General features: G+C 43.0%; 4 protein-coding genes across 5 annotated transcripts; 2 read left to right on the forward strand and 2 right to left on the reverse strand.

Annotated features, from left to right (window-relative positions):
• Positions 1–12,464: 12,464 nt before the first annotated feature.
• Positions 12,465–100,076, reverse strand: LOC147893812 (uncharacterized). 2 transcript variants are annotated; one of them, XM_087386447.1, is made up of 8 exons: positions 99,958–100,076; positions 99,751–99,877; positions 63,454–63,555; positions 63,145–63,256; positions 60,471–60,586; positions 33,468–33,662; positions 23,311–23,459; positions 12,465–12,745 (listed from the first exon to the last, which is right to left on the reverse strand). In XM_087386447.1, exons 2-8 carry the CDS (start codon positions 99,867–99,869, stop codon positions 12,555–12,557), a joined length of 984 nt encoding a protein of 327 aa, XP_087242573.1. In that variant the 5' UTR covers positions 99,870–99,877; positions 99,958–100,076; the 3' UTR covers positions 12,465–12,554. The 2 variants fall into 2 exon arrangements, with proteins under 2 accessions (XP_087242573.1, XP_087242574.1); XM_087386448.1 differs by lacking the exon at positions 99,958–100,076 and having other exon boundaries at positions 12,745–12,868; positions 99,751–99,948.
• Positions 100,077–108,331: 8,255 nt separating this feature from the next.
• LOC147893813 (uncharacterized) lies at positions 108,332–108,736 on the forward strand. The gene has a single exon (XM_087386367.1). It carries the CDS (start codon positions 108,332–108,334, stop codon positions 108,734–108,736), a length of 405 nt encoding a protein of 134 aa, XP_087242493.1.
• A 721-nt stretch (positions 108,737–109,457) lies between these two features.
• LOC147893814 (uncharacterized) lies at positions 109,458–110,958 on the forward strand. Its single transcript, XM_087386368.1, has 2 exons — positions 109,458–109,956; positions 110,870–110,958. The coding sequence occupies exons 1-2, from the start codon at positions 109,458–109,460 to the stop codon at positions 110,956–110,958; spliced, it is 588 nt and encodes a 195-aa protein (XP_087242494.1).
• Positions 110,959–130,383: 19,425 nt separating this feature from the next.
• On the reverse strand, positions 130,384–133,635 carry LOC147893815 (UDP-glucuronate 4-epimerase 1-like). The gene is made up of 2 exons (XM_087385626.1): positions 133,011–133,635; positions 130,384–132,620 (listed from the first exon to the last, which is right to left on the reverse strand). Exon 2 carries the CDS (start codon positions 132,591–132,593, stop codon positions 131,286–131,288), a length of 1,308 nt encoding a protein of 435 aa, XP_087241752.1. The 5' UTR covers positions 132,594–132,620; positions 133,011–133,635; the 3' UTR covers positions 130,384–131,285.
• Between the last annotated feature and the right edge of the window lie 10,544 nt (positions 133,636–144,179).

Below are 144,179 nucleotides of genomic sequence, written 5' to 3' on the forward strand. Positions count from 1 at the left end.
TATAGATTTTGAAGGGGTAGGTGAAGGAATTTGAACAACTTCGGCCATTTCGATGACCATTTCTGGCAAATCTAGAAGGAATTTGACCGCATCACACTCCAAACGGCCAAATTCATGCCATGGTGGGTTTTGGCATTCTTGGACACCCCATGATGTCCCTATCGACATTGCCTTCTGGGACACTCCAAATTCCTTTTAGGTTTGCCAAAAATGGTCATTGAAATGACCAAACTTGGTTTAGAGTATTTTATTGACTTGGAATATTCCTAAATTCAATTTAAAATAATATACATAAAATTGATAGAGCTTAATTTCATGGAATATGAAGAGTAGAGTAAAATAGCTATGACTTTTTCACTATAACTCCGATTGCAAAGATTTTTAGTTCAAAATCCAGAGCATGAATAGCTCTACGATATTTAACTAGAAATCTACAATCCTTTTTTTTTAATGTTTAAATTCAATGTAGAAGACCCTTAAAAAGTAGTCACAAGTTGAGGGGGTCATAATTTTGTAATTACTTTGGATACAAATGAAGGAAAAGGGACAAGTTTACATATAAAAGGTTCACCTCTCTACACAACAAACTTGGACGTGGTGTATTCAATACTCTACAATTCAAAGCGGCCTACCTTATATTGCAATAACAAACACATTCAAACGTATATTGCAATAACAAGCACATTGAAAATTTAACCATAGATGAATCAAAAAAATTACTTATATGGTATCTTGCAAGGATGAGAATGTGATAAAAAATGCATGTTTATATTATAATCTCTCCATTCAAATACAAATACTCTACATAGCATGTACCTCCTCTTTGCTACCTCTAATACATGTTTGTATTATAATCTCTCCATTCAAATACAAATACTCTTCAGAGCCTGTACCTTCTCTTTACTACCTCTAATACATAAAAAATAAAGGCTTTTGAAATCCCCAAGTAAGTTCCTAATAAAAATACCATTAAGGCTCTCCTCTGTGGTAGCCAAGGACATAGTTTATTCCATCATTGCCAATTTTATACAAATGCATTAAGGGAATCCATGTGATGGATCACAATGATCATATTGACAATATTTTGATGCACTTTAGTTGTATACAAATGCATTAAGGGAATCCATGTGATGGATCACAATGATCATATTGACAATATGTTGACACACTTTAGTAGTTAAGTACGCCCTTGTGAAAATTAAATGTGTCCAGAAGACCACAACGTGTCCTCCTACTCAACTAATAGAGTGCACCAATGAGTGATTTCAACCAAATATGCTATGAACATTGGACTGCCGAGGAGATAACTCATCAATCTCAAATGCCTTCTACAACAATTCAACAACCATTGCATTAGCAGACCTAACAAAGCACATTAGATTAAAAGACCATAAAAAATAAATAAATCAATACATTGATTGCTTACTATCATAGCATTGTCTCCTTTTATGCCTCCCTGTCTTTTAATCGTGGTTGATCTCTAAAAGTTTTCGTCCCTTCCAATGTTCATTGACCTTTGTATGATGCAAGCAAAGAACAATGATAGTTTCTAGAAGAAAATTGAGATGGAAGTGCCTCTTATCCATTTATATACCCAAACTAATAAATATAAACTATAAAACAAATGTGACACATTATGTGAAACCTTTAGACATGAAACCATTAGACGTGAAACCACACGGTAAAACCATCAAAATAAATTGCATTGCCATCTTTTATGTCCTCCAAGTCATGAAAAAAAGCTATGCAAATGCCAGAATGCCCAACCTAGTATTTATGCAGAGCTTGCACTAGGCAAAGACATTGTTTAATGTTGCATGAGGGATGAAATGGACATTTTTCATGCAATTCTATAGATGTTTGCCTACCTTTTCACCATTTCAAGTAAAGTTGAAGGACTCTAGAATTTCATTCTCTAGGACCAAAAGGTATTCTTGCACATAACCTAGAGAGATCCCATTTTCCGTAATCTCTAAACCCTCATGAATGGCATTGAACTTACCTATCAAATGTTTCATTGGCTCCCACTCCTAGGTTCAAACAAACACTTGACACTCACAAGTAAAGAAGATAGACAAGGAAGGTACACAGAAAGAATGACTTACAATGTGATGGTTTCCTAGAAGCAAGGTAGGTGTCCTTTGCCTTGTTGCAACTTGGCAAGACATCCTTCCTATCCAAGCTTGAAGTTCAAGATGTGGCAAGACATCCTTCCTCTCCAAACTTGAACTTCAATATGTGGCCCTTTAACTCATGCAAAACATCACGTCTCTTGCTCTTGGGAAGCTTACATTGGACCCTAAGAAAAATCTTCCATGACTATCTAGTTAGACAAGCTATAAGTTCAAGGATAGAAAGAGAACATTATAGAATTAAGGAAGAGTTTAAGTACGTACGTAAAGCACATACAAAATTGCATAAGAAATGACAATAATGTTTTTGCAAAAAAAAAAGGAGCTTGGTGAAGTCCTGATAAGCATCTCTTTTATTAAAGAGGAGAGTGTCCATACCTACCACCATCCAACAAGAAAACATGGTAAGAACCAACTTAACTTTAATTGGGAAGACAGGTGTCATAAACACCCCTCCCTTGTTATCAGGGTCACAATAAAATAGTAGCTTAAACACAGACTTAAACAACTCGCTGGACTTTAAAGGTAAAAAAAGGAGCCTCGAGAGAATTTGAAAAAAAGAAAAAAGGATTTTAAAAGTTAGTTTTAAAATTCTAATAAAAAATAATTGGGGGGAAATCAAGTGAAATTAGGGAAAGTTATGGGGAAGGAAGAGGGAAAAAAAGGGAAGAAAATTGGAGAAAATTGGTTAAAGATATAGGGGACAGAGAGAGAGAGAGAGAGAGAGAGAGAGAGAGAGCTTTAAGAAAGAAATTGGAAAAAAATTAGGAGGAATCAGGAAAAATTAGGGAGTGTTTGTGAGATAAAAGGAAAATGAATTAGAAAAAATAGGAAAAGGGAAAGTTAATAAATTAAATGGATACAAAAGAAAAAGGAGAATAGTAAGTGTGTGTGTGTGTAGGAGGCTCCCATATATATACCCTATATAGATGGTAAATTGTTAATGAATGTGTAGTGCATATCCTGACTAGCTTGATTTTGTCGATGGTAGAGAATCAACACATTGAAGTAGAGGAGGTGGAGGACAAGAATATGCTCCAACGACTCCATGAGTTAGAAAAGAAGAGGACTAGAAAATGTTAAAATGATGCTACCACTTAGACAAGAGAGGTACACAGCACAATCTTCTTCCTAAAGTAGCTTTGGTTTTCTAAATTGTGTTTGAACATTGTGCAATAGATGCGCAAGAAGGGAAAATGTAAACCATACCTATAGCCAATCAAATTCAAGGAAAAGGATGAAAGTCCCAGCACTTAGAATGGTAGAAAGGCAAAGCCTAGAGTTTACATAAAAGTCCCATCACTTAAAATGGTAGAAAGTCAAAGCCTAGAGCTTACATAAAATTATGGACAGTTAAATTCAAGCTTGTACTATTGTCCCATATTCCCAATATTGATTTGAAATATATCCACTTCTATTAGTCCTCCCTGATGTCATGTGTTTCCCCATTCTGATATTCATTTACAATGCGATGTGCCTTGTCTTCACAACGTACTTTTACAAAGCTCAGTCATAATCCTCCACTTGTAATGCTACACCACCACATTAGCGAGTTCTCAATTACTCTCAAATGAATGTTTCTATTTTTAAGTATTCTCTTATTTAGCTCTAATGGCATGTTGAGGGTGTCTAGGTATTCCAAGTGGCATTTCCTTGTGTACTCGAGCAAAGTTTAGAGTTGCTATTGAATTGGATAAGTAGTGATGGTAAGTGTTGAGAATGCACTATGCATTGATGATGAAACCATATTCAATTGATTCTGTGGATGATGATCCTAAGTGAGCTACAAAATGGTGTGCACCTAGTGCCTACTATGGATGATATGCCTACAACTACTGCAATTACTAGGGATGATATGCTTACAATGGCTATGGATGAGATGGTTGCTACTATGGATGATATGCTTGTAGCTACTGCAAGTTTAATGGATGATATGCTAATAGTTACAATAGTTGGTATGGGAGATATGCATGAAGTTACTATGGATGATATACATGCACATTGCAAACAATGAATGATATGCCTACAATTTTGGAGGATATGGCTACACATATTGCAAACTATGAATGGTATCCATGCAAACTATGAATGATTATGCCTACAATTGTGCTATGGATGTCCTACTTTGAAACTCGGTCATTGAGGTCTTTGCCTACATTTAGTTGGTCATTCTTGCATAGGTCTCTGCTTTCATTTAGTTGGTTGTTCTTGCAAAGGTCCTACTTGTTGTCGAATTTATCAAGTTAGTTGAGTTGTTGCTTTGGTCATACTTTGTAAGCTTCTAATCTAGGGTCACATAGCTAGTCATTTTGGCCTTGCTTGTATTTTATTATATGATTTCGTTGATCTGTGTTGGTGCTTCTTTGGGGGTTTATTTCTTACATAAGTCCTGCTTGTTGTCATTGATTAAGTTAGTTGAGTCGTTGCTTTGGTCATCCGTTGTAATTTTCTATTCTAGGGGTTAAACAAACTAAAAATAAAAATTACTAATACCTTCCATGTAATGTACAATTATCTAGAAAATAGCTAGCTCGCTATTGTGAATGTACCTAGCTAGTACACAATAGGCTAGTTTATAGCTAGTTAGTAATTAAATAGCTAGTTTGCAAGTAGATAACTACTATGCATTACGCTAGTATGTAGGGAGCTAATTTCTAACCAACTAGTTTTCAACTAAGCTAACTACTATGCATCAAGCTAGTTTGTAGCAAGCCAGTTTATAGCTAGCTAGTTTGTATCTAGCTAGCTGGTTTGTAGACAGCTAGTTTGTAGATAGCTAGGTAGGTGGTAGGTAGCATGAATCCAACTAGCACAAAAATTCTGGGATTGAACATCACAAATATAAATCCAAGAATGTGCATCTGGGATTGAGACTTTTTCATGGATATAGAGTAGATTAAAAATCTAGAAATTGAAATGGAATCTAAGATCCAAGAGCATGCCAAGATTTGAAATGACCAACTATCTAAAACATGAAGTCTAAGGAGGAATCTAAACATCCAAAAATGAGACTAAGCCATATCGAGATCCAAAATAATAATACCATTTTTTGAATTTGAAGCCAAGATCCAAGAACTATGCAAAATTCTAGAATGATGACAAAATCAATACTGAAATGTGAATCCAAGCTGAGAATCTAGAAAATTAGGATTTAGAATGAGGATCCGGATTACTAACATGGCATCATGGGTCTACAATGGAATTTGAGAATCGAGGGTGCACATTGATTACATGCTCGTGTACAGTTAGTATCTTGTGCGCACTCCTCTCTCTTCCTCTCTCATTTTTTGTTAACATGGTATCAAAGCCAATGGTGCTCATAAGCCCTTGCATGTTGTCAAGGCAATAAGCCCTCCATTGAGGCATTTGATCTTTAGAGGTTGAGAGAGACATTTTCGTCCATTTGAGAGAGACTTTCTAAGAGCTTTTGAGAGTTCTTCTTGGAGAGTTTTTGTCTAAAGAGAGTTCTTGGAGAGTTTCGGTCTAAAGAGAGTTCTTTCCTTCTCTTAGCATTTGTGAGAGGTAAGGTTGAGACCTAAGGGGATAGTTTTTAGTCAATACTTTGTAGGTCTCCATTCTTTAGTCTACCTGGCTACCCACAGCAACCGCGGCACACATAGGCGACCCAACCATGCAACGGACTCCAAAGCTCCAATTGCACGACTCCAGTGCTCCAAAGCCAATAAGCAGCGACTGATTACCAGCCAATAGACGGCATGAATCCATGCACATAGCAACACTTGGCCAACGGCATCCTGATTTTTCATTGAATGCACTCTACATTCCTGATCGTGTTTCTCCCTGTACGCTGTAGAGCAAGAGGAGGATAGAAAATGGCAGCTTTATCCCTCCTCTGAGGACTCAGGATTGCCTATATGTCTCAACTTGCACAGCATGCGGTGGAGGACATGGACTCATGCAGTGGCCATGCCTTTTGAGCAATAGGACTGCAGCTTGAGGAGAGAGTGCAGAAGCTATGGGCCACTGGTTGCTCAAAAGCAAGCCCGGAGAATGGTTTGCAAGACGAGTCTCCAACTGTCGATAAGCTTCTCTGTAGATGCAGCCTCGACACAAAAGACGACCTCCTCCAAAGTGCCTACAAACGGTCATCCACGCCAATAGCTCACAGGTGGAGACGCATGCAAAAACATTCTCAACAACTCGTCTCCTCCACCATTCCATGCTCCAAACGACTGCAGCAATGGCTAACAGCGCCACTGCTCAAGAAGCCTCACATCTCGACTTGCAGTAAAGGCACTCCATGCACCAAAGCCATCGTTGATGCCTCCAACTCCAAGCTCCTAAGCATCCCGACAATCAATGGCCACGCTCTCCTCAATGAGTTACTGAAACGAGCCCACGATCTTGTAGCTCCACGGCACTCACCAACCCATTCTCCTAGCTCAAAGGCACGCTCTAAATTGTGCGTCGCCCTGTGGTTAAATTTTGGCCACATAGCCATCCTATCCTATCATCATCTGCCACCTCATTGCCCATGTGGTAGTGCCATGTCATCACTATGCTGCCACCTCACTTGACACATGGTAGTGTCAGCTCACAGTGCCACCTTAGCATCTATGCCTCACACGCACTTTACATGTGACAGCCCACTGCCACATCATAAGTGTATCCACATTATCATTTTGGGCCCTCTTATGCTCAAAATCTTGCCATTCTTCGAGGGGCCGTATATTTTTATCCAGGTGGAATTTGGAGACGCTCTAAAAACCAAAATCAGTCGCCAACTCGCGCTCTATGCACCTATCATATTAGATATGACATTTGGGATTTCTCCTTTGCAGTATTTGCAAAAACCTCTTCATCGACACCACTCCTGATCAAATCGCATCCTCTCCAAACCCAGCACAAACCAAATGAAGATAAAATCTATTTCGATGCTTTTTCAAATCGTTCAACGTGTAGACTAGTTATAGGACTAGCTACCTTTTTCAAATCATTCAACGTGTAGACTAGTTATAGGACTAGCTACCTTAGAGGAGATAATCCACAAAAACCAATCTGAAGCCCTGCCCAAAAATTAATGAGTAGTTCTCGAACGATGTCAGTCCCTATGGAACCTATCATCGGCATTCATCTCACACATATCGACACATGCTCCATTCTTTGACAGAGGGCAGATTCACTCTTATTGAGTCACTTGGCACCTTTGGTTCCTGATTCAGGATAGTTGCACCTTTGCACACACATGCCACCTTGTAAAGTCACTAGTTGACTATTTTGGCATTCGGATCTGCACCACTTCTACAAGCCTTGTAAAGCCTCTGGCTATCACCGGCACTTGGTTGTTATTTGTATACAAGTTTTGATTCTTGGTGCACCATGGCAAAATCACATGATATGTCATATTTCTTGATCAGAGTAGTAAGGTTGATGATCAACATTTTTCAACTGAAGAACTTGTGGGACATTATCACTGAAGATGAAAAAAGACCAAAGCCTACCTCGACAACTCTTACCGCAGATCAGCTACTACTAGCGCTCACAAAACAACAAAAAGAGTGGGATACTAAGGATCAAGTTGCCTTGAATATCATCAACTTCAATGTAAAAGATATGATGATCCCTCTTCTTCATGGGCAGACCTCAATTGTACTTGCTTGGAAAGCTTTGGAAAGGAGGTACAATGCCAACAACATGTCATGTATTCTCTTGTTGGAGAATCAACAGAACAAAAATACGATGCTTCCAAATGAATCAAGTTCTGACTTCTTACTCATATTGAAGGACCTTTGCGATCAACTCACATCACTTGGACACGAGGTCAAACAAGAGAGACTAGTCCAGCTTGCCATCAATGGACTTGGATCAGATTATGGGCAATTTGTGACTGCATTAGTCACTCGAGATGAATGCTCATGCAAGGGCAATTGAGACGTGGTCTTAAAATAGATTTGAAGAATCATGACACTGCCTTCACAGCAAGAGGAGATGCAAGAGGGTCATACAGCGGAAAAGGCAAGAACTTCGGACGCTTTAGCAACCAAGGCCGAGGTCAGTACCAGGGCAGACAGTCTCCATCTTCATCGGCTCAAAGTCATGGTTCTCCCGCTCAAAGGGGGACATGGAATCCCAGAGGTAGAGGTTATTCAAGAAGAGGAGGAAATCAAGGAAGTACTCCTAGACGCGAGGGAAATTGCAACTATTGCGGCATTCCAAGCCATTGGGAACCGGAATACAGAAAGAAATAAAGGGATTTAGGCAATGCAGGCTAGTCAAGCAGGTCTCACAACCCTCATCAAGGCAACCATCATCAACTGCAATCCGCACACTATGCCAATAATGAAAACAACTCTTAGAACTATCAACACAAAGTTCTCATATCGCAATCTACATCTCAGAAACAGAAGGATGAGGACACATGGTTGTTTGACTCTGGTGCGAGCAACCACATAACACCTGAGAAAGAATAATTTTCCGATCTCCGTCCCAACAGGAACCCAAGAGAGAACGTCGTGATGGGGGATGACACACCCCACAAAATCAAAGGTAACGGCAGCATACCCTTGCAAAGTAATGCATGCACCGCAAGGAGCATTGGAGATGCGTTTTATGTCCCCACAATGGCACAGAACGTTCTCTCTGTTAAACAGATGACTGAGAGTGATATGGAAGTCATGTTCAACAAGTATGGATGTACCATGAGAGAGCTCAAGGGTCCCGAATCCATCATTACTCAAGGTGTCAAGATTAGAAGAATGTTCAATCTTTCTTCTGCCATTCCGATCCAAAGAGCCCTAGCAGCTCATCATCAGAATCAGGATGCCTATTTGAGTACATTGTGGCACAAGAGGTATGGTCACGTCAACTTCAGAAGCAGTGTAGCCCTCAAAAAGACAAACATGGTACTTGAGCTTCCACAGTTGTACTTTTGAAAAGATGTATGTGAGGCTTGTTGCATGGGTAAACAACACAGACAACCCTTTGCAACATCTTCGACTCGAAGTACTGATGTTCTTCAGATCATTCATTCATATCTATGGGGTTCGACTACTATACCGTCTCTTGGCAAGGCTTTGTACTTCATAACCTTCATCAGTGATTACTCACGGAAGACTTGGATCTACTTCCTGAAATAGAAGTCTGATGCATTTAACACTTTCAAAGACTTCAAAGCCTTGGTAGAAAAGTAGACCGGCAAGTACCTAAAGATCCTCCATTGTGACAATGGAGTGAATACAAGTCCATAGAGTTCAATGCCTTTTGCAGACAGCATGGCATCACACGTCAATTCACATGCAGGTATACCCCTCAGCAAAATGGAGTTGGTGAACAAAAGAACAGAGTGATTGCACAGCCATCTAGATGCATGCTTGATGAGAAGAATGTCCCAAGACATTATTGGGCCGAGGCATGTGACACAACTATATACTTGATGAATAGGAGTCCCACGGCTTCATTGCAAGACATAACACCAGAAGAGGCATTCACAGGAACTAAGCTCTCTATTGGTCACTTGAAAGTAGTTAGCTCTGTTTCTTATGCTCATGTTCCTGACGCACTTAAGACTAAACTTGATGTCAAATCAATCAAGTGTGTTTTTCTTGGATATGTTGCAGAGTCGAAGGGATACTGACTCTATGATCCCATCAACCAAAAGTTGATTATATCCAGGGATGTTATCATTGACGAGGCTTCATCATACTTTGACAGTCCGGCTACAGTTTCTACTCTGCCTCAACCAGCAGTGCCAGTGATACATCAGATTTCTTTGCCTACATAGTCAGATAGTAATTAGTTCACAATGACCACTCAAAGTAAAGGCAAATAAAAGGTTCTTGACACAGTGGATACAACAACTACCACATTCATCACCGAGATTCCTGAAAGTTTCACTTAAAATCTCAGAAGATCTGCTCGTGATCGAAAGACACCTGAGAGGTGGACCTACAAGAGCAACTATGCGTTCATGGCCAAAGAAAGTGATGGAATTCGATGAGCCAACCTCCTTCAAAGATGCAGTGCAAGTCCTTGAGTGACAACATGCAATGGATGAAGAGTACAATGCTCTTCTCAAAAACCAGACTTAGACCTTGACACACCTTCCTGCAGAGAAGAAGCCCATAGGATGCAAATGGGTTTACAAATTCATACTCGACTCAGCTGATGAGATTGACAGATACAAGGCCAGGTTGATAGCCAAGAGATACGCCCAAGAGTATGACAGATTATGAGGAGACCTTTGCACCAGTTGCAAAGATGACTGCCGTCAGGACAGCCATAGCTTTTGCAGCTCACTTTGATTGGCCCATCCACCAGATGGATGTGAAGAATGCCTTCCTCAATGGCTTTCTAGATGAAGAAATCTACATGATACATCCTCCAAGATATGATGTTACTGGGATGGAACAAAAGGTTTGCACGTTGCTGAAATTACTTTATGGTTTGAAACAGGCTCCTTGTGCACGGAATGCAAGGATTCATCGTCACTTTTTGACATCTGGTTTTCAACCATCAAATTCAGATCCATCTCTTTACATCAGAAAGACTACAGAAGACATTCTTCTTGTAGTGCTCTATGTTGATGACTTGATCATCACCGGCTCCAATGGACACCTCATCTCGGAAACAAAGAGTCAGCTCACCTCAGAGTTTGACATGAAGGATATGGGAGAACTCCATGATTTCCTTGGTATAGAAATAGAGAGAGATGATACTGGGATCACACTTTCACAGGGCAAGTACACTCAGAAGATACTTAAGCAGTTTCATCTACATGACTACAAGCCACTCCCTACTCCTATGGAATGCAATATCAAGTTGTCACCACTTGACACTTCTCCAGCTTCAAATCCTCTACAATACAGACAACTCATTAGCTGCTTAATCTATTTGACTATCACCAGGCCAAACATATCATATGCAGTTGGTGCGCTCGGCCAATTCATGCGGAATCCCAAGAAGACTCATCTCCTTGCAACGAATAGAGTACTCAGATATCTTCATGGTACATGGGATCATGACCTACACTATGCCAGGTTATCCGACTTACACTTCCATGGATACACAAATATTGATTGGGCATAAAGTGTAAATGACAGAAGATCCACCAGTGGATACTACTTTAGTCTTGGCTTCGCAACTTTGTCATGACAAAGCAAGAACCCAAGACTAAAGTAGTATCCACTGGTGGATCTTCAGCAACCAACAGTGGCTTTGTCTTCCACAGAAGCAGAGTATAGAGGATACATCAATGCAACATGTGAACCAATTTGGTTCAAAAGGCTTCTTTCAGAGATTGAGATACTTTCTGGCGACCCTACTGTGCTCTATTCAAATAATATGAGCAACATTCAATTGGCAAAGAACCAATTGTTTCATGCCAAAACAAAACACATTGAAGTGCATTATCACTTCATTTTGAAAATATGTAGCTAGTGAGTCTACGAGAATGTGAGAGGGTTCAATAATCAATGATTGTTTGAACTAGCCGTGTTACATAGTTGAAATGCAGGTCCTAATGGCTAAGAGTTACAACTAATTGAGAATGACAACACACAAGCCTTAAAGTTGATATTAAGAATGGTGTCCAAATAACAATATTAGATTCCAGCTTTGAAAGGGTTCCAAATGTTCCTTTGTTCCTAAGAACCCCATTTGGCAAAATCCCTGAGTTCGCCAGTAGTGAAGACAAGCCTCATAACATTGATGCCATTTCAGGCATGTACTACCAAAGTGAAAAGTAATAGCTACTACGTATACTACTCGCCCCCTCAATTGTTAATTGCACTTCCTCTTTCATTATATGTCCACCTCCATGTTCTCATAATGAACCTATACATTAAACTTGGATTCAAATCAGGACAAATTGTTCTCATAATGAAACTATACATTAAACTCGTCTTCAAATCAGGACAACTTTTTCAAACCATTATACATAGGTTCAAGTTTTCAACACATCACAAGTTTTGAAATTAAAACAATCAACACGAGAACAATGAAAAATATATCATATCCTCAAAGAGTGGAACATCTAAATGGCACAGAGCACATGAACCACAATACATACTTCAGGTCATCTGTTGATACTCTCAAAACCAACATACTGCTCATGAACATTTCGCACACTCTAAGTGTTGAAATACAAAATAAAATATAGCTCAAAAGCAACTTCCAGGGATAAGAAAGAGCAGAACACAGTATCAAAACTAATTTTGTACCTACAGAACTCCATATCCTTCATTTCGCATATCATTTTGTTGGGAATGGAAGTGTTCTTCTAATGCAGTGCATGATTCCACATAAGTTTTTAATACTGACCCCACCCTTGCACTCATAAAACTCAGAGAGAAGATAAATCAATTTGACTCACATAGAAAATCAAAATTATTACAATATTCCAAAGAATGATATTACTACAACAGAGTGAGGAATCATATATTCTGACACTATACAGTACGATAATCAGGCTCGTAATGCCAAGATTACTATGTCCTTTATCCCAAAAATACCTGGTTTTGTGGTGCCCTGAACTTGAAAGACTATTTCAAGGTCTCCTTTAACATTGGCTTCAACTCTAGTAGGTTCAACAGTCACCCCTTGTCGATAGTCACGCAAAGTGCAAACCACTCTAACATCTGAGTTGGTTTGAATGCCTGCAATCATAAATTCTAGATCAAATACTTGTGGAAGAATCTCCTTTTATCTTTGTTGTTTCAGTCCTACTTGATTGAGACCTTGGACTAAAGTAGGACCATCTGAAGAAGAAAAATTCAAATCTGCAAGATGGATTACAGGTGCATATAGAAGATTGAGAAGGGCAGACATAAACCCACAAAAAGGTGACTCATCAAAAGGTATGATTACTCCTCAGAAGCATTTAACAACAATACTGTTCTTAGTGAATCAAGCTATTTTTTACATCATCTTTCTTGAAGTTATTCCACAAAGGTATATGCCTCTTGTCTGGATTCCTCTGCCTAAGTCAAGTGTAACCAGGAGCAAAGCTAAACCTGCCATGGTGGACGCACAGGGCCCAAAGCATGATGGGACATTCAACCATGCTCTGAACGTCATTCTCCATTTTACAATAACCTCGATTTACTTTCCAAGCATGATGGACACTCAACCATTCTCTGAACGTCATTTTCAAAATTTAACCTTTAAAAAAATTTATTTGCATTTGTGTAACCTGTGTACATCATTCTTTGTGGAGCCATAGGTTCATCTCATCACAAGAATGATATACACCAGCAGTACTCAACCTGGTCAGAGGGAATACAGTCCAAAGCACATTTCGCTGTGCTATAAATGCAATCTTCCATGGTGAATTGGAAGTTTGAAACCATTGACATACACATTATATCTATGGACACCTTTCTTCTGAAGCCTTAAACTAGCTACTGTTATTCTTGCTTGTTTACAGTTTTTATGTTCTTGTCAAGTTGCTGGTAATTCTGATTCTTTAATTGTATTTCCTTGCCTTCTTCCATTCATTACTTCCACATCTGCCCATACTTTTCAGCCACTTCCTCATTTGTGACTTCTTCTTGCCACCGTTACACAAAATCTTATTTACATTTCAATGTCTTAAATCACTCCCTTTTTCTTTTCGATAAGATGCTATCTATCAGAACCACAGGAATAAATAGAATCTATACAGAAAAAAAATTTTACTAAAACTGCCAACCACAGGAACTCCTTTTGTTCATTGTCATGTGTACCAGATTGTACACTTCCTGGCATTCGTTAAAAGAGCATTCATCTAGAAACATGGACACGTATGCTAATGTAATAAGAACAAGGAGAAACTGGCCAGACCTGTTCCATATGCCTTGAGTTTGGTCACGTTGAGGTATGAAATGGAATTATGTAAGAAACAGCCCAATCATTGGAAGCCATTGCACCAGCATGTTGGAGACTTTAAAGATAATAATGGTAGGGCATTTACTAGTCACCTCTTTGGCCTCAACCTTTCTTTCCTACTATACATGATGTTACTATCGATTTGGAGCCTTTACATGACAGTCATTTATGACAAGGTAGCTCTCATTCATGGCAACTGGACTTCTCTTTCATAGTTAATAGAAACAAAGACGGTTACATCACACATCCAATATCCATCCACACAACACGACATGCTCTATATTACTAACCCGACATGCTCTATATTACTAACCCAAAGTATAAGGGTAAGAAAAAATACTGGAACCCCCATTTGAACATAAGACATTTACAATATCCTGTCTGATGTAAACAGTAGCAAATAGCCTCCTTAGGATCTAATGCTTATGTTAAAATAATTTGTGACTGAGATACACCCTCAGAAACCAAGACAGGAGCTGCTTCAATTCACCAGCTGCCCTTAACAAGCAGCTGCGATCAATACTTACAAACACTTAACATTCAATGCACCATATGAAACTGGAATCCTTCTTTGCTACTAAAGAAAACTCAATCTAATTTCATGAGTGCAGTTCGAGGATGGGGCCCCATTTCAAAAGTTCTGTGTTTATGTTTCCGACTTCTCTATCACACCCCCCCCCCCCGCGGGCCAAAACCCCTTCCTATTTTGAAGTAGTCCCTCTTATTTAATAAAATCAAAGGCACAGAATAAACCTGCAAGGATATGTTACTGCAACAGGTACAGATGAACATAAAATGAGCCAGTGTGCCCTCTACTTGAGTGCATATAAAGAAGTGAACAAGGGGCTCCAACAGCCATTGCATCCGACTCTGAGACAGACCTTAGTCAGCGCCCAGTCGGGGCGAACTGTCCCTACTATGCGTTGCACAATCCTCATCTACATGATGCAATCTTTCCTGTCAAGTCTCTAAATAGTGGCACCATGCACTGAAGTTCATGCGATGAAGATGTGGAAAATGTTGGTTATGCAAAATATTACTTTTATCACTATGGGCCTATGGATGATTGGGTGTAACCTATGGATGATTGGGTGTAGCCATTTCTGTCGACCCGCTGCTCTAAGGTATGAAAAGATACAGTGTCACTCATCCGCTGGCAACAATGCTATCCTATTCCAGGACCCTAGTGGATCTAGCTGGGCCACTGTCCCATTGTGCCCAATCTATCTACTTGGGGGACCCCAACATATCTTGCTCCAAGTCTCTCTCCTCATTGCGGTATGGGCTGGGCTGAATAAGACCTCGCTTGATGAAATTCATGCATGCAGTGTGATTTATCAACCAAGATCCATTCTTTGCATTTACATAAACGACGCATGAAATGATAGAAAGAAACTAAACAGTCGACACAGTAGATATCAAAATCAATTCTGTATTATCTCGACCAAAGACACACGACTGTCAGCCTGACCTCTACCGGGCTTGTTGGCATACAAACAACTCAAAAGACTCTACTAAACGACCATAGTGACCAGTAAGCTATGCTTGCAGCACTACAAGTACTGACCCTGGAGTCAACTCTCAAAGGACAGGACACACATCATGCAGGTGAAGCCCACGGTAACCGCCTTCCACCCGAATTTGTGAAAACACTCTTCACTGGTTGGTCGAAGTAGACAGTCACGTGCCACCATGTTGAGACCATGCAGAGGCAGCATGGCTGTCCTTGCATTGGACAGGTCATCACATCATCGAGCTTCCAATTTCTCTGATCACATGTGCTTAGTGCTCTTCCACGTAGTTGAAGAGTCGTCAATCCTTCACCACCTCAAATTACCCAAAACCTTGGCAATACAAGGCCCCCCCCCATGAGGGGTGTAGCCAACATCACTGAAGGTGCCTCCATAACTCATGAAGCTCCTATTCATCAGCAGACCCTTCCTGATGAAGTGGGGCCTCATAAAAGATCCATGTATGAGAAGGTTGCGAAGCAATCCATTCCTAAAAGTGTTCCTGAGCCCCTGCTACAATCGATGCTTCCACATCTTACAACCTAGAGTGAGGCCTTTTACAACAAGCTTGCCTACTAAGGCTCTATACTGCATCTCCAGATCAATGATGCCCAATCCCTCCTGTATCACTATTCTATAGGAACACTCTCTAAAACTGATGACACATCCTGCACGGCTAACCTCACAATGCATCGCAGATACCATGATGTCTGGCCCAGCTAAAACCCAAGCACAAGTACTCTTGAGGTTGACCATAGATACAAATCTAGACCCTGAAGTAGAATAGCCAAAACATATATATATATATTGCACAAAATAGGCAAACCCTGTTACAAACTGTTGTGCTCGAAACAATCACCATCTAGTAGCATGTGTGCTACCCAGATTGGACTGTTGGCACTCCCATAGGTTGCCTTCTACCTCCAACGAGCTCCTATGATCTTCCTCAACTTGCATGCAGTGTGCTCCAAGGGAGCTTCAGTGGGGCTGGAAAGATCCAGCTCCACCATATCTCTTTGTTGCCCTTCTTCCTGCTGACGATCTGCTGCTGCAAAGCGTGTCCTCTTGAAGTATCCCTATGGATGTAGCCAATACTGAGGCCCTATGGATGCCATTCCCTAGCCTCCCTGCTACTCTGAATGCAGCCCAAACTGAGGGACAAGATGATGCAGAGACCCCCAGCAATGGGGCCTTTATTTAGGAACAAACACCCTCCTGATCTGGTCAACCAGATTCACAGACTAGCCGACGAGTCCGAGCAGATATCCAACCAGGTCAGCCCTACTGCCAACTGTCTACCATGTGACAGGTGCCTACTGGATCGACAAGCACATGTACTCCTTACAGACTGCTCTGATCCGACTTTTGTCTGCAGTCTGCTGACTTGTCTTCCTCCTGCTGACTGCCCAGACTGGGCCTAACCTCAGCCAGCAAACTGCCGGCTCAGTGTACTCCCCATACCATCAGACAACCTTTTCCTGGGCCAATGAATAGCCGTTGTAACAGCCGAAAACCTGATGCTGCATATGTTGCACCCAGTGTCAGCCCTTCTGTGCTCTTCGAAGGCCTGTGTAGCAATTCCATACGCTGCCTACAAGGCAGACTTCTTCATGTCTCCTCACTTGGGATGTGGACCCTAAAACCCAATATCCCCTCTCACCGATCCACAGTGGCTTGTGGATGCAGATGCCCCATTAGCTTCCATAGAGAACCTCTCAGGAACAATTTAAAGATGTACTCACTCTTTGGTCCTCGAACCCACATCTCTAGTTCCTCCACATCCAGCTCCACCAAGGTAAGCAATCACTTAACACAAATACAATCCAGGTAGCAACAACCGTGGTACCACCCTCCTCGGCATCCTCGAGCAATCCTAGTACTACCATCAAGTTCATCTAGCTGCCTCCCTCAGAGTAGTACAAGGACAGCCTTGTTCTTGCAAAGTACCATGCCTCTAGGTTCACTCTGGCACCATCCGTAATGTTATGTCCACACATGGACATAATTAGGCTAATGTTCTGGAGGTCAAGTTAACCTACGGTCATGTGTCTTAACCATGGTACAATTAGAACATGTGGTATCTTAGGTACACCAAGGGGAGTCTTGGGCTTGAGAGCCCATCCAAACCTATGTCTCCCTAACGACACCTGTGCGTAGATGGGGATGCACAGTATGGGACGCATAGCCTTACCTAGGATGGACTACAGTCCGAGGTTGCCTGTCTAGCTCGGGGGTGATATTGTCTAGAGCTTCAAATGTTTTGCAATTGCTTGTGTGTGATCGCGTGCTAGAGGATGAACTAGAGTATTTGTGGCACTTGATTTTGATGTTTTGCTTGGCGTTTCAAGCAACGAGAGAGAATGAGTAACTGTACTGTGAATTTCGTTTTTGTACCATTTTTCAAAGATCGACGATAGTACCTATGGACACAAGAAGTTGGATCTTCATCAGCTGCCCAAAATGGCAAGCCTAAGAGAAGAAACAACCGAAAGAACCGTCGAGCCAGCAACTCCAAGTCCAAGCCTGCAAAGACCAACTACAACAAGCAGACATTGGGACCTCTTGCGAAGAAACCTCGCACCGATTCTCCGGCATAGAAAGAAGCCCGAGCCAAAGGACCCTGCTTCAAGTGTGCTAAGCCACACCACATATCACCCGCATGTCGTTTGAACCGAATGAAAGGTAAAGAGAAAGCAGCTGTCCACTACATAGAATCATGTATGCCAGGTAATCCTTGTCACATTGCTCGTCTTGAAGGTCTTTCTTCTTATCTATATTATGAGAAATGTCATTTTAAAGTTGATGTGGACCCTATGATTTAATTCGCATAATTGAGCTTTTCTTGAGAGCATGCTAGTTGGTGTTTGAACAGAGCTCACATAATAATAGAACCACATCCATCATGCAGCATCCAGTTCATGTCTTATTTGACGATGGAATTACTCACAATTTTATTGATCCTTCTCTTGTACAGAAGCTCAGCATTGCCATGGTTCCCAGTAGCTACCACTACGTCGTTAATCTCACACATGGAATGATAAATCTTCCAAGTAATCATGAATCTCCATCCAAAGATATGGAACTAGCTCTTCCCAAGATTTGGTGGCTCCATGAGCGAGATTAACAACGTAGCGATGGCTACTAGGAACCGTGGGAATGCTAAGCTTATGTTCAAGAGAAGCATCGATCTTAGGAAGAGTTATTCCATATCTTTGGGTGGAGATTCAAAATTACCCGGAAGATTTATAGTTCCATGTTAGGAGATTAGATCGTGTAGACCTTTTGATTGGCATGGAGTGGTTCTTTGCGAAGAATTCTTTTGTAAATAGTGACTACAGAAATCATGTAATACAATTTCAAGTTAATGGAAAGTGGTTTACAAGGATGGGTGGCTAGACAAAGGCTCTTGTGAGAACAAGGCTGTCTTGAAGGCAATCAACCTTAGTTCACCGTGTGTGAAACCCTCATGCCATGGACCTATGGTCAAGATTGCCTTTCAACTTGATTTAAATTTACATCAGTCTAGTGATCAGTATTTTTGTTATGCTTTGGAAACGTTTCAGTTATTGCAATCTGGAGCCTATGATGCTTTCTGGTATGTAGAGAAACCTGTTGTGTTTTGATAATAATGTAAATTCATTTTCTGGTGTGTAGAGAAACATGTTGTTTTTTGATGCTTTCTAGGGTATAGAGAAACCTATTGTGTTTTGATAATAATTTAAGTTCATTTTCTGTAAAACACACCTATGAAGCATGTCTCAGTTGTGATAATGTCGATATCTCGAAAGCAGCAAGCAGGATAAAGATTGCAGCAGGCTAATTTACTCACAATAATACTTCAGCCACATATTTGGCTGCCCATGTTGATGAGTCCACGTTGAGTGAGGAATACCCACTGCTCTGTATATTTATGATATAAATCAGTCCACTGAATCTTATTCCTTGGCTACTGAGGTAGTAGATGTAATTAGCCGGAGCTCTTGGATTGAGGAATCACCTGAGGCTAAACTAATATGTGAGATTATGTATGATTACTCAGACGTGTTTTAAAGGGAACTGCCAATGGATCTATCTGATGTAATAAGGGCCGTTGACCATCGAATCGATCTTGTGCCTGGTGTGCAGCCTATATTCAGGCAGCCCTATAGTAAAAATTCGACCAAGAAGGATGAAATTGCGTGGCAACTTCAAGAATACCTCCGGCTGGGTCAACTGAGTCCTAGCAAGTCACCTCGAGGAGCACCAGTGCTACTGGTGAAGAAGAAAGGCTCTAGTATGTGTCTAGGCGTAGACTACAAGGGTCCTAGTGGATTACAACAAATATATGTTACCTTGAATGGATGATCTCATCGATCTGCTCTGTGCAGCTAAGTATTTCACTAAGATCAACTTGAGAATGAGCTATCATCACATATGGATATTTGAGAAAGATATTTTAAGACCGCATTTCGTATGAGCTATGGTCATCATGTATTACCATTTGGACTCACTAATGTACTGGCAACCTTTCAGCAAATGATGGACGATTTATTTCATCCATATTTGGAAAAGTTTGCAGTCGTCTTTCTCGATGACATGTTGATTCACAGCAAGAATCTTGGAGCATGGACGCAGTCTACGGCGGCTAGTGCTGTCCATACTCAGAAAAGAGAAGCTTCATGCTAAAGAGAGAAAATGTGAGTTCTTGAAACAAGAACTCACATACCTTGGACATGTCATTTCGATGAATGGTGTCCGTATTGAATATGAGAAAGTCAAGAAAGTACGTGACAGGCCCATTTGTAGACCAATAGCTTTGAGAGTAAAAAGCTAACCCGAGCCATAGTAAAGGTGGCCAACGCATGAAAAAGAGCTGTATGTTGTTATTCATGCGTTGAAAAAGTGGAGACATTATTTGTATAGCTCTAGTTTCGTGGTCTACGTGAATAACTCTTCTCTAAAGTATTTTTGCAACACCTATGATCTTAGGGGCAAGAAATATCGTTGTCGGAATTGATGCAGGAATTCGACTTCAAGATTCATTAATGGAAGGGTTTTACCAATAAGGTAGCTAATGACTTAAGTAAAATCGGTGTTGTGGATCAACCTTGCTTTACAAAGATCCATTCATACTTGTATGAGACTCTCACTGGCCTTTATCACGAAGATGAATTCCTCCGAAGTATCTAAGATAAAGTACAGCTGGGAATGCTCCTCTTTGGAGCAAACTAAGAGAGTACTCCATTGGGAATGGTCTGCTTTGTCGAAAGGGTATGGTCTATGTACCTAGAGTGAGAGTACAAAGAACTTTGGATCTAGTCAAAAGAACTTTCTTTTGGCCTAAGCTTAAAGTTGATGTCAAACTGTATGTTCAAAATTGTTAACAATGCCAAGTCAATAAAGTTGAGCCCTTGAGACGAGATGGGTTGTAGCATTCTTTGGAAATACTTGACAATAAATGGCAAAGTATTGCCATGGACTTTGTGGTAGGCGTACCACGAACCTCTCGTGAGCATGATAAAATTTGAGTAATCGTTGACCGACTGACCAAATTGGCTAGATTCATACCTACAAGAGACACTATTACAGCCACCCAGCTTGCTCACTTGTTTATTGAGAAGCTGTTTAGTCTTTATGGCTAACCGATTGAGATAGTCAGTGATAGAGATGCTAAGTTTACTGGGCATTTTTGGCGGGCTGTATTAGCATGAGTCCCGCTGATCATGCAAAATCGGATGGACAGACTGAGCGGGTTAATCACACTTTGAAAGACATGCTGCGAACTTATGCCTCCCTAAGGCAGTCTAAGCATTCAGCAACCCGTAATAACCCATTCATGTTGATGTATAGATACCAGCCTAGAGTCCTTGGTAGTTGGCTTATAGAATGTCAAGGTGACCTTTGCTGGTGAATGGTTGCAACAGAAACAAGATATGTTGCAGCTAGCAAGGGAAAGCATAAGAAGTGCTCAAGATAGAGTGCAGTTCTATGCTAGTCAGAAGTGGACACCTCGAGTTTCTCAAAAGGTGAGTAGGTTAGTTGAGAATCCCAAAAGATTCTCACGTAATGCGCACTGGCCCTGTGTACAAGGTCTCTCATCGCTATTCTGGCCCGTTTTCTAACATTAAAAAGATCAATGACGTGGCTTACAAGTTGTTGAGTACCTCCTGTTTAATTCCAGCACTGATGTGGCATGTTATGCCATGTGTCATCTTGTGAAGTGATTTGGTGTTCTCAAGTCCCAAATTATTTGCATTTCTTCATTCTAGCATTTTGCAATTCCGGAAATCAATACGTTGATCTGCTTCCATCATGTATGCAATGTACACGGAGATCAAATGAGGAGGTAGTGTGCAGCTTTCTTGGTGACACATAAACTACCATGATCAAGAGACATGTTGGCCATTGAATGTTATCTCCACCATTCATACTACTTTTTTGTTGCTGGGAGGTTGTGTGCACCTTATCTGCCATTCTACTCATGACATGAATCTCTTTATAAGGTCTCCAACTTTCTCAACGGCGACGTACATCCTTGGTCAATAGCTTGTTATTCCTTGTATGACTAAAACAACAAGTGGTCAGCATTGAAAGCATCTGATATCACCTAAGTTGAAGATGTAAGTAACGTGTGGTGGGCCCTTGAAATTCCAGAATTCCCTATTTGATGCAAGATTCTAAGGCTTGAAGCAAGGTTGTAGGCTTTCCCATGCGAGCTTCCACTATTTCCCTTCACTAAAACATTATAATTTTATGGCTCATGAATGCTTAGTACTTATGTGCAAGGCCCTTTGCAAATGGTGTTTTGTAGGCTCTCCTTGGAAGGGCCCTTCTTTACTTTCGCTCATCTAGCTAGATCCATCACAAGGGTTATTTGTTCACTGTTTGACAGGCTAGCTACTGCTCCCATTGTTTAGTCCTTAGCAAGATTTGTGTTCTTTCTTGTGGTGTTTCCTCATTCTCCAAGTGAGGAATCATCCCTCCAAAAAAAGAGAGTATGCCTTTACAAACTCTAATAAAAACAACCGACAGTGAAACGTTCTTATTTAATATTTAGTATTACCCCTTCCACCCGGGAAAAATTAGAAGACCTACGGATCAATCTCATCCAAACTCGTGCAGGCTTTGTTCACACGGAGTGGAGCTCTGCTATCCACAGTCCTAGGGGTAGAGTGCATGGCAATGAGTGATTACAGCTTCATGATTTACCTTTGTGGGAATTATTGCCCGGTGGTGGTGGCTCTCATCAGCCACGTCTGTCATGGCTAAGATTCCACCAAGCTAGCAATTACCAGCCACCGGAGTGGCACCACATGGCAGTCATGATTACCAGCCCGTCTGGGGTGGCCACCGCGGTGGCCTACAATTAATATGGATGGAACCCCGGGCTCCAGCCACCACGGTGGCTCAAACTTTATAATATATATAAGATCTGTAGCATTTGGCATTTTACTACGTTGCTCTCATCCGCCCCTACTCTGCTACTTTGCTCCACATGCTCTGCTACTTTGCTCCACACCCCTCCTCTACCTCTTTTCCGCCTCTACTCTACTTTGCTCCACGCTTCCTCCCTATCCAATACACATTCATGACACTTATACTTATTTCATGCTTAGGGAGACATAACCACTAAAGGTATCAGGTCATGCACATTGGACCCTTGTGTTAGTATCACGAAACTAATTGGTTGTTGCCCAATTCTGAATAGACATCCAATATATGACAATCATGTTTGTCATTGAAACTATGGAAGGATCTTTTCCTAGGAAAAAATTCAAACAACACTTTGTAAGCATCATATCAACTGCATTTTGCATACACAAAGTAAAGAACAACTAGCACTAGCTATCAAATTAGAACAGCACCTAGAAACGTCCAAAAATTTGATCGATGAAATGCCTCATATTGGCTTATTTTTGTACGCTTTGCCACAGCTAGAGCTTCCAAGTCACGAGATTGGCCTTTGAACCGTATGAACTCTCCAAATACAATACCACCTCCTCGCAACTCCAGCCTGATTTCACCAATTGGAAAAGTAAATCCTCAATTAACCCCCCAAAAAAAAATTTAATCATCTTGAGCTTAAAAATGGATCAAGAACTAAAGCTTCTATTGCATCTATGTAGATAAAACTTCTATGAACCATCACCAACCTAAAGCATACTGAAATTTTTGCGGAAGTACCCAAAAGGACAGCTATAAGAATTCCAAATACAATACATTGATTAAAATTTTCAAAGACCAAAAACTATGCAAAACCCGTGAGCTATCCAGTATCACAACTAAAACAGACTTACAGCCATTATCCCATCAAAAACATGACTGCAATTAGCCATACTCATAATCGGCTTAGCCACCACCATTAAATAAAGCATAACAGCATGAACCTCTACTCATTGGATTGCTCAGACAAAGGATTCCTTAGTCCTAGATGGCATCAGTTACTTACTCCTGTAGCTTATTAGATGTCATCTAGAAAGAGCACAGAATTTCCCTTTAAAGTATGTTCATCAAGCCAAATTGACTAAAACACCTTCAAGTATACTAAGTTGAGAATGCATGTGATGCACAAAGTGCAAGAAATCTTTAACCAATAAACATTCACACACGAGAGAAAAGAAAGAGAGAGAGAGAGAGAGAGAGAGAGAGAGAGAAAGAAATTATATTACCGTCTTCAGAAGCCCTCACAGGAATATGAGACAAAGTACACACCAAAAAAATAGTAGCTACTACATCTCTGAAACTCAGAGAGTCGAGGAGTGCTCATGGCATCTCAGCTCGACATTATTTAGCACACATCTAAGTTCTTGTCTTATATCAGAAGTGTCCTGCATTAAATAAGTTTAAGACTGAGGGTCTTTAGGTTTAGGTTTGACGAGAGAGAGAGAGAGAGAGAGAGAGAGAGAGAGAGAGAGGAAACATAATGTAGAACTGTAAAAACACAGCCCAAGCAGGCTGAAAAAGAATCCACCACAAGTAGGACTCCTGGAAAGCATGTTCACCTCTACTGGATGTCAGTAGCCTTGCACAACTTCTGAGATGGAAGGAGAAGGAACAAGTGCAGGGATGCACTATGCTTTGGACACTCTTACTCTCTTCAAGTGGTGAAGAGGGAAGAGACACTAGATGTGATGGAGAGGGAGTGGAACTCCCACTTATATAGCCCATCTAGTGGACAAGGGAGGCTAAATACCAACCGACCAGCCAGCCGACCTGGCTGACCTATGCTGATGTCAGTAGCAGCTATATGCTGCCAAATCAACAGCCATATGTTGCCTGCATCTTGTACCACATCTGCAGCAGTTATATGCTACCACATCATCGACCACCATACAGTGTCACATCATCAGCCATCATGCAGTGCCATGTGACTGTCTGCCACATCAGCAGCCTCCCTACAGTGTCATGTCAGCAACATGCTACCGTCCACGTGGTTTGGATGCCAAGTCATCTCCTCAGGTGGCTTAATGCCATGACTATATTCATCTGGATGCAGAGAGATATCTGGTGTCCTGAACATGCAGCCCATCTCATCAAGATGATGGAGGGCTGCATAAAGATGCTCATGCATCTTACCTTCACCTATTCTAACATGCTCATGGCTTGTCCTCATTTGGGGGACTTCCAAGTGAGCGACTAAGATACAAATGAAGGGTAACACAGAGTGGAGCATTGCCCGCCAAACCAAACCCAAACCCCAACCCCCCCCCCCCCCCCCCACATGTCCACACTTTGGATTGATGCTGAGAAGCTTCAACCTATACTCATATGCCTCCAACTGAGTGCCTTTGTGAAGACCTCTGGACTCTGGAGCTGTTGAATCATCCTGCTGGGAACCCATGTCATCTAGAATCCATCTAACTATACTGTTTCGCATGTCCCAATGCAAGCAGCTCGATACTTTGCCTCCGTTGAGGAGAGTGCACCTGTAGGTTGCTTTTTGCTCAACCATGAGAAACAACTACCTGCCAATATAAAACAAAACCTGGAAGTAGACCTTTGGATGTTAAGATCCAACCCAATCTGATTCACAAACACCACTGAATAAATCTCGAGTTGGATCTGATGCTGTACTCCTGAGTTTTTTGATGTGACTGAGAACTCATATAGCCACAAGCCAATGATTTCTCCTTTGTGGCCCAACTACATTGCTGATATCATGTCTTGTATTGGAGAGAAACATGAGGCTGCCAACCAACCTTCGGTACTTTTGTGATCTCCACCAATGGAGACAAATATTTCTTGGACACATGCATTCGCCTCCATTGGCATTGCTGTTCACCTCCATTAGCATTGCTGCTAGTTTGCAATCTTTCATCTAGTAATCTCCAGAATCTCTGTAGTGTACTTTTATGAGATGAAGATGCCACTCTTGTTTGAACTTCAATCCCAAAGAAAGTAATGCAATCCAAGGTCTGTCATCTCGAGCTGTTTCTGCAACAGTCCCTAGATCCCTTTGATATTCTCCTCATTGTCAACATACGAAATAAGTGTGGCTCACTTACCTTCTTTCCAAAAGAGATATAGGTTGGAACCTGAGGGACTTCTAAACAAACCGGTCCGTCTGAAGTACTCATAAATGCATGTGTACCACGCCCTTGGGACCATTCAGCCTGCAGGGTGTCTTATCACGCCTTATCACCCGAAAGCTGAAACCTTGGAGGCTGTTCCACATAAACTTATCCTTCCAGAGTCTGCACACCTTATCACCCGAAAGCTGAAATCTTGGAGGCTGTTCCACACAAACTTCTTCCTCAAGGTCTCCATTTAGAAAACCAGAGGTCACATCCATCTGTATTGGCTATCTGTGATGTGCAACAATAGCAAGAACTATCTTGCTGATAGTCATTCTTGTTGTAAGAATAAAGGTCTCTTGATAGTTGAATCCTTCCGCCTGTGTGTATACTTTGGCCACTCCTCTAGCCATGTACTTGTCCACATAGTGAGCTGTAGGATTTATACTTAACTTTGACGACCCATTTGGTTCCTATGACCCTCCTCTTTGCAAGCATGATCACTATATCCCAAATATGATTTTGGAGTATAGATACCATTGCAGGCTTCATGGTTCCCCCAAGTTTGGGTCTTCCTTTGCTTCATCAAATGCCTTCGGCTTCTACATGTCCAACGGGGTAAAGTCTACCAAGTTAGCTTGGTCTTTTTGGCTATATTTAGAGTCATTTTCCAATGTACTAGAGTCCATCAAGTCTCATAGGTCTCCGCTCTGGTGCTCCTATAAATGTGGTGGTGTGGTGGCTCAACCATTACTTTCTTTCCATTCACTCTATCAACTGAGTGAATATTGTGGACGCTTATGTGTCTCTTTGTACTGGACAATAAACCCATTCTTTTCTTGCCCATCATGCAAGAACCTCTCATTGTGTTCAAGACTGTCCTGCTTTGATAAAGACCATTCTTTGACACTCCTCGTGCAACCATTCTGATCAAGGATCATAACTCCTTGATGATCAAACTCTACCGTCATCCCATTTTATATTGTGGCATGAACACAGACAAAATTCTTGCAAAGTTTAGGGACAAGAAGCACATCTGTAAGCACCTTGATCTCACCCTTCTCTATGAGGGAAGGAAGGGATCTAGAAGATTCTCTCACTAACTATGCCCATCCTAACCATTGAGTGCAACAGCATGGATCTACCACTATTGTGGGCTGCAGTAGGCTAAAGAGCTGCCAACAAGGCAGCCATGCCATGGGCTGCAGATGCCCATGACATGCACTTCTATTGAAATTTGAATACAGAAAGAAAGAAAGTTTATTTAAAGTCTTTGGAAGACCGATGGGTCTATGAGACTATAAGAAACTTGATATAAACAAGCTGAAAGGGTGAAGCGACTAAACAAGCATCAAGACCCATAATACATGCTACATAGCCATGAGTACATCAATATCAATATGGAGTCATAGCATACCATCAATATGACCCTTCCCATCATCACTATCAGCAAATGTGATCAAAGTACAAAAGCAAAATCCGGCCCAATGTCATGGGGGACCAAGCGACCGGTGAGGCACTGGTAGTATAAAGTCAAAAATAGCATGCTGCTGACTGTCTATGGGCACTACTCGGCGTGATCTCTTGGTAGAGGCTTTGCGTCGCACTAGGGATACCATAACCCCTGTCGATCATGTCCCAACCCTGAACATGGAGGGGATGTTCCCAAGTATAATCTGTGTGTCTGTCCTCTGTTGGGTGTGTCGTGTCTTTGGCTCTGGGCCTCACCCTCGAATGCTCACAGGGTGAGAACCTATGCGGTCCGGCTGGAAAAACTCTGTGATCATGCTCTGAGAAGACCCCTGTCCAGGAATTCTCTAAACCTATGGGGCTGGCATCGGGTCATAGATAGACTGGACACTAATTGACGGTATGTCAAGTTGGGCACCATAAAAAGAACTGGAGCCTTCTTGTCTATATGGTGTACTACGATGCTGCAGTCCTGCCAACTAACTACAACGCAATGGTCAGCAAGCCATGGTGCACCCATGATGATATCTGCTGGGCCTAGTTGGGTCACAAGGAAGGTTTGCTTCTTTGTTGTCCTAGTCATGCGGAGCTCGACATCCCCTACAATTGCTATGGTATAAATTGGTGATTGCCCAAATGCACTGTGAAGCTGGAGCATTATGGTCGATTATACTATTAAAAGACCAAGCTTGGTGGTAGGAGACTCATTCAACAAGGGCGATGCGACTTGTCATGGATGGACATGCACATGACAATGACAAGAGAAACACTCTGTGTAGTGCCTTTGCTTCTCCTCTGCATTGAGAAACCTGAAACTTACAGTTTGTGGTTATCTTGCTATCTGAGATGCTATTGGCCTTGGAAACAGCCTGCCCTAAAGTCTCCCAATACTTCTTGTTGAGAGGGCCTTTGGGTCCATGAATCTTGCTCTGAGCTCAAAATACTGAACGTGCTCAAATGCATTGTCATACGTCGCTAGCTTGAGGCTGCAAACATACCACTGAATGTCAGACCTAAGGCCTAAGCCTGTTCATTGTTTGAAACTCGTGATTAAATGGCCACCTGCACAAAGAGATTCACGTTGTGGGTGATCCACTCCGTGGCCCCTTTAGCTAGCCATAGAAATGGGCGTGAATACGGTCTATGCACTTGGGCAGCAAGAATTGGGCTCAGATGTCCTTGATGTCTCTAGTACATTGTCGTAGTGCTCTACGCGCCACTTCTGCTGGGCTACCAAGTGACGGTTTCACGTGTCAAGTGCATGAAGCTAAGATACACTTCTGATTATCTTGGTTTTGCACAATGGAAAGTAGCTCTCGAATTGGTTGAATCAAGACAAGAGAACTAGTGGTGCGGCCTTTCCATCGTATCTATCGAAGTTGAGCTTCCTGGAAAAGAAGACCTAACTAGAGGGGGAACTAGTCTGTCGCGCTCTACAGCTTTGACCTACAAGAGCAAAGCTGATCTTGGTCCTCCTTTGCATCTTGCACTATTCAAATGCCCTCCTCTTTGACCTCCTAAGTAGATTCTTCCACTTTTTGCACTGCTCAAAGATATTCTTCTCTAGCCTCTTAGGCATTTTCTTTTGATGAATGGTCTGCTCAAAGTTGTTCTTCCCTTAGCTCCTGCAATTGTAACGTGCAAGCAAATATGTTTTCTATCTATTGAGCCTCTATTTGTATCATGGCAACCATGTCTAAAGGAGATACATGTGCCTCCTATGGTGGAGGTACTACGGGAGAAGTATTGGTTACATAGGTTCCTCTTGAGTTGAAGCGGCTTTGTTCTCCATGTTGGGGCCATACTATTATCTGAAACTCATGGTCGTCTTGCAGGAGCGGGTCATCACCATGCATTCGCTGCACTATCTAGATATTGGGGATCTCCCATCGACATTGAAGGATGAAGGAATGTCATGGAGATACTACCGAAACTTTTGATTTTTGGAGCTCTGATACCAATGTAATAGGCAAGGGGCCTGGAACGATCTCTCCAACTACTCAGTGCAAAAGCATGAAATGGTGACTGTAGAGGGGGGTGAGAGAGAAAGAAAGTTTATTAAATTCTTAGGAAGACCGATGGGTCTATGAGACTGTGAAAATCCTGGTACAAACGAGCTATGGTGATGGAGCTACTAAACGAGCATCCACACCAATGCAAAATGCAGAAAATGTAGAATGGTAGTACTAAGTACTAAGTACAACATAGTGATGTCGGTGGTCAACTATATATCAATCTCATCATCATCATCATCATCATCAGGACATCAGGGTGGATGAGGCAATGGAGGCATGAAATCGGCGATAGAGTGTTGTCGGCCACTCATGGGTGCGGCCTTGGCACGCCTCTTGGTCATAGCTCTGCGCCTAACAAGGGCTACAATAACCCCTATCAGTTGGACTCCGACTCTAAACAAGGAGCGGATATCCCCAAGTGTATCTGCGTGTCAATCCTTTGTCTAAGTTGTCGGGTCACTTGCTCTAGCGGTCATATCGAGGCTTCGTCTCGTGGGGGTCCATGTGATCTGGCTGAAAAAACTCCATAATAGAGCTCTGATAGGGATCAGCCAAGGAAGAAGTATGCTCCTATCTCTGTGCTCGAAGTATCCTCTCGCGGTGTCTGAGTACCTCATGAACGAAGCCTGCCAAACACCTCTGGTCTAGGTAGGAGAGGAATTAGGCCAAAACCCCATGTCTATCTTTGAAGAGATAGTAGAAACGTCCTCGGATACTAGACACCACAAAAGAGAGAGAGAGAGAGAGAGAGAGAGTTTATTATAGTCTTCAAAAAATAAAAGGGTCTATGAAACTTACAAAACTAGATATAATGAGCAAAATGGGTGGAGCCGTTCCACACCCAAGACAAATACGAATACAAACACTAGTACTAAGTATCTAAGCCCATGGAGAAAAGGCTTTGGTGGCGGGCGATGCTGTGACAACATGAAACCCCGGTCACTCTATGTGGTGTCCTAGCCATGGCTCTCCGTCGACCAAGTGCCACAGTCACACCCATCGGCTGTGTCCCTGGTCTAGTAAACATGGAGGAAAGCCTTATGAGTGCATCGACACGTTGATACGTATATGTAACTCTCGCTCCGGGCCTTAGCTATGCAATGTCCCTAGGCACTGTTGGTCCATGCTATCCCACTAGAAAAACTTGGTGATCAAGCTCTGAGTGGAGTCTAGGCCGTGCTGGATCCTGTCATATTGTCTACTTTGCCCTGCTGCCGCCACATGTAGGCGTGCGTGCCCGCCCATTTGTCACAGAGTAGTCGATGCCACCATTACTAGGCAAGCATTGTTGCTCCTTTAACTCTTGAGCACCCGAAAGGTGCTTTGTACTAATTTGCCAGCTGTCAAGCCATCTTCACTACTGCCAAATTGTGGTGAATCTTTTTTTTTGTGCGGCTGTCATATCGCCTCCTGTCTAAGCACTATATTAGCTCTGCCACTATAAAGCACGCCGCAATCAAGGCTTGTCTACACACAGATATACTCCTCACTCTGATATCATGTCAAGATTCGTTGCTCTTGCATGGTTGCCAACTGAATGTGTGTTGCATGGGTGCCCAACCAGCTCACCTAGCCACTCTAAGGAGCCGGAACCCAAACGGATCTGGCGTGAGAGCTCCATATTATCTCTAGGCCTTCTATGCCTAGCCTTTCATCCAACCACATTCCATGTGGGATATCTACAAGGCCAACTTGCCATATGCCACCGTATTGTGCTTGAACATTCTTTAGTGAATCAATAATTGTGGTGTACCGCATGCATGTATATGTGTGTATCTAGTAGTAAATTTAAGTCTCCATAAATAATTATCTTTATGGACATATACAATAGCTGATATGGTCCCTTATGCCAGAATTATTAAGAAGAGGTCAGAAAACTTCAAAGGTGATTTTGCTTCACTACCAAAACTATGCACTGCCTGGAACGTAATCCATACGTACACAAATGAACGGCAACAAAGAAAACTGCTAAAGTTGGAGCCTAATATAAGGAACCTACTATAACCGGCCTTCAGGATCTCCAAAGGCAAATAATTTATTTACAACCACTTAGAACTTTCCACAGCAAACCAAATCAACTTAGAACACAACACCCGAGAGCTAGATCGCCCCCATCTTGCACCGGACACCAGATTGGCCCTAAACTGAGCACCCGTTTCGCCATTTCTTTATCTTTTATTCAAATACAAGAAAGCACCGCAGTGCATCAGCACACACACACACACAACTGAATAATTCATTCACAAGTACTTCCGTCCTGCTATGCAATCACAGAAAAGGCATCCCAATTCAGTGCAACATTCCATGGCAGCCCTTCTTCCTATTCTGGCTGAGGGTTCTAGCCTGACAACTCTCATACCCACTAGGGGAGTCCTGGCAGGAGAGAAATCAGCCCAATCTATCTTGGTAGCTTTAATACCCGTCAAGGGAGTCCTAGCAAGACAGAGGCCAGCAAAACAACCACACCTGGCTGTTCCTGGCAAACAGAAAGACCAGCTACACAAAGCAATAGGATCTGAAGGTTCTGAGGGGGTAGGAAAGCTCCTAGAAAGCAAACAACAGATCGGAAAGCTCGAAAAACCCTGGGAGCGCAGCAAGCATGAAAACAAATCTCCCTAGGCAAGTTCTCTGGCACCCTGGCAGGAGAAAATCAGCAAAGACAACCCTGGAAACCTGCAGGAGAGAAATCCCCAAGTCTAGAGACTTGCTGGAGAAATTTACCAACCCTGGAAACAGCTGGATGGGCTAGGAGATAAAAAAACCTAAAGGTGACCTGCTGGAGATCACTGAAACAGCCCAGACAGGTGTAAAACAAAAAACGGTTAGCCATAAGAGGCCTTTGGTAAATTGCAAATTTCCACAACAGCCTGGCAGGCTCCTGAAAATTGTGATTTCTTCAGGATCAGCCCTTGGACACACAGAACAGTGAAATCACCCTGTCTGGAGGCGGAAGGAAACCTGAATCAATGCACAAACTGCAAACGCATGCCCTGGCAGCCTCCCTGATGAATTGCGATTTCAGAAATCAGCCCCTGGGACAGTCTTGGTGAAGTGCAAATTCTTGTAGCAGCCTCTGGGAAGTGCAATTTTTTTGTCTGGGACATGGCAGGGCTCCTGGGTGATGGCAGATCTGACAAACCAGCTCCCGGAAGGTGTGTGGATACCTGGGAAGCAAGAAAAACGAGATTCTGATCTGAGAGAAAGCTGAACCAGCCCTGGCTTAGCCCCCAATCCACTTGAGCCAAGAATAGCTGCCTTTGCTTGCCTTGCAAGTCACTGGATTTTCACCCCTCTCTAACCCTCAAATCCTTTGCCTTGGCCCATGGAATTAATTGCATTGAAGTGTCCTTTACAGATTTAATCAGTTTGAGGCCAGGTCAATCGCCGTAAATTCCTAAAATTAGAAATTCACATACCTGTGACACCTACATTCAAATTTTATGAACAGAATTGCAGTATGTGGTAATTTTTCTCCACGTTCTATCAACAACTTTTCAAACTAAGATCAGCATCCCACTACACAAGAAGATTTACTTTGCAATCAAGGCTCAAAGCTGCTGCCAGCCATCCATATCATAGAAATCCGTCATGTTACATCACCCATACAAGGTGGACATGAAATACTGCTCAAGTTGTTTCGCAGATTCCTGCGATTCCACACAGGTAGTGATTATCGGAATAGCTTTCCGTTGAAGAATGATTGCAGAACACCAATTTTTAAGGCCCAAGAGGTTTATTGCTGTGGATTTGACAACTTGAAGACGCAAGCGACTACATTGCAAGAGGTGCTAAACTTCATACAGCATGTATATATTTATTTATTTATTTATATTTATATTAATATTCACATTTATACTTTATATTTTATATTTACCTCCAATATATTATCTATTTATTTATTTATTTATGAATTATTTATTGCAACATTTATATGGCTACAAAGGCCTACAAAAGCAGCACTCAGTTGAAAAACTCTGGTATCCCAAGAACAGATTTTCCTAATGTATGGGTCCTTAGAAGCACCTGTCCCAAGTTGGAGCAGTACTAAGTATAAACTGAAGTTGCTTGAGTGGCGCACTCAAATTGTTCCTGGTATTCAAGGTCACAGCAATGTTTGTTTCGATCCCAAACATCACAGACTTTGATCCCTTTTTAAGAACGTCTTCCCACCTGTCATACGACAGCACCTCTGGCTGTAATAGAATTTCTTGTTCAGGTCTGCATCAACCAGCCAACAATAATGAGAGTCTCAAATATCCTGGCTAAAAGTAGACACCTTAAAGAACATCTCCACTACACATCTTTGTCTCATCGTTGATAAGCCCTCAAATTTCGTGTAAAGGCCTAAAAATAATAGAAAGACAATAACACGTCACAAAAAAAGAGGACATATTTAAAAGCACACCCAAAAGACCCAATCATTCTTTAGAAAAGAAACTTTTCACAACTAGAGGCTAGATTAAGAACAAGAAAGAGCTTACATCATGAGAAAAAAACTAGAATCAGAAAATATTTAACACATACATATACATATATATACCTATATCATTCTTTAGTATCTATATTATATCTAAGCATCAGGTGATATTTCTAGTTGAAACTTATTCACATCTTTTTAAACATAGAGAATTCCAGATCCCTTAGTGCATCAGCTTTTCCCTACATTTTTTGGCTTCAATGTTTCATTGCAAACAAAAGCAATCAAACCAGCAATAATATCACAAAATGAAAGCTGTAAGGCACATAACACCTAGTCTGCAGAGGGTGGATTGTTTTGTTGAGTTTGTTACAAGCTTTTTTTTGGGCAAAAAAAGAGTGATTATATTATTATGATAAAGCTTCATACATCCAAAATGCTATCCTTGCCGGGATATAAATAAAGGCATACTCGTGTTACAAGCTTTTTGGGCATACCCTACTTTTTGGCACTTAAGAGGAAAGGCATTACATTTATCTATATACATCCCAAAAATGAAAGCTGTGAGGCACGTACACCTAGTATGCAAGGGGTGTGATCTTTTTGTGAGTTTTATTGGTCTTTTTGTAGTCGCCAGCCGCACATTCAGATTAAGGAACTGCTGAGCATAATCTTCCATTGATCACTTTTTTTGCTTCAGCTTCTTTCAGACATCACACAGAGTCTTCTCCTTCCAGAACCTTTCCAAGAAAGCTGTTATGAGCTCATTATATGTTGCAAAATGACCAACTATGTATGGAGTAAACCATTTCATCGCCTTTTCCGCAAGGGTCCCTAAAAATAGTTGTAACTTCTCCAGGTCTCTGAACAAAGTATCAAAGCTACTAGTTTACCATCGTGTTTTGAATTGAGCCATATGACCATCTAGATCTTTTCTTTGCCTCACAATTTTAAAACCTTACATTTTAGACTAGGTGTGCCATTGGAGGTGCAGATGATGTAGGTCTAGTTGGCGATGGAGTTAAAGATAATGGTGATTCCGAATTTGAACTCCCGGAGTTTCTTGGACTATTAGGCAATGTATGAAAATTTGATCCGATTCTTCTATTTTTTATTTAAATCTTTTGTCCAAATTCTCTTGCTTCTTTTGGTCGGATTCTTTGTCCAATTTCTCATCATTTCCTCTAGCACTTGCTACTAGATTTTCTAGTGCTCACGACCTTTTGGGCATTCCCTACTTTTTGGCGAGCTTTTTAGGCACTTAAGAATGAAGGCATTACATTTATCTATCTGCATCCCAAATATCTACACACACATGCAAATGGCATGCCCTTTTCCGGGCAGGCAGATGACATATCAAAGTCACCAGAAAGCATCCATGTGTGTAGTCATTTCTAGGGTTTTGGGGTGTTCTGAGCTCATTTCCGGTGTTAAAAATGCAGAATGCATCCTTCAAATTTTCCTATCTTTATAAGGGATTCGACATACATTACCTATTGCTTTCCCCAATTATTTATCATTGAGACAATGAGAATGAATGCATGAGGGTTCTATTAATGGTGGAGAATAGAAATATCATTACATTTTGGTAAATATTATTTCTGATGACATATCAAAGGCATCAGAAAGCATCCATGTGTAGAGTCGTTCGTGGGGTTTTGGGGTGTTTTGAGCTCATTTCCAGTGTTAAAAATGCAGAATGCATCCTTCAAATTTCCCTGTCCTTGTAAGGGATTCGACATACATTTCCTATTGCTTTCCCCAATTATTTATCATTGAGACAATGAGAATTGTGCATGAGGGTACTATTAATGATGGAGAATAGAAATATCATTACATTTTGATAAGTAAAATCCATCTATCCATTTCTACAATAGGTTCACATGTTGACTAATGAGGTTATGAATACATGAGGGTAGTAGTAATGGTGCGAATAAAGATACCATTACATTTTGGTAAGTATAATCCTTTTATCCATTTCTACAACTGGCACACATGATGATATGATATGATGGAGATGATATGAGTAGCAAGGATATTTTCTTAGGCATCAAGATGAACTAGTATAGATCCTAGAGCCCCCAAACCCAACATATGAGAAAGATTGATATTGTGTGTCTTTAATACCTATCCATGTAACATTGTGGATCTAGTTTACTTTGCATTGCCACATTTTTTTATGTCCATTGCATTTGAGATTGTGGCCAATGTTATGATTTAATTCTCGTAAGTTTACATGTTCATTATATATGACACTAACTAGAATTTCATTTGGGAAAAAGGGGGAGGGGAGGAGGGTTGAGGCCAAAGGGACATATAGACAAAACTTGCTCATAATCGGGGAATGGTGAAAAAGATTGCAACAATTGCTTGCCAAAAAAATTCTCACATATGCAACGACAAAAAAATGATAGGGGCTAGACTACAAGATGAATAGTACAATCCATTCAATTGCACATGCATTAGCTATGTGGACAGTAGCCTCTTCCTCCACAGCAACGTCAAACCCCAAGTGTCTACATGTGCTAATGACCCATACTTTAACACCCTCCCGTCATTGGATTGTCTCTTGGGTTCTTCATCATACATGTACATATGGTAGGACATATGTTTAGAATGTTGTATACATGGGTAGATGGATAGGAGTATAGAGAACTCTAGAAGAGATCATGAGTTAGGATGTGAATAGTCATTATGGACTTAGGGTAACCCACACTAGGGTGCAATATTTTTGTATCATATTCATTAAGAGAGAAGAAATAATAGAGAACAGTATACACTTTGTATAGCCAAAGAGTTAGTGTCTTCTCTCCTCATCACTACGTGTGCTAGGTGTGTGAGCTGTGCATTCACTTTAACAAGACAAAACATTAGATGTAGGAGCATCCACCCTTTCACAACATCAGCCTAGTCTTTCCACATGTCAACACAAAGATCGCCTCACATCCTTCTTCCAAGCCCCCTCACAAACAAGCTTTAGCAAGAGACAAAGCACCTCCATAGGCTCTTGAGAGGGGAGGCCATTCACGTCATTGTCATCACCACACACTCACATCCACTTCTTTTCCCTGCCCCCACCCGCCCCCAGCCCCCCCTCATACGGCCTCCTCACACACTAGAGTGGTACCAACTTGACAGATGTGTAGCTAATATCTAACGCTATAACTTTCCATGGGGTTGTTACCTTTTGGTATTAGGTGGGAGAAGTTACTTAGGCTCTTTTTTGGGTTCTTTGACCATAGTATGTACGATATTGCCTCATGAATCATTTAGTTCTCCTCTACAGCTTTCTCTTTCTCCTTCTATGGGTTTGTCTTTTTCTTTTCTCTTCTCATGTGGGGGGTCGGTCTTCAAATCATAGGAATAAAGTGGAGAGGATAATTTCACCTATATAGTCTTTGATTTGTCAACATATCTCATCTCTCAAACCATTTCTTGAGCCATGGGTCCCAAGAGGAAGAGAGAGAAGCTGGCATAGAGATGCAGAGGGATGCAAAGGGACTGAGGTATGAATAGGGTAGGGTAGAGGGTAAAGGAGCTATCAGGGACTATGGGAGGCGGTGCCAATCAGTAGAAAGGGTCGAAGATGTTGTAGTTGTTGTACGGGGTGTCGCAAACCATCAAGGAAGGGCGGAGATGTTGTAAGAGGACAGCGCGCTATTGGGGGGGGGGGGGGGGGCAAGGATACTCTGTGTTTGCGGAGAGACTGTGAGATAGGCGGGGCAACAACAAGGGGTTGCCGAACCAGCAGAGAGTGTTAGAACTTAGAATTAACCCCTGATATAACCTTGTAGGCTAGTACTAGCTAGGTCAAGTCTTTATTATTTCAGTTTTTTACAAAGTCAATTCTTATAACATGAGTTGACCAGACTAGGGTTTAGGGCTAGCCTTACAAAGGCTTGTCCTTTCACTGCATTTGTATTGTTGCTGCAATACATCTCAGTCTGACTTCAGCTCTTGCCTTCTTGCACTTGCATTTCTGCTCCCTTGCTCCCAGATGACCCTTCCGTGGTATTAGAGCAAGTTTCCAGCTCTGCTCTGCACTTCCGAAAGCTGTGTGGAGCATTTTTGTCGCAAGAAAGTCTCAATCAAGCTGCTCTACAGCAGCGTGGGGCATTGAGCATATCTAACAACATGCACATGAAATATATATAGCTTGATGTGTGTTGTTCTCCAAGGGTCAGTGCCTGGATATACTTTTCATCATAATGCACTTACTACATACTGGGCAAGGCTTGACAGATGGTATTTGTTTTACCCACAACAATTTGCAGATTTTAGCCCTCATCTCCTTATAGATTTCTCATTGGGCTTGTCAGATCATGCCCCATTGTGGATGAATTTGCAGCTTGGCATGCCTCTGGATGATTTGCCACCCCTTTCCAGTAGATTATTGCCCATCTGGTTCTGATTTCTGTGGAGAAGCTGCATAAAAAGCTCATTACAGAGCTGTTAGCAGTTGTTTTGCTACTGGTTGCGAGCCGAAACCTCTGTTTTGAGGTCAATTCCAGATCTATTTTACTGTTTCATCAAGTCGGGGCAGTTCAGCACTGTTTTCTTGGGTTTGGAGCCTTCTGGAAGCAGTTGTGCAGTCACCATTTTCTGCAAGGGATTTTAATTCAGTCAGGGTTTCTGTGCACAGGAATCTGGGTCCTGAATTTTGTTGCATTTGCTGCATATACAATGCAAGCTTTTCTGCAACGAAATTGGGCATGCCTTGCCCTATTTTCTAGCACATTTGCCCTTTGCAAATTGGGGCTTTTGTTCCCTCTGTTTTTGCATTAAGACCGTCATGCCTCGTTTATTTGCAGCTTATTTCAATTTCAAACAGTGTGCAAGCAGCTGACCTTGTGTGGTCAAAATCAGACATTTCCACTTGCCTATAGTGCAGTCATTTGATTCAGTCATATTACTTTTGAGTTATTTGCATTTGTGCCTTAGCTGCAATGGCAAACAATGATCTCTTTGGCATGCTTGTCTTAAGAACAAGCTTGATGGCACCAACTTTCCCATGTGATCATACATGATGTGTCATGTGTTGGTGGCCAAGAGTCTATGGAATATCATTGCAGGTTTTGAGGTGAGATCTCCGTCACAGGCACCTACCACTGCACCTGTCACTACAAGTGGTGGTAACCCTGTTGACTTTTCATCTTCCGTCATTGCTGCTCCATTGCCTCCAACAAAGGAATTGTCCAAACAGAATGCTAAAGCTCATGCTTTGATTGACATTGTCACTTAAAAGGGAGGTAATACCTCACATTAGGCCTTGCAGGACTGTGAAAGATGCTTGGGACAAGCTAGCCTTGTCACGATCTGTGACGTATTCCTTTCTCTATATCTAGACTTATGGATGGTTTGATGAATGGACACTTGTGGAAGGGTATGCCCTTTCGACGGGACACTTCCTATGAGGCACAACCCTTCACAAGAGACACTCTATGGAGAGACACTCCTATTGTAATGTACCCTCTCATCAAGGGTCGCACCCTTCACAAGGGGTACACACCTCTTCATGCACATACACTTTCGAGTACACACCTTTTCATGTGTGACTCTTCACTCTCTATATAAGAGAGGCCCAATTGTATGGATGACACTACATATACACTACAGACACTCAAGCAATACAATTATTCCTTGTTCTCTGCTATTTCAGTCTCCTTTCTGTTCCTTAGCACATTCTAAATATAGTAAATCTAGGATTTCTTACAGTGGTATCAGAGCAAATTTCGCTCCTGCCTGTAGGAAATGCCCCCCACCTTCTAGCGCCTATCTGATACATTTCTTTCCACTAGAAAGATATCCGTGCACATTGTGCATGGAAGAGATGGAGAGAATGAGCGTAAAAATTTTTAGCGCCAACCCTGCCTAAAGTCATCAATGGCCTCTCCATCTCCCACACATCACGAGTTGATGTGAATGGACACGACAAAAATCGTGTCTTTTCATGTGCTTGGGCTGTCCCAAAACCAAGGGACGCACCTTTTCCACCATCGGACACACCTTTTGATGAAGAGTTTTGACTCCTCACCCAAGGGACACACCCCATCATGGAAAAAAGGACACACCTCTTCGTGTGGGAACACCCCTTTTAAAAACAGGGACACACCCCTTCATGAAAAGGTACACCTATTCCAAGGGTCACACCCCTTTGAATAGGCACACCTTTTGGCACCAAGCTCTTATTTTTAAAAAAAAGGGTACCTAGAGGGGCTAAAAAGGAAAACCCAGCCCCATACCTTAGGCCTAACCCTAGACTACCCAAGGGTTAATTAAACCCACACTTTAATTTTTTGGGCAACCACCCAACATAGGCAGCCACAAATGAAAAAAAAAAAAAGGGACGCACTTTTTGACACCCGTACAGATTTCGTCAAGCAAGCTCGCCTCCCTACGCAGCCCTCCTGCCCTCGCCGGTTTGCTGCCCTTCCCCTCGCCATATGCAGCCCCTGCCCCTCGCCGGTTTGCTGCCCTGCCCTCACCAGTTGCTGCCCTGGTTACCTGCCAGACCCTGCCATTACTGCCGCTAAACAGCCCTTGGAAGCCCGCACCCTAGTTCGCCAGCTCTCTATCACGATCCAGCATTGGATACCAGCAGCCTCATTCGCCATACGCAGTCTGCCCCCTCTTTTTCGCCATCTTACCTGCCAGATCAGCAGCGGTACAGCCCCTTTAACATGATTCAGACTGCTGATTAAACGTGCGCTGTTGCTGTTTTCCAATCCGGACCAGCCAAGCCCAGATCTGCTCCTCGCCACCCACTGCAACATGGACCTCCGGACAGAAATCTGCAGGCCTTTTCTACACAACAAATTGGCAGATTAAATCAATGCCAGGTGGATTCTTTCCATTCTACTTCTAAGGATTCTCTTGTCATTATCAAATTACAGCAAATGAAAGACGCTTCCTTAAAGCATGGAAACCCCTGGTAATTCACCTGTCCCTTCAAGGACACCTCAGACATCATCTACCACACAATATCGTGTTCAGATTGCACAACCAGCCCATTTCGGAGCTTTGGCATCGTGGGTCTTCTGTGTCACGTGCCCTCCTAGTGATTTGGACCACATCCTATACTTCAAGGACACCTCAGACATCATCTACCACACAATATCGTGTTCAGATTGCACAACCAGCCCATTTTGGAGCTTTGGCATCGTGGGTCTTCTGTGTCACGTGCCCTCCTAGTGATTTGGACCACATCCTATACCTTCTGCATGAGGCACCTCAGTTACATTACTTCCTCAACACAATCTAGGTTGTGTTCCACGAGACACGAAGATACCCAGAACCGATATTCCTCACGAGTTTGCTGTCCATCTTTGGAGAGACTTTTACCCCTCAGCTTCAGCATCTCCACGGTACTCTCCACCTCCTTCAGCTCCCAGATATCCTCCTATACAGGTTGTACCTTCCCCAAGACAGTATTTACACTCTGAAGGCACTCCTTCTCCTGGATATCCTCCACTTTCGACAACAGCTCCTTATCCCTTCTTAGATCCGTGGACTCTGCAACCTACCCCTGTACTTTCATGAGCAGTAACACCCATTTCGGCATCACCAGTGTTACCTCAGACAGGACCTCCTTTACCAGATTTCCACGGCCAGTTCCATCCTGCTTCTCCTGCCCCCTCCAACATAAGCAACCTCAGGGAGCAGCCCGAATCTTCTTCCGGGAATGGTACAAACTAGAGCGCAGGTTCGTGCTTTTCTCACCGGGACCTCAGATATGTCGCAACGCTCGCGTGTAGCCTCTCCGGAGATAAACGACTCTAGTCCCAAAAAGATCCCTGAAGTCAACTTACAAGGCGAAGCACTACTTCAACTTCAAATTTTCCAACTTCAGGACAGCATCTCTGACTTGGTCCAGAAAGTCTAACAACTCCAAGATTCTCGCAGTACCACACATACAGAGGATGACGTGACGCAACCAGACGACTACGTGGACTCATTCCCACCAGAGGTAGAAAACACTGAACTCCGTGCCCTCTACCGTTTACTCCAAGACGAAAATCCACAAAGCAACAATATACTCTCTGTCTCCTGTATCTGGCCTCCTCAATGATCCCTCTAAGTGTAAAAATGTGATCGTAAGTCGAGTGATCCGTCTTGAAACCGGCTGTCCGGATGCCCTGAGCCCCTATACCTCTGCGCGAGCACTAACCTCGCCATCTAACACTGACGCATAGATCTTGGACATAACATGTCCAATCATGATGGTCTTGTAATTCCCTGGATCCATGGGATCTCCTGCTTTGTGGATGGGTGTGATAGTGTTCAGGGTCCAGGCTCTGGGGAACCTGTGGCAGACAGCTTCATTGAACAGCGTTGCCAGGATGGGGGCTAGAGTTTTGATGCCATAGGTAACAAACTCTGTGCATAGGCCCTCATGATCCTTAGCTCGGCCGTTGTGAAGCTTAAGCGCTGCGTGGGTGACTCCCTAGGTTGTGAAGAGGGTGCAAGAAGTGGGGCGGGGGGTGGCTGAGAGGTCGGGAGGAGGCTGATCAGGGATATCATAGAGTGTACGTGCGTAGGAGTGCCAAAGGGAAGTGTTTGTGAGGGGGGAGGGAGGTCGGCGTTCTAGAAATTTCCTCCAGAAATCCTTGGAGTTGCTACTAAACAGAATGTTCAGTAGCGTATCCTCATTCTGACGCAGGAAGGCTAGCTTCTTGTGACGGACTAGTCGACGATAATCCCTGGTGAGATGTGGGTTGGCCCTAGCGTTTCGCTGGGTCGTGAGTCGGAGTGTGCGGCGTAATGCTTTGCACTCGTCATCATACCAGCTATTGCAAGGGGTGGAGCCAGCGGGTGGAGGGCAGGTGGACCAAGTAGTGGAAGGAAAAATGTGGTGGGATGCATTGTGAAGGGAGTGGGTGATGAGGGCGGCTCGGTGATCTAGAGAGGGTATGGTGTCTATGTGTCTGAGGAGGGAGGCTAGGTGGGCTGAGTAATCAGATGAGAGGTTATGATCAAAGTGTATATCATGATAGGTAGTGTAGTGCGGGGTGTAGCTGGGAGGGACTCGAGGCGCAAGGATATGAAAGAACAGGTAAGTGTGGTCGGCTCCTGGGAGTAAGGGTGCAGTACGGAAGTCAGTGATCTGTGGGGCTAAAGCAGGAGATCCCAGAATGTAGTCGACGACACTAGCTCCTCCGCCATGTGGGAAACATGTGAAACCAGAGGAGGCACGCCACCGGTCTAGTCCATTGTAGATGACCAAATCATGTATACGTCCAAGGTCCAAAAGAGCCTACCCATACGCAGTAACGGGAGCGCGATTATCGGCCGAGGAGCGGGGAAAGCCCGAGTCCTCTGTGTCCATCTCAGGTAATAGGACCGGAACTGAGTGGGAGTCCAGGAGTGATGTCTGATGTGCACCTGTCCTTGCATTGAAATCCCCAACTAGGAGGACCTCTCCGCGTCTGGAGAACTCCACAATTTCTGAGTAGAGATCTAAATAGGGAGATACCCCCGTATCCTCACGTAGCATCCGTGCAAAATGTGACGTCTCAGGAGGAAAGTAGCAAACTGCAATAAAGAGGTCGTGTGTGGAGGGGCGTCGAAATCGGAGCCATAGGTAACGGGCATGGACATCCCGTCTAACCACGGATATCAAGCTCGTGAGTGCTGAACGAAAGAGTACTGCAACTCCGCCTGATCCTCGGACCCCCCTAGTATATCTGGTCTCCTCACGGAATACTGACTCCCAGGTATAGCCACTGACCGAGGGGAGAGGGCGCTCGAGGCTCTGATGTGTCTCTGTATAGAAAACGATGTCGCGTCCAGTGTATGACTCTGAGAAGTTCCCAGGGTCAGACCATAGGGTACCATTACAGTTCCATATGGTGCATGCCAAGGGTACTGTGTATCTCATAGACCATGTCTCCCTATTTGGGGGGGCAGCCTACTACCGTGTCTGGAGTACCTGGTAGGGCTTGACGGCGGGGGCCAACTAATAGGCGGCCATCTCGGACGACAGCCCACTTCCCCTCCTGACGGGCTACATCTCGCTGCTGAAGCAGGGTGCGCCCCTCTTCCACCTGCACAGGTGTGAGATCCTCATCCATGAAGATAGTAGGGTGGTCCCGTAGTGTAGCACGATGCCTGAGTGCTGCAAGTCGAGCCTGAGTATCCCTGAATCGGATGATGAGTGGCTGTGGGCACGTGGGGTCCCGTCCTGTGCGCCATGCATGCTCGATCCCATGCTCGACGAGGCCGAGGGTAGAGGTCACGAAAGCAGTCGCGTCCGCTAAGGGGGTGAGTGAATCTGCGCGGGGATACCTCGTACTCGGATGTTGAGAGCCTTACTGGCCCTCTGTTCCTGCTCGGCGATGGTGGGTGAGACTGCTGCTTTGGGTGCCCGTCTCGCAACGTCCACCCATCTGGTAGTCTCCGCAATAGCAGTCTGGATGGTAGCGATCCGCTCCTCCACCTCTGGTGTAGTGTGCGGGGCCGCTGTGACTGTAGCAATGAGAGAGACAACCTCCTGACGGAGGTGGGTGATCTCCTGGCGCATGCTCTGAATAAGCTAATCTTGTGCTACAGTATGATCCCGTAGTCGATGTAGCTCCATAAAGATGTAATCTATCGTCTCAGGTGGGACCCGAGGGGGTGCGGACTGGGACATGGCATAGGGCTGGGGGGCGTGGGAGATAGGCTAGCTGTATATGGCAGGGGAGTGGAGAAAGGCTGCTAGGTGAGGGGAAGGGGGGACATAAGAGTGGTGGAGACAAAAGGGAGCTGTGTGGGGGGTGAGGAACTGTGACCCTCTCCTGTGGGGGGCAGGCTGAGGGCGGTGGTAACGGGGGTATTTGGTACACTGGTGGGGGAGGCAGTGGTCGGAGTAGAGATGATGGCTGCGGGAGAAAGAACTGCATTGGTGCCCATTGCACCCGATGTTTTCAGGGCTGGTTGGCTGTCAATTGCTAATCCACTCCTGGAGATGCGCTTTGCGATGTCTCCCACAATTGGCTTCGGAGACTGTTTGGGTTTGTGGGCCATTGTAGGACTTGTTTAGGTGCACAATTTCCTGCAGAGGCAGTCTTGTTCAGCATTGCTATAGGGGTGCGCAGGCTTGCGCAGGGCCAGTGGCAAGCCAAGGCTTGCAGCTGACAAGGGCCCTCAGACCACGGGGCAGCAGGCCAAGTGCAAGCGAGAGTAGGCAGCAGGTCCCTACCGAGGAGCAGCAGCAGGTCAAGGGAGACTCGAGTAACAGGGAGATGCAATTCCAGACAGGCGAGGGAGGGGGCAGCGAAGGAGGACGCAGGGGCAACGGGTGTTGCAAGTCCAGGCAGTGAGGTAAGAGGCAGCGCAGGCGAAGGAGGAGGCAGCGTGGAAGAGGGAGAGGGAATGCGACGGCAAGCAGCGGGAGGGAGGAGGCAGGCAACGGGATGAGGGGGGGCTGGAGGCAGGCAGCGGGGGGAGCTGGAAAGACTGGAGGCAGGCGGCGGGGGGGGGGGGCTGGAGGTAGGCCGAGTGAGCACAATTCGGTCTGCTTTGGAGAAAGAAAGAAAGAAAGAAAAAGAAAGGTTTACTAAAATGTATGAAAGACAAAAAAAAAAAAAACAGAACACATAACTCTACTATGGCCAAAGGTACTCGCCCTCAAGATAACCCCAGGTTTAGAAAAAACTCGTGTAATCAAGGTCAGCGACAATCTCAAGATCCCCATAAGTCTCAGAAATCGTATGCTGGATTCCAACAGAAGCACTCCTCCAAGGATCGCGCCTCTTCTTCTTCACAAAGTCATCACTGTCATCCCCAAAATAAAGGTGCGGCCACTGACAAGAAGAACAACTCCAGCACAAAAGGACTTTGTACCATCTGTACAGGCGACCATAGATGGTTCGATTGTCCCAAGCGACCAAAGCAAGATTCCAATATGGAACCTAGCACTTCCTAAACAAAAGATGCTACCCCAGCACAAGACAAGAAAGGCAAAGCTGTTTGAATGGCAAATACCATCCACCTGAGCCTTGCCAGCAACCCCGAACCTTCCCTAGCCACTCAAGTACTTTGTGTTCAAGGATCGATTCGTGGAACAATGGTCACTATCCTCATCGACAGTGGCTGCTCTCATAACTTCCTAGCTAGTTCTATGGTCGACAAACTTTGATTGACCACCACTCCTAGTCTCACGGACTATTAGATTGAACTCGCAAATGGAACTACCTTCTTGTGCAACACCAGGATCAAAAACTTGTCTTTTCGCATCCAACATTATACGGACAAGTTGAACTTCGACATCATGCCTCTTTCTCGGTACGATGTCATACTTGGACAACAGTGGCTCTACGACTATGATCCATCAATCAGTTTTCGCAGCAATACTATCCAGTTTATCCACCAGGGAAAACTTATTGAGCTAACTAGTTCTAGGAACTCTCCTTCAACCCCAGTTGCCTTTGCCCTACAAGTAAAGAAGTGGGTTCGTAAACGTCAAGTAAAGACTTCACTTCTATTGGTCACGGCAGTAGAGGAGACACCAACAAAGGATCCTCCTGAATACCTCAACCAACCTTTTTTCCAGCCCTACCTGGATATTTTTCCACAGGAATTGCCAAAGCAGTTGCCACCTCGACGACCAGTGGATCACCCAATCGAACTTATTCCCGGCAGTAATCCACCGTCGAAACCTCCTTATCGGGTTTCTTACACTCAAAATGAAGAAATCCAAAGACAAGTGACAGAACTACTCGACAAAGGTCACATTCGGCCCAGTCGCAACCCTTTCGGATCTCCTGTACTACTTGTGGAAAAAAAGAATAAGTCAATGCGCCTCTGCATCGACTACCGAGCCCTCAACAAGCTCACTATCAAAAACAAGTATCCATTGCCTCGCATCGATGACCTCTTCGATCAACTTCTACACACAACACAATTCTCAAAGATTAATCTTCGTTCAGGTTATCATCAAATTCGCATACGAGAAGGCGATGAGTACAAGATAGCTTTTCGAACAAAGTATGGACACTATGAATGTTTGGTCATGCCTTTTGGGTTAAACAATGCCCCGGCCACATTCATGACACTAATGAACGACATCTTTAGGCCTTTCCTCGATAAGTTCGTCATCGTTTACCTCGATGACATCCTCGTTTTCAGCAGATCCCTACATGAGCACAAACAACATCTTCACCAAGTTTTTGCAGTTCTCCGCGCAAATTCTCTCTACATCAACATTGAGAATAGTGAGTTCTTCAAGACCCAACTCGAATATTTGGGACATGTTCAGCTCAAGGCATCTCTGTGCATCCCAAGAAGGTCGAGGTAATCTGAAACTGGCCTACTCCTAAGAATGTTCATGATGTCCGCTCTTTTCTCGGATTGGCAAACTTCTACCATACAAAGGTCTATCAGTTTTCCGAAATCGCAGCTCCTATGTCCGAATTATTGAAAAGCACAGTAGTTTTTTAGTGGCTTCCCGAAACATAGTATAGTTTCCAACAACTCAAGCAAGCACTCACTACCACACCAGTTATGGCTATTGCTGACCCAAACCTTCCATTTGAGGTCATGACCGACGCTTCCGACATCGCTACAGGAGCAGTCTTGATGCAAGAAGGCAGAGTTATTGCTTTTGACAGCCATAAACATTCTGATATCCAAAGCCGATACCTGGTTTATGATAAGGAGTTTCTTGCCGTTGTACATGCTTATCGCTCTTGGAAACATTATCTCATGGGAGCCGACTCGATGGTTAAGACAGACCATCACTCTCTAAAGTATATCTTTACTCAGCCAGTCATGAACGCTCGACAAGCACGCTGGGTTGAGTTTCTGGCCAACTTTCACATGACCATTGAGTACATTCCAGGACTACGCAATGTAGTTGCAGATGCTCTCAGCAGGTTAACTCTAGCATCAGCTATGGTAATCTCTACATTATCTGTGAATGTTCCGAATTCATTCAAAGGGAAGTATTTCCATGATAAAGACTTCGGCACAGCAGTACAAGTTCTTTCAAAAGATCAACCTTCGACTTCCGAACAGAAGATTTTCTCATCCTATTCTTATACGAATGACCTTCCTTATTATCAAGATCACGTCTGTGTACCACATGACAAGGATGTTCGATGTCTTTTGTTAAAAGAGCATCATGTAGTTCCTTATGTTGCCCATCCAGGCATCAACAAGACTTATCGGTTACTCAGTGCAACATACTACTGGCCTCAGATGAAAAGCGACGTCATCAAAATGGTTACATCTTGCTTATCTTGTCAACAAATGAAAGCAAGCCGATGACTTCCAGCAGGACTTCTTCAGCCTCTTTCAGTTCCAACTGAACGGTGGGAAAGTATTTCCATGGATTTCATTACAACACTACCACGATCCTCCAGAGGTAATACTCGGATTATGGTAATTGTTGACCATAATTGTTGATCGATTGTCCAAAATGGCACACTTTGTTGCTTGCAAAAGCAATGCACAGGCTCCGGACATCGCCAAACTCTTCATACAACACATCTTCCGACACCATGGATTGCCCAAGAATATCATATCCGACAGAGATCCTAAGTTTACCAGTCACTTTTGGATTTCACTGTTCGAATCTTTGGGTACAACTCTACTGTTCAGTTCAGGCTACCACCCAGAATCAGATGGCCAGACTGAAAGAGTCAACCAAGTTCTAGAAGAAATGCTTCGACATTATATTCAGTCACGCCTAGCAGCTTGGGAAGAGTATCTACCACTCCTTGAGTTTGCTTATAATAACTCTTTCCATAGTGCCATCAGCATGACTCCATTCCAAGCAGCTTATGCGCACACTCCGATAGTACCAACGAATTTTGTACTTCAACATCGAGTGGCCCTAGCTGATCAACTGGTTCAAGAAATGCAAGACATTCTACTCCAAGTCAGGGATCATATGCGAAAAGCACAAGAGCGGTATCAACAGTCTGCCAACAGACATAGACGTCACCTGGAATTTAACACTGGTGACATGGTGCTATTATTTGTAGCCCCACATCGCTATAAGACGGTTAAGTCTGTGTTTCCTAAGTTGCGACCAAGATACTATGGACCTTTCCGGATCATCAAGAAAATTTCACCTTTAAGTTACAAATTGGAATTACCATCATCATGGGGTAAAATCCATCCGACATTTCATATTTCTTGGCTAAAGACGTACATTCCAGGCGATGAAGCAGTTCCTCGCAAGTGATTATGTCCCAGAAATCGAAGACGATTATGTTCTCCTTATTCCTGAGCGTATTCTGGACCATCGATAGCGAGAGACTCGACATCGACTTATCACAGAATTCCTTGTTCTTTGGCGAGAACTCGACGACTCTGACGCTACTTGGCAATCTGATGAAGATTACAACAGTACCCTGACATTTTACAGCAGTATTTTCAGAATTTACCGTGATATTTTCTGCATCAGTTCATTATCTCCACCAGGGTCTTATTTTGAGTGGGAGGGGATGTCACGATCTGTGACGTATTCCTTTCTCTATATCTAGACTTATGGATGGTTTGATGAATGGACACTTGTGGAAGGGTATGCGCTTTCAATGGGACACTTCCTATGAGGCACAACCCTTCACAAGAGACATTCTATGGAAGAGACACTCCTATTGTAATGTACCCTCTCATCAAGGGTCACACCCTTCACAAGGGGTACACACCTCTTCATGCACATACACTTTCGAGTACACACCTTTTCATGTGTGACTCTTCACTCTCTATATAAGAGAGGCCCAATTGTATGGATGACACTTCAGATACACTATAGACACTCAAGCAATACAATTATTCCTTGTTCTCTGCTATTTCAGTCTCCTTTCTGTTCCTTAGCACATTCTAAATATAGTAAATCTAGGATTTCTTACAAGCCTCTTTGTATCATTTAAGTAATGAAGCAAGGGTTGCATATTTGCGTAAGCAACGGGATTCCTTGAAGATGGATGAGAGAGAAAGCATGGATGCCAAGGTCAAGGAGTTTTAAGAGCAATTGGTCAACATTGATGAAGCTGTGCCAAATGGTCAGATTGTGTCCACAACACTTAGTGGACTCTCTAACTTGTATCAAGGGTTTGCACGTTGGTGGCCATGGCAATCGCAACCATTATAGCTTTGATCATCTGGTCACTTTATTGCTGCAGGAAGAGCAAAGCTGTGCTAATCGGAATGCCTCTATCTCTGGTGATCAACGCATTTGCTACCCATCATAAGGGTAATGCAAAAACAGCAAAGCCATGTGGGAAACCCAAGCATAATTGTCATAATGCTTCGGATGCCAACAAGAATGCAAATAAGAAAAAGAAAAGATGTGACTATTGTAGAAAACTTGGTCATGATAGTTTTAAATGCCAAAAGTGCATCGGACAGCATCTATTAGCAGGTAGTTACATTTGCGGATGACTTCGCCGGGCCTATCTGGGTTTATCCATTGAAATCTCAAATGCCTTTGCTTGCTTTAGGCAATTCCTTGCTCTAGTTGAGAATGAAAGCGGACACAAGCTTCTCACACTCCACATTGACTGGGGGGTGCATATAAGTCCCAAGAGTTAGCTGATATTTTAGCATCTCTTGGTATCATACATCAGTGCACTATGCCATACACACCCAACAAAATGGTGTTGAGAATGGAACTGGAGATGGCACGGTGTATGATGAAGGCTGAGTCTTTGCCCAGCATTTTCTGGTTGGATGCCATTATGTGTGCCAATTATGTTTTGACCAAGTAACCCACCAGGTCATTAAAGACTTACTCCTTATGAGGTCATCTCAAACATGGAAGTGTTTGGATGCCTTGCATATGCACATGTTCCATCTCAGTCAACAACATAAGCTTGAGAAGAAGTCACTTACATGCATTTTTATTTATCATGGCTCAGAAAGCAAAGCCTATCGAAGTACTAGCAAGGTTATCATCAGCAGAGATATGGTCTTTTGCTGAAAATTCAGTTATGCCTTTGTTAGACAGTTCAAAACAGAGTCCGTGGAGGCTCCAACTAAGCCACCAGCAGGTGATTTACAGCCACAAACAAAAACTGATTTTCAGCCTGATACACACACATTGACCAGGCCACCATAGATCAAGCAATGACCGAAGACAGGGCTCTATTGTCACATGCAAGGACACTTAGTGGAGGTTGTAATGATTGCTACAGCTTGCAATGAAGAGCCATTGTGTCACAAGGATGCCTTAGAGAGAAAAGATTGGATGGATGCTATGCAATTTGGGCTAGACTCGCTTCATCAAGCAAGGGTGCTATAGGCACTAATTGGGTATATAAACTCAAGAGGAAGGTTGATGGTAGTGTTGACTACCAAAAAAGCCTGACTTGTTGCAAAAGCAAAAGGGCATTGATTTTGAGGAGACACTTGCACCCACTTCAAGCATTACTACCATCAAGTGCGCCATTGCCATAACAGCCCATCATCATTGGCAAGTGCATCAACTGGACATCAAAACTGCTTTCCTTCACAGAGATTTGCAAGAGGAGGTGTATGTCGCGCAGCCTCCTAGCTTTGAAATCAAAGGGTCCGAAAATAAAGTATGCCGGCTGCACAAAGCACTTTATGGTTTGAAGCAAGCACCTCGGGCTTGGTATGCCAAGATTAATTCTCATCTTATCAGCCTTAGTTTTCAGAACAGCCCTACGGAAAGCACTCTCTATGTCCGCAGCGTGATGCCGACATGCTGATTGTAATTTTATATGTCGATGTTATGCTTTTGACTATACCTTTCACTCACAGCATATTGCAGCTTTTAAGGCTGATTTGCAGTGCTCATTTGCTATGACAGATTTGGGCCAGCTTCAGTATTATCTTGGCATTCAGTTTGGTCATGTTGGGGAATGAATCCATCCAAACACATTGGACAGCTCCTACATAGATTTCAGCTTGAGTACTGCAACCGATTTTTGCACCTGTGGGGTCTGGTTTCCATTTCTCCATGGATCATTATGTTGATCCCTTTGATGCCACTCTCTATCAGTAGGCCGTTGGAGCTTGATATATATGTGTGTCACACACAGGCAGATCTTCAGTATGTTGTTTCCCACTTGAGCAGATTCATGCATAGTCTTAGTACGCAGCATTGGCAAGCTGTGAAGCGTGTCTTTCGACACTGAAAAGGCACTCAACGTTTGGGCCTTCTCCATTGTCACCAATCTTCACTTACTTTGCATGCTTTCACACATAGTGATTGGGCGAGCTGCTATGACACTAGAGTGTCAAAATAGTGGCAGCTGTTTTATGCTTGGAGCTGCATGCATCTCTTCGTTCAGCAAAAAGCAGCCTAAGTGGCTACTTCCAGCAATGAAGCTAAGGATAGGCCAGCTTTTACACACAGTGGAATGTATCTGGCTACCAAAACTACTTGCAAGTCATGATGTTGGCCAAACATCTCCCACCACTACCTACACTAAAAGTCAAAGTGCTTTAGCCATTGCATGGAATCCAATGTTTCATGCGCGCACTAAGCACATTGAGGTTCATTATCATTATGTGATGATCTCAATAATGAGAAGTGTAGTATCTACTTGGTTTGATTTTTACATTTTACTGGTATTTTGGTTCAAGGTCCAAGGGAGATCCTCTTGCCAATATTGCTGCATGTATGACTTTGGTGTGCTGTATATTGACAATCTATGTGGAGGAAGAAGGTCAACTTCCATATTCCAAGGGGATTTCAACCCCCCTAGAAAGAGGCTTAGACTTTCGCCAAGATGTGTACTCTTGGATGATATGGCAGAGAATGAACGCGTATATGTAAACTATTCCTTTTTCATACTATGCAGACAATATGGCTTGAACTCTATCCTAAGTTCATTTCTCCTTTGAGTGTATATCAAGGTGACCATGGGTAGTTAAATGCATCAGGGCCAGAACCACTCTCTTGGATCCCACTGGACCTCCCTCAGGGGTCTACCCTCCCACAGCCGAAGGCACCACATCTAGAGGCATCCTGCTCTGAAATACTGGGAGGGTCAATGTGCCACTCCTTCCCCAAACGGCCCACCACTCTGATCATCTGCCAGTGTATCCCATCCAGACTCCCATCCATCTCGGGGTCACTCTCAGTGAGTGGCTGAAGTAGGCCTCCAGGTCCTACACGAAAGAAGCCGGGGTACGTGCTGCCGCGCTGCATCAACATCCTCAAGGGAACACCGGTACGAGAAAACTGCCACAACCATCTGTTGTCTCTCCAAATGTGAAGTCCTTCCCACCAGAACTCCGGAATGGCTAAGTTAATCTCGCCCATCCGCTGCCCTGTCCCTCGCAGATGCGCTAGCGCATCAAGCCTCGCCTCTGTCTCCATAGGTAGTCTGCTCCAACGGCCAAAGGACCCTGCTCGACCACTGTCCCACTGTGCCCAATCAATGTGAGTCCGCTGTCCGAGCATACGACCCTCCTAATCTCTGATCTCTGGGTGCCACATAAGGGGCTGGTGCTCAAACTCCTCTCTGCATCTAGGCGGAGCACGGATGAGACCCCCTGCCCCTATGAAGACGACTCATCAGGGGGGAGCCCTTCCCCATAAGGGGGACCTCTAAGAAGATCCATCGATGTGAAGGCTGCCAATGTCCCCCAGTGCATGGAGTGTTCCTCAGAAGCCCTCGCTGTAAGAGGAGCTTACAAGGCTCTGCACCTGGGGTGAGGCCACGAACCACCAACTTGCCCAGAAGGGCCCTGCTCTGCATCTCCGGATCAATGACACCCAAGCCTCCCAGTGCCTGCGGCATGATCGCTGTCTACCAAGCTACTCGGGCCCTAGTGTTCCTCGTGCCATCTGAACCTACCCAAAGGAAGTTCCGTACCAACTGTCGGAGCTGCCCAATGCAACCTCTGTGAAAGCACCAGCAGGAGGCAATATACCAGGCCGTGGCAAGAAGAACCTAGTTTGCCACTAAGGCACGACCTGCTAAGGAGAGTTTGGCCGAGCTCCAATAGAGAAGCTTGTGCTGAACACTCTTAAGGACCAGGGCAATCTACTACTCTGCTGTAATGTCAATACCCACCTGGCATCCGAGGTATCTCGTTGTCTCGCCCTGCGGTATCCATCTGAAGCCAAAGTCACTCCCCCACTCCCGGATCTCCTGTGTCTCCTCAAAGCCTGTGAAGAAACCTATAGATTTCGTCCAGTTAATCCGTGCGCCCATGGCCTCATAATAAATAGCCAGGGCACCCCTGACTCTCTCCAGACTCGCTGTGGTGCCCTCAACATACAAGGCCGTGTCGTCTGCAAACTCCGAGTCAAGTAGCTCCTCCTCCTGTCTGATTGGGAGCTTCAACCCTATGAGACCCGCCACCTGTGATCTCATATAGTAGCCCAAAGCCTCCGCCACAAACAAGAAGAGGAAGGAGCAAGTGGGCAGCCCTAGCGGACTGAGCGAGAAAGGGAGCAAGTGGGCAGCCTTGACGGACTGAGCGAGATAGAGGAAAGGCCTCGCCTGTGTGTCCTCCGATAAGCATTTGGCTAGAGCTCCCTGCATATAGCGCTGAAACTCCTCTGACCCATCTGTCTGCTGAGAAACCCAATCTCCTCATAGTGCTCTCCAAGTAAGACCACTCCAGCCTGTCGTAGGCCTTCTCAAAGTCCAAGAGAAGGACGGCCAATGGCTGTGACTCCTCTCTGGACCAATCCACTACCTCCCAGAACGTGAAGATGTTGTCCAGGATGCTACGCTCCTGGACAAACCCAGTCTGTGTGTCATGGATGATGTCGGTAAGATGGGGCAGTAACCGCAAACTCAAGACCTTGGCGAGAATCTTGTATGCAATATCAAGCAAAGTGATCGGCCTCCACTATCTGATGTCTGACCTATCTCCTCCCTTCAGGATCAAACAAATCCACCCCCTCCTCAAAGTCTGAGGGAGAAGACCTGTGTCAAAAATCTCCTGGCAAGCTAGACGAAAAAGGGGTGGAGATAATCTCCCATAAGTTCTGGAAGAAGGCCGGAGTCAAGCCATCCTCACCCGGGCACTTCTAGGTCGGGAGAGCCTTGAGGGCTTCCCAGAGCTCCTCATCTGTGAAAGGCTCCTCAAGTCTGCTGCATAAGTCCTACGAGACTACTGACGGAACGTGATCCCAAACTAGCTCTCGGGCCACAAGACTAGCTGGGGTCATCCTCTCCGTTTGAAAGAGCTGGCTGTAGAAACCCGTGGTCATGTCCAGAATCTCCTACGGATCAGTGTGCATGATGCCCTACGAGTCCCGGAGACGCTGTAGCTGTGTGCCTGGCGATCGGGGCCCAGTGGTCTGAAAGAACTGCTTCATCATCCTGTCCCCTTGCTGCACCCATCCGGCCCAGGAGGAATGATAGGAGAACTCAGCCTGCCGCACCTCCGTGTCTTGGAGCTCGAGACGAGCGCTCTTGAATCTGTCACTAAGCCCACTGAGACACCAGGTCTTGCTCCCTGAGCCTCTCGATGGAGGCGAGGTCTCTCCTCAAAGCCCGCTCTCGTTCCTAAAGGGTACTCCGCCAAAGGACGTGAGCCTGCAACTCCTCACTTCTCCTCTGAATCGCATCGGCTACCCACGTAGCCCAACCCTCACACAGTGCCGTCTCTGACTACTCCCAAATCTCTGCCATGACCTGCTGAATCTCCTCGTCCTGCAGGAGGTCCTCTGGAATGTGGGACCCCTTCTGGGGGAGACCTCGGCGGGACTGATCCAAGTGAAGTACCATTGGAGAGTAGTCTGACATCGTGGTACCTGCCACAATCCCGGTAGATCCACCTCTGTGTAGTGCCCAGTCCCCAACATAGAAACGGTCTAGCCTCTCTAGCAATCCATCGTGTCTCCTCTGTCCAAAGGAGAAGAGAAGGATGCCAGGTGTCCTGCTGAATCTGGCTCTCTTCACGGGTCTATATCACTGATCATGAAAATGAACTGCTCCCAGGTGCTACACTATGTGTTGGCATCTATAAAAAAGAGGCTCCGCCCTGCTTGTCTTCCCCAAACTCCAGGTTGTTGAAGTCACCTCCAACAATCCAAGAGTCTACATCCGGAAGACAATCTGACAGCCTCCTCCAAAAGGCCAGGGGGTGCTGTCGGCACGCTGAGGCATACACGTTCAGGATCCCGATCCTGGACTCTCCCGTCTGAACTCCCGTCCAAATTGCCCATCCTCGAATGAGTTCGCCCTAATCGTAGACCTCTAGGGCCAAAGTATGTGAGACTGAGATGTAGACCCCTCCACTCCGTCCTACCGCAGGGGACCACTCGTCTGGACCTCTCCCTGGGAGAAGGTGATGGTGTTGTCTGATGTTTGAAGCTGAAAACATGTGCTCCTCAATCATAAGGATATCCACTACCCGTCCTACCACTGCCCTCTGCAACTCCTGCCAGAGTGGTACTGCGGCTAGCTACGAACACAGTCATGGAGCCCATGTACGTTCCAACTCACTATGGTCTAGCTCATGAGGACGGGGGAGTCGGGAACAAGGTTCTTCTGTGAGTGGGTGCATGTCCCAGAATGACTACTTTGTGTGATTTTACCGGGGGTTTAGAAGGCAAGTAGTCAGTATCTGTGCGTCGCCAAACTAGTGTGGATACCGGCTCAATACCGATCTTCCGTGCCCACTTCATCATGAAGGAGGCTTCCACCCCGAACAGCTCTGCACACTTCTGGAGGGGCCAAAAGTGTGCTTGCTCCACCTTTGCCTCCAGCGGCAATCTGATAACTCATGTCGCCAAACCACACGCCAACTCCTCGCACGTGAAGCTCAACTGAAAGTTCACCTCCACACCATGGACGTACCAAAGGTCTAGTCCATGTGGCCCCATCCACTCATCCATCATGAGTGTAATCTAGCTCCCCAAAATAGCATCGAACACCTCCGGGGATCATTTCTCCACCCCTGTGGAGGCAAACGAAAATCTCCAAATGGGGTGTGTCGGAGATCCCACTGCACTGATCAAACCCCCCTTTCGAGGCTGAAGGACCATAAACATTACCTCCAATGGAAAAGGATAAGAGTCCAAAACCTCCAAATAGTTCTAGGGTCCTAACCTCCAGAAGTCCCACGGTAAGGGACACCCAGGCTAGAGGTTAGGGACTGCTGACTGGGAAGACGAGCCTCGTCCCTCATAATCCCTCCCTGAACGGGCATGTTGCTGTGATGAGGAGGCAGAAGGGGGCGTCATCGTTTCCTTGCCAACTGGTAGGGATGTCGAAGCGGAAGAACCTGCTGCTGAAGTGGAGAGGGGGACAGCAGGAGAGGGAGCGGTGGGGACGTGGGGGATAGAGGGAGGGGGGCGAATGGTGAGGGTGACTATAGGAGGGGGGGCTAAGGAAGGGGGAGGGAGAGGGGGCGGGGGGAACCCTGGAGGGGGAGGGGGGAGTGAAGAAGAAGAGGGGGAAGGATCTGGAGGGGGAGGGGGAGGAGGGACAAGGATCACAAGGCCCCCCTGCTGGTCAAGCTCGCCAGGGCTCTAGATCGGCTCCTCCGCAGCCCCCAATGGGCTAGCGTCTGCGGCTTCCACCATCGCCGCATCTAGACCTCCTGGGGCTCGCTGCTGCTGCAAGGATGGAATCGAAGGCTGAACCTCCGAAGCTGGAGGACCATCTGGATGGGTGGTGGCCCCTGTCGCTAGAGGAGGTGGCTCCTGTTGTTCCTCCTTCGGGGCCTCTCGGTCAATCCTGTCCCTCTCTCTGCAATCAGTCCTCTGCTTGCGGCGCTTGTGGGCCTGCTTGCTTAGGTTCTTTTTCTTTTTAACTTGGGTCCAGTCCCCTTCTGAGGAGGTAACCCAAGGGGTCTGAGACTCCTACTGCTCCTGCTTGAGAGGACGTTGGGCCCGGGCCTGTTGACTCTGTCTACTCTGCGGAGGGGGGAGGGAGGCGCACGAGGGAGGCCATGGGGGAAATCTCTAGCAAGGTGACCCATCTGTCTGCACCGAAGACACTAGCCTGGTAACCCAGAAATCTCCACCCTCTGACGAAGTGTGCCCCCTTGAAGGGTCTCGAGAAGGATCAACTCTGGGAGGGACTCTGGGCTCTCAACCACCAGTCTAATCTTGGGGACTCCATCATCTGCTAAAACTGAGACGGCCGACTCTGACGGGGACTCGAGCACTGTGCCAAATGCCCGACCAATGGAAGGGAGGATGGCTCGATACTCCTTGGGGAGCCCTAGGAAGGGAAGCGTAACCAGGAAACGTGGAACATGGTGTGTCTTATCCATGTCCTCCACTGTGAACCCATGATACCAAGGAAAGAGGTAAACCAAATGTGGGTCGAGGAGGATGGGGCTTTGCTCCACAAGTGTTGAGGCAGTGTCGGGGGAGCTTAGCTGGATGAGGAAAACACCTCGTCCATAGATGGTGACCTCCTAGATGTGGTCTCCTTCTAATGCCAAGCTCGCCTGGATCCACTCTCGCACCTGTCTCCGTGTAAGCATGAGGCCCACAAGCGCCTTGTCTTGGAGGGACTGAACTGCCTACTGTACTTGTTGCTTGTCAGCTAGGGAAAGAAGAACCTTAACGGCAGTGGGATTCGAGGGTGCTGCCATAGAGCCCCTTTGGCCAGACCAAGGGTCACCACCAAGGTTTTCTTAGCAAGCGCAAATGCTCTCACTGCAGGGAGGAAGAAGAAAGGGAGAAAAACGGGGGGAGGCGGAGATGAGGCGGAGTGAGGGGGGTTAAGGACGGAAGAGGAAGGCAAGGAGGGCGAAAGGCAGAGGAGGGGGGGGGACGAGAAGGCGAGGAGGGAGAGAAGGCGAGGGCAAGAGGCGAAGAGGAGGTAGGAGAAGGAAGCCGCCCAGGGGGGGGGGGAGAGAAGGAGGCGGAGAAGGCAGAGGGGGGAGGAGGTAGGGGGGGTAGGAGGCGGAGAAGGTGGCAGGGGGAGGTGGTAGAGGCGGAGGAAGGAGGAGGGGAGGGGCAGCGGGGGAGGTGGAAGAAACAGCAGGGAGGGAAGGAGGAGGGGGAGCGGGGAAGCAGAGAGGGGAGGCGGGGGGGCAGCGCGGGGAGACGAGGCGGGGGGGGCGAGGAGGGTAGGCGAGGGGAGATGGGGAGGGGGGGCAGAGAGGTAGCAGAGGAGGTAGAGGGAAGAGGCGGCGAGGGGGAGCGATGGCAGACGAGGTGGGGGGGGCTGCGGGAAGGAGGAGATGTCGGGAGGGGGGCAGCGGGAGCAGCCAGGTCCAAGCTTTCCAACCCACTTTAGAGTCCCCTAATATCCGAAATATCTAGCTAGGGCTAGTTCAAGACATCATGAGTGTCTTGGCATAGTTATTCCAAAGACTAGGGGTCCTAGATGGGGTAGGGTTACATCCATATTCTTTGAAATTCGTACTCTGGGGGATACTAACATTCCATGCTCGTACCATACAAGAGAATGTCACTGTATCCTCTACCTATTTGTTCCTTGTATGGGTGTTCTCATTGCTAGTGTTGCCAAAGCACTTTGCCCTCATCTCTATACCCACTATTTCGAGGAACAGACCCCTCCCTTGGCTTCTCCATCAACCTTGATTGTTTAGGAAATGAATTTGTACAGTAGTATCAATGGAATTAGTGAAAAGGGTGGTGAGCTTGGCATCAAGGGTAGGCTAGTTGTCTATGTCCTCTAGAAATGTGGCCAGATATTATCATATATGTAATCTAATGAATGGTTTAAGTAATACTAATTGTATGTGGAAGGGGAGAGTGGCAGGTAACTATGCACCTAATGATATTGTTAGGCATTGCCTTGGAGCTGTATCGGCTCAAGAAGATTAAAAAAATAGTAACAATAGAATAGAGAGGTAGGAAGAGAAGCCAGATTTTTTAGCCCAGGCAAGATCTAGTAGATCTATTCTCCAATTCCAAAACAGGTCAAACACTTGCAGATTTATAAAACATAAGCAACATGATTGATCAGACAAACAACAAAAAAATCAGAAAGATATTCAAAGTTGAATTTGAGAAGTACAACAAACAACCAAGCGGTGATACAGATTCCCACATTGTTCCACGACCCTTTGCCGCTCAAGCAAAGCCCACAGGCCAGGAATTATAGCTCTTCCCCACTGACACAAATCAGACAGTCCTTCATAACTTCAGAATAGGTCTTCTTGCCTACACCATTGCTAGAAACCAGAAGCACATGCATTGCACATGCAGACCCTTGTCCTACCTTTTTCCATGGGTATATCTATGAAAAGACTGTCATGAACAGAAGAAGCCTCAGCAGCATACAAGAGATTCAAGGGGGTGGGGAGTCTAATGAACAATGGATCTCCAATGTTTCACCTTTGGGATCAGGACAATAGAAAGAACAAAAATTCTATAGGACAGCCTAGCTAATAACAAGCCTCTTTGCTGACGACAGAAAAAGATACCTAAAAGTGTACATGCATAACAGTGACAAAAGTTTGTTACATGCTTCTACATTTGTTATGCCTTGGAGTAATCTGACCAGAGAGGGAAGGAGATTACATCATTATGTTAACAGTAGCCAGCAATGAGGAAGGCTGAAAACATTCCTTTCTGTATTTTAGTTAGAAGATCATTCAGTATCAAAGGAATCTGATCCCTTTGATAGACCAGAAACAGTAAATAAACATAAACAAGCTTGAGGAAACAGAGAGGAGAAGAAACAGAGACAGAAAAAACGCAGTAGAGGAGAACAAGGAATGGAAAAAAAGAATCTACAGATAGCGTGCTTTACCTGGCAGAAGCATTCACAAATACTATTCTCAGGTTCATAAATTTTTCAGGAAGAGAAAACCCTCTTCTAGCTATATATTGCGAAAATACAGCCGCTTTCTCTTGGAGCTGTGTCACCTGGCAAAGTGAATATGTAGTCAGCCATGGTCTCGTGAGGCATCAGACACCTTTCCATGAGAAAATTCTTAGAACAAACAAGAAAAAAAAGCCATTGCATTGATGTATTTGGTCATTCTTGACAAAAATCTATTTTCTGGAGAAAAGAAAAAGGCCATTGCCTTGGACCCGAATTCAACTGTGAATTGACAACACCTAGATACGATGCATCAAGTTTGCTAGTTCCTAGATACGATGCATCAAGTTTGTTAGTTATCTGATCCATTCAGCAGAAATGGTAAAACCTATGTGCAATATAGTGGCCGCTTTGAAACCAGCACATGCAAGTCATCTGTACATAGGCACTGCTGCACAAAGAGGATACAACTCATGTACAGGGATGAGATTTCCCATGCAGGTGGGGTGAGGGTCTCGACGGATGACTCTCCAACCTATCCTTGTTCTACTCATGCACGCTGTGGGGGGGAAGGGGGTGAGGAGCACGGCGGCGTCATCTCCATAGGAACTACAAACTGCTGTCCTGCCTACTTTGGCCTCCTACCTCTTTCTTACATAGTGTTGCTTTCTCCGGTTCTAGACCAGCACCCAAGCCATACTGAGGGGAGCCTGTGGGCTCTACAATGCGTTGGTGATGGGGGAAGGCTCCTACCTAAGTAGCTACCCCTCGCCCTGCCCTGTCCTGCCTTGCCACAGGGCGACTCGCAAACTTTAGGCAAGGGTTGCCCAGGTGTCCAAGCTCCTTACAAGGTGACAATGCCCTTAAAGTCTTGCTACCTCCACACGCTGAAGCACTAGTCCTCCCAAGAGGGTCTCAAAGGAGATACAAGATGGTAAAGTGGGGGGTCCCATAACTACCAATCAGACCTTCGGCACCCCATTGTCCAACTACAAGGACTGAGGCCGCCGTCTTGGGGGACTCCAACCCCAAACTTGGCACCAATCAAGGAGAGGACATGCCTGTACTCCAAAAGCATGCCCGGGAATATCAAAGTCACTGGGTATCTCGGGATCTGATAGCGCATCTCCATATCATCCGGTGCAAAATCATGGTACCAGGATTATGAAGAAAACCAAGTGGAGTTCAAGGTAAATGGAGGACTCTGCAGAAGTGTTTGAACTATCTCAAGGGTGGACATCTGGATCACAAAAACACCGCACCCATATATCATCATCTTCGACAATGTTTCCATATGAACTCCTCTGGCGAGTCCCGGTAAGGGTCACTTTTTCACTGCACAAAAAAATGAGGTGCTACTTGCTAATTATGAGAAAAGGAGTGAACAACAAGGACAGAAAGGAGAGGGAAAGAAGGGCAAAATAGAGGGATGGGAAAGGGAACGCGACGTAGGGGGAATGCCTTTGGGAGAAGGGAGAGGGACCTAGAAAGCTAGGCAGAAAGGGATATGGGAAGGAGGAGGGGGGAGAAAAAGGAGAGAGAAGAGGGGGGATTTGAGAGAAGAAGGGAGGGAGGAAAAAACTGGACGGGGGACGAGCAGAATAGGGGAGCAGACAAGAGCAGTCCTGCGGAGGGCTGGGGGATAAGTGAAACCCCAGCTGGCCAGATGCTGGCTTAGGGGGCCACGACCTGCCAGGAGGGGGTGGAAAGATGGGGGAGGGGAAAGCAGCAGAAAGGGGAATGCCAGTCAGAAGAGAGAAATGGGGAATATGACACGACTTGTTGTATACCTGACTAGGCATAAAAAGTCGAAAGAAAGATCCAGCAACCTATACTTTAACAGGCCATAAATCTGCCAGAGCTCAGTCAGTCTCAACCTGAAAATGTTATGGGGGCGGGACACCTTACGGTCATATAATGAACTCTGCATTAGAAAAGGGCAAGGCGAGATGGAAAGGTAATCCCAGGTAACACAGATAAAAGCTGCCAACACAGAAGCATGCTTACAAAGGGCTGGGGGATAAGTGAAACCCCAGCTGGCCAGATGCTGGCTTAGGGGGCCACGACCTGCCAGGAGGGGGTGGAAAGATGGGGGAGGGGAAAGCAGCAGAAAGGGGAATGCCAGTCAGAAGAGAGAAATGGGGAATATGACACGACTTGTTGTATACCTGACTAGGCATAAAAAGTCGAAAGAAAGATCCAGCAACCTATACTTTAACAGGCCATAAATCTGCCAGAGCTCAGTCAGTCTCAACCTGAAAATGTTATGGGGGCGGGACACCTTACGGTCATATAATGAACTCTGCATTAGAAAAGGGCAAGGCGAGATGGAAAGGTAATCCCAGGTAACACAGATAAAAGCTGCCAACACAGAAGCATGCTTACAAAGATAGTTTGCAAGTTACTTGGACTCAAGAAGAAGAATTACAGGTGCGCTCATAAAGCCAACAGACTCTACACTAGAAAACTAAACAGTAGTGATATTTTCAACAATACAGACTGTTGGGACACCTTTGCTTCATGACCTTGTGGGATGATACAAATGATGAGTTCCTCTGTGATAAAATATTCAAGCATGTTAAAATATCTCTTGAAATCATTATTAAAGTGACTTAGAATCTTCAATCCAATGAGTTCTTTCTTAGAGTAAAACTTTACTTACTGCATTAGGATGTGATTTGGCATTTCCAGAAAGGTCTGTCTCCATCCAAGTACCATCATTGCAAACTCTGACAATCCCTGACAGATTTGAAATTGCAAAAATGTACAGCTCTCTGCAGAGAGAAGCTGTTCACGTCAAACAGACGCAAACAAACGGCTGTAAACTGTTCAAATCTGATAGTTATGAAGATCCAAATATGACATTTCCAAGACATTTGCATCGAAACATGTTGACACTTCACTACAAATCAACAAGGTAGATTTTCCAGCAGTTTGAAGCTTCATAACAAAATAATGTTGACCCCCTGACCTGTCTGTCAAAAGGACTGCATCAATGTCTTGATGGCCTCGATGACCGGTATCAGGGATGCGCAAAGCCTGGAACACAATTCCCCCATAAACTGCTTGAAACCTGTTCAATGTATGGCAACAGTACCCATTTAATAACTTTTTCCCATTTAATCTTATATGACCTGAAAGATTCTCCAGCTGATAACTTTCTTTTAAATCATGCACAAAAAGTCTTTCAATGGAAAACAATTGATTGCTACCAATCTTCATAGAGAATGAAGCGCCATTTTAGTCTAGCGGGTTCTAGTTACCATGATCCCACAGATGTATGGTGGGTTTAGACCATAGTGTAAGCATAACCACTCCCCATACACACACAATCAAATACCACACAACATGAGCATTTATTTATACAAGGGTCTTGGTGCTAAATTTATGTCAAAACTCTATATTAGTGGGACCATAGCTTCAAAACCGTACACCAATTGAAAAGGTGTGTTCCCTGTACTGACCTTGAGTGTGGTTCTGTATGCCCATAAGGCTGCATTCAGTTTCTCTGCCCAATCAGAACGCTGTGGTTCTACTACCTTGGTGAGGATAATACATAATACTTTGTTGGTGGATTCAGCCTGTCCATTCCCTTGGGGGTAGTAGGGTGTGTTTTTTCTATGGATTACCATAAAGCCAGACGAGTTCTTGGGTTACCTCATTGACAAAATGTGTGCCTCTATCCGACACAATTGCTGATTAAAAACAAGTCCATATTCTCTTTATCCAAGTACAACTGTTTGTGACTTATTCTATTTTAGTCTCTCCCAAATTTGCATTTCCAAGCAAAAAATGCTTTAAAAAGATAGATGATAAAGCAGTCCATCCATACAACAAATCTAGCACCATGTAAATAGTGCCTTTAGAATTTTAAAGCATGAATAACCATCAAGAGCTTCCTGAATATGATACTTTATCTAAGTATCTAACAGCTTCTTCCTTTCAAAGGCGCTAGCCTATCATCAGAATAGTGCTGTCACTTTTAAACATCATTCAACAGGACAGAAATCTTGACATAATCTCTCCCAACATCCAATAAAAGCAAGTAAATCATAGAAGCCACTTGACATCACACAAGGAATTAGCCACTTTAACCGCTTTTACCTTTTCCTCAACAACCTCGATTTCATCGACAAATATGATGTGTCTGTTGGAAAGATCACCTCCCCATCTGTAAGCCCCCAAATGAGGAGGGCATGGGGGAAGCAGACCTAGGGCAGGATAGGCCCAAAAAGAAAGGAGAAGTAAACTGCCACATGGATGGCGGCAAGGCTGCCATGTGGGCAGCACATAAGGAGATCCACCCAAAGCCTTAGAGGCTTCATCAAGGGAGCAGATGGGCAGGAAAGATGGCGGGGTAATGTGCCTTAGATCTGGCCTGGCAGGAAGCGACTGAGGAGCAACAAGAAGGCGCAGGAATGGAGCTGGAAAGGGAGCCTGGCAGAAGGCAGATGTGCAGGGCACACAAGAGTCCAGGTGGTGCAGCAAAGGGAGGGGCTGCAAGTGAACAGCACCCTGCCCTTATATAGGGCTAGCAGGGCTGGTCAGCTGGCCAACCAAGTCAGCCAGCACACAGCCCAAGTATGGGCATATACCTAGATGAGTCCAGGAACATGCCCAAACTCATCCTCTAAAAACACACCATAGTGCAGTTTCAATCTCATGATAGGCACTCATAACATTGAAACCATAAACTCCATCACTCATAGCAGGGACTAGCTACTATGACATCCCCACTAACGTCATCAACACCCAACAGTGGGTGTAGACCATAGTATAAACATATGCTCTCACATATACAAATCCACACACCCACACATACTTGAGCATCCATTTATACAAAGTCTTTGTACTGAGTTTCTGTCGGCACTCCGGAGGAAGGGCAGACCCAACCATGACGAAGGCTAGCACTAAAGGAGAAGGCTAATCAAAAGGTAGTCCAAAATCTCTTCATTCAAACTACAACTGCTTGGAAAGACTAAATGATTCAATCTCTCCCAGACCATAGTTTTCAGAAACGCCGTTTCGGCCTGGGCGAAACGCCGAAACGTTTCAGAAACGTTTCCCTCCTCAGAAACGGCGTTTCCGTTTTTCTGTTTTTCCCAGGGTTTCTATAACCATGGAGGAGACACGTGACTCCTCCATGGATGATCTTGATGAGTGATTTTTGGAGCACTTAGGTCTAGGATTTTGTCATGCCAGGCTCCAGCATTGAGCAGCTGCTGCCAGCCACATGGATATTTTTTTATCATGTTTTGTATTTACTATAGTCTATTACATATGGATTATGGATGATGGATCTTGTTTTGCATTAACTCTTTTGAGGCTTGAGCCTTGAGCCTATAGTTGTCATTTCTGAATTTTGATCTATCATTTGAGTCTTTGACATTGAAATTTGAATGATTGATGTGATAAATCATAGATTTATATTGAACTTGAGCAAAGATGTATTTACTATTTTTCAAGCTTTTGTAATGTTTTTATTAATTATATATGTATGTATTAAACCCTAAAACCGAAACTCCGTTTTCCCGTTTCCTCTCGGAGGCCGCCGTTTCACGCCGTGCTCCGCACCCCCGTTTCCGAAACGCGTGGAAACTATGTCCCAGACAAGCATCTAAATCTAGCTGATAGGGCAACGCACCAATTAAGATAGAAAGATTTATCGCAAAACCAGCAAGCCGCAACATGGACAAAAACTTCACAAGGTGAAACTTGCATGTCTGCTAATACGGCAAAAGCATATACCTAGATGAGTCCAGGAACATGCCCAAATTCTCGAGTGATGAGCATCCCTCTCCTTTCACAGATACCACACTCTAGCACTCTTATGCACACACAATGTACGACATCTGCCACAAGCCACACTTGACCTCTCACAACTACCCTGTATACACCACCGGGTGACATCAACTCTGAAGCTACATAATGGCCAAGCCAAAGATCATGAAAGACTACATATTGAATACATTGCAGATGGATTAAGTACTATGGCCCTAATCTTGGCAAAGCTTTTCAATAAAGCCGTTTGCATTGGTTTCCCCAACAACTGGACCCTTAACCCCATCACTTCCATTCACAAGGCAAAGGATCCCATCAGCCCAAAAACTACAAGGCCATTATCATTGGGCATGTCATGTCCAAGATCTATGCATCACTGCTCGACACACACATTAGCCAGTTTGCAAAGCTCCATGGACTCAAAGTTTATGGACAGGCATGCTTCCATTCTGATCATGCAACTCTAGATCACATCCTCACACTCCGAGGTGTCATTGAGGACGCTAGAGCATGCAGACAATGGGTTAGTGCTGCTCTGTGGATTTCCACAAGGCTTCAAAGAACTCGCCTCATTAGACGCTTGTAAAATCTAGGGTATAGTCAGGAGATCATTTGGGCAATCATGGAGGATCTCAAGCAGGGTTCGAACAGCTACAAGGTGGACAGAGGAGATCATGAGCACTATTGAGGTCAAACAGGGTTGTCCACTGTCATCCTGCTTCAACATGTATCCACTTGCTTGGTACTATTTCTTTTTGTTTTTCAATAGTATGCTTATTAAGAAATGAAATGTTTTCCTACTGTTCAGTTACGGACAATGGGGACTAGGTCTAGCATTTGAGGGTGGACCCCCTTGCTTGGGGTTATGGGCATTAGTGACCCACAAGAGTGATGGCCTCTCTTTGAGAGGGACATCTGGAAACCACACCCCACCTGAGTACCCAAACATGGGACCAATCAAATGCACAGATTGCATACTGACCTAGGAACCATTCAAGAGAATGTTCCCTGAGCTTTGGGTGTGGGCCTCGCAGCATGCCAAGAGTAATGGAGATACAAGATAAGACGGCAAACAAATGAGCTCAGTATGGCTCAATTATGACCTTAGAGTACGTCAATAGATAGTCCAAGCTGTTAGGAACCCGTGGGTGCAATCAGAATTGAATTCTGACAACTTTGAAATTTTAGGATTTTTGGGAGTGAGACGTGGCAGCTGACACGTGGCAAACTGCCACATGGAATCTGAGCTGGCAGGTCAGTCCACCTGTCCCACACATGTAGCAGCATGCATGGCAAGTGGCAGGGCATGCAGGCCAAGTGTCTGGCCCCAAATCTGGTAGATTTGGGGCAGGTTGTGGGCTGTCCTCTTTGGGACTGCAGCCCACCAAAAATCTGGGACAAGTGTCCACCTTCCACTCTAAGCCTGAGGGGGGGGCTGAGCCTATAAAAGAAGGCCTCTCCCCTTCATTCCTTACATGAAAAATTCGTCACTTTTCTTCTCCCTCCTTTTGGTTGATGCAGCAGAACCTCTCCAGCTCCTTGGGTGCAGCCAGCTTCTCCCCAAGCCATTCTCTCACCTCAGCAGCACTTTCTCTCTCTACAGCAACACTCTCTCTCTACAGTTCCAGCCCCTCCTCTCCAAAAATCTGCCCCCTCTCAGCTCTTCTGGAACAGCAGCAGCATCCTCTCTCCTTCTCCTAGCCTGGAGCAGCCACAGCCCTTTTCTCTCTCCTGCTGCAGTCTTTCTCTCTCTACTGCAGAATTTCTCTCTCTACTGTTCCAGCCCACTCCCCTTGCAAAAATATGCCTTTCTGTGCACCTCTGGAACAGCAACAGCTCCTCTCTTACATCCCCTCCCTTGGGATCAGCATTGGCACTCTGTCTCTCTACAGCTATCACTCCATAAAGGCTTTCTCTCTCTAGCCTACAGGCTGTTTTTTCTAAGCTGTTTTCATTCCAGCCCCATTTCCACACTCTCCTCACCCAAGGTAGCTTCAAAGGCATCAAGGACTTCATCTACAAAAGGGTCAAGTCACAAAGGGAGTCTGAATTGTCAAGTTTATCTCATTTACAGCACTATTTCATGTTGTTTCTACTATCTTTCTAGAAACTAGTGCTTGCCTCTAATGTTGGATGTAAGTGGTGATTGTTGCAGGCTTCTTCCTTGTGGATTGGGCAAGCCAAGAGTTGAAACCTGAGCTTGGAGTCCTCCTTTTTGTTGTCTACCTTGTACATATGCTCTTGAGTCTTGTATCTAGGTTCTAGGCTTTCACTGAGTTCATCAGTTTGGAAGGTGCATTGCACCTTGGTCTTGTATCTCCATTTTCAAGAATAAAGTGAGCCTGGATAAGGGGGGGGGGGCCGTCTTGGCCCCTCAATCATATTGCAATTTCCGATGATGTCACTTTGTGTTTCAGCTGTATAAGTCTTAATTCCAGCTTAATTGCAATCTCTTAAGTTCAAGTATATGTGTTTGGCAACTCGCAATCATTTCATTCAAACGCCTCTGCAAAATCCGTTGTCTGAATTGATAGAAAGCACCGAGTAGTTTACATTGGTATCAGAGCTTAGGCAGTGGTCCTGTACTCTGTGCTTTCTCTTGTTGAGTCTCTCCTTCATTGAGTCATCTTGTCATCATGGCAGCCAATGGACCTGACCCTCCTCCTAACCTGCATGAGTTGAGTGCTCTCTTGTCAAACATCGCTCAACAGCTTCAAGTGCTGGAAAGCAACCAAGCAGAAACTCATGACATAGGGCCCCAATCCCAAGGAAGAGGCCGTGCGGACAACACCAACTCCAACAAGGAGGGAAGATCATCCTCTTCTTCCCCTCCTTGAGGTAGACGGCGTCATCGGAGTCCATCTCCTTCGAGACGTCCACGGAGACGAAGATATGCAAAGCATAAGGTACCTCTTGGAGATAAGCTCTTCAAGTTTACCAAGTACAAGGGAGAGGACAAGCCCGAGGTCTTGCTCCCCTAGATCCGAGACCTCGAGTATTTCTTTGAGGGGGACGAGTACGAAGACAAGGCGAAGATCATGTTTGCCGTCCTGCACATGCAAGACCGTGCTTCACTCTGGTGGGCAACTATGGTCAACACTGGACAGCAAGCCCACACCTGGAAGCGCTTCAAGAAGAACTTGATGAGGCACTTCCTGCCTAAGGAGTTTAAGAGAGATACAATGGTGCAGTGGGACATCCTCCGCCAACGCCAAGAAGAGAAAGTCAGTGAGTATGTTGATCGTTTTTGGGATACTTTGTTAAAAGTTCAAGCATTCAGTAGGAAGGATAAAAAAGAGCAGCAAAGGAAGTTCTTTGCTAGCCTACGGTATGTCGTTCAGCATGAGGTGGACATTGCCACTCCTACTTCTCTCGAAGACACCATCAACATCGCCTTGAAGGTGGAGAAGAAACAGTCTTTCTCCAACAAGCGGAACGGCAGCAACAACAAGCGGAAGTCCCAGGGAACCTCTTCCAAGGAACAAAAGGGTAAGGAGACAGCAAAGGATGCACCAAAAGAGCAAAAGTCAGCCAGCCAGCCTCCTTCGAAGAAAGCAGCCCGCACTTTCAGCTCATTGTCTCCACAACAGAAGCAAAAGTATTACTCTGAAGGGCGGTGTTTCAAGTGTGGCCAGCGAGGCCACAACTTCTACGAATGTGTTAGAATTATTATTATAATTCAGCAGTGACCAATGTAATGTAATAAGTAGGTTAGGGGCACTTTTCCCTCCTTTAGAGGTTTTCCCCCCTAACCACAGTTAGTTCACTAACTATGGTTAGTGAAGGATAAGGTTTTGTCACTTAGACAAAACCCATCCCACTTCTTGTAACAGTCACTTCTTCTATTGCAAACACTACGTTCGGCTCTCTTGCTTCTTGCTCTCTCACTCTCTTGATTTCTAACGTTTGGTATCAGAGCAGTAAGATCCTGCTCTTAGCTTCCTTGCCCGCAAGCTTACTGCCCAGCTACCCTGCTCCCAGCCCGTCGTCCGTACAGTCCATCCGTACAATCTGTACGGACTGATTCGATACACCTGGTACAGCTCCTGCATCGCTGTACCAGCGCCAATCTGCTCCAAGCTCCCTGCTTGCAACTTCCATCCGTACAATCTGTACGGACTGATTCCGTACAACAACCCACGCTTCAGCTCTTGAGGTGCCGTACAACGCCGTCAGGTCCGTACAGTCGTACAAGATCACAGAGCCCCCGCTGTTCGTACAGCTTCGTCTGCTCCTGTACATTCCGTACGGTGTCTGTACCATCAACTAGCCCGCCAGCATTCCGTACATTTGCGCTAGCCCGTACAATCGTACAATTCCGCCGTACACCTGCTATCTGTGCCGTCGCATCTGCCGTACAGTCGTCGTACAGATTTGACCGTACATCGGTACATTTTGTCCGTACAAGTCGATGTACACAACCCGTACATTGTACAGATTTCGTACTGACAGTTCCGTATTGTCAGTTCCGTACAATCTGAGGAGCCCGTACTTTGTGCAGATTTTTTCTTTGCAGGTGGACTCTAGAAGGTGTTTCCTGATGGGCATTTGCACAGAGAGCCATTGTTTGGCTAAGATCTTGCAAGAATCTGGGGCATTCCGTATTTGTGGACAGACTTTGCATTTGTTGCAGAGAATTGCAAAAATTTGGGGCTTTTGCAAGCAGAGTGCAATTTGTGCAACATTTGGGGCTTTCAGACCATTTCCCCTCTTTTGTATGCAATTTTCCACAAGAAATTGGGGCTTTTGCATTTGAGTTGCAATTTTGCAGGTAAAAGAGCATTTTGGAAGTTTGCAAACAGTTTTGAACTCAGTACGAGTCAAATTGCCGACTTTTGCCACCTTTTGCAGATTCTATTTGCAGATTTTTGGGCATTGAGCAGAGCATTGTGGTGCATTTTGAGCCTTTGACAGGCTATGACAGTATTTCTCACTGTAGGCATATTCTTCTTTGCAGAATTTACTTGTGCATCTTACATCCCAAGAAGGGATTCTACTTGTTCAGTTTGCTGTATTTCTGAGTTTATCTGGCAAAAATGGCACATAACAACTCAAATGAGGTGTTCGGGGTTCTCACACAGGAGGATAAGTTGGATGGCACCAACTACTCCTTGTGGAGTTTCATGGTTCACAATATCTTAGTTGGCAGAAATCTTTGGGATTATGTCAATGGAGATGAAGAAAGACCAGATACAACGCCTATACCTGTCACTCCAGCTGGAGGTAGGGGTAGAGGTACAAATACAGCACAGGTAATTGGAGCAGCCGCTCTAGGAGCTCCCACAGCAGAGCAAAAAAGATGGGACTCTACAGATGCACAAGCTCTTTCAATAATTTCTCTTTCTGTCAAGAGGTTCATTATACCTCATATTCGGTCATGCAAGACATCTATGGCAGCTTGGGTAATACTGGAGAGTATGTTTGCAGCAAGAAACGATGCCAGAGTTTCCTTTCTGAAGCAAGAACGTTCCCATACACATATGGAGGAGGGAGATTCCATGAATTCTCACCTCACTAAGCTTCAAGATCTCAGGGAACAAATGCTGAACATTGATGAAGTCATTCAGGATTCAGAGATGATCTCCACCACTCTGAACTCTCTTCCTGAGTCCTATCTTGGTTTCCACACCTCGCTGAATTTGTCATTGAGGGGGGGCAGCAATCCTCTCTCCTTTCACGAGTTGGTAGGACTTCTGTTGCAGGAGGAACAAAGACGCAAACATATGGCAACCCGGGCTGGCAAGCATGCTATGCTCTCTAAGCCCAAGGGTAAAGGGCAGCATTTTCTGAGCATATCCTTTTGCAACCAGCTTTGCCTTGTACCGATCAATGGACCCATCTGGTTTTCTTTTGACTTTGAAAACCCACCGTGTACCTATGGCATTCTTACCTAGTGGCAAATCCACAACATCCCAAGTCTGATTTTTATGAATGGACTGCAACTCATCGTGCATGGCATTCATCCAATGCACATTATCTTTTGCTTCTTCAAATGTCTCAGGCTCCTCCTCATCAAGAAGAGTACATGCATAAGCTGATTCAACTGAATGAGCTCCCTCCATGTGCCTTACTGCACTACGAGTTCTGCCACGCAATGGAGCTTCAAGCCTACTCTCCCTGAGAGTCAGAAGCAACCAATGCGGGACTGTTTTGGCTGCGTGTATCTCTTGAATTTCTTGCCTGACAACTTCATCCACACCCTGAGGTTGTAATTCAGCTGAGGGCTGAATCTGTACTTGTGGAGCTGGCGGAGGTTGCTGTTTCGGCGGGGGAACCAAATGCTATAGGAAGCATCCCCTCAAACACATCATCTGAAGAGGCTGGAATCTGAAATTCAGCATTTGTATGTGCAGAATTTTCAGAGAATATGATATCTCTACTGACAAAAATCTTGCGTGTAGCAGGATTGTAGAGACGATAGCCTTTGCTTTGTGAACTATATCCCACAAAAATGCATTTTAGTGCCTTATCAGACAACTTGTGTCTAAACTCCACAGGCACATGGGCATATGCAACACAACCAAAAACTTTGAAGTGGTCCACTGAAGGCTTTCTCCCATGCCATGCCTCATGGGGAGTGATTGTCTTCAAAGCCTTTGTAGGAGCCCGATTCAAAATATAGTTTGCACACATGAGGCCTTTCAGCCAAAACCTGTAAGGCAACTTCTTACTTGTGAGCATGCATCTATCCATTTCCATGGTGGTGCGATTCTTCCGCTCAGCTTTGCCATTCTGTTGAGGTGTAAGCCTCACTGTAAGCTGATGCATAATACCTTTTTCTTTCAGAAATGTCTCGAATTCATGAGACATGTACTCCCCCCCTCGATCTGTGCGAAGTGTCTGCACCTTGAGTCTTGTCTCATTTTCAACCATAGCCACAAAAAGTTTGAAATGCATGAACACTTCTGATTTTGCCTTGAGACCATAAACCCAAGTGTAGTTGATAAAGTCATCTATGAATGTAACAAAATAGAGAGAACCCCGAAAAGCAGGTGTCCTCATGGGACCGCAGACATCATTGTGAATAAGCTGCAATTTTCTTGTAGCTTTCACTGCACCATTCTTCTTGAAGGGAAGCCTATGCATTTTGCCAAGAATGCAACCTTCACATGTATGAGGACGAGGGGACTCCAAAGGAGGTGATGCATCAACCATATCATGCCTCTGAAGTGTCATTAAGCTGCCATAGCTCATGTGCCCATGCCTGGCATGCCACAACTCCGCATTGTGCATTGCAGCAGTGGGAGTGCTAACTAATAATGCAAGTTGGGATCTTTTTTCATATAAATCAAGCTGAAAAAGACCCCCATACAAAGTGCCAGACAATCTCAAAGCATATTCATTTTCTTTGTCTCTGACTGCACACTTGTCATCATAAAAAACAACCTGAAATCCTCCTCGATTGAGTGAGGACACTGAAAGCAAATTCTTCTTTATACGTGGCACATAGAGTACATCTGAATTCTGAAATCTGTGCCATCAGTGGATGTGAGAATAATATCTCGAACTCCACAAACTGAATGAGAAGAATTATTTGCACATGTGACTTTCTTCTTGGTGGGTGAAGAGTTCATCAGTTGGACATTAAAACAGCTTTCCTTAATGGAAACTTGTTGGAAGAGGTTTATGTCAAACAACCTCCGGGCTTTCAAATTTCAAAAAATGCACTTCAAGTATGCAAGCTGAATAAAGCTTTATATGGGCTGAAACAAGCCCCACGTGCATGGTATGCCAAAATTGATGCCTTTCTGACCAGCAAGGGACTGCACAATAGTCCAACTGAGTGCACCCTCTACATCAAGAAGGATGGGAGGGATATTCTGGTCATCATTCTTTATGTAGATGACATGCTGCTCACCGGATCAAATGAGGAAGTAATTGCAGATTTCAAGGCCCGATTGAAAGCTACATTTGATATGTCAGACTTCGGCTTGTTACATTTCTTTTTGGGGATCCAATTTATTCAAGAGAAACGTGGCATTGTTATGTCTCAGTCCAAGTATGTTCAAAAGCTCTTGGACAGATTCAACATGCATGATTGCAAGCCTATGTCCACTCCCATGGAGCCGGGGCTGAAGCTTACAATGCATGATGCGGGTGAATCAATTGATGTCACACTCTATAGTCAGGCTGTTGGATGCCTCATTTATCTCCGCAATATTCAGTTTTCAGTTTCTCAGGTGAGCAAGTATATGCACAGCCCAAAGATTATGCATTGGCAGGCTGTAAAACGCATCTTCTGTTACTTGCAAGGTACAAAGTCTTTTGGCTTGATGTTTCCCAGGGGGGGTGACTTGCAGATGCATGCTTACAATGACTCAGATTGGGCTGGAGACTATGATACTAGGCAGTCCACCAGAGGGAACTGTTTCTTTCTAGGACATGCTTGTATTTCTTGGTTGAGCAAGAAACAGTCTGCAGTGGCTACCTCCTCATGTGAAGCTGAGTACAAGGCAGCTTTCACAACGACAATTAAATGTGTTTGGCTGCGTCGTTTATTTGTTGATCTTCATCTTTCATTGGAGGGTCCTTCTCCGATTCTCACTGATAGTCAGAGTGCTATAGCAGTGGCAAAGAATCCTGTGTTTCATGCTCGCACGAAGCACATTGAGGTTCACTATCACTATGTCAGAGAGAAGTTGCATGCAGGAGAGATCAGTATGATCTATGTGTCAACACATGACAATGTTGCAGACATCTTCACCAAATCACTTCCACGTGAAAAGTTTGAGGCATTTCGCAGTACCCTGAACTTATATCCTTTTGGTGATTGATCATTTCCTTGTACATGACATGGCACTGCAGGGGGGTGTTACAATTATTATTATAATTCAGCAGTGACCAATGTAATGTAATAAGTAGGTTAGGAGCACTTTTCCCTCCTTTAGAGGTTTTTCCCCCTATCCACAGTTAGTTCACTAACTACGGTTAGTGAAGGATAAGGTTTTGTCACTTAGATAAAACCCATCCCACTTCTTGTAACAGTCACTTCTTCTATTGCAAACACTACGTTCAGCTCTCTTGCTTCCTGCTCTCTCACTCTCTTGATTTCTAACAGAATGCCCTCAAGCTGCCAAAAACAGCAGCAACAAAGAAGCAGCCCCCAAAAAGCTAGTTTTTGTAGTTAACAAGGTGGAAGCACCTCCAGAAAAGGGAGCTGTAAACGACACCCATAGTTTGTTGAAAACATGGGGTCAGGTAAAGGATCAATCCGCTTTGCTTTTGTTCGATAGTGGAGGTACTCACAACTTTATTTCTCATGAGATGGCACAGAACTTGGGGATAGCCCCAGAGGATAAAGGAGAAGCCTTGGAGGCAACTGCATGTGAGAGATTAGGAAGAGAGAGAGACCAAGAGAGAGTGAGCTGGAGAGCTGAAAGCTTGAGAGCTGAGTTGCAATAGAAGAGTGTGTAAGAGTACAACTGAAAGAGTGAGAGATAAGGTTTTGTCCTAGTGACAAAACCTTAGTAGTCACTAACCATAGTTAGTGAACTAACTGCAGTTAGGGGAAAAAACCTCTTAAAGAGGAAAAAGTGCCCCTAACTAGCTTATTAAATTACATTGGTCACTACTGAATTATATCTATAATTCTAACACCCCCCTGCAGTGCCAATGTCATGTACAAGGCTGATCAATCACCAAATGGATATAAGTTTAGGGCACTGTGAAATGCCTCAAACTTTTCACGTGGTAGTGCTTTGGTGAAAATATCTGCAACGTTGTCATGTGTGGACACAAAGATCATACTGATCTCTCATGCATGCAACTTCTCTCTGACGTAGTGATAGTGAACCTCAATATGCTTCCTGCGAGCATGAAACACTGGATTCTTTGCCACTGCAATGGCACTCTGACTATCAGTGAGAATTGAAGAAGGACCCTCCAAAGACAGATGAAGATCAGCAAATAGACGTCGCAGCCAGACACATTCAACTGTTGCTGTGAAAGCTGCCCTGTACTTAGCTTCACATGATGAGGTAGCCACTGTAGATTGTTTCTTGCTCAGCCATGAAATGCAAGATTTACCCAAAAAGAAACAATTGCCACTAGTGGACTGCCTAGTGTCATAATCACCAGCCCAATCTGAATCACTGTAGGCATGCCTCTGCAAGTCACCCCCCCTGGAAAATAACAAGCCAAAAGACTTCGTGCCCTACAAATAACGGAAGATGCGCTTAACTGCCTGCCAATGCATAGTTTTTGGGCTGTGCATGTACATGCTCACCTGAGATACTGCAAACTGAATATCAGCTCTAGTGTTGCAGAGATATATGAGGCATCCAACAGCCTGACTGTAAGATGTGGCATCAACTGATTCTCCTGCATCATGCATTGTGAGTTTCAGCCTCGGCTCCATGGGAGTGGCTATGGGCTTACAATCATGCATGTTAAATCTGTCCAAGAGTTTATGCACATACTTGGACTGAGACATAACAGTGCCACGTCTCTCTTGAGAGAACTGGATCCCCAAATAAAAGTGAAGCAGCCCCAAATCTGACATGTCAAAGGTGGTCTGCAAATCAGCTTTAAAATCTGCAATTTTATCTTCATTGGACCCTGTGAGGAGTAAGTCATCGACATAAAGAAGGATGACTAAAATTTCCCCCCCATCCATCTTGATGTAGAGGGTGCTCTCAGTAGGACTATTGTGCAGCCCCTTGCTGGTCAAAAAGGCATGAATCTTGGCATACCATGCACGAGGGGCCTGTTTCAGCCCATACAAAGCTTTGTTTAGCTTGCATACCTGAAGTGCATTTGCTGTAATTTCAAAGCCTGGAGGTTGTTTGACATACACCTCTTCCAGCAAGTCTCCATTTAAGAAGGCTGTTTTTATGTCCAACTGATGAACATTCCACTCAAAATGTGCAGCCATTGCAATAACTGATCGGATGGTGGTCATCCGGGATGTAGGAGCAAATGTCTCCTCATAATCTATGCCCTTTTTCTGAGCATAGCCTTTAGCAACCAGCCTTGCCTTGTATCTGTCAATGGAGCCGTCTGGCTTCCGTTTGACCTTGAAAACCCATCGTGTGCCAATGGCATGTTTACCTGGTGGCAAGTCTACAACATCCCAAGTCTGATTTTTTTCAATGGACTGCAACTCATCGTGCATGGCATTCATCCAATACACATTGTCCTTTGCTTCTTCGAATGTGGCAGGCTCCTCCTCATCAAGAAGAGTACCTGCATGTGCTGATTCCACTGAATTAGCACCTTGCATGTGCCTTGCTGCACTGCGAGTCCTGCCAGGTAATGGAGCATCAATTTTACTCTCCCTGAGAGTCTGTAACAGCCAGTTTGGGACTGTTTTTGCTGCATGTATGTCTGCAATTTCTTGCTGCACCACCTGTTCCACTGCCTGTGGAGGTGGCAAGACATCCTGTGGCTGAACTGAAGCATCGGGAGGGGGCTGTAAATTCTGATTTGCATCAGAAATATCAGCAGGGGAACCCAAGGCAATGGGTAGCAACCCCTCAAAGACATCCTCTGAAGAAGAAGGCATATGAAATTCAGCCTGAGTGTGAGCTGAATTTTCTGCAAATATCACATCTCTACTGACAATGATCTTGCGTGTAGCAGGATTGTAGAGACGGTACCCCTTGCTTTCTGCACTGTACCCAACAAATATGCACTTAATTGCCTTATCTGACAACTTATGCCTAAATTCAACTGGCACATGAGCATAAGCAAGGCATCCAAAGACTCAGAAATGATCCACTGAGGGCTTTCTCCCATTCCAGACCTCATAGGGAGTTTTTGTTTTTAAAGCCTTAGTGGGAGCCCGATTTAAAACGTAATTGGCACACATCAGATCCTCAAGCCAGAATTTGTGAGGCATGTGTTTGCTTTCAGCATACATCTGTCCATCTCCATGAGAATTCTATTTTTCCTCTCAGCTTTGCCATTTTGCTGAGGGGTCAGCCTCACTGTGAGCTGATGCACAATACCCTTGCCTTTCAGAAAAGCATCAAAATCTGCAGACAAGTATTCCCCACCTCTATCTGTGCGTAATGTCTGTATCTTGAGTCCGGTTTCATTTTCAACCATGGCTGAAAAGTGTTTAAACACCATGAACACTTCTGATTTGCGCTTCAGCCCAAAGACCCAAGTGAAATTGGAGTAATCATCAATAAAGGTAACAAAGTAGAGATGACCACCCAATGATGGAGTCCTCATGGGACCACAGACATCACTGTGTATAAGCTGTAATTTGCGAACAGCTTTAATTGAACCATCCTTTTTGAAGGGGAATCTATGCATCTTGCCTCAAATGCACCCTTCACAGGCATGTGGAGGAGGTATTTCAAGAGGTGGCGATGCATCAACCATAGAGTGCTTCTGAAGTGTCATCAAGCTGTTGTAATGCATGTGGCCATATCAGGCATGCCATAATTCTGCATTTTGCATGGCAGCAGTAGGGGTAGAAACTGCAAAAGCATGGGCTGCTCTTTTCTCAAAAAGATCAAGCTGAAAAAGCCCACGCAGCAGAGTACCAGATAATCTTAAGGCATAATCATTTTCCTTGTCTCGGACAGCACATTTGTCATCCTCAAAGATGACCTGAAATCCATCTCTGTTAAGAGTGGACACTGAAAGAAGATTCTTGGTGATACCAGGCACATATAAGACATCTGAAAGTCTGAAAACTGAGCCATCAATGGTAGTGAGCTCAACTTGTCCTGTGCCACGTACTGAATATGACGAGTTGTTGGCCGCAGTGACTTTCTTACCAACGGGAGGTGGATGCAAGGAAGTAAAGAGACACTTTCTAGAAGTGATATGCTTGGATGCACCGCTGTCAAAATACCCGGTATTCAGTGTTTCATTGACACTGAAAGCTGATGCATCCGTAGAGGAGTCATAACTACAAGTCAGAAAGGCATATGTATCATCATTACAAGTGGCTGTACTATCCCGAGCATCTGGAGCAGCCAGCCTAGAATCTAAAATGCAAGATAAAAAGGCATAATCCTATCCAACAAAGTTGGCTGCAACATCCCCACTGTCAGATGCATGAGGAGCTGAATCTGAAACAGCCATGCCGGAGCTGTTTTTCTTCTCTTTTGCAAGCCTTTTTCTGCATTCTGCAATGTGATGACCTGGCTTTTTGCAGGTAATGACAAAAACCCTTCTTCATGGGCTTACTTGCATCATTTTTAGCCTTCTGTGAAGGCTGTCCTGACCCACTGGAAGGCTGATTTACTGATGTCTTAGCCTGTCCCTTTGTTTTTTACTTGAACTTTGAGAGCATAGCTTGTTCACCTGCACATGAAGCCAAGTTTTTCCTGGTTTGCTCTTCCTGAAGCAGAAGTCCTATCAACTCATGAAAAGTGAGAGGATTTGCACCCCCCCTCAATGATAAGTTCAGCGAGGTATGAAAGTTGAGATAAGAATCAGGAAGAGAATTCAGAGTGGTGGTAATCATCTCTGAATCAAGAATAATCTCATCTATGTTCAACAATAGCTCTCTGAGATCCTGTAGCTTTGTGAGGTGAACTGACATGGAGTCACCCTCTTCCATATGTGTATTACTTAACTCTCTTTTCAAAAAAGATACCCTTGCATCATTCCGGGCTGCATACATGCTTTCTAAAATATCCAACGCTGCCTTCGAGGTCTTACACGACCGGATATGTGGAATGATAAATCTTTTCACTGAAAGAGAGATGCATGACAAAGCTAAGGCATCCCGTGAATCCCATCTCTTCTGCTCTGGAGTAGTGACTGTAGCTGCACCAACAACTTGTCCTGCAGCTGCACCTTGTGCACGACCGCTTCCACCTCCTTGCTGGGGAGGGGTAGCAGGTGCCATATCTGCTGGTCGGATCTCACCCCCATTGACATAATCCCATAAATTGCCAGAAATCAGAAAATTGCGTACCATAAAACTCCAGAGGGAGTAGTTGGTACCATCCAACTTGTCTTCCTGTGAAAGACCACCAAACTAGAAGTCATTCTAATTTTGATGGGCCATATCTGAGAAAGAGATTTAAGCAAATACAAAACTGAATTCCCTTACTGGGAATGAAATGCACAACTCCCAAAAAACACAGCCAAGCACTGGCTGTAAATGCAACTCAGATTTCTGCACTTGCACTGTCAAAAATCTGTCCAAGCATCAAAAACTCTCCAAAACCTGCCAAAAGTGCTGCAAAACACTTCAAGAAAGGCAGTATGAATTGAAATCTTCAAAATTGCTCTCCCAACACAAAAGCCCCAAAATAGGCCCGAAATTGCAAACGGAAAGGGGCAAAAGCACAGAAAGCCCCAAAATTTGCAATTTCAACAAAAAGCCCCAAATGTTTGGACTAAATCTGCAGATCTGTCTGCAAGATTGCAAGCAGAACCAAAAAGCCCCAAATTTTTGAAGTAGATTCTGCAAATTGATTGCAATGTCTGCAACAAACAAGATGCCCCAAATGTACTCCCAAAAACTGAGCCAAACAATGGCTTTCTGCAAGATGTGCCTGCCAAAGATCAAAAATGCGAGTTTCTCCTACAAGAAAGAACTTGTGCGCAGGTACAACCAATTGTACCGTACGTACTGCAAATGTATGGTGAACTGCACGGAATCAAGGTGACCTTGTACGGCAACTGTACGGTAGCACGAGCTGTATGAACCTGTACGGAAGCAGAGATTGTACGGATGCAATAATGACGACCTGCTGTACGGAAGCAGGACCAGTACGGAAGTACTCTACGGAAGTCAAGCCTGTACGGAAGCAGGAATGAAGACCTGCTGTACAAAATGTACGCGCAGGTACAGCTGCTACGTACGACGATGACGCAGGTTGTTCAACAGGTACGGCGAACTAATTGCAGGTGTGCTGGTACGAGCAGCGCAGGTACGTACGACCAACGTAGACTGTACGGCGATGATTACGCGGAAGATAAAACAGGTACAAACAGTGATGGCGTAGCAGGTACGGTACGTACAGCATCAGCTCAGCAACGCAAGTTCTAGAGTAGCACATCCGTACGGACCTGTACGGAACGTACGACGCTGTACGGACAGCTTTGTATTACTTCGAGTTGTACGGACGGGTTGTTGAAGCAGGAGCGACAAGGAGCAAGAGCTAATGGGCTAGGTGCAAGAGCTCAACTTGGCTCTGATACCAAATGTGAGAGATTGGGGAGAAAGAGAGAGAGAGCAAGAGAGAGTGAGCTGGAGAGCTGAAAGCTTGAGAGCTGAGTTGCAATAGAAGAGTGTGTAAGAGTAAAACTGAAAGAGTGAGAGATAAGGTTTTGTCCTAGTGACAAAACCTTAGTAGTCACTAACCATAGTTAGTGAACTAACTGCAGTTAGGGGGAAAAACCTCTTAAAGAGGGAAAAGTGCCCCTAACTAGCTTATTAAATTACATTGGTCACTGCTGAATTATATCTATAATTCTAACACTGCAGCCTTCAAGAGAAGGTGTACCCCATCATCGGCAAGCTTCGGCCAGGGGTACTTGGATCATCTACCCTTCATGGTGGCACCACTTCAAGGATCAGATGTAATTCTCGGCATGCCCTGGCATAAGCAAGTCAACCCCCGAATCAATTATGTGAAGAATATTCTAACCCTCCAACATAAGGGTAGAGATGTGAGCATTACAGCAAGAGTTTCACGAAACACCATTCCTATGGTAAGTCATGCACGATCTCCCAATTTACTTAAGAAAGGAGTATGTTCTTTTCTAGTGTTTGTACGCGATAAGCAACCAAGTGAAGAAAAGTCAGATCCTCTCACAAAAGAAAGATTAGATTTCCTTCAGGAATTCTCTAGTTGCTTCTCTCAGGAACTTCCTAGTCACCTCCCTCCTAAGAGACCAGAGGATCACAAAATTGACATAGTTCCAGGGTCTTCACCTCCAAATAGACCCCCATATAGAGTAAGTCAATCCCAGCAGGATGAAATCTTCAAGCAAGTCCAAGAACTCTTGGACAAGGGATTGATCCAACCCAGTAGTTCTCCTTTTTGCTCTCATGTCTTACTAGTCCAAAAGAAGGATACAACCTTCAGGATGTGCATAGACTATAGAGCCTTAAACAAACAGACGGTTAAGAATCGTTTCCCGATTCCTCGTATAGACGATATCTTCGATCGTTTAGGAGGATTTGAAATTTTCAGCCACATAGATCTTAAGAGTGGCTACCATCAGATACGAGTTGTACCTGAGGACATTCATAAAATAGCCTTCTGAACCACATTTGGGCTGTATGAATATATGGTAATGCCATTTGGCCTTACCAAAGCCTCAGCCACGTTCAATCGGCTGATGGAACGGTTGTTCAGGAACTATAGAGAGTTCACTGGCGTCTTCTTTGATGACATCCTCATTTTCAGCAAGAATGAGAAAGAGCATAAGGAGCATCTAAAGATTGTATTTCAAATCTTAGCTGAAAGTGCTCTTCACATCAATGAGAAGAAAAGTGAGTTCTTTCTTCCTGAGATTCACTATCTTGGTCACATTATCTCACGAGAAGGTGTCCGTACGGACCCAGCCAAGATACAAACTATTGTAGAGTGGCCTAACTTGAAGAATGCCCATGAGGTAAGGTCTTTTCTAGGCCTATGCTCATATTACCGAAGGTTTATTTGGCATTTTGCTGAACTTGCAGCCCCTCTACATGATCTCACTAAGAAAAATCTGAAGTTCGGATGGACCCAAAAAGAAAAGGACTCTTTTAATGCTCTAAAGCATGCCCTGACTACAGCTCCTGTACTTATCATTCCTGACTTAAGGAAACCATTCCTAGTAGCAGCTGATGCCAGTGGCGATTGCCTTGGGGCTTCTCTTACCCAGGATGGTCATGCTGTGGCCTTTGAAAGCCGAGGCTAAGAGATCTAAACTTCAATATGATATCTATGAAAAAGAACTCTTAGCTGTAATTCATGCTCTCAAACTTTGGAAACATTATCTTTTAGCGATAGATTTTCTTGTAAAAACTGATCATGAAAGTCTTAAATATTTTCTAACTCAACCTCTGATCAGAGAGAGACATATGAAATGGTCTACCTTTCTGCAATCATTTCATTTTCAGATACAATATACTCCTGGAAAAGAGAATGTAGTGGCTGATGCCCTTTCTCGTAGACCACGGCTTCACCATATTTCAGTTCCCTATCATGATGAGCTAACAGCCCTCAGAATTCTATGAGGGAGATGCTGATTTTGCTCAGCCATGGGCACATTTGAAATATGGAGGCACCCATCATGCCTACCACATCAAGAATGGCTATTTATTCATGGAGAACAAACTATGTATCACAAAGCAACTTAGATCTAAAGTGATGGAGGAAAGCCATAACCCACCCTATGCTGGTCACAGGGGTATTGTGGCCACTTTTTCAGCCATGGATAAATTTTTCTACTGGCCTAACATGAAAAAGGACACTCCTGCCTACATTTCAGCTTGTCTCGCATGTCAAAAAGCTAAGTGTGAGAGAGGAAAACCCAAGGGTTTACTTCAGCCCCTACCCATTCCTGAGAGACCATGGGAACACATCACCATGGACTTCATTACAGGAATTCCCAGGACCAATCAAAATCATGACATGGTTTGGGTGATAGTAGATCGATTCAGCAAGCAAGCCCACTTCATTCCTTGCAGAAAGAATCTCAAGGCACCTAAAGCTGCCCATTTATTTATTAGACACATCTTTAGACACCACGGCATGCCCAAGTCTATAGTATCAGATAGAGACTCAAAGTTCACTAGTAACTTCTGGCAGGCTTTGTTTGAGAACCTTGGAACTCTTCTAAGTTTCTCCTCAGCTTTTCATCCTCAAACGGATGGCCAAACTAAAGTTAGAATAGTACACTCTTGGATTTGCTGAAATTTTATGTGCATGACCAGCAAACCTTTTGGGAGAAATTCCTTCCTCTTGTGGAGTTTGCTTATAACAACACAATTCATTCCTCCACTGGAAAAGCTCCTTTCGAAATTGTACATGGTAGATCTTTACCAACTCCACTCATGCAAAAAAAAGAGAAAATCTTTGCCGCTGATCAATTCGTGCAGGATTATGACTCTGCTTATGCCACGGTTCGAGCAGCCATTCAAAAGGCACAAGAGAAACAAAGAGCAGCTGCAAATAAAAGACGATGGGCGTTTGCAGTGAACCATTCAAAAGGCACAAGAGAAACAAAGAGCAGCTGCAAATAAAAGACGATGGGCGTTTGCAGTGAAAGAAGGCCAATGGGTCTTATTGAAATTTGAGAAAGCCCGGTTAAAAACCAAAGTGGGCAAAAAGCGCATCTACTTCAAGCTATCCCTTCGATATTATGGTCCTTTTCAGGTGTTGCAGGTAATAAATGATGTCTATGTCCAATTGAGACTTCCAGAGCATTGGAAGATCCACGATGTCTTCCACGTAAGCTTGGTGAAACCCTTCATTGGGGAACCACCTCAAGAGCCCCCACTGGACGATGCACCTGAAGTAGAGGACACTGAGATCTTGTTGATCCCAGAGCAAATTATTCTGCATAACTTCACTACGGGACGTCGAGGCACGACTCGCAAGATGTACCTTTTGAAGTTCAGAGGACTCCCATCCACCGATGCCCAATGGGTGGACAGAGCTACATTTCAGGAGTGTCCTGAAATCCTGGATGCTTACGAGGAAGCATTTCAGTTGAGGACAACCGAATGAAAGACGAAGGGAATGTCATCCTACTTCAACATGTATCCACTTGCTTGGTACTATTTTTCAATAGTATGCTTATTAAGAAATGAAATGTTTTCCTACTGTTCAGTTACGGACAATGGGGACTAGGTCTAGCATTTGAGGGTGGACCCCCTTGCTTGGGGTTATGGGCATTAGTACCCACAAGAGTGATGGCCTCTCTTTGAGAGGGAAATCTGGAAACCACACCCCGCCTAAGTACCCAAACATGGGACCAATCAAATGCACAGATTGCATACTGACCTAGGAACCATTCAAGAGAATGTTCCTTGAGGTTTGGGTGTGGGCCTGGCAGCATGCCAAGAGTAATGGAGATACAAGATAAGACAACAAACAAATGAGCTCAGTATGGCTCAATTATGACCTTAGAGTACGTCAATAGATAGTCCAAGCTGTTAGGAACCCGTGGGTGCGATCAGAATTGAATTCTGACAACTTTAAAATTTTAGGGTTTTTGGGAGTGACACGTGGCAGACTGCCACATGGAATTTGAGCTGGCAGGTCAGTCCACCTGTCCCACACATGTGGCAGCATGCATGGCAAGTGGTAGGGCATGTAGGCCAAGTGTCTGGCCCCAAATCTGGTAGATTTGGGGCAAGTTGTGGGCTGTCCTCTTTGGCACTGCAGCCCACCAAAAATCTTGGACAAGTGTCCACCTTCCACTCTAAGCCTTGGGGGGGGGGGGGGGGCTGAGCCTATAAAAGAAGGCCTCTCTCCTTCATTCCCTACATGAAAAATTCGTCACTTTTCTTCTCCCTCCTTTTGGTTGATGCAGCAGAACCTCTCCAGCTCCTTGGGTGCAGCCAGCTTCTCCCCAGGCCATTCTCTCACCTCAGCAGCACTTTCTCTCTCTACAGCAGCACTCTCTCTCTACAGTTCCAGCCCCTCCTCTCCAGAAATCTGCCCCCTCTCAGCTCATCTCGAAGAGCAGCAGCATCCTCTCTCCTTCTCCTAGCCTGGAGCAGCCACAGCCCCTTTCTCTCTCCTGCTGCAGTCTTTCTCTCTCTACTGCAAAATTTCTCTCTCTACTGTTCCAGCCCATTCCCCTTGCAGAAATCTGCCTTTCTGTGCACCTCTGGAATAGCAGCAGCTCCTCTCTTACATCCCCTCCCTTGGGATCAGCATTGGCACTCTCTCTCTACAGCTATCACTCCATAAAGGCTTTCTCTAGCCAACTTCGGTTGGAGAGACTTGACTATAATTAAGGCGCCTCGACCCTTGGTCAAAGCCCCTTAATTATGATCAAGAGCATTGACTTCGGCCAACCAGAGAATAAATATATATTTTTTATATTTGTTATGTGTGCACGTGTTCAGTGGAGACGCCCACCATGACTAGAATTAGTCCACACTGTATTATTTACATGCAAAGCGCTAACAATTAATGGGTAACATGGTGGTGCACTTTAATAAATTGTTGCAAGTACTAGGAAGAGTTATTTTCCTAAGCGCTACGAGAGCCTAACAAGAGTCTAGGAGGCGGTTCGCGTGACCAAGTGCTTCGAAGACTTCAGAGTTGCCCTTAGTGGCATGTAATTAGGAAAGTAATGTAGAAATTGACAAGTGGCTTGTTGCCAAGAAAGGGAGCCTAAGAGCTCATGTAATGATTCATATTTTACGTTTGGATTTTTAAGTATGAACAGCTCTACGCTGAACTATATACTCCATCTTCTCTCAAGTAATAAAATCCTTCGGGGGGGTCCAGCCCAACTGTTGTCCTGGGCCCTAGTGTCTCTGTTGAGAAAGGGAGAGAGGGAGAGTAAACTAGAGTGTTTCTACTATATTTTTACGACCGAGGTTTAAGCAGCCATGCATCAACCGTGAAGGTGCTAGAACGTTTTGCCAGGTGTCGCGCCTCAACTCTCCATGCATTGGTACCATCGTCCCACGTTGCATGGACCAATCACAAGCCTTGGAACGCATGTGCCACATCATTCAGCCAATAGCCAGCCAGCTTTGCACCACAAACACCCCCCCATGAGCATGTGTACCGCAGCTGAAGTTTCCAACAATCCCCCAAACAGCCGAAATAGGGAGGGTTGAGCTGCATTAACCTATCTACAAAAGACCATAGCAAAGAAGAAAAACCAAAGCAAAGTCTGCTATCACGGGACCTTTGCCTACGAAAGGCCAATCAACATAACCTTCTACAAAACTGCCTATTCACCATGATTTTCTACAAAAGGACCAGCTCACAATATCATACTAAGTGTCCACAAAGCACTGAGTAGTCTCAGAACGCATAATCTGCATCAGTGAATCCTTCTATCTCCACCAAGGCTGCGCTTTCTTCCTTCTCTTCAACTGCATATGCCTTCTATTGACTTCATCGCTTCATCACGTTGCTTGATGTAGCATTGTGCTTCCAAATTATAATTGCACTTTTTATCTTGTCTAGCATCTCGTCCAGTCTTCCAAGGCTGTTGCTGTCTCGAATATTGAGGAGTTATCACGCTTTTCTTCACTCATGAGCATGCCTACACAATCGAGAAAATCCATATCATCATCAAGGCGTAGAATACGAACCGTTTCTGCATACCGGGTAGGGAGAAGGCTTTTCAAGAGAATCGCCTTTTTATATTCATCCTCCACACGTGCACCAAGCGCATGCAATTGCCTTAGCAACAGTTGCATCTATCCAAGAAGACTCCAAGTGACTCCGACTCATCCATCTGGAGATCGAACAATTCTTGCTTGAGATTGGCTTTGGAATGCTTCATACGAACTCTGAACAATGTCTCTAATGTTTGCCAGTTCTATGTTGCTATCACGGTCATGTCCAGATGGTGGAAGTATTCCCGTCCCAGAGCTCTTCCCAAATAACCGATAGCCTTCTCATCTTTTGCCTCCCATGCTGGGATCTTATCTGCATCATGTGAACACTCCTTTGGCTTCTTTTCAATACCCGGAGCCCTTTCTGCATGAACAATAAACGAGTTGCAAGTTGCCAAGTAGGAAAATTCTTACCATTGAATGTGACCATGATCCCACCAGACTTCTCCTTAAGCAGTGTATCCATTTCGAAACCTCAAAGGATTCAGCTGAGCACGGAAACAAGACTTTGCAAGCACCTCAAGTGACAACCATTGTTTGTTGAATCTTCTAGTTCTCAGCTTTCAGTGAATAGTGAACGCTTTGTAACCCAAATTCTTAGACATGCACAGATTCTTCACCCTCAAAGTACCAGCTCACAGAACTATTTCTCCACTCTCCAACTACGCACACCACAGACTTAAAAGATCACCTGGCTCTGATACCACTGTTGGTAAACCAGAGATGCAAGCTAACTACGCAATACATCACATAGTAGCTCAGAACCGAGACAAGTTGAACTCAAACTTTAACCAGAACAAAAGCACTCCAATATTCAAGCACAGGAGCTCATCCCGACTGGGCTTTTTGCTCTTGCAAAAATGGCGACACATTTCACACATGTAAGAGAGCATTTTGGTTCATGTCACTCGATTGTTGCTTCCATCTGCAATCTACACTATTCTTCGTTCTTCATTCATGTAACATGGCCAGCTCTTTTGCTTGTCAGACTACCAACCCAACGGTGAATCTCCTGTTTCTTCAACAAGCAACCGGATTCCAGCACCTTGGAAAATTAGAATGCTTGACAAATAGCCCGCTCTCAATGAGACTGCGTGCCTCGACGACAACGGAAATCTCAAAGGTCGTCCAACAGTTTCGCCAAGCAGCTCGCAATGCCATGAGATAGCAACAATGACTAGCTCAAGAGTCAACTCTCATGAGCTCTACTCACTCCTATGACCCGAACCTGCGCCGGTCCGCAGAAAAGAAAAGGTGTTGGTCCAACAGTTTCGCCAAGCAGCTCGCAATGCCATGAGATAGCAACAATGACTAGCTCGAGAGTCAACTCTCATGAGCTCTACTCACTCCTATGACCCGAACCTGCGCCGGTCGGCAGAAAAGAAAAGACAACACCGCCATCTCTCCATCTTTGTAGGAGCCATGCATCAACCGTGAAGGCGCTAGAACGTTTTGCCAAGTGTCGCCTCAGCTCTCCATGCATTGGTGCCATCATCATCCCATGTTCCATGGACCAATCACAAGCCTTGGAACTCATGTACCACATCATTCAGCCAATAGCCAGCCAGCTTTGCACCACAAACACCCCCCCATGAGGATGTGTACCACACCTAAAGTTTCCAACAGAGGACTCTTAAGTGTCCGTGCTGTTCATGGAGTTCTTGACGGGCAGTGCAGTTCTTGACGAGCAGATTTGCTGGTTCTGAAGCTTCCTCCAAGTCACACTTGCTATTGGGATTTCTTGGTTCGAGCTTTTGACCAGGGTGTTGTGGCGCAATTTTTGTGCTGCATTTTGGTCTGGGGATTTCTGCATTTGGTTCGAGCTTCGACCAGGGTCTTGTGGCGCAATTTTTGTGCTGCATTTTGGTCTGGAAGCAGCACCATTGCTGTCTTTTGGCCACCCAGCAGATCAAGTTGGTTCTTGGAGGTTTTCTTGGTTGTAGCACTGTTCAGGGGAGCTCTTTTCTGGACGACCTGCTGGTTTTGAAGCTTCTGTCAAGCTGACACTGTTTTCTGGAACCTATTCTCTGGTTTGAACATAGACCTGGGTGTTTTAGCTTTTTTCCTTGCTGCTCTTTTGGTTTTGGGAGCAGCCCCCGTTGTCTACAGATCAGCTGAGCTGAGTCAAGGGGTTTTTTTCGCTCTTTTGGGCAGTGGTTGGAAGGCCAGAGCCTTCTTTTCTCTGCCATGAGTCCTTTTGGCTCTGCTGAACCCTTTCCAGTGAGCAGGTCAGCTTTGTTAGAGCCTTGAGCAGTTCTCTTCTGCCAGATTCCTTTGGCTGGCCTTTTGCAAGGACTCCTGGTCCTCTTTAGCCTTTTCTTTTCTCTATCCCCCCCCGCCCCCCCTTTTCCTCTTTCTCAGCGCAGCATTTTGATTGCATTCTCTGAAGCAGGAACCTTGATGGTGACCCTTGGTCTAGCAAGTGGGGCTCTCATGGCAGCGCCCTCGATTCCTCTAGCACGTCCCAAAATTCCTAGAGCTAGCTCATTTTTATTTTCCCACGTAGTAACCTTCTCTGAAGATTCCTGAGCAGCCTTGCCAGTCGGTTTTTTCTCCGTGCTTGCAACCACTCCCCATAAACTCTTCTCCATGAAATAAAGTCACAACGTAAGCTGCCATGCAACGAAATTTGTTCTGGTATAAACCATAACTTTCGTAGCTGACTCGACCTTTGTCTCCATGATTTGCCCTGCTCTGATACCAACTGATGAAAAGAAATGTTATCTTTCTACACACACTCAAACACAACTGGATAGAAATAAGGAAATCTATAACTTCATTACAACAAGCTTCTTCCAACCATATTAGGTTCTCCTCATCCCTACGGGGCTTGTTGGAGAACCAAACATTTATTGCAAAACACAAAAGCACAAAGAACTATCACCGGTTTCTCTAAGTGAGAGGCAACGAGCCATGCTGCAGTATATGAAGAGTTGAAATCCTTCACCAAACGGAATCTCCACTTGTGCGTTGATGCGAGATCAAAGGAGAGATCAGAGGCGCAATCTTGGGAGAGCATCTCAGAGATGATAGAGATGATTAGTGTTAGAATTATTGATATAATTCAGCAGTGACCAATGTAATATAATAAGCTAGTTAGGGGCACTTTTCCCTCTCCTAGAGGTTTTTCCCCCTAACTGCAGTTAGTTCACTAACTATGGTTAGTGACTACTAAGGTTTTGTCACTAGGACAAAACCTTATCTTTCTTACTTTGAGTTGTACTCTTTACACTCTATTCTATTGCAACTACGTCTTCAGCTTCCAAGCTTCCTGCTCTCTAAATCTCTCTTGCTCTCACTCACTTCCTATTTCCTTCATTTGGTATCAGAGCAGGTTCAAGAGCTTTGAGCTCCTTGCTCCCTTCAGTTCCAACGCTTAGCCTCAAGCTTTAGTCTGCTCCAACCTGTCCGTACAGTCCGTACGACTGTACGGAATCCTGACGCACAGTGTCGTACAGCTCCCGTAATACCTCCGTACAGCTCCCGTAAAACGTCCGTACTGCTCCCGTACAGATTGCCGTACAGATCATCGTTGCTCCGTTCAGATCACCGTACTGCGCCGTACAAATCGCCGTACAGCACAGTGCAGGTCATCGTACCTGCGCAGGATTCCGTACAGCTCCGTACATCGCCGTCCGTACAGCGCCGTACAATGCCATCCGTACATCGCCGTACTTGAGCAGGAGCACCTGGACAATCTTGTCGTACTGACCGTACAAAGTGTACCATACAGTCCGTACTGTACCGTACCACCGTACAGTTAGCACATCTTGCAGAAAACCATATTTTGGTTCAGTTGTTTGGGAGTACATTTGGGGCATTTTGCATATTGCAGACATTGCAATCATTGTGCAATTTTGGAGCTACATCTGGAGCAAAATTGCAGATCTAGTCTGAAATTTGGGGCTTTTGTTTAAAAATTGCAGATTTGGGGCTTTTAGTAATTTTGCCCCTTTCTGGCTGCAATTTCTAGCCACAAATTGGGGCTTTTGTGTTGAGAGAGCATTTTTTGGAGTATTCAATACATACTGCCTTTCTTGGAGTGTTTGGAACACTTTTGGCAGATTTTGGAGAGTGTTTGATGCTTGGACAGATTTCTGACAGCTGAAGTACAGAAATCTAAGTTGCATATACAGCCCGTGCTTGGCTGTGTTTTTGGGAGTTGTGCATTTTATTCCCAGTAAGGGAATTCAGCTTTGTATCTGCTTCAATCTCTTTCTCAGATATGGCCCATCAAAATCAGAATGAGTTCCAGTTCGGTGGTCTTTCACAGCAAGACAAATTGGATGGTACCAACTACTCCCTCTGGAGTTTCATGGTACGTAATATTCTGATTTCTCGCAATTTATGGGATTATGTCAATGGGGATGAACTCCAACCAGCAAATATTGCACCTGCTACCCCTCCTCAGCAAGGAGGTGGAAGAGGTCGTGCCCAGGGTGCAGCTGCAGGACAAGTTGTTGGTGCAGCTACAGTCAATACTCCAGAGCAGAAGAGAAGGGATTCACGGGATGCCTTAGCCTTGTCATGCATCTCTCTTTCAGTGAAAAGATCAATCATTCCGCATATCCGGTCGTGTAAGACCTCCAGGGCAGCATGGGATATTTTGGAAAGCATGTATGCAGCACGGAATGATGCCAGGGTATCTTTCTTAAAAAGAGAGTTGAGCAATACACATATGGAGGAGGGTGACTCCATGTCAGTCCACCTCACAAAGCTACAGGATCTCAGAGAGCAGTTGTTAAACATAGATGAAATTATTCTTGATTCCGAGATGATTACAACCACTCTGAATTCTCTTCCTGAGTCTTATCTCAGCTTTCACACTTCACTGAATTTATCATTGAGGGGGGGTGCAAATCCTCTCACATTTCATGAGTTGATAGGACTTCTGCTTCAGGAAGAGCAGACCAAGAAAAATTTGGCTTCACGTGCAGGTGAACAAGCCATGCTCTCAAAATTTAAATCAAAAACAAAGGGACAGGCAAAGACAACAGCAAATCAGCCTTCCAGTGGGTCAGGACAGCCTTCACAAAAGGCTAAAAGTGATGCAAGTAAGCCTAAAAAGAAGGGTTTTTGTCACTACTGCAAAAAGCCAGGTCATCACATAGCAGAATGCAGGAAAAGGATTGCAAAAGAAAAGAAAAACAGCTCAGGAATGGCTGTTTCAGATTCAGCCCCTTGTGCATCTGACAGTGGGGATGCTACAGCCAACTTTGTTGGTCAAGATTATGCCTTTTTATCTTGCATTTCAGATTCTAGGTTGGCTGCTCCAGATGCTTGGGATAGTACAGCCTCTTGCAGTGATGATACATATGCTTTTTTGACTTGCAGCTTTGACTCTTCTACAGATGCATCTGCTTTCAGTGTTAATGAAACACTAAACACATGGTATTTTGACAGCGGTGCATCCAAGCACATCACTTCTAGGAAGTGTCTTTTTACTTCCTTGCATCCACCTCCTGTTGGTAAGAAAGTCACTTGTGCCAACAACTCCTCATATTCAGTACGTGGCACAGGAGAAGTTGAGCTCACTGCACTTGATGGCTCAATTTTCAGACTTTCTGATGTCTTATATGTGCCTGGCATAACCAAAAATCTCCTTTCAGTGTCCACTCTTAACAGAGGGGGATTTCAGGTCATCTTTGAGGATGACAAATGTGCTGTCCGAGACAGGGAAGCTAACTATGCCTTAATGTTATCTGGTACTCTGCTGCGTGGGCTTTTTCAGCTTGATATTTTTGAGAAAAGAGCAGCCCATGCTCTGGCAGTTTCTACTCCTACAGCTACCATGCAAAATGCAGAATTATGGCATGCCAGATATGGCCACATGCATTACAACAGCTTAATGACACTTCAGAAATTTTCAATGGTTGATGCATTGCCACCTCTTGAGATACCTCCTCCACATGCCTGTGAAGGGTGCATTTTAGGTAAGATGCATAGATTCCCCTTCAAGAAAGATGGTTCAGTTAAAGCTGTTCGCAAATTGGAGCTAATACACAGTGATGTCTGTGGTCCCATGAGGACTCCGTCATTGGGTGGTCATCTCTACTTTGTCACATTTATTGATGACTACTCCAATTTTACTTGGGTTTATGGGCTGAAAAAGAAATCTGAAGTGTTCACGGTATTCAAACACTTTTCAGCCATGGTTGAAAATGAAACCGGACTCAGGATACAGACATTACGCACGGATAGAGGTGGGGAATACCTATCTGCAGAATTTGATGCTTTTCTCAAGCAAAAGGGTATTGTGCATCAGCTCACTGTCAGGCTGACCCCTCAGCAAAATGGCAAAGCTGAGAGGAAAAATAGAACCCTCATGGAAATGGACAGATGTATGCTGAAAAGCAAACACATGCCTCATAAATTTTGGCTAGAGGGTTTGATGTGTGCCAATTACATTTTGAACAGGGCTCCCACTAAGGCTTTAAAAACAAAAACTCCTTTTGAGGTCTGGAATGACAGGAAGCCTTCAGTGGATCACTTCCGAGTCTTTGGATGCCTTGCCTATGCACATGTGCCAGTTGAATTTAGGCACAAATTGTCAGATAAAGCCATCAAATGCATATTTGTTGGATACAGTGCAGAAAGCAAGGGGTATCGTCTCTACAATCCTGCTACACGCAAAATCATTGTAAGTAGAGATGTGATATTTTCTGAAAATTCAGCTCACACTCAGGCTGAATTTCAAATGCCTTCATCTTCAGAGGATGTCTTTCAAGGGTTGCTACCCATTGCTTTGGGTTCCCCTGCTGATTTTTCTGATCCAAATCAGAATTTACAGCAACCTTCAAATGCTTTAGTTCCGCCACAGGATGTCTTGCCTCCTCCACAAGCAGTGGAACAGGTGGTGCAGCAAGAAATTGCAGACATACATGCAGCAAAAACAGTCCCTAATTGGCTGTTACAGACTCTCAGGGAAAGTAAACTTGATGCTCCGTTACCTGGCAGGACTCGCAGTGCAGCAAGGCACATGGAAGGTGCTAATTCAGTGGAATCAGCATATGCAGGTACTCTTCTTGATGAAGAGGAGCCTGCCACATTTGAAGAAGCAAAAGGCAATGTGCATTGGATGAATGCCATGCAAGATGAGTTGCAGTCCATTGCAAAAAATCAGACTTGGGATGTTGTGGACTTGCCACAGGGTAAACATGCCATTGGCACACGATGGGTATTTAAAGTCAAACGGAAGCCAGATGGCTCCATTGACAGATATAAAGCCAGGCTGGTTGCTAAGGGCTATGCTCAGAAAAAGGGCATAGATTATGAGGAGACTTTCGCTCCTACATCCCGGAGGACCACCATCCGATCAGTAATTGCAATGGCTGCACATTTTGAGTGGAATGTTCATCAGTTGGACATAAAAACAGCCTTCTTAAATGGGGACTTGCTGGAAGAGGTGTATGTCACACCACCTCCGGGCTTTGAAATTACAGCAAATGCACTTCAAGTATGCAAGCTCAATAAAGCTTTATATGGGCTGAAACAGGCCCCTCGTGCATGGTATGCTAAGATACATGCCTTTTTGACCAGCAAGGGGCTGCACAATAGTCCTACTGAGAGCACCCTCTACATCAAGATGGATGGGGGGGAAATGTTAGTCATCCTTCTTTATGTCGATGACTTACTGCTCACAGGGTCCAATGAAGAAAAAATTGCAGATTTCAAAGCTGATTTGCAGACCAACTTTGACATGTCAGATTTGGGGCTGCTTCACTTTTATTTGGGGATCCAGTTCTCTCATGAGAGACGTGGCACTGTTATGTCTCAGTCTAAGTATGTTCAGAAACTCTTGGACAGATTTAACATGCAAGAGTGTAAGCCCATAGCCACTCCTATGGAGTCGGGGCTGAAACTCACAATGCATGATGCAGGAGAATCAGTTGATGCCACACTTTACAGTCAAGCTATTGGATGCCTCATATATCTCTGCAACACTAGACCTGATATTCAGTTTGCAGTATCTCAGGTGAGCAGGTACATGCACAGCCCCAAAACTATGCATTGGCAGGCAGTTAAGCGCATCTTCCGTTATTTGCAGGGCACCAAGTCTTTTGGCTTACTATTTCCCAGGGGGGGTGACTTGCAGATGCATGCCTACAGTGATTCAGATTGGGCTAGTGATTATGACACTAGGCAGTCCACTAGTGGCAATTGTTTCTTTTTGGGTAAATCTTGCATTTCATGGCTGAGCAAGAAACAATCTACAGTGGCTACCTCATCATGTGAAGCTGAGTACAGGGCAGCTTTCACAGCAACAGTTGAATGTGTCTGGCTGAGACGTTTATTTGCTGATCTTCATCTGTCTTTGGAGGGTCCTTCTCCAATTCTCACTGATAGTCAGAGTGCCATTGCAGTGGCAAAGAATCCAGTGTTTCATGCTCGCACGAAGCACATTGAGGTTCACTATCATTACGTCAGAGAGAAGTTGCATGCAGGAGAGATCAGTATGATCTTTGTGTCCACACATGACAACGTTGCAGATATTTTCACCAAAGCGCTACCACGTGAGAAGTTTGAGGCATTTCGCAATGCCCTGAACTTATATCCGTTTGGTGATTGATCAGCCTTGTACATGGCATTGGCACTGCAGGGGGGTGTTAGAATTATTGATATAATTCAGCAGTGACCAATGTAATATAATAAGCTAGTTAGGGGCACTTTTCCCTCTCCTAGAGGTTTTTTCCCCTAACTGCAGTTAGTTCACTAACTATGGTTAGTGACTACTAAGGTTTTGTCACTAGGACAAAACCTTATCTTTCTTACTTTGAGTTGTACTCTTTACACTCTATTCTATTGCAACTACGTCTTCAGCTTCCAAGCTTCCTGCTCTCTAAATCTCTCTTGCTCTCACTCACTTCCTATTTCCTTCAATTAGGTATGTGATTTTCTCTGCTATGCCACCCGCCATGCAATATGCCACGTATCTCCAGTGAGAATCACCCCATGCAAACCATGCAAGGGTTGATTTCTCCAACACAAAGTACAAGCCACTAATCAGCCCGCCTTTGTTACAGTCCTCCCCACCCAAAAAGAATTTGTCCTCAAAGTCCAAGAAGTCACAAGAATAATAGAGGAAAACAGTAAAGAAGAAAAAATGCTGCCGGATCATCTCCAAGCAGCAAGAATGATTACTGCATCAGCTGAGTAGATATGGGTACTGCTCCACAATAGACAAGGGCTGAAAAGAGAATTCATCATCCAGGGGTACACTCCATTAGATGTAGTATTCCACATAGGATTTATTTCTCAGTACAAGGTCCCTGAAACCAATGATTCTCTCGAGAATGTACTGAATCCGTCCCTCCTCATCCATGGGAGGTAGCTCCTCGGGTGCTTGTCCAAAAGGACCCAAGTACTTCTTCAAGAGTGACATGGAATACAACATGAATTCTGGAAGATGGGGGCAGTTCCAACCGGTAGGCCACTTCACAAACTCTCCTTAGAATTTTGTATGTGCAAGCTTAGTATTAGTGTTTCCCTTCACAGAAGCATATCTGGTCTTGTGGAGCCTGAGAAATGCATAATCCCTCCTCAAAACAGAGTTCTCTTCGATTCTGATATGCATAGAGTTTCATATGGGCTTGGGCCTTAATCATATTATCCTTGCATTGTTGTAGTAAAGTAGTCATGTGGGCCAGATCATCCTTTGCTTGTTGCTTAGCCATTGCACTAGCAAACAACTGTGGAAGGCACATGAAGCCACTTGTCCCAAGTTGTCCGAATGTCAAAACAGAAATGTCTGAGGTATTCTTCCAGCAATCTATCAACACTTTCTCTTTGGCCATCAGTTTGAGGATTATCTGCTGTACTAGGAGCTAGAAACGTGCCCACCGACTTGAACAACTCCTGCCAAAAGTGCACCATGAATTGGCATCATGGTCGGTCACAATCTCCTGTGGTAGTCCATGTAATTGAAGATAGTTTCCATAAATTGGGAAGCAATCATGGAGGCTGAATATTGAGTTTGAAAAGTGCATCCTAGTGAGCCTAACAACCACAACCTATTGTTGTTCCAGCATCTAGGAGTCACAGGCAAACCCGTGATAAGGTCCATAAAAATATGTGTCCATTTACCCTCTAGAATAGGCAGAGGTTGGAGTAAACCAGCTCTGTTTTGCTGGCATGGCTTACAGCACTGCACATAATTGTACACATCCTTCCAAAGCCCCTTCAACCTCTTCAGATGCAATAGAACCCAATCCCAAAATGTCAATGCCTTCAGACCTGAGGGGGTCCTCAATTGCCTCATCTTCCATCCTGGGGTCTGATCCCTATAAGCCCTGCCTTCTGGACTGGTTTCCATACTTTTGGTAGGCATTGGGATGCAGAAAAAAACAGAGTTTGACAATACCGTTCTTATCCGAAATTCAAAAATTTCTCCAATCCTAAATCATATACTGGATTCAATTAAGCATAAGCAAAGGAGACTAGAGAAATCCCAAGATAGAAGGAAATTAGCTCAAATTCTGTGTATCTGTCAATAGAGATTGGCAACAACAGGAAAAACCAAATCTGATTGGAATGACATTTTTGCACAACCCTTCTAGCAGCAATTGTGCTTCAGTATGTAATGTCAGAACTGGTTTCTCAAACTCGCCTTGAATCTTTCTTTATAACTATTAAGAATCGAGGAATGCTTTAGTGTTTTAAAAGTAACCTCTATGAATTGTATTTTAAGCTTGAATCCTGATTTTCAAAATTGAAATGCCTACTCTTGATTAAAAATTGGAATGTGAATCCTACAAACTAAGCTCGAGGACTGATGGCCATGGATTAAGACTCAAGAGGCAAGTCATTAGTTTGTAGATAGTGTTGAATTATGTTTTATAACTTGTTATCCCTACCGTCCATATCTAAGTCCTACCTCTTGCCTCTTCTCAATTCTATTGAGTTAAAAAAATTTTGCATGTTTTGGACTCCTTCAGGTATATTTATGTGTTTCATAGAACTATGGGGTATCAAGGGCATAGTTCGCATTTTTTCTAATACCTGGACAAAATCTGCATCGTCAAAGCTCAAGCATGTTTTTTGTAACATTTCGAAACCCCAAAATGTTTCTGGTGACCATGATTCAATCAAGTGTGCTATAATCAAATGACAGTTTGCAATGAGTGCACATGTCATTTGGTTGATGGTATCTACAGGAATCTATGTAGAACTCATAGCATCTCATATGCATCTCCCTAGCCTTGGTGAGAAAGAGATATTGGACGGGACTTACTATCCTACTTGGAAGATAGAGATGTGGAGTCACATGGTGGCACAAGCCTTATGGGACATTATTGATGAGGTTGAAACCAATCCCCATGATCAATTGGATGTGTCAGGCACGGTCGCAAATGTTCCAGATCTAGCACAATACAGATTGGATACTTAGAAATACTGAGGCACTATTTATGATGATCATCACCAACGACTGAAGATTCAATCCTTCTACACATTCAATTAGCAAGACCACTTGTGAGGCTTGGAAGATACTTAAACATGTATGTGAGACCAACAATGCGGCTCGAATAGCGACACTCAAGAATTACTTATTCATCTTGCGTGAGGGAAAGTCTATCAATGACCATCTAATCAATGTGAACATTCTCAAATATCAACTTGTGGAACTGGCCAAAAGGTTGATAGCAATTAATTAGCGATGTCCAAATCCCTTTATGAAGGTGAAAGACAATATATTGTAGCTCACATCATGCTGTCGATAAGGCTGTGTCACATGAAAAGTGTCTACTGTTAGTCTGTTTGACAGTGAATGTAGGGAAGCAAGGCAAAGGAGCTCAAATAGGACCTCAAACACGTGTACACAACTACTCCACAACTATAAGTAAAACTCATCGTTATTGTACAAGTATCGTGAAATTCAGGATATGACTATTGAAATTACTTCTTTTACGAGTACAGCATCCCTCCTGCCTTGATGCCCATACATGCACACATTAAAACCCGCCATCTAGCATACCAGACACTAACGTAGACACTGCTTCTATCTGTTATCCTGGAAGCTCAAAACAAACTCTACAACCAATGCAACAAAGGATTAAGACTTAAACAATCACTGCTGTACAACAAGAGCACGGCAAAGTGGTGTCCTTGCATGTGCACTCTTATACCATGATATGGTTTAAATATCTGTTTCATCGCAAGAATCGTCTCAAAGGATCACAATTGGCAATCGTTTCATTCATTCTGATATTATTCAAAGGCCCCTTGCAAGAAAAGAATTTCATGGTGTCGATTGAAGAGGCTTACGCTTTGGCGACTGTGAGCTTGAGGCGGCCATCGGAACCATCCTGAGGACCGGATCTCCGACGAAAGAGCAGCTGGAAGGCCCGAAAGACGGCCATTATGACAATAAAATCAAACCACATGCTGCGTCCTGGAGTGGTGGCCTGTTAGCTGTGGAAGGATGCGCTAATCCCGACAAGCCAAGTCAAAACAAATGAGCCAGTAAATTACTTGAAACACATTTCTCTGTGGCGGCCCTTTTGTCACATTTTTGGCGTCGTCAAATTGACGAATGGTCTAATTTTGGAGAAGATGCTTGAGGAGGTCTAATTGGAGGTTGGTTTTGGAGAACTCGCTTCGCTCTACTTACACTTTGTTAAAACGAGTAGTAGGCCTTCTTCGACGGGTTAAAGACCCCCTCCGCTGGGTCTTAAAGTTAGGATCATAGATTGCCTTTAGTTTCGAGGAATAAAATATAAGGTTTCATTTATAAATCTCAAGCTTTGAGAAATTTTAAGAAAATCTCTTTCTCTCTCTCTCTATATACACTCACACACACATATATATAGATACACACACACATATATATACACACTCACACACACACATATATACACACACACACACACACACACACATACATACATACATACATACATACATACATACATATATATAAAGGAGAGACCCTCCACGTGGTGATCATTGGAGGCACCTCTTCCTCAACGAAGAGACCCTCCACTTGGCAATCCTCTTGCCTAAGTTCTCTCACCTAAGCTCACCGAAATTCAAAAAAATTACCCAATCTGTCATGCCGCCATGGGAATTTCTCCATGTACTACGCTCATGATGCATTCGGAGGCTTACTACGTTCCTTTTTCATGTTTTCTTCGACATTGGAGTTCGCTTTCAGCATGAGCAGCTGCTTTTGTAAGTTATGTGAGTTCTCGCATAGTTTTTGCATGTGGGTTCTCACTCCTTCGCAATGTAATCCTAATGTACTATCTTGATGCATAGGGTGCGCATTTGCAGAGCAAGAGGCTGGAACGAGCAATAGGTTGGAAGGTTCCTGTGCAGAAAGAGAAGAAGATTCAACTCTTGCCAGGTGCATGTGCTAATACAACGAACTATGGTTTATATGTTTTCCATAGGCGATGGTTGACACGGAGCTTGGTAAGGCAAAACTGTGTAACCTTGGAAGACTCTTCCCCGAACGGAGAAATGGAGCGACCTAGGCTCTCGAGCACCGCTCTCTCTTTGAGCTATCTCTGTGTGCCTAAGCGAGCTCGCTTGCAGACGCCAAGGAACTAGACATGAATCTCCGCGTTAGACCACTATAGTGTCGTCAGGACAACCTATAGGAATCTTTGTTTCAAAGTGAGGCCTCACATGTTGCGAGAGATTTCGTCAGCCCGAGCCAGCCATGGGAAATGGATTCCTCTAAAACAATATCCATGCATACAAGATAGGCGACGGGTGGCCTTCAGGTAAGAAAGGGAAAGGAGAGAAGCGATATATACTATCATGATTCGTAAAGTTGCACAATCGAATTAAGGCCAGCTTCAAAGTTACGGGTTTGAGATGCACGCAGTCGATGACGGACCCATCAAACAACTAAACATTATTACGAAAATGACTGACGGCTGCTACAACTCGATTAAAGAATTGGAGGAATAACAGCAAGCCATCCATACATTATGAGTCTGTACAATGACCATGCCATCAAGCCTGTTGTTGGCTTATCGAGAAGGTGAGAGTAGAACCTATAACCAAGCGATATGTGAGGCATCTGGATTCTTAAAGCTAAACGATGGACTGCTATTCTCTAGGGTCAAAGGCCGTTGATGATTCTTCATACTCCGAGAAGTGTCGAGCGGCTACGTTTGCACGTCAATAATCATCGAACTGAAAGAGAGATTGGGGGACGCCAACAAGCTGCATGGTATGTCAAAAAGTTCTTAGGTATCGAGATTGGTGCAGAAGCTGACCTTCGGACTCGACATTGATGGTGCAGCGGGAACTTTGGATGGAGCCATACCCATTTTTTGGAAGGGCTCCTCAAACATTGTGGATTCGTGCATATCACTGAGTTTGGGCAAATGCTCAATGTGCTTCGTCTTCCCTTGCTGCAGTATGTTGAAGTCTTCATCTCTGCTGATGGCTTAAGGCACAGTTTGTAGAGAGGAATCCAGATTGATTTGCATCCTGTCCAATCAAAAAACGTAGTTTCGAATTGAGAGAGCAAGCAAGGTAAACATGACAAGCTTAAGAAATTCGCCAAAGATTAGTCCCAGCCTTTGCCTGAAGCATAACCGAAGGCCCTGCCTGTAGCCTCCGTTAACAAAGCTTGCATAGGAACGGAGGAGAGAAAGGGGCGATAGAGCACTCACGAAATCTTGGGTGCAAGGGCAAGGGCAAGGGCAACTTCAGCAAGCAAAAACGTGCATGCAGTTGCGTTTGACACTGCCAACTTACGGACCGCTCGGCTTTGGTGAATTACATTGCAAGCCTGTAAGGAGGATAACCACCAGAATGCATACATATCACCATTGATCTTCTACGACATTTCCTTGAAGTAGTCTCCATCAAAAAGATTTTGGAAAAGAATATTTGGCTAGGATAGCACTGCTAATGTACATTTCCTCACATTGCTCTGCAAAAAATCAATCCCACAGTCAAAAGAGAGCAATGGAGTGGGGAAATTGTTCGATCAGCGTGAAGGGTGGTCTCACCAGCCCCATAGTCTTCTATTGGGATGACAAGACGCAGCTGTCGATTCGAGTACCACCAGAATGATCCAGCACTAGAATCGCCAGAAGGCCCGTGGGTATTAGAAGTTCATGAAGGCGAGGTTCCACCACTGCCACTCGGTGACGGAATGCTTCTCTACTCCACATCAATGGCGATGGCACCTCTGGCGCAGTGCACTTCAGGACCCATGTGGTGATTCTGGGCATTCATAACTACAAGAGGTGGTGTGACTTTGCCATGGAGTTGAGCTCACGTGCAGCCTACTGTGAAAACTCGGGCATAGCATAATATGAAGTTTAGGAAGAGGAGGCACTTTGTTGTATTTGATCACACACAATGAGAAGCGATGCATTTTCTTTGAGTTTTCCTCTTTGTCAATCTCACAATATACATAAATTAGCACCTACTTTGGGGAGCATCATAGGAAAAGGGTCATGCTGTCATCGCAAGGGCAGATCTTGATTTGTGGAAAGTCATTAATCTGCCTGAGGCTCCTTTCTTCGTTACCTTTTCATGATTTTTTATCTGTGGTTGTGTGTCTCAAATTCCTCCATTGATCTGTAATTGCAGCCCAAAATCTGGGATCTCCAATCGACATTACTTCTAGGAGATCCATTCCTGTTGTAAGGATAGGCCAATGGATGTACGAATTAAGTGTGCAATTTACTATGGATTCAAATTTCTATAGCAGTCATGGGCGTGGAAGCTATCAATGTAACACAAAATGAAGAGGAGTTCTAAGCTGCATTGCTCAGTCTCTCAGTCAAGCTTGTGCCTACATTGAGCCATAGAGAGTCAACACTTGGCTTTGCTTTCCATTTTCAAATCTTAATGTGGAGTCTCAATATGGTAACGTCGAGGATGGACCAAGGTTTTAGAAGGAAATATGGCATAGCTACTACGCAAAAAACAGTTGCCAACATTTCCAAGGCATTTGACAAGATTTAGAGAAAGCCCATGTGCCCATTTCTACCTCTTAGATTGGGAAATATATTTAGATATTAACCCTACAAGACTCTCATATTATGAGAACGGTAGAATGAATCAGTATCGCATTGACTTTGCATTCTGTGAATGCAAAACTCTTAAGGCAAATAGCGTTAGATATTTGTACATTTGAGAGAAATCAAGATAGCAATCCATGAGTGGAAGGGGGCTGGGGGGCGGGGGGGAGAGAGAGATAGACAAACAAAGAGAGAAAGAGAGATTTCTTAAAAAACTTATTTGCATGTTGTATTGTAGGGACCAGGACCTCCCTCTCGCCCTCCATTACTCGAGGTTGGTCCTCCTTTTCTTGGTGTGTGTGTGTGTGAGAGAGAGAGAGAGAGAGAGAGCTTATTCAAGTGCATTCTGTGATTTTACTTTATAAATCTCGATGTGTAAGTGATGAATGACATGTATTTCAAATGCATGCATAGAATTTGAAAGATAAAATAGGATGTACATGGAAAGAAGATCATATGTGTGTATGTGTACACACACACACACACACACACACACACACATAGATCAGTAAATAAAGTCACGTACTCGTGCACCTATAATGCAGGGTTCTTCACAAAACTTTGTAGTTTAAAGGACGTTGCTTCCCTCAAACTCAAGTTACAAGAAAACCAAGGGGAGAGCTACATTGAAACATGCGCATATAGGGGGGTGTGTGTGTGTGTGTGAGAGAGAGAGAGAGAGAGAGAGAGAGAGAGCTTATTCAAGTGTATTCTATGTCTTTACTTTATAAATGTCAATGTGTAAGTGATGAATGACATGTGATTTCAAATGCATGCATAGAATTTGAAACATAAAATAGGATGTACATGGAAAGACGATCATATGTGTGTATGTGTATAGACACACACACACACACACACAGATCAATAAATAAAGTCACATACTCTCACACCTATAATGCAGGGTTCTTCACAAAAATTTGTAGTTGAAAGAACGTTGCTTCCCTCAAAGTCAAGTTACTAGAAAGCCAAGGGGAGCGCTACGTTGAAACATGCGCATATAGGTAAACAATAATTGTTTTTGTATTGTATGCAGTGGTAGAAATGGCTCGAACAATGTTCTCAACTCAAAAAATATTGGGGAGGTAGAACTTGATGTCGTGGTATCGTCAATTCATGATTGTCGAGATCTACGGGCAATCAAACAACTTGCAAGGGCAGACCCTTCCACCTACTCTCACTGAGGCAGGCAACTATGCGCCCTCCTGCTTCAACTACTGCTATTGCAAGGCATCTGAAGTCCTTTAGTGGATGACGAAACCTTCATACATTGAGAAGACTCGCGAGCGTGGGACCCTCGACCCGTGGAAATAGGCATGCACCTACGTGTGAGTCTTCTGCAAGCATAGTGAAGTAATTAAAGACCATCCGTGATATGTATGTCCATAATAGAGTTGTGAATGAACTAAATAACAGGTACTTGGTCACCTTATGGAGTGAGATTCATTCTACTGGCAATGGCTCAATGAGAGAAGACATGGGGACATCCATCGATACTTTCAGTGCAAGGATTGCTCGGATTGAGAATGGCATGAAGGCCACAAATGAGTACATTCAAAATCTCTTGGCAGAGATGGACAAGTCCCAGTTGTTTGTGACAAGGGATGTAGGGTGTAGATAGACATCTTAAAGGAACAAGTGGCAATGTTGCACACTGAAGTGGCCACATTTAAAGTCAACTTAAATAGGTTGATAGCTATAATGAGACGAGGATGTCGCAAGCTTGACCATGTTGTGACTCATCGCACATCCGAGTTGCTCTTATAAATTCTGCATGTACACTTTTGATGGACCTAATTTGTTTTCATACTACTTTCATGAATGTTTTTCTTTAAATGACTTTGAGAGGTACACCTTTTGTATGTCATACTCCAAAGTTTAGTTGTTTCTTCTCAAATATAATAATAAACAATTTCAACTACCTTGGCTACATCTATAGTTAGAACATGGTGCTACTGTATATAAAGATGTATGCATGAGCAACTTAAACAAATCCGATGGATAAGTGATTGATAGGTTGAGCGGCTCACGTGTGTAAATGATTATGTTATTGAAAATGCACGTCCGCACATGCATGTGTGTGTGTCTGTGCATTTTTTTTGTGTGTGTGTGTACACACACACACACACACACACACAAATCCACACACATAGTGTGAAACAAAGCGTGCATGCACAAACACACATATATACATATACAGAGATACATAGATAGAGCTATATATATATATATATAGAGAGAGAGAGAGAGAGAGAGAGAGAATGAGTATATAGTTATGTCCTTTACAGTAGATGGTGGGACGTGCTTCAAATTTGGTACATTGTGAGAGGGCAAGAAGATTGCACTTAACATGTAGGGCATGCCGTGATTTTGCAAGACAAAGAACCATGCGCAAAAGACAAGCTAATGGGATTCAAAATTTAAGTGTGAGGATGCAATTGGATGCAACTAGGGCTCAAAGACGTTGCCATGCAAGACATCGCACTTTTGCCAACATTGCTATAGTTTCCCATGGTGCAGTGGGTTGTCTATCTATTCTATGTCAATTTCATGTACGAGATGATATAGGGCACCCATCTATGTTTCCATTGGTATTCTATGCTCCTACTATTCACTCCCTTGGATCTATGAACCACATGTGGTTTTTGTCATGCGCAGTTATGGAAGCGAGAAACAAAAATAGATATGTAACAAACAATGGGAAAACATTGTTGTGATGTTGGCCGTGTGTCATTGTTGCCTTTAGAAGAACCTCCTGAGATTTTGAAAGTTTTATTGCATGGGAATGGCGCTACAAGTGGATCGTTCAAGAAAAGCATAAGAGCATACAATAGTGTGATGAATTTTGTGTCATTAGGTGCACAAATTGATGGAAGGTTTTCTAGGGATAGAGGTATACAAAACTGTCGGGTCCATGGTAATGTGTATCGTCGTGTGGGTAGTTTGCTTCCTGATGATACTAGGCATGAGATTCCACATTTTGCACAGTTATATGTATATGACACAGAGCATGAGTTGCAAAACTGCTTGGATGGGATGCCTGGTTTGGATCCAATGATTTTGGAATCCTTGTAGAGAATGATACATGCATGCAATCCTTATGCCAACGCATTGGTAGCTATGGGGGAGATGCTGAGAAGAAATCCACATGCAGACTTAAGGATGGTTATTTGTGAGAACCATTCAATGTCCAGACAATATTTGGTTCCCACGGCTAGCGAGGTTGCCGCTATTATGCCAAGACAAGGGAATGATCTTGACGTTGGTAATAGGGACATCCAAATTTTAAGCCGCAATGGCTGTATCCGGTGAATATCTAACTTGCACCGATCATACATGCTGCTCATGTATGTTCTTCTGTTTCCTCTAGGGGAGGATGGATGGCATGTATGTATCCCATATGCTAATGATCTTGGTCACCGTGGGGTGCAATGACAAAAGTACGTGACGCAGAGGCAATATTACCCTTATCATATGCAGGTCTGATACAAATGCTTGCCTTTTGTGTGGGGGGAGATTACTACAATAGTTCATGGTTGATGCATACAGTAGTATGGAGGAATCGATATTGTTGTGGATACATAATAATCAAGCATCATTGCATCTAGAAGTTTACCAAGGATTGATAGACATGGTAAATGTAGTTGATGGGTCGAACATGTTATTTGGCAATGCTGCTGGGCACAGGATCATGTTGCCATCTTCTTTTACTAGAGGACCCTGATATATGTGTCAATTGTATCAGGATGCTATGGCAATTGTACACAAAAGGGGTAAACTAGATTTGTTCATTACATTCACTTGCAACCCAAAATGGCATGAAATATCAGAAGCATTGTTACTTGGCCAGAGTTCACAAGACCGCCCCAATTTGACTGCCTATATGTTTCATGAAAAGCACAAGGATATGATGAAATTATTAACAAGGAATGACTTGTTTGGGAAGGTGGTTGGGTACGTTTCTATGATTGAGTTTCAGAAGAGAGGCTTGCCACACTTGCACATATTGCTGATTCTAGAAAGTGCCTTCAAACCAGTAGAGACTGCACACTATGACAGATTGGTATGCACAGAGCTGCCTGCTGTAGCATCATTTCTTGAGTTGCATGACATCATTAGTCACAGTGTAATGTTCATGGTCCATGTGGGGCATTGAAGCCCTCTGCTATTTGCATGATTGATGGTAAGTGTTTCCATTGTTACCCCTGTGCCTTCTCTCAATGTACTGTGGTAGGAAATGTGGTTATCCTGTCTACATATGTTGGGATGACGGTGAAAAGATATGGGTGAAACATGGTGTGGTAGACAACCGATGGATTGTGCTATTTAATCCTTTTCTTTCCATGAAATACAAGGCATATATAAATGTCGAGGTTTGTTCCATGATCACTGTAGTTAAGTATCTATATAAATATGTGTACAAAGGTCACGATAGGGCCACGGTAAGAATGCAAGTGGTGAATCATGTAGGAGGGGAAGGAGAGCTGCATAATCCACATGATGGTATTATTGATGAGATCACACAATACTTGGATGCACGTTATGTGTCGGCTTCAAAAGCGTGTTAGAGGATTTATGAATACTCCATGCATGCTAAAAAGCTTGATGTGCAGTAGTTGCAAGTTCATCTGCTAGTGATGAATACTATCATATTTTGAGATGATGATAATTTACAAGATGTACTACAAAGGGAGCAAAATAGAAAAACTAGTCTTACAGAGTGGTTCAAATGCAATGCATTGTATCCTGATGCAAGTAGTATGCTTTATGGAGACTTTCCAGGCACGTGGATTTGGAACAAAAATATGAAGACGTGGACTCGAAGAAAGTTGGGGAATACCATTGGCCACATGTACAATGTTTCACCATCTACAGGCAAGAAATACTTCATGAGCATGTTGCTTAACATTTCCAGGGGTTGTAAGTCTTTTGATGGCCTGCGCACATTTGGTGGGCAGCTTTATCCCTCTTTCAAGGTAGCATGCATTGCTAGAGGCTTACTGGAAAGTGATGAAGAGTGGTTCATGTGTATGCAAGAGGCTGCGTTTGTTCATAATAGTGCACAATTGAGACAACTCTTTGCAACAATTTTGCTCTTATGGGAGCTAGCATCTCCTTGGCTTTTATGGGAAAATTTCAATTCGGAGCTTTCAGATGATTTTTTTCATGCATTGGAAGTAAGTGTGGAGAATTTGGTTCATAGTCGCACAATGGTGATACGGCAGAGCCTTGCAAATTTGGATCATATTCTTTGATAACATGGGCGAGCATTGGTAGATTTTGGTAATTTGCATGTCATGGATAGAGCAAATGATTTTGTTGCAGATGTGTTACTGCAAGAGGAGAGGATGTTTGATGTTCAACAGCAAGTAAGAATTGCCCATACGATGGAAGCAACCCTGAATCCCTGTCAAGTGGTCACTTACGATCATATTTTAGCAGCAACTATACATGCAAATGTGGGTGGCATGTTCTTTCTAGACGGTCCAAGATGATTTGGAAAGACATTTCTTTATAATTGTTTGCTTTCTCAGTTGCGTGGGGAGGGGCACATTGCATTGGCATGTGCATCTTCTAGTATTGTGGCACTGTTGCCCTCTAATGGATGTACGACACACTCATGCTTCAAGATCCCATTGAATCTACATGCCACTAGCACTTGCAATATTAGTGTGAAGAGTACCCTTGCTAATGTTTTAAGGCTGGCGAAGTTAATAATGTGGGATGAGGCTCCCATGACTCATCAACATGCCTTTGAAGCACTGGATAGGACTTTACAAGACATCATGTTGAGCGATAAACTATTTGGTGGCAAAGTAGTGCTACTAGGAGGGGATTTCTGAAAAATTTTGCTAGTGGTTCCAAAGGCTGGATGAGAGGACATCGTAAATGTTGCTTTATGTCAGCCGATAATCTGGAGACACACAAAGATCTTGAAGCTCACACAAAACATGCGGGTGCTTCAACGTGGACGGAATGTCAGAACGTGAGTTCATGCAATGCGTTTTGGACATTAGAAATGGGGAAAGCAGGGGCGCAAAAGAAAGTGTTGTGATTTCGGATAAAATGCTTTTGCAAAACAACTCCATGGAGGTCCTGATTGAGTGGATGTACATTGAACTTTCACAAGTTAACTTTGCATCGTACTTTGGAGACCGTGCAATTCTTGCACCTCGAAACCTTGAAGTTGATGCAATCACTAATGCAGCACTAAATGCAATGGCAGGGGAGAGAAAGGAGTATTTAAGTGCAAATTTAGTGAATAGTACAGATGCAAATTCATTTCTATATGTAACAGAGTACCTCAATAGCCTCGACCTTGGCAGTGGTTATCCACCTCACCGATTGGTTCTGAAGATAAATGCTCCAATCATTTTGCTGCGCAACTTGGATCCACGGAAGGGACTATGCAATGGGACTCGGTTGATATGGAAAGAGTTCCACACAAAGGTGTTGGAGGCTGAGATCATCACTGGTACGCATATTGGTGACAGAGTGTTGTCAAAGTATTTGTTCAATACAAGGCTGACAAGGCTAGTGATGAGAATTCAAGGGTACCATATACTACAAATGTTGTGTGTAAGGAAGTCCTATAAATGCAGCGACAAAAGCAAGTATGTATGGTGGTTGCCTTCCTACATTGAACCGTTCTTCATTAAAAAGTAAAAGCATATGTTTCGTTGTTTTTGCATTACTTTCAATATAGCTCATGTATTGATGAAGAGTTGTTTTTAAAACCCACGGACATGCTCTTGCATGCAGCTAGATACGATGGATAGGAGCTTCACATTTGTCACTCACTCCACTGCAGTAGTGCCAGGTGCATGATTTCTTTGAGGTTGCATTTGAGTATTGTTTATTCTTAAACAAACATCATTATGTTTACTAACTTTCTTTGCTATGATAGATCCCCCTCAATGGGGGTGCCGTGCGTTCGCACAGTTGTTGGTTGACATTCTTGAGTTGAACAATTTCTATGGGTGGGTGGTCCCTAACATTTCATTTAGTTCTTAAAGGAAGATATATGAACGTTTTTTTTTTTGGGACTATGAGTGTGCAAAGACACTATTCTTTTGATTATAGATACCTCCCAATCGGCACATGGTTCATGAGGCTCCGCATTTGGTATGAATTGCTTAGCTTCTTTAAACTGAAGAGCTGTAGAGTTCGTGGTTCATATGGATGTCTTAGGATCACCGTATCCTTTAGAGGATATAGAGTGCTCAAAAAAATGCTTGCCTTTGGTCGAGGTAGAAACGGCGACTACACGTACACTTTCTTTAGACATTGACTCACCACTGCACGTGATGGTAAGCACTCTCATGGAGCATCACAGGTTTAATTTGTAAATTCTAAATTCTTACATTTAGCCTTTTCTACTTACGTAGGTGTCACTGGCACTCCAGGATACATGCGTCGTCGACATCTACTGATTCCAACACATCCAAGACGTCCTGCACGATGTCTATTTCATTAGTGTACCTCTATGTGCACCTGCACTTATTTGACTATTGGAGATCTATGGACTTTTAGATATGCATGCACTTTCAATTTTCATGTTTTGTTCGATGGTTTCAACAATGAAATTTCTATCGTTGTCTTATTGTACGTCCATATGGAGAGAGAGAGAGAGAGAGAGAGAGAGAGAGAGAGAGAGAGAGTTGCATTGGTATAAAAGTATTTTTCTAAGTCGTTCCAAGTTTATTAATTATGTTCTTATACATATACGATGGAGATGGAGACATGTGCATGCACACGCGCACACACACACACATGCACACATACACACACATATGTACATAGAGAGAGATGGTGTGAAAGTGTGTTCTCTGTAAAGGCAATATATTTAAATTTTAATAATCATGTTTTTACATTTATAAAGAGGCACAGAGAGAGACACTCCAATGGATTTTTTGTTACTTCCTTCTAGACATACACATAAAGAACATGTATATTGAGAGAGAGGGAGAGAGAGTGAGAGAGAGGGTGGGAGGTTACTAGCCCATCGTAGATGGGTCAGGTTACTTTATATATAAAGTAATAGATGATATATATTGTATTATATACTATTTAATATATAATATAAATATAACCCTGTGTGTGTGTGTGTGTGTGTGTGTGTCTCTCTCTCTCTCTCTCTCTTTGTGTGTCAAATGGTGGGTCAGACTGTGGTGGATTGCATGTTAGACTGATTTAAGGATTGGTCCCAGACCCTATCTGCTGCCAAATTGCTTCTCTCTCTGCAACACGTGGTGAGCATGAAACGTGGCATGAAAGCAGGCACAACTGTGCTTCCCTCGTGTGGCATGACATGGCACGCCACTCTCTGCCATGACTCACAGTTGTGCCATGTATGCCATCTGCCATTACTCATAGTGCTCCATATAGAGTGCCACATGGCACCATAATCGTATCTTCCTCCAAGTTGTGCCACGTGGCTTTTGAGCATCCTTTGTTGTCGCACCTTGGCTTAGCATCTTTGGCAAGGCACCTCTCACAGGTAGGAGATGTGCCACATGGCATGCTCCAACCTTCTCCCTCTCCCTCCATCCAGCACGCTGGAGTTTGCAATGCTTCCTTAAAGTGTGTGTGTATACATATACAATTTTATAATATAATTTATATGATCTATAATATATATATATATAATATAATATTATATATTTCTTTTTTATTCTCTCCGCCCTCTCCTCTCTATGTTTGTGTCTCTTTGCCCAAGGCTGTGTGTGTGTGTGTGTCTTTGTCTCTGTCTCTATCTCTCTCTCTCTCTCTCTCTCTCTATATATATAATATATATTTGATTGGATGGTTAAAACTATGGCCTGATTACATGGCGTGATCATTGATGGCACGAAACCCCTCGAGCCCCAAGCTACATCAAGAATTGTGACACGGGCCACCCCCTCGAGCTGTGTGGTGCTCATTGTTGCCAAAGTGCCCTGTGTAGAGCTGATTAGCAGACTCAGTGGACCTCAAAGTTGACATGTGGCCTACATCATGCTGTCCCTCGGCTACAAGGCAACTTTGTCGCTGTCCTGCACCCATTTGCTCACTATGATAGCCCCCCCCATCTTTCTTTCTACATGTCACTGCGATGATGCGCTCTACCCCCTTGCCCCCTTTGATCCCCTAACCCCCTCTGATCCCTTGCAACCCATCGCGTCAGACTGCTGGCACCCCGTATTAGGAAAAAAGGGAGTTCATTTTGGGGCCTTTTAGGGTTTTGGAAAAATGTATCTCAACCAATGAGGAGAAGGCCAATGTAACGTAGAAATTTCACAAAAAAAAGCAAAAACATGAAAAAGAAAATAGTACTTTATGTTGTCGCAAGCGTGTGGCATTAATGAGAAGATTTGTTTTTAATTCTTTTACGGTTCGCTTGTCATATCAAGAGATGTGGACCCAAAATTGAAACAGATCTTCATTTTGAAACCTTCTCACGTGGTGACCCAAAACAACCATCCACCTTCTCTTGTTCTCCGGTGCCATTCTCTCTTCAACAAGCATTCCTCTACTTTCACCACCACGATGAACGAGTCCGACGTAAGGTGCCACGACTTGGAGACTAAGTCGGAAAGTTGTGGGCTCTTACACTTGAGCCATTCCATTCTCTCTTCGACAAGCATTCCTCATTGCATCATTGCTGTTGTGATGCTCTTAAACTTTCAAGACAATAAGCTCCTTTCACTGTTTATTTGCTTATTCTTAGTTTCGCTCATTTTTGTTAATGTCTTACTATTTTAGTGTGTGTTTCTTGGACTTCGTAGGTATTAGAGAGTGAGGATTTCATATGGCAACCAAAAACTTTGGTCATGCCACTAGGAAATGGTATGTCACTGAGGATTACCAAAGAGCGAGCAAGGAAAAGCGAGCGAGCCCAATTAAGCGAGTGTGATTAAACAACAGGCAAGCGAGCAGCCCTTGATCCACTATATGATTAATCAAATTTCATTGGAGAGAGGAGTCATTGTAACTCTCTAACTATGGGGAGTTTCCTCTTGTTGTAAAAAGCAAAAGTACTTCACTTCATGTGCTCTATTCATATCTCATACTAGATCACAGATTTTGAACTTTTTCAAGTTCACTCCTTAGATGCATGCCACACGAGCAGGGTGGATATTTATGTCACTTCTTGACGAGTTCAAGGATTTGGTGCTTGGTACTCCGCTCACTACGGCTACCAATTGGCGAGATCTCTTCCTTGATCTTCATGTTGATCTTCAACAACTAATTGTACAATGCATTGCTTGAGGAGACGATGGGTGGGATGATACACCGTGGATGGTTCAAGGTGAAGAACTAGTGATACACTGGGAGGGCTTTGATTCCAATTCTACTCATTGTGTGGTGATCGAGCTACTTGTTGCATCGGAGGTAATTCCAAGGGTGGGATGATCCACAAGCTTGGGGTGAGATTTGGCGCATCTGCTTATTAATTCTTGTGGATAAGCTCGTCTTGAATGATTTCTTCTCGACCTCACTATAAAGGTTTCTAGGGCTCAGCTATGGTTGGGGTGATGTTTCGACCAAGGAATCCCTTTGTACCTAATCAACCCTTTGCACCACATTTTGAGCTTCATGTTGTAATTCTTTTTGGTCGAAAGATAAACTATCAACAAAGGATAGTAAGTTTGTTTGGTGCTGAACGTCTTGCTCAAGTATTGAATTCTCCCCACCCTCTCCTTCTACCTATCTTGGACTACCGAGAAACTTGGGATGTCTGGATTTTAGTCTTGGTGTAATGACATCTTGGATCCTTCAATTTGATGGAGCATACAAACCTTTGACAAAGGCTGCTGGTGTGGGCATGAAGCTCACTTCACTGGGGTGAGGTGTATTGTTATAGCAAGTCTACACCTACAAGTACTTGCAACCAATCTGAGTACTTGGCACTCATTTTTGGGCTACAAAAGGTGCAAGAACATCACGTCAAGCAAATTGAGGTCCGAGGACATTCTCAACTGGTGTGTGAACAAGTTAGTGGAAGGTGGAAGGTGTAGAGCGAAGGCTTGGTTCCATGACATCAACAAGCATTGGAACTTTGCAAACAATTTGAAGAGGTAAAAATTCAGCATAATTTAGTGCTGATTTCTTGGCACGTGAAGATTGTACTTCAATCACGCATGAAATGAGTGGAAGCACTGCCCCAACAAAGCCGCAAGCCACCACAAATGAGGGTGATCATTTGTAAAGAATGCAAAGGTTGTGGTCATCATGAAACTAAGTGTTGTGCATATTTGATACAAGTTTACCGACTTCGGAACATCATCAGAAAGGTCCTTAAGGACATTGCTCAAAAGAAGGATGCCAAACCGCACACCCCTTGAAGAAATAGCATGGCGACTACAAGAATTGAAAGAAGCTGAAGGTGATGTGCAAGCTCTCCAACTGTTGACATTTGTCATGGCATTCTTGTTTGCCTTGATGAACAACCTCATGCAATGCCATCTCTAACCATCGCCTGTAAAGATGGATGCAATATCATGCCTTGACCAATAAGGGTTGGTCTCTGTTGGCCTTCATACGAGCCACAAACATTCTTTGATGAATGAGCTCTCGGGTCACAGTCCAAAGTCTACGAGATATTCAAAAAAAGGCCCATGAAGAGCTGTGACCTCCAATTTCCCGCGTTTCTCTCAATCTCACTCTGCTCACGGCCATCCCTTATTATAGTTCCCATGGAATACATCTGGCATTAGTCGGTAACCTTGAAGATTAAAGTATCTCCTACTTGGGTGTATAGTTTCGTGTATATGGGGATTTACTTCACGTCCATAGTTCTCATACGTCAGTGTAGATTCGTGTTCATGTGCATCTGCTTCAAGACCATAGTTCTCTTGCCTGAGTTAGCAAAACTACACTCCACTTCATGTGCTTTTGCTTCTAGACTAGAGTTCTCTTGCGTGGCATTATGTGCAATGCACTCAGATTCCATAAGGCGTATCCTTCAGCATGCACAGTTGATCCCCATAGTCCATTAGGGCTCTCACTATAACCGGAACTGATATTTACAGTGATATAGGATGGAGGCAACACTAATAGTTATATTTCGAGTTGCTACTTTTATGTGGGTTATATGTTGAATAGAGTTAGAAGAACCCCTTTATGGCTCCTACAAAAACTCAAGGGAAGTACAATATTATTATAGTAACTCACTTTACTTTGAATTTTTGATGTTTTACACTCTAAAACTCGATAGTTATTTATGATTTAATATAGCTGGGGTGTTTAAGTGCCCAAGTATGATTTGTTATAAATTGGTTTGAGGGACATGGTTAACAACTGTGTGTTAGCATGGATGCCTGCTGCAGTCTCACATCCAAAAGGTTCTCAAACAGATTTCATATGTAGGTGAGTTGACACGCTTCTCAAACAGATTTGCAGATGTATGGGGTTGAACATTGTACTGGCACACTTATCAGTACTAGCGGATTAGAGAAATGCATTTACATATCCAATGTTTTTAGTTGCTCTTTTGCATTCAACTTGTGGATAGTATTGAGTTTTTTGACTTGAGATTTCAGTTAGAATAGATGGATCATAGTCATGGATGTGTGGGATAACTCAAGAGCCCATAGTTATAGCCAATAGTAGGCAGTTTTTTGATGAACTTATATGTACCCATATGCACCTTTCGTTCCTTCGATTGACTGTTTGGAAGTCCTTGAGTGTGATGAAGGATTCAAACAGAATTGGGATGGCTCAGATTTCATTTCATATCAGTAGATTTATGCTTTTGCCATAGAAACTTCATGTTTTGCAATGAGAAGAATGCTATACTTATTTTTAAAATACTTGGACCCCACAAGAATGGGAATTTTTTCTGAAATACAAGAGATCTTGAGGTTATCATAAGTTATGGAATTGACTATTTAATTTATGGAGACTGATATGTAATGAGAGAGGATTTCTAGTTGCAGTATTATTTAAGGGCTCCTTAAAATATGGTTAGAAACGATTCTAAAATTTCAAAAAGTTGATTGATTGAGTTATGTAGAAGGGTAGTAAATTTGTAGGTTGAACACACACTTGCCTAACCATTGTGAGATAAGAAAAATCTCATGACTAATGGTTATATTTGGTTTTGGATTAGCAGGCCTCGCTATGGCACATAGATCTAATGGCTCTTGGATATATGGATCCATTGCCTGCTCCTTTACTTGGATGCCAGGCCATCATGACAATGTTAAATACGAGAGTACATGACAAAATCATTGCCCTCGACATGTAGGAAGTCAAGGAACACCCTGATTCAAATAAATTGTTGGTTATGCAACTTTCCATCAATGATTGGTGCAGAATCTTAGTAATCGGGAAGGGAAATACAAAGAAAATTCTGGAAGTTATCAACCATTTATCTATGTCTTTAGAGCACTTCATGGAGGAAGATAATGTTGCTTTAGTGGAATTTGCTGAGAAGTCTCCTGATACCATGAGGAACCTCTTTATCTATTCAAACCTCCCTCCCCCAGCCGGGCCTTTGTCCTTAGAGAATTTGGGCTTGAAATGCTTCTCCTTACAAAAATGGGATAGTCCAAAACACACATATCACATGGCCTAAATCATATGGTGACCACAGGTGATTTACAAAAGACAAAACACATAGCATTACTACTCCAGGCAGAGAACCTCAAAATTTAACCAAGTGATGATTAAAAAAATTTCAAAGACAAGTTGCTCAAAAGGCAAAGTCCTTGTCTTCTACCATAAAGTTGGATGCTTCATTTGCTGATGGAGTTCTCTCTTCAACCAGATTTGTAATAGTCCTCTTTTTCTCATTGCAAAACGTTTCAGAGTGATTATTCTTTCCACAATATGAGCAAGGGTTGATTCTATAATAATCCTTCTCAAGGTGATTATTCTTCCCACAGTGTTTACAAACCTTGTACTTGCTCTTTGAAAACTTTACTGCAAGTGCCTCTATATGCATTTTGCCCATTATTGAAGTGTTCTTTCTTTCCTCTTCTTGTAAGGCACTAATGATGCCTTCTAATGAGGGTTGAGGAAGATTATTCAAAGTAGTAACCACATAGTCAAAATCCTGAGGCATGCTCTTTAAAAGCACTGCCATTGCATCATCCTCAGTGACAGGAGAATTAATTGAAGCTAGTTGTGTCATAATACTTCTCATAGTGTTGACATAAGCAACAACATTATCTCCCTCCATTTTAAGTTCAAAGAACTTAATTTTCAGATTTAATTTGGAAGTATGAGAGCTAGCACCAAACAATATGTCTAACTTGTGCCATGCTTCAAAAGGGGATTCCAAATCTGAAATGTGGTGTACACAGTCATCACCCAAACCTAATGCAATGATGGCATAGGCTTTCTCAATTCTTTTTGCATATGTAGGTGTAGAAGTAGAGTCAGTGGCCTTTCCTTTACCTTTTGTTGTAGTTGATTCACCCTCTTGAGAGGTTTGAGTTCCTTCCTTGACTAAGTCCCATAGATTTTCCTTCATAAGAATAAACTTTATCTTCATCTGCCAAGTATGGAAGCCTTGGCCATTGAACTTGTCAATTTTATAAGTAGCCATGAGAGGGTCTTACCTTTGTCAGGTAGTGTCTACTCTCTTACAAAATGACTAATCTTGTGGAACAAAGAAATCTTCCTCACCATACAAATGTAGATTGCTAGAGATAAATTCAGAGAATTCTAATTGTTTAGCATATTCATACCCTGTTGGCTTCTCCCAAAGTTTCTTGGCTGGGGTCTTCTTCACTTTGAATTTTGTCCTTCTTGAAGTTTTCTTCAAGTGATTAGCATTGGAAGAACCTTCAGAGCTTGGCATTTTGACAAGAGATCAGTCCCAACTGAATTTTAAACTGAAAAAGCATTCTCTAATCTATACTTTGGCATTACTTCAATCCTCAAGCATCACTCTAGCATTTACTCTAGCATAAAATGTCCAAAACTATCAAAAATGCATTGTAGTAGACTAGCTCAACTTGGAGGGCACAATTCACACAATTGAAGAGGAGTTTGAGAGGGCTTTCTATGTAAAACTAAAGCTTGAATACCCAAGTAAGTTCACCATAGAGCATTGCTGAAATAGTGCACCTTTTTATCTGGGAGAGTTGCGCCTTCTTTGACTATCTTTTCTTTGATTTCTCCTTCCTCCAGTAAGCATTGGCCTTCAAAATTCATCTACGGTATACTCTAGGCATGGAACAACTTGTGCTAGAAGGGCTTAGGCAATGGTTGAGCAAAAGGGCAAAATTGCACGTTTTAATGTTTCAGCTTGCTTGGATCAATGCGGGTGGAATATACCATCTTTGGGAGAATGCTCTAAGCCAGGGGAGTGCCCCATAGTGTAGAATCTCCAGCTGGAAGGGCTTGGCAAAAGACGCAAGGAATGGGGAGAACAAGGCTAGGCCATTTCTGAGAAGGAAGCAGGAAGAAAGCTCAAAAGGAGGTGTTGGAGAAGATGATGAGGTGGCACTACCAAAGTGAGTTCTACAAAGCCTACCAGCTCCAATACCAAATGTAGAAGAGTGTGGGATAGAAGAGATGCATCACGACACAAAGAGTGAGAGCACAAGTGAGGCAAAATCCATGTATTAGAATGAAGGAATGACCTCCATTTTATCCCCTATATCAGTGGGGCAATCAGCCCCTACATCAGCGGGATTGGCTTAAATCAAAGGAATCTCCCATGTGGGGGCCTTTGGCTTACATCATCACTTAGGTCACACACTAGACACAACATAGCACTAGATGTGCCTCTACAACACACACACACACACACACACACATGTGACTCCCCTAGATGCACACATGCACCATAGAGCAAGCCCTTGACCATACTTATCCCAACAAACCCCTCCGTCTATGAACAATATATGTGCCCCAATGGAGATGATGATGGCAACCATATTCACAACAATTGTGAGGGTCATGCGACATTGACTATGTCAAGCCTCACCTTCCCTTTTATACTTGGATTTCGTTATGATTAGGGAAAAGAGACAAAGTGAATGCGTGAGAAAATTCTTTATAGTGGGGAGAGCTTTCTAAACACAAAAGCTTATGCATAAGATCTCCCACAACATATCATGAGTCTCTTAAAGATAACCTTATTGCAATATTTCCATATACATTGAACGACTAACGCTCATATTAAGTACTCAGTCTGCCACATGGAGTCATTCATCTTACCCTTGTTACCCAAAAGAGCTTGTTTCTAGGATAATTGAAGGCTAAAGTCTACTCTGTCAAAGCATTTAAAGACTTTCAACCAAACTTTCCGAATTTCATCACAATCCCAAAATAAGTAAATGAGATTCTTTCCTAATGTTGGCTCTTTCCCATAGCTTCCGCAGGAAGAGCTGGTTTTTCTCATCAGTATGCAGGGTTCCAAGGCTTTTTATCGCCTACAGATATATCAGGGTTTGTAGTATATGTGTAGCTTAGGACCTCGAGTCATATTTCGGTGAGAGACGTAGGCTTAAGTGTGGTAAGAAAACATAGTGCATGCATGTGTGAAAGGAACATGCATCATCATGGTTGGGGTAATGAAGGCTTTTGCCTTCATTGAGGGTTGAAGGGTTTAGGAGGAGTTTAAGGGTTAGGGGGAGGTTCAGGGTTTAGAAGGAGGTTTCAAGGTTTAGAGAGAGGTTCTAGAGTTTAGAAGAGGTTCCAGAGTTTAGAAGAGGTTCAAGGGTCAGAAGGAGGATCCAAGGTTCAGGGTAGAGTACATGGTGGAGAACTCGTCTCCCTCGTAGTTCATGGAGGTTAAGGGTTGAGGAACTAAGGGTTTAGGGGGAGCATAGGAGTGGGAGAGGAAGGTGTAAGAGCATGGGGGAAAGGAGGGAGAGAAGAAGGGAGGAGGAGGAGGGAGGAGGAGGGAGGAGGAGGAGGAGAAGGGAGGAGAAGGGGTTGCAAGGTTGGAGGAGAGGGGAGGAGGAGTTGCAAGGTTAGAGGAGAGGGGAGGAGGAGTTGCAAGGTTAGGACATGCTTTTGGATGTGGAGTGCAAGGAAGCATGGACACTTGAGACAATTGCTTGGAATACCAAAGTAGAACTCAACACAATGCCCCAAAGAGTGTGGGCTTCATTCCATTATGGGGTATTTATACAAGTTGGAGAGCTTCTCTCTCTACATGTAGGAATTGTAAGACATTCTCTCTCTACATGTAGAACTTGCATATAGAAGTTGCATGTAGGAGTTGCATGTTGCATTAGGAGTGGCATGTAGAACTCGCATGTAGGAATCGCATGTAGGACTTGCATGTAGGAGTTGCAAGTAGAAGTTGCAAGTAGAACATGCATGTAGGAATTGCATGTAGGACTTGCATGTAGGAGTTGCATGTAGAACTCGAATGTAGGAATCGCAAGTAGAACTTGCATGTTGAGGATTCCTAACAGAGATTATTCCTAGCCTTATGCAAGTACAAGCAGAGCTTTGCTGCTACTCTATACACACCTTCTGTACTACCTAAGTTCATGTTGGCATAGAGACAACACCTAACTTTACAGAGAGGACATAAAGGAGAAATAGTTAGGAGTATAACTCCAAACTCATTTCATTTTGCCTTTCCACACATTCACACTGTCTTGAATAACATGAGGAATCCAAAGGTACTGAATAGTAAGTATAATCCAAGGAGCTGAATAATCCTTCAAATCCAAAAAAGTCAACAATTATGGAGTTTCTTGTTGCATGCAAGGGCTTCAAAATCTTATGTATCCCTAACTGATATGCATAGTTGTCTCTAATTCTGTTCAAATTTCCTATAAAAGTCTATGCTCACCAAAAGATACATGGTTGTTGTTGTGGATCGCTATGGAAGTAGTTCCCTTTGTTAGAGCTGCTATGGATTGGCTTTCAAGATTGATGCTAATGCAACCATAGTGCCAGTATCCAAGCCCAAAGAGGGAACCCCTCAAGCCTCTTGCGATGTCAATTGTCACAAGAGTTGTGATTTGGTTCATTCCGTCCCCTAATTCTAGAACCTCCAAAAATGCATGGCAACTCGTCGCCATATTTTTGGCCACCATCATGCGAATCATCACTCAACCTCTACCTCTTGGAGCTCCTCATGAAAACCTTGGCCTTTGGCAACCCCATTCCGTGGCTCATCGCCCTCACCCTTTTCTTCACTTGAGGGTTGGGTAATAGCGTTTCCTACCAGTTTGTCTCTCAGATATTTAAGAAAAATTATTTGCAATTGGGTTTCAAAATTCTGGCTAATGTCTGATGAACTCTCCGTATCATCGCTTGGAGCATCCCAAAATTGTGAAAACCGATGGTGGTTGAGGCGGAGGAGTACTGGGCGCTGGTAATGGGAGCAAGCGTAGAGGTCCAAGAGAAGCTGCAAGATGATAATGACATAAGCAAAGAAGGGCCTCAAGTAAGCAGATGGCGATGTGTTATGCCAATCATTGCACCACACTCAATACATAGCTTGTTGCTTGCAATCTTGTAACCAATGCTTGAAAATTGCTTCTAGAGTGCGGGTAGCAAAGCTTGCTATATTTCGGTACCAGCCCTAACATCAATATCACTTCCTCTCTTATATAGCGAAGCTCTTTTGGCTCCCTCCAGAATTTGATTTCGAAGGTTGGGTAGAGAGGAACTCTGCAAGATGATCTATGCTCAATGAAGGAAAGAAGATTGAAGTAAGCAGTAAGAAGAAAGGGGAGAGGGAGAATCAAAGAGACAAACATTTTATGTGTCATGAAAGCAAAGGGCACAAAAAGAAGCTTGAGGCAAATGCATCCACTCGTCTCCGTCAGTAGCAGTTGAAGAGATGCTCGATGTCCTTGGCTACATGCCTTCAAGGAGCTGTACTCTGTCTCCTCCTCCTCCATGACTCGCTCAAGGAATCTAAATTGGGAACTTGTTTGCCAAAAATCTCCACTCCAATTAGATGGTTTCTACTTTGATCAAAAGCTCTAGTCCAATTGATAGTTTCTCCTTTGATGTTCTGCCTTGAACTTGATGACAATGAAGCTCATTGATGCAGATTGTTCTTAAGCATAGGGGAAAACTAGACGAAACCACCAAGCTATCATGAGTAAGTACTGTACCTTTGGACATCCAAATTGTGAACTCGTTTGGCAAAAATATTATCCACTCCAATCAAACAGTTTCTTCTCTAATTAAAATCTCTACTCCAATCAACAGCTTCTCTTCTAATGTCCTGTCTTGAAGAACTTGAGGATCACGAAGCTCAATGCAGACTTTTTCTCAAGCATATAAAAAAATGCCATATCAGCCTACCATGGGATTGCATAGAGCTCATGCCCCTTGTCCATGAGTTCCAACTCACCTAGCTTGAGCTCGAAGACTCGTTACTGTCAGGAGGAAAGCCCAAACCTGAAGGAGCTACCAAGGAGACTAACGTTTGCTTGATCGGTGCCAGAGATTCCTCCTCCTCACCTTCAAGCAACCCTCCCATCCCTAAGCCCCAACTTGACTATGGCGATTAAACAATCAAAGGCTAAGTATGAAAATCTATAGATTCCTCCAAAAAATAACATACTTCTGCTAAAACCCTGTTAAGCATTAACCTTGACGCAGCATCGTAGAATGAGAGGAGGATCTCCTAGCATGCAGCATCCTACACATGAGGAGATTTGCCAAGATGTAGAGCACGGAGATTACACATCTTGCATGCCACACAGAGAGAGAGAGAGAGAGAGAGAGAGAGAGAGAGAGAGAGAGAGTTGAAGGGATGTGAGCTTGCCAGATGAATGAGTGAGAGAGAGATGAATGAGGGAGGGAGAGAGTCTTGGCGGGAAAGGCACCTTGGATTCAAAATGTAGCATGCAACATTCAATGCAATGCACTACCTTCAAGCCTTTCCCGTCTCCCTAGCCTCTCCTCCACTACACGGCACTTGGTGTCTCTTTTCATGACATGTGGCAAGGGCTTGCCTCCCTCTCTCCTTAATATATAGTAAGAAGAGTTTTATTTGAGTCCCTAGTGGACATTATTTTTCATCGTATATTAACAACGATGACTACGAAGAGAGATGCTTGGCACAGCTCCGCCACTCTTCTAGGGAAGTTGAAAAACTCTCGAGAAGATGTTTTTAAAATGGTACTAAATTTATCAAACTCCAGAGCATTAATCGTAGATTACTTGAGATGACTGTCATGCACATTTTATGACTCATTCACCATGCTAACAATGAATGAACTTACATCAGTTGAGCTTTACAACACTATAGGTTCAAAGGCTCAATGGATCACGCACGTCATATAATTGATGTAACCCAATGTCATGTCGTGGCCTTATGAACTCTCATTCCTTAACTTATTGTATTAGTTTGTATAGCCCCGTAGGTCATAGTTTCACCTCTCATGGATGTTAATACCATCATCTCATCTCTCTCTCTCTCTATATATATGTGTGTGTGTGTGTGTGTTTAAAAAATAAAACCTTTTAACAACACAGCACACAATGCTCAAATAAGGGTGGATAATAAATTTCCCATTTTATGGGTGTACATAATGTATACAATTGGTGCAAAAAGTGTCAAATCTGTCAAGTAGTCTAGGCTCCAAGGTCAGGGTCCACTTACCTGCCACCATCCAAACCAACCATTTGTTAGAAAAATAAAGTTGAATTTGGCTAGATAGGTAATGCTTGTATTCTCTGGCTTGTTATCGCTTTACCTAAGAACTTGCCCTACCCTTTCAGATTCTATAAAAAATCAATCAACTCCACTAGAACATATTAAATGAGTTCAGAATGATAACAAGGGTTTTTTGTTCATAGAGAGAGAAGAATTAGATAGAAATGGCTTTAAGTAAATTGTACAAAAAAAATTAATGGAAATTTTTAATTTAGAGAAAAAAAATCCAAGGGTGGTAGTCCACTCTCTTAAAAAAATTACACGAAGAGTTAGTTATGGGGGGGATTCAATACCCTTTGACAATAAGATTGACACATATTGACAAGATGAGTAAAAGCAATGCATTATATATAAGCAAATGAATTAATGCTTAAATGAATGCACTTCTGAATAAATGGAGACCAATTTAAATTTAATCTAAAGCAAGTATGTAAAAATTAATCTAAACATTCTAGAAAAGCATATAAATGGGTCGTTCAGTAAGCAGTTAGAAGGAAAGTACTAGTTAGAGAAAAAATTAAATAGAGACGTAATTTAAATCACAACTATCTCTAGGAACTAATTCTTAAGGGAACAAGATGATTAAGAGATTTTCTTTAAACCATGCCACTATTAGGAGAGTAAAAAGCATGTTACTATTGACCTAATGAAAAATTATAAGAATGCAAAGGGAAAAAAAACGTTCTAAAAAGTAATTGAGTTAGATAGAAATATAGAATTAAAAAAAGTCTAAGTGAGCCAATACTATGGAAAAAAGAATCAAAACAAATTTAAAAGTTAAAAAAAGGTTAAATGGGAATTTTAGCTTATTAAATGTATACATAACTATATGTATAAATATATAATTAAATGTTAAGGGACTACAAAAAAAGCATCAACATCAAAGAGTGCAAGCAATAAGTACCTTAAAACTCTAAAAATTATCTATACACACACACACACACACACAAAACGTAGTAAAGTTACTAAAAAACCAAAGGTTCAAAAGAAAGAATATAAAATAGTGAAAAATAAGGCAATAAACATTAAATACCTAGGGGGAACAACATTTCAATTTAAAAAGTCCATTACAAAAGAGGAAAGTGCTTAAAGGGGTCATAGAGTCTTAAAGCTAAAGTCAACCATAAGGTTGACTCGATAATTCTCAAGTGACGGGGTCATAAGAGACCAAAAAAAAAGTGCAAGTCAACCGGTTGACTTAATACAAATACCAGTGAATGACACGCTTTCAACATATAAAGTTTCAAGCCCTCACTGCAACGCAATGACGAGGCGGACCGTAGATACGCTAAGGAAAAGAAATACGAGAACGTCGCTGTTGTCCATCAAGAAGGTTTTCGCCCAAGGAGACATGAAAGAAGTAAAAAATAAAGGGCTCTAACCTGAAAGGCTACGCGTATTGTGAGGGGGCATGTGAGAATCTACTAGAGAATGAAAGAGGGAAGGCACTACAATACAGAGCAGCAACCATAATAGAACTGGCAGTTGATAAGCAGAAGCAAAGCCGCCCACGAGCACATGAGCGCAAAGTAGAACTACAACGAAGGGAAGCACGAAAGTGCGAACTGCATGAGTGGCTGCTAAGAAGCCAAGGTATACGAGAAGGAAGCCATGAAGCAAGTACACAAACTAAAAGCAAGGTCAAGCAACTAAGAAAAAGAAGAGTCGTGCAAGCAGCCGCACACTGAGGCAATTGAGAAACTGAGGGTTCGAATGGAAACGCAACAAGACTAAGAAAAAATATTAAGGGGACTCACTGCCAGTAGTAGCCGAGAAGCGCAAGAAGAAGATGGGTGTGGACAAGCACCTAAGTACAATGGTTGTTTGAGCAATGAAAAAGCTAAGGCACACAAGAAGGTTGATCACAGCAAGTGGTCAAGCATCCACTTGCGAGACGACGATGAGAAGGGAATGAGCGACAACTAGAAAGGAGAGAACGGGGAGTGAAGGTTGTCCATGAGGCAATCTAAAGCTCCAAAGAAGCACGAAGAAATAGGAGAGAAGCACCGCAACTGAAGAGGAAAACGTTAGGATTTAATAGGGTAAACTTTTACACATCCAAAGAGCAAGTAGTCGTAACAGGCAAGTGGTAGAGGATTTCAGGAATGTAGAGACGACCATGAAAGAGAGCCGAGCTCTTGAGCATCGGAAGAGAGAACAAGTCTGCTCAGAGGTACTCAACTAAGGCAAGGAGTAGGAGCGGAGATACAATCTTATCCTACGTACATGTGCACAAGAAGCGACCACACAATAAGAGAACAAGAAAGTTGGTTTTATAACAAAATCAAGGGCGGTGGGCGGGCAATGGGTGGGGGTTATGAAAATTAGGTAATTGACACCAAGGGTTAAATAAATGTACGATTAGGTGGGTACGTGAGGTGAATTAGGTAAGGGGTTAGTTAGATTACAACCTAACATCACTACTAACAAAAAAGAAAGTCCATAAAGGGGGGACAATTAACACGAGATAAGAAGGGGGGGGGGAATGTTTATTGGGTTTATTACCCAACAATATGACTTATGGTAAAATATTCCAAGGGGGGAATAAATAAATAAATAAATAAATTACATATACAAATATATATATATTATATTTAAGGGGAAAGGGGTAATTTTTTATTAAGAACATGTTTGTATAATTTAATTGAGAATTATACGCATGCATGTACATATTAAGGGAAAGAAAATTATAAGCAATCAATTTAATAAAAGAAAATTAATTAAGGACTAGGGGGTTTAAGGAAATTTAAAGCACATAAAGAAGTATAGACTTTCCACCTTAATTGAGAAAGTAGGGCGATACGTGTGTGAGTATGTACATGAGTGTGTGTGTTGGAGGGGGAATTAGAGAAATCCGATGGTTAGGTTAGGCAGGTGAGTTGGGTGTACTTAGGGGGGGTAAATTATAATATTTTTAATGTCAAGCAAATCAACCAAGGGCAAGTAGTACTTACCTAAACTACTTGACCCCTTTAAAAAAACCCCTATAATACTAATTTACCCCCCCTAAGTACACCTAACTCACCTTGCTAACCTAACCACCATTTGGCTTTAAAGGAAAGCTAGACAAGACGAACAACCATCCATTAATAGTCCTATTTTTTATTTCTTCCAATTGAGGGGCCCATATTCATATAACCTTTTAAAAAGATCAAAGACGACTAGATAGCTTGATGTTTCCCAACGTAAAAAAGTAGAAGATGTATGAAAAACAATAGATATCCCTTAAATGGTTCAGGTTTAAAACCTAAGTGTGTGTGTTGCAGGGGGAATTAGAGAAATCCGATGTTAGGTTAGAAAGGTGAGTTAGGTGTACTTAGGGGGGGTAAATTAGAATATTTTTAATGTTAAGCTAAATCAGAATAGTTTAGGTAAATTACCCCTAACCCATAAACCTTACCTAAACTACTTGACCCCTTTAAAAAACCCCCTATAATACTAATTTCCCCCCCCTATGTGTGTGTGTGTGTGTGTGTGTGTGTGCAATTACAAGACAAACATTATCCATCTTAGACTTATCAATCGTCAAATATTTGATCTAAGAGGATAATGACAACACGACCTTAAAAGGTTGAAACATTACATGCAAAGTGATTCAACCTATGTGAAATAAAAAACAGCATCAACAACAATTCAACCACAAAGGTCTTTAAAGGTTGAATGTCCACGTCAAAAATTTTGGGCAAGGAGACATTTATGTACCGACCTCATTTCATAATTATGATGTTGAGGGAAGGCTCAACATCATGTTAAAAATTATGGATTAACACTAACCTATAGAGTGCCTAAAAGGAAAAAAGTGTTGGAAAACCTAATCTTTTTTCTGTAAAGGGTTTGTATCTACCCCTTCTTCACAAACTAATCCACTGTGGAATAAGTCACTTGTGGTATGCTCCCTAGATGTGCCCACTCTCATCCATCTTCACTCTCTCCTTCCTATTTTCATACATTGCCAATTGGCACATTTTGAATTCTAGCTTGCACAAGAAGTTCCCCCAAAAATATTGCAAGTACCTCTTCCATATATTTGCATCCATTTTCCCTAGTCATGTCGCTATGCATAGGGACCTAGGAATTAAATTGAATACCCAGAGATGCTTGATGATGGGATTCTTTCTAAAATACAACTCTAGAGGTCTCTTTCCTTCAACTACATTCATTGTAGTCTGGTTTGGAATGTGGATAGTTGCACTGACTGCCTCTACCCAAAACAACATTAAAGGTTCTTGCCTTTGAGCATGCTCAGTCTCATCTCAACAAGGGTTTAGAAAGGGTTGTCATCTTTTGGAGGCAATCATAAATATACGGGAGGGGTGTGAATATGCCTAGGAATCTAAACAAGACATATGCTTTCTCAAGGTAGATTTTGATAAGCTTATGACAGGTTGGAGTGGGATTTTCTTATTCAATCCTTGTAGGATATGGGTCTAGGACACTCATTTGTCTCTTCTGTAAAATTGTTGCTCACTAATGCATCTACTAAGATATGTGTCAATGGTGACACAAGCCCTCCTTTTCCTTTGAGGAGGTCAATTAGACAAGGCTATCCTCTTTGCAATTGTTGCTAGTTCTCTTGGTTGGCTTCTCAAAAGTTAGATCGAGGAAGGTAATCTCAGAGGAATTGAACTAATGTTTGGTAAGCAGTTAGTATGTCAACAATTTGCTGATGACACAACTCTTACCCCCAGAAACACAAAGCAAGATGTGAGATGCATAATGCATTGTTTAGACACCTTGTGCAAAGCATCTAGATCAAGAATTAACCACACAAAAACAAGATATGATACTCTCAACGGAAAGGAATAGAATTATTCAAAAAATCTGGGGTGTCACAGGATCGAGGGCAATGTCTTTAGATTGCTGGGAATACCCATGGGATTTGAAATATCCATGAAGCAGAGGTGGACTAGTTCATGGAGAGATTCCAAAAGAAGTTTGACAAGTGGAGAGGATTTCAAGCCAATCTTGCAGAAGGAGATTGGTGCTGAACCATTCTATTTATCCTGTTTCCATTTTTTTATTTATCTTGTTGGGCTCCTTCCAAATCTAGTCTGGACAGATTCATTAGGGTCTGTAGATCTTTTTTGTGCGGAGGTAACTCCAAAATTTCTAAGGTAAGGTGATCTTATTGGACTAAGCCTAAGAAAGGAGGTTTAGGGGTCACTAATATAGCTACTGCAACTAGAAAACTCTCTGCGACTTGTGTTATCAAAGCTATCTTGAACTGGGAGTGTGATTGGACTCAACTTCTGCTGATAACATGAAGCAGGTTGGGCCGATTAGAGCCCCTAAATCGAAAAATTATCCTTTTCTCTCTACTGTCTGCAATCCTAAGCCTTGTAAAGCTAAGAGTAGTTCCCTTTGGCAATCTATTTGAAAGGCCTTTGAGGAGATATAGGCTTTCTTACAATTCTCTGAAAAAGGGGCCTTTATGGCTAGTGATTCTATGAGAGTCTCAGCCATCTTCAGAAATGCTCAACTCACTGAGGAACAATTTTCTCTAACTAGTACTCTTTTCAACAAAAGACTGCAAACTTGGGGTCAACTATGGAGCAAGGAACATTTCAGGTGGAAGACCTAGCAAGAAATTAGAAGAGAGATTGCTTTAACCAATCCAAGTCAGGCACTGATACTAAGCACGTTGGAGCTTTGGCAAGGTGATATCAATTGGAAAGGTGGTAATAGCTAAATTTTTACGCGGAGTTTAGTTGGATAGGAAGCTCTACTATACCCACACCTGCCATCTTGAATCCTATTTGAGCATTATTTAACTATTTTAGCAATACTTCGACTCCGACAATGAAGAGAGGCGTGGACCCTATATGCATTGAATATGGGCTTCAATGGGATCCTCATGCTCACTCATCTTGCAGCTCACGAGTACTGCAACCCCCCATGTGTTCACTCAATGTATGCAGTCACCAAGAGAGTTCATCACCTTGCAGCTCCAAGAGTGCTAGGATATGTCTAAGGAACCATTGAATTTAAACTGGAACACAAGTCTTGAATGCACTAGGTGTACATGAGTCAAGGACAGTTTCAGGAGCAGTTGAAGGAGCAATCAACTGCATCCTTGTGTATTCAAAGAACAGATTTCTTGTGGTATAGACAGTCCCTCAAGCATGATTTGTCATAAGTAAATACAATAGCATATAATCTAGCATATAATGTACAATACAAAGAGTGGTCAATTCTTTTGGAAGCTTGATTACCTAGAAACATGCAACTCTCACCAACTGAACCCCTAAGTTCCCAAAGTTAGCACATAACAATTGCACCTGTTTTTCCTTCAAGGAAAAAAAGATCATCAAGCCTGTAAAATATTTAAATAAGCAGAAGCAAGAATAATGCAGCCTAACACCTCCTCTATAGAGATTGAGCTAATGTGTTAGCAGACTTAAAGGATGCTGCACTAAGTTGAAAGACATCAGTCCAAAGGATGACGAGCCATTATGGGAAAGATGGCTCTTTATAGGAGCCATCACAAAAAGCTTCCACTTTCATTTCTTTCCAAAAAGGAGGGAGAGTTAAAAGAGGGCAGAGAGGACATGGGGTGGTTTTGGGTCCTGAATAGTTCATGTTTTTGTCTCAGATTGAGAAAATAAGAATACAAAAGCTATCTGATCAGACTCAGGAGCCTCCATCTAGCTGCAACAACTCATGTGACAAATTCCTCTAGAGCTGTCCATAAGCCTTCGGCTCTGCAGGACACAAAGCTCTGTAAGCAACAGGCACCCCTGCTTCCGGAATCCAACATCACAAGACAATAAAACAACTGTATCCTTGAAAATACCATCTGAGACTGCAGACTGCAAGGTCTGACAATTTGTGAACTCATTGTTCAGCCAGTCTGAATTTTCTCACCTAAAAAGGCCACCATTCATGATGCACAGCATTAGCACGCCATGTCTTGTAAATCACGCACAACCCAAGTTGCAAATCATACGGAAAAGTCCTTGCACAGAAGCTTATTTCTGCATTGCTGAGAAATCGTATATTCGTGAGCAAATTCAACCTAGTGCACGACATCTGACACTCGCAGTGAAAAGGGCTTTGAGTGCTGGTAGCAAAGGCTTTGCATGAACGGATGAGCACCCAATCATCACATTACAGTAATTCAGAATATAGGAATACAGTCAACAAATAATTGCCATGATCTGCCCGGTGCTCATCTCTAATTCCTAGCCTCCATGTCTCTTGGGTGTAAACAGATGGGATCATCATGACAGTACTTTCACATCATCAGAGCTTAATCCATAATAACTCAGGTACCATCTAACAAACTTTTTCAACCCAGTCGGCAGATCTGTGGTTGGATGATATCCCAATTCAATCCGTGCAAGGCTGACGTTTGCATGAGTGAAAGGGACGTCTCCATTTCCAGGCATCGTCACTATGTTCTTCTTGGCCTTGACTTTCAACAACTTCTCCAATATGCTAACAAGCTTTGGAACTGTCACAGGGGAGGTATTCCCCAGATTAAAAATTCTGAACTGTGCAGGCCCTTTTTTTTTACCACCACTCCCAGTGCTCCTCTTAGCTGTGTCAAGAGCCGACAAACATCCCTTCACAATGTCATCAATGTATGTGAAGTCACGAGCCAGATCAGCCTGTTTTGGTCCCTGGTACACGGTGATTGCCTTCCCCTGTAATATGTCACGTGTAAAAGAGAAATAGGCCATGTCAGGTCGACCCCATGGGCCATAAACAGTGAAGAATCTTAAGCCGGTTATGGAGAGACCATATATGTGATTATACGTGTGTGTTATCTCTTCTCCAGCCTTTTTGGTGGCTGCATACAAGCTAGCTGGTCTATCTGTTCTATCCATTTCCGAAAAGGGAACCCTGGTATTTAGACCATAAACAGAACTTGAAGACGCCCAAATAACAGCTGGTTGAGGTTGGGCAGATTTGCAAGCTTCCAATAGTGTCACAAGCCCAGCAATATTACTGTGAACGTATGAAGACGGATTTTCCATGGCATAACGAACCCCTGCCTGTGCTGCCAGATGCATAATGTGCGTGAATGGAACCAAGTCAAATAATTTCTTCAAAAGGGCAGCATTGTTTATATCACCTTCAACAACAAAAATCCCACGACTCTCAAGGAAATCATGCCTGCCCCTTTTGAGGGATGGGTCATAGTAACTATTAAAATTATCAAGACCAAGGACTCCATCCCCCCTTTTCTTCAGAGCAAGGGATACATGCATGCCAACAAAACCAGCTGCCCCGGTTACCAGTACCATTTTACCATCGTTCCTCTTTGGACGACAAGAATGCCTGACTTGTTTCTCCCATTCTAGCCCTCCCCAACCAGTTGTACCATGGACAGACTTGTAACCATCGAGGGAACTTGATAAAAAAACTAATGTGATGGCTACGCATACCAGTCCAAATATCCAAAGAACTGGAGTGGCTACTGAAATAGATTGCCAACGGTATGACATTCGACCAAAATAATTGCTCCTCTCAACTTTTACTTTTCCTGGCGTGGAAGGAAAAGTGTCTTGCACCGAGGGAGGCATAGTGACGTTGAGCTTATTGTTGAAGACCTGCGAGGCATCAGGCTTAGTTATTAGTATGCTTCCAACAAATCTGGACTTCAAGCCCCCTCCTTGGCCACCACCCCTATAACATCTTCCCCCTGCTTCTCTCCACAGCTTGATAGTCAACTCAACCCATCGCCCTAGCAACCAAAATCCGATCACTTCCTATAGGTTTCTTTTCCTTCGATACCACACATGGAAAAGCTGATGTGGGCATCGGAGTTTGTATACGCAGCTGAAAGAGGACAGTACACCCGTCATATCTAGATATTAGGGCATGCTGTCGTGAGGATTTCAATACACCCAATTCACCATGAACCTTTCTCTCTCTCTCTCTCTCTCTCTCTCTCTCTCTCTCTCTCTCTCTCGCTGTGGGTAATGACTCGTGACCCTTACAATTTAGAGACAAGGATCGGCAGGAAGTCCTCCGCAGTACGCCTCCACCGGCCAGATACCTTGATGGGTCGATCCGTTCAAGAAATTGTGTCCACTATAAATCCTCCAGGACGTGCCAGAAAACAAAACACGAAGGCGGTCAGCTACCGCGCAGATGCGCAGATGGGTCTCACTTCATTAAGTAATGGGGGAAAACCAGTGTGAAAACTGGCTCCGAACCCGTCAAGCGAAGACGGAGTTGGGACTGAGAAGATCTAGGAGCCCAGGTGTGGAAAGGTGTGCCGAGGATCCAAAAACCGAGTTGGGACAAAAGCAAAGGCGGGGCGATCTATCCACGTTGGGCAGAGGGCAGAAAGAAGGGAACTTGGGGAGGAGGGACAAGGGGGAAGGGGGAGCAGAGGAAAGGGGGAAGCTGTGGGGGAGGGCAATGTGGGGAAGGGGAGGCAAATATAGGGGAGGTGGGATGGAGATGGAGATGGTGGGGAGGTGATGGATGGCTATGGAGGAAATGGGAAAGGGTGAGGAAGTGGCTATGGCTGTGGGCAAGGGCAAGGGCAATGGCAATGGCAATGGCTATGGCTATGGCTATGGCTATGGCTATGGCGGAGGTGCAAAATGCGAAGCTGCGTGTTTTTTGGGCGGCGATGAAGAAGACGACCAAGCGTGCCTCCCATCATGCCCCGCACGTACCCCAGCCGCGTCTCCGCACACCTGCCGGTCACCCTCCCCCTCTCCCGGTCACCCCTCACTTCTCTTCTCTTGCCCCCCCTCTTGCCACTCCAACCACCTCTTGCAGTCTTCACACAAACCTGCAAACTGAAACTATATACAATGAACCTGCAACATTTTTGGTCTGCCCTCATGAGATTTTGGCAAAGGAGAAATTAGGCATTTCTTGATTTTTTGGAAGTGCATTTTTTCTATTGGGTCTTCTTCAGTGGTTGACTTTCTCTCTCTCTCTCTCTCTCTCTCTCTTCCCTTCTTTATCTTCTCAAGTCTTCTTACACACTATCTCCACCTCTCTCTCTCCACCTCTCTCTCTCTCTCTCTCTCCACCTTTCGTCTCTCTCTCTCTCTCCCCCCTCTTACATTACACCATTTAAGTGGATTCCTTTTTGTTTACTTTTTTTATCTTGGGTAGGCCTTATGAATGATTGAATATCATTCACCTTGTTTATTTTCATCCGCAAAAATTATTCTCTCAATTTTGTAAAATCTGCAGAATTTCACGTAGTTTAGTTATATTTTAGCTAAAAACTCGGCAGATTCTCAGGAAAAACCTTCAAAATTTGAAACCCCAAGTTTTGTGATTTGTTGAGAAAAATGTTTTCTGTGAACACTGCTTCAGTGTCACCCAACACCGCACTCCTCCCCACACATGGCAACACCTTGCGCCATCCTCAACGTCATCGAGAGTGGGAAATTTTGTGAAAGAATGGCACTAGATCCATTCTCCGAAATAAGTGAGGAATAATAAGTGCAACTCTCTCTTTTGTGAAAGAATGGACCTTCTACTCTACAAAACCATAATCATAAAGGCTTGGTCATCCTCCGTCTACATCTGCTCCATCATTGTTTTTGAAATCTGTAAAAACACCCGATTAGTAAAGCAATTGATTTATAAGTTGGATCATCGACCTTGTTCACCTTTTTGCTTCCCATCCTTTAAACCCTTCTCCTTTTGGGTATCTTCATGTTGGACCAACAAATCTAAGTTTTTCCTCCTGCTTATTGTACATTTCCATGATCAAAGTGTATCCAGCCCCATTTTAAAGTGTTATTCAAGAATGCTTCATGAATTTATTAAAACTAGGATCATTATTTTTACATGTGGAAGCCTTGCATGTTATTTTACAAATAGTTTCCAATATATGAAATAACCAAATGCTTCCCTAGCAAGGACGTACAAAAGAAAGACAATTTTCTCAAGAGATACTATCTACATTCCTTTCTCAAGTCCACCATATAATTTTGCTGTTACTCTTTTCCCTCCTCTTTTGCCCCATTGCTCACTTGCTGCATGTGTTTTTGTCCAAAACAAAGTACCTCAATTGCAAGCAACGGTCTACTTCCGCATCAAACTTAAAAGTACATTGAGCCATACTCCCTTTATTTTTTCAAAATGCTTCAAAACTTATGCCAAAGGAAAGGTCAACACACAATATAAACAACTCATGCAAGGTCAAGTATTGAAACCTTAGAGAAAGAAGAGGGATAGTGTGCTAACTGCCCATCAATTCTTTGATATTTGCATCATATAGGTTGTAATATTTCATATGATTATTATGATTTGATTATTATTATTATTATCATCATCATATAAGTTGTAATATTTCATGATTATTATGATCTTACAAGTCTTAAAAAGCACAAGCAATGTCTCCATCATGATAGTAATCATTAATCGAGCCTTGTGATGCTCAATTCCGTAGTTTTGTATGCAAGTCATGTTGATGACAATACATGAATCACACTCATTTGCCTAAAGTGTCTAATTGTTTCCTCTCATTTCCATTGCCTCATCTTCCAATCTCAATGCAAATATGCCTTACTCCAAGTACCCATTTGTATATATTTGGTTTCTCTATTTGCATAGCCCTTTCAAATCTCTTAATGTCCTTACCCTTCGCTACCTTTTTTCATAATAAAGGAATATTCTTAATCAATATAGTTTCTATCTTTTGCTCTCTAATTTATTTTCTTTGATGTTAATAAACTTAGTAAGTTCTTATGCCCTTTCCTTACACTAACCATTCATGCTTTTTTTTTTCACTCCACCCAATGATAATGAGACCCATCGACATAGAGAAAAATGTGCATGCCCCTGGCTCAATGGTGCTGCAATGTTAAATCCTAGTATAAATATCAATAGTAATTCTTAACAAATTGCTTTGATGTGGCTCAATGGTGCCATTCTCATTGATATAAGCTGGCTTCCTTTTTTGTGGGATAAAAGAAAAAAACAAATTGCTTTGATGTGGATCACAGTTAGGTGGTCTTTTATAAAAATGTTACATGCATCAAATAAACAAACCATAATGTGCATGAAATATTTCAATATAGAATGAAAGCAAAATTCATGCAAGAGAATGATAAAATTTGATGCTGTGACTATATAGCTTAATAGTATGTGGTAGATAGACTAACGTTGAGAGAGAGAGAGAGAGAGAGAGAGAGAGGGAGCATGCAGAACTTTGAACCATCTAGCACCTAGATCATTTTTGTTTTCTAAAGATAATTGTATTATTATTTAATTCTAAAAGTCAAACTTTAATCAACAACCCCTCTATTCTCACATCTCCCCTTCCTATCATCCATTAATAGTCCTATTTTTTATGTCTTCCAATTGAGGGGCCCATATTCATATAACCTTTTAAAAAGATCAAAGACGACTAGATAGCTTGATGTTTCCCAACGTCAAAAAGTAGAAGATGTATGAAAAACAATACCTATTCGTTAAATGGTTCAGGTTTAAAACCTAAGGGGATTTAATATTTTTGCACCAACCACATGCATGTAAGAAAATATGGTTTCGGTTATTTCCAATGCATGATACACAAAGGAGGTTTTTTCAATTTCCACGCACATGCATATAGAGAAACTATACTAAAAGGCTATATTATTTGTAAGTGCAACATGTATTTTAGGTCCTCGCATGCTTGTGAGATGGCCTTTAGTACAAATTTAAAATATAAGGCAAAACATCATCTTCCCAAAGCTACCAATATGCTTTGGGGCTTACCCACATAAATTCACTTATTTGAGGAGCGCCAAGATATTATTTATTAAACATAGGAAATGAAAACATAAGAATGGGGAGGGAAGTGTCTTGGAAAAAGTCAATGGAAAAAAGCATATAATATGATGGGAGCACAAAGACACCATGAATATACGTAAGGGGACCATGTAGGGAACTCTAATAGCTATGTCGCTAAGCACTTTGTCTCCCTATGGGTGCGGGCTCACACATGATAGCTACGTTGTGAATGCCATAATAGAGAAACTTGTTGAGTTCATGATACAGTTAATAGTCCATGAATCCCTTTAATCGCATTGACTCCCACTATGATTAGTTTCTTTATAATACCTTTGCTTAAAAGTATTTATTTTGTCAGGTTCAATGGAAACTTTAGATCTCATGAATTACATACCCATACATAAATGAATCCTATGAATTACCCTCATCATGAACAACATGCAAGTTTAATGAGGTCTACTACACTCATTACACAAGCTTTGTGAACTTGAATATTGGGCTAACATTACATGATTTTCTTGCTTTTTTGCTCTTCCTTTTCAGAGATTTTAGAGTCTACTAGAAGATATATAAACATGAACTATAGCTGACAAGGATGTACATGAGTATAAAGAAACTAATAGTCCTTCTTAATAGCAAATGGACTCATCAAGTTACCTTGCATTTCATTGTACTTGGTTGTATGAATCAATTAATGTAGAGACATAAATTAAAAAAGTATCATGAATCACAAAATTCAAAACCATATTTGTTTTACTATGCCTGAGAGATATTTAGAAACATTAGCAAATAAGTCATAATAGAAGATATTTTCTCAAAAGTAGAATCTTGATAACATAAATGTGCAAATAACCTCAAAGACATAAAACAAAAGAAAAGCGCACCAAGATGAAGAAAACTAGTAGTTTTAACCATTAAATAATTTGTGTTTAAAAATAATCATGCAATGCCTAGTAAAAACTCATCGTAGAAGACAATTTTTCAAAAGTAGAATCTTGATAGCATAAATGTGCAAAGAACCGCAAGGACATAACACAAAAGTAGAATCTTGATAGCATAAAATTGCAAATACCATCAAAGACATAAATCAAAATAAAAGTGCATCAAGAGGGAGAAAATTAGGAGATTAATGATTCAATAATTTTTATATAAAAAATAGTCATACTATGCCTGTTTCCAAATTTATTCACAATAGTATAATGAAAAAGATAGTACAATTTACACAATCAAGAAAGTAGGGTGGGGGGATTATGCACTATCTATAGTTTATGTCTTCACATTTCAAATATTAAGTCCATGTGAAAATATTGACTTCAAGTTTCTATTTACAATATTGAAGGTAAATTTTAAAAATTGATAAAATTAGGATATTAGAACTTGTATCATGTCTATTTATTCATGTCGATCCTTTTGAATCATGTTTATTCATGTTGATCCTTGTGAATGATGTAACATAATTCGTCTTGCAATTTAAAGCTTTATATATCTTTTTAATTTTCCAAAAACCAAAACCTAAGATCTTTTCTTTTTGACACTTATTTGATCATTGGATGTCATTGTAACTTGTGTCTAACATAATCTCAATTTTATCATTGGTCTCATTCTTGTACCATTTTAAGGCCCACTAAGACTAAAGGGTATATGTATTCGTTCCCATGGATCTCTATCAATGTAGGCATTTCCCTCTATTTTTGCTTATTTCTTGAAACTAGTCATGGATCTAACCCACCTTACTTTCTCCTTCCAAAAAATTTCCCACTAATAGTATGTAAACCTATCAATTTCCCCATGATAAAATATTTAGAATGTAATATCCCTTGTGATCCTAAATATAACCCTCATTACATTTTATAAGATTTTTCCATTCAATGCCTCTTTAAAAAATATTTGGATATGTCTTAGAATGCTTTTGTATAATTACGATTTCAAAAGTAATTTAAAACCACCACAAATAGAACGAGGCTAGAATTCTGATAGGCCAAATTTGGAACAAATCTTGGATATGTAGGATAATAAATTCTCTTTTACAAGAAACATTGTTCTTTATTAATTGCACTCCAAGCAGTAGTACCTCTTTGAGGAAAATAATAGTGAGCAACTTCAATGACTTTTGGTCAACAAAGGTACACATAGAATAGTACGGTGTATTGATTTCCTGGTCATCTAAGATTAGCATTGGAATTTCCCTTCATGTGTCATGGCATTAAAAAATAGTACCTTTTCCCCCAAACGTTAATAAGAAAAAAAACAAACAAAACAAAACACGCCGATTGTATTAAGGGGGTGGGCAACCCCGCAACAAAATGGACCAATACAAAATTGCAAAATTTGGCTGCCCTTAGACTATGTTGTATACAACAGAAGATTGTTTAGAGCCTAATGTGGTTCCCAATTCCCAGGAGGTTTATGCTTTCCACTGGGTCCTTCTCCATCACGAGCCAACACAAATCCCTCAATATACCTTTGACGCGCAAGGTAATCATTAAGGCCGTGGACCCAAATCCCTTATTCCCAACACCAAAGGCTAACTCATTGTGGAATTCCCATAGGCGATCAAGACTGGCACCTAAAAGTTTTAAGAAAGTTTAAGTACAAACAATGTTTCCCCCAATTTCCCCCAAATGTTGTTTGTCCTTAAAGCTTTTATCAAACCTCATGCCTATCATTTATGTTTCTTTGACTTTCAAATTGGCATAGAGGCAAACACAACAAGTTCTGGGAATAGAGAAAGTGGGAGATTGGAGCCCAATTACTATCATTCAAAAGACATGTGTTGATATGAATAGCAAAATTACCTGGTAGACCCGCCCCATCTCTTTCGTCAGCTTGAGCATACATTCCACTAGAGGAATGTCAACATTCTCCGTCTTTACTTTGGAATTTAACCATGCTCACATGCAGGGCAAAAGTGTATTTTTCACTTTGCCCTTCGGTGCACTCACTTTATGGTAGAGGGACCTATTGTTGCTGATGATGAGGACTCCTAAGTAAAATTCCCCTCTTTTTGTCAAAGCATGCCTTGTAGGAAGTCTAGTCAAGGGATTCTAGCCGTTGTTGTGAGTGCACCTACGATGTGTGCAACTTTCCAAAGGTGCCATAAAGTCGACTTTGAGTTTTGGAGGATTGGGAGTGAGAATTCTGGCTCTCTTCATTAAACTGATCTACTTTGTTAAACTACTAAGAGTGAGAAGTTCAGCTCTCTTTCAACCCTTTAGTGTATTTTTGAATAAGAAGGAGAAGCTCGCATGGGAGGTCTCTGCACCGTCTTTCAAGTCCACTATGAGAAATTAAGATTCCATGTTACTGTGGTGCTGCTCATTTCACATCTCACATCACTTGTACTAGCAAATTGAGCCTGAGAAGTTAGAACTTAGAACCTTTTACCCTACCAGTCGCATCACCTTTCTCAGTCAGTACTATACAGCTCGAGTGCCTTTGCATCCATCAGAATGAGTTCCAATGATCCTTTTCATGATTAATTTAGTACTAATTTAGTACTTATATATTAGTGTTGATTTAGTACAATAGTAGTGCATTAGTACTAAATTACTACTAAATCAGCATATCATCATTAGTACTACATCAACATTAGTACTACATCAACATTAGTACTAATCAGCATATCAACATATCAATAATAAATAGTATGTCAGTATCAACACTATATCAGCATTAACAATAATGACTAGTACTACATTACTAGACTTTACTTCTATTGTGTTCATTTAATTACTGATTCAGTAGTGATCAACACAATAGTAGTAGTAGTTATCAACTTGAGTTTTGGTACTTCTTTGTGTTCATTTAGTATGTTTTTCAAAGACATTAACAAACATTTATCATGGGTTTGTCAATATGGCCCTTGCCCCTGAAGGGGACCCCTCAAGGGCCAAATTGACAAATACATTGACAAACATTGCATAGTTTTTATCTTTGTTTTTTGTGAAATTGGTTTTGTGTAAGCAAAAAAAAGGTTTTGTGCCTCAATTAAGTGTGAAGTCTATGACAAGTTCTTGGGTGCTTGCATTGCTGCTTGGATTGTTCCTCTTCCTTAATTTATGAAGTCACTATACTGCCTCTTTGCACCCTTGAATGCAACCAATTTTTTTAGTAGAACTCTTCTCCTTTTATCTCTCCATTTTTTGGTTGCTTTAGTCCAAAGGGACAAGCAAAACAATAGAGCACACTCTAAAAGAGCTCCAAAATTGTACACAACCTTAACATTCTTAGAAATGGCTTGCTTTGCCTATATGAGATATCACTTCCATCATAATGAAGCACAATCCACATAACACCTAAAGCACATTGCAAACATAACACAAAATCTTTACAACCCTTTTCCAAAGCTCTCACCAAAATCAAACTAGATCCGGGCAGGTAGCTATATTGATGAAAGAGACTATGAAGAGCATGTTTTATTTTGATTTTTTGATTTATGTAAATGTTATAGAAAGAAGCAACTCAAATGGCTTAATCACAAAGTAATTTGCTTATAGCATTTAGTTATTTGAATTGTACATATAACATTTTTCAATTTGGATTCAACACAAGTTAGTTGAATTTAGCAAATACCAATTTAAATTTAATACATGGCACTTTGCTTTTAGAAATTTCAATTTAGCATATAGCAAATTGGATTTGGTTAATAACTCTTGGCATTCTACGCATAACCATTTGCATTTAAACTTTGCACATAGCACTTCGCATGTTGCACATAGCACTTTGCATTTAGCAAATAACCACATGTATAGTGTGGGGGAGAGTTGGCACACTTCCTCTCCAAAAATTATAAGATCAAGGAACGTGCCCTTCCTTGGGTTCATATTTGTTTGCATTTAGCATAAGCATTTTGCATATAGCACGTAGCAATTTGAATGTGGCATATAGTATTTTGCAATTAGGATTTGGTTAATAGCTCTTTGCATCATGCACATAACAATTTGCATTTTAAACTTTGCACATAACACTTTGCATTTTGCACATAGTACTATGCATTTAGCACATAACCAGCATAGTGTGGGGGGAGAGTTGGCACACTTTCTCTTCAAAAAATATAAGACCAAGGAATGTGTCCTTCCTTGGGTTCATATTTGTTTGCATTTAGCATAAGCATTGTGCATATAGCACGTAGCAATTTGAATGTGGCATAGTATTTTGCAATTAGGATTTGGTTAATAGCTCTTTGCATCCTGCACATAACAATTTGCATTTAAACTTTGCACATAGCACTTTGCATTTTGCACATAGTACTATGCATTTAGCACATAACTAGCATAGTGTGGGGGGAGAGTTGGCACACTTCCTCTCCAAAAATTATAAGACCAAGGAACGTGCCCTTCCTTGCGTTCATATTTGTTTGCATTTAGCATAAGCATTTTGCATATAGCACATAGCAATTCGAATGTGGCATATAGCATTTTACAATTAGTATATAGCACTTTTCATTTAGGTCATAATGTTTAAATATATTCTATTATATAATATACAGAACATCATTTTATAATAAATAAGAAATGTTCTCTTGTTTGAAAAATTGATTGATTGATTACCATGAGGAATTTCATTTTTTTGAATGTAAATATAAGATTTGCTTTTTCTTTTTCACTAATTGATGTTTTTGTAATGGTGAAGTTAGTTAAATGCTAGCACAAAAGTACCTATTGTATTGCTATTGTCTCAGATCATGGTCCAATGAATGACTCAAAAATTACGAATTCAATAGTGCTGCAAAATAAATTTGAAGGCGTTTTACAAAGATAAGCATTCAAAAAATGTTATCTTCAATTTAAATTTTAAAAATGATATAATCAATTATTGTATTATATACCTAGATAGCATTTCACATTATACAAATAGAAATATGCTAAAGTTGAAGACATTCTATAAAGATTGGAATTCATAAAATATAATTTTAACGTTAATTATTGAATTGAGATAAGTGATTATTGTATTGTATAATTAAATAGCACTTTGCTGTTTGTAAATAACAATTTGTTACCACATGTTTTGTTTTCTAAAAATTAAATTTAGCATATTGCAAAAGCAAATGCAATTACAACTTAATGATGATAGCATAGCCTAACATGAAAACAAGAAGGGAAGAACTATTAAAGTTCGTGATCGGCAAAACCTAGTTGAAAGTAGATAACGATAGATGCAGAAACTGTTACTAAACGATGCATAGTAGAGTAGAAACAGTAAAATAGATTGGGCCAATGGACATACAAAACCTCATTTCCTTAGAGCGTCAAGTTGAATTGGACTGGCCATTGGTGACCTCGATCATAAAAGAGAATCAATAAATGTTACAACTCATTAATATATAGCTCAAACAAGGTTGGAAACTAATGGCAACTTTGTTTGGTAGCGATATCTATCCCTTGTTTTGTTGGATAAAATCACCCTTTTCTAGGGCTCCTATCCTACCACAAGCTTTCAAGATGCAAACAAATGTAACAGCATTTGGAGAGAGCCCTTTTGGTTGCATCTGTTCGAGATAGTTCAGTGCTTCCTCACCAATCCCATGCTTGGCGTATCCTAGAATTAGTGCATTCCATGAGACTCGTTTCGAACTGGTAGCTTCTCAAATGCTTATCATGCTTCTACAACAAGCAAGCAAGATGTAATGTGGCTTGCCTAGGTCAAGCTTTTTCTAAAATATCATTGATATTTCTTAAGTAATGCGTTGTGAACCTTGCCCATGGTCACGATCAACAATGGCCCATCTGCTATGAGCCCTCACATGACAAGGACAATAGCCTGACATATGGATGTAGAAGGTGCCATGAGAGCACATGATGTTGGTGCCACATGGCACATGTAGATGGGTGGAATGGAGTTGCTATGTGGGCAGCAAGCAGGCTTCCACTTGCGTGGCTTTTTTTCTTCATAGGTTTCTTTTAGGGAAGCCACATAGGGGCCACTCAAGTCAGGATGATGATGAGGTGCCAGGAGGAGGTAGGAGAATAGTTTTGTGGTACGAGGACAAGGTATTGTCCATATTTGGAGCAATACATATTTATATATACCTTTGTAAGACTAAGTCTAATTGAAGAGGGTTTTAGCTGTTGGGACTTATGCACTCGTGTAAGATATTTGAAGCAATACATACTTCTACTCTCAGTATGGTTCAGTGTGACTATCTGCATCTATCTATGAAAGGAGTGAGATTTGAGTACGTTTGTAAACTAAGGACAATGTCTGGCAGGAAAAGTCCACTCACAACTGCTCCATTCACCCCTTGTTGCTTTATGAGCTTCAATTTGTGAGCATTGTCATGGTCTCAATTACAGTAAAACCACTATGAAGCATGATCATCCAAGATAGAGAACATACATATACACTAACGTACTGTTATCGCATGAATCCGGATGTGGCTAAGCAGGTCAACAAGGAACTAGAGAGGCTACTGC

This window comes from Dipteris shenzhenensis, chromosome 15, assembly GCF_047967505.1.
Source record: "Dipteris shenzhenensis isolate YYH24624 ecotype China chromosome 15, Dip_SZ_1.0, whole genome shotgun sequence".
Classification (NCBI taxonomy): domain Eukaryota; kingdom Viridiplantae; phylum Streptophyta; class Polypodiopsida; order Gleicheniales; family Dipteridaceae; genus Dipteris; species Dipteris shenzhenensis.

Coding starts and splice junctions, on each gene's coding strand:
- LOC147893815 (XM_087385626.1), bottom strand. CDS start 132,593: ATGCCTCCCTCGGTGCAAGACACTTTTCCTTCCACGCCAGGAAAAGTA.
- LOC147893814 (XM_087386368.1), top strand. CDS start 109,458: ATGTCAGAACGTGAGTTCATGCAATGCGTTTTGGACATTAGAAATGGG. Junction 109,957..110,869: donor GGAGGCTGAGATCATCACTG/GTACGCATATTG, acceptor CTACTTACGTAG/GTGTCACTGGCACTCCAGGA.
- LOC147893812 (XM_087386447.1), bottom strand. CDS start 99,869: ATGTGGTTTGATTTTATTGTCATAATGGCCGTCTTTCGGGCCTTCCAG. Junction 63,556..99,750: donor AAGCTCACAGTCGCCAAAGC/GTAAGCCTCTTC, acceptor TACATTGAACAG/GTTTCAAGCAGTTTATGGGG. Junction 33,663..60,470: donor TTTGTGAATGCTTCTGCCAG/GTAAAGCACGCT, acceptor TGGTTGATGCAG/ACCTGAACAAGAAATTCTAT.
- LOC147893813 (XM_087386367.1), top strand. CDS start 108,332: ATGTACAATGTTTCACCATCTACAGGCAAGAAATACTTCATGAGCATG.